Below are 110,001 nucleotides of genomic sequence, written 5' to 3'. Positions count from 1 at the left end.
AGCAGGGTACTGCACATTCCCCCTGCACACGACACCAGGAAACACACAGGCAAACCCCCTGAGCCAGTCCTGTAGCCTGACCCCTCCACCCACCCCGTGGAAGGAACCAGCACACCATCCCTCCCCCTGCCCCCCACCCAGGGCAAACAAGGGAACCTGTTACTTGTTTTGCTGCAGCAGGGATCCCAATAAAGCCTTACCTGAGTTTCTAGTCTGTCCTCTTATCAATTTCTATCGATTAAGGAAGGCTAAGGGGGTGGTTTAGTCACTAAGTCGTGTCTGACTCTTGTGGCCCCATGGACTGTAGCCTGCCAGGCTCCTCTGTCCATGGGATTCTCCAGGCAAGAATACTGGAGAGGGTTGCCATTTCCTTCTCCAGGGGATCTTCCCCACCCAGGAATCGAACCCGGGTCTCCTAAGAACCCTTGATAAATAGATAAGCTGAAAGCCATCAAACAGCTAGTCTGGACTGGTTGATCTGGTGAAGATGACTAATCAGGTAAATATTCTTGGCTACGTGTGGATGCTCCAAAACTTCTTGAATGTTTAGTAGTGAAATGACTGTGGCAAATTTCCGTGTGTCATACCTGCCAGAGTCCTCCCTTTGACACGTCTGAGATAGCTAAGCCTAGTGGAACTACTTTCCTCATCAGGATTTCTCAACTTCACATACCACCCTTTTCCTTGGCTTATAATTATTTTTTTCTTCCATAATTATTTATTTATTTTAGTTTTGACTGCTGGGTCTCGCTGCTGCGCATAGGCATCTCTCTAGTTGTGGCAATCAGGGGCTTCTCTTTGCGGTAACGTCTCTTGCTACCGGGCACAGGCTCTAGGCCAGCGGGCTCCGTAGGTGTGGCACACAACACATGGAACATTCCCTCACAAGAGATGAAACCTGTGTCCCTGCATCGGTCGGCCGATTCTTAAATATAATTATTGTAATTAATTATTCTTAAAATAACACCACATTTTCTCTTTGACACAGTATTAACAGTTGAAGGTCAACTTAAGATAATGATTGTGAGCAACATATAAATAAGTAATCAGCTATCTGATAGTGAAGGAAAGCCAAAAGTCTGAGGACAGCCAAAATAGCCCAATAAGTATTTTGAGTTTACTTTGCCTCCCAGCCCAGGCCAAAAGAAAAGAATAAGTATCAACATCACATTAGCCATAACCAAGTGGTTTTAGATGTTTGACAAAATGAGGAATAACATGTGTAAAGTTCAAAGCGTATACGCTTCCAAAACGATTACCGGTGCACACCAACCTGAATAACTAGTGAAGCATTACCAAAGATCTAAGGTATGATAAATCACCAGACCACAAAAGGCTTCCTCATGACGTCCATGAAAGAGCTCAGAGTAATCACATACACACACACCCCTCCGAAGAACTGGGTTTGTTTGTTTGGGAAGGAGGGGTATGGGCCTGACTTCTTTCACTCAGCGTAACGTCTATGAGATTTAACCATAGTTTTCAGGTAGTTCTTTGTCTCTGTGTGTGTTCCTTGGAAGAATATATCTCAGTATACTTATCCAGTTGAGGATATTCTGAAATGGTACGATACGAACATTCTCTTATGACTTTTCAAGGACATACACATTTCTCTAGGGCAGCCCATTCCAATAAAATAATGCCAGGGTTGACCTTTAGAATAAAAATTTTAGGGTTTTTCTCCCCAACAAAGTGGGTTGATTCAGAAATAGCAGGGGAATCACAAAGCAGGACAAGCAAACTATGGCAAAAGCATAGGCAAATTGCACACAAAGGAGAAGAAGGAACGTTCTTTGAGAGAGAAAGAGAAAGAAGCTGAGAGGACTTGTTTTGAACCAAAGGACACTGGGGAAAAGTGAAAGATCAGGGTGGTGACAGTTTCTCATTGGCCGAGTTGCTGATATATTGCAGGAGATACAAGGTACATCTTTTTCTGTCCGGGCCTACAACTGATTGTTCTTTCCTATTGATGATTCTTCTGTTTAGGTCTATGATTGACAAGTCTTCCTGTATTTGAACTTGAGTGGTAATCCATGAGAGCTCCCCCTTCTGGTCTCCTGACTCAATTTTAGTGAGGTTTCCCTTTATTAGCATCACACCTGCTGCTGCTGCTGCTGCTAAGTCGCTGCAGTCGTGTCCGACTCTGTGCGACCCCATAGACGGCAGCCTACCAGGTTTCCCCGTCCCTGGGATTCTCCAGGCAAGATCACTGGAGTGGGTTGCCACTTCCTTCTCCAATGCAGGAAAGTGGAAAGTGAAAGTAGGAAGTCACTTGGTCGTGTCCGACTCTCAGCGACCCCTTGGACTGCGGCCTGCCAGGCTCCTCCGTCCATGGGATTTTCTAGGCAAGAGTACTGGAGTGGGGTGCCATTGCCTTCTCCGAGCATTACACCAGTCACCTGGAATTTAAAGTTTTCAATTACAACCTATTTTAAAAGTTTGTGAGATTTACTGCGTTAAAAAAAAACAACAAACAAACAAACACTCATCATTACCACGTGTGACACTAGAAACACTACAAGTGTTCGGTAGTTACCCGTGACTTGTACCTGTCTCGTTGGACAGCAGAGGTCACATATATAGCAGAGATAAAAGTACGATTTCTGGGCCACAGCACGTGATAGTGTATGTACGACCCTTAGCTGATGCTGCCAAATTCCTCTCCAACTTTGTTGACCTTACTAACACTCCTTTTAGAAATGAAAAAGAATTTACAGTGCTCTCCATCCTGTGAAATTTTGGTATTGTTTGCCTTTTTACTTTTCTTTCTTGAGTTTATTGAGGTGTAATCTACATAGTAAAATCTGCCAACATTAGACTATTTTACACTCTTTACTATGGTATCATATCTCTGCAAAGCTGGATTTTGGTAGTTGCTATGATAGAAAGCAAGTGCCATGCGAAAAAATGGATGCCTAATAAGAAATAAGGTGACGCTTCAAAAAGTTTGAGAAGCTGTGCAGCGCACAACATTAAGGTTATGATTCTGAAATGTCAGAGCACTAAAAACAACAAACCACTGCACCGAACTTTCGTCAAGGGAACACGTAGTAATATGCCCGGCATCAGCCATATACGAACAAGATATAGAAATATTTGTAAACAACAACAGCATTCCCCAACTAAAGCGGTATTTCTGCTGTCAGCCAATCTACCAGGAAATTAGGACAAATGGAAAGGACAAAGAGAGAACAAACTTGCAGGCAACGAAAGATGATTCGTTCATTAAATCAATTTAATAGAGTCAAAGGAAACTATAGATCATGAATCTGTCATTTAAGCAGACACATGTCGGAACACAAGAATGTTGGAATCATATATTGGTGTATATATGGAATCATATATTAATTACAGGACACCTAAAAATATAAACCAAATATTGTAGGGGGAATGATTGAGTCCTCTGGTGTCTAGAATTGTAACTATTCATTCCCCTTTACAGATATTAGTATATTCAGTATACTTCAAGACATAAATTTAAACTTTTAGAAGTTTAAATACTCATTGGCTATGTTGGCTTATCTGAGCAGTACAACCAGCATAGGAAACTTAGGAAGTCCAATGTAATTCAGATTTTCAACCTAAATAAACCCAAGACTTAAATACTAAAATATTATACCACCATTATTTTCTACACCTTTATAAGATAATCTGAAAATACATATAGAGTTGGTGTTAGACCAAAATGAGAAAAACAATGTAATTATTCTGAGTCGCTTCCATTAAAAAAAAAAAACAAAAAACGAACATGAGTAAACATTTTGAAGGCCATTATGTAAGTTATTTAAACTGCTTAAAAGTATTAAGAATAATCTGTTATCAATTTCATTCCTTCATGGTTGCTGTTCCAAGTAATCAAGACCATTTACTCAATCTACAGTTAAATCTATTTTTTTTCCTTGTCACAAATTTAGCAACAAAATTTTCCTTATATAAATACCACATGGAAGCATGAACAGTAGAGTATTTTCTCCAGAAAGTCTTCATTTTTTAATTTTACATTTACGGAACTGATTATCACTTTCCTTAAGAGGAGTGACATCTTTAAATTTTGAGAGGCCTAACTTGTCTGTTCTCCCCAGAGTGAGAGAAAGTGTATTGACTTGTTTCTGAGAAAATATATTTAAACAGGGGAAAAAAATACATCAAAGCAGTGGGCCTTGCTTGACTTCCCTGGGGGTACAGTGGATAGGAATCTGCCTGCCAGTGGAGGGGAAACAGGTCCGATCCCTGGTCTGGGAAGATTCCACATGCCACAGAGCAACTAAAACCCTCGAGCCACCGCTACCAAGCCTGTGTGCTGCCACTACTGAAGCCCATGCACCTAGACTCTGTGCTCTGAAACAGGAGAAGCCACTGCAACGAGAAGCCTGCACGCGCCAACTAGAGAGAACCCACACAAAGCAACTAATACAGGGCAGCCAAAAATAAATAAATTTTTTTAAAAATTAGCGAGCCTTATTTAAGGTGAAAGCAGAGTCAATGATGTTTATTAACAACACTTGCCAGTGTGAGAAACAAAATGAAATACAATTAAGCGATATTGGAGGAATCTCACTGAGGAAAATAGGAATTCTGTAATACACTTATGAGTCCCCAGTGTATAAAACTGTGCTTGAAGTCATGGCTAGTCATTCCTTTTTCTTGAGGAATGACTTTTTCTTGCTTATGGTTCTGGAAGTATTCAATCTTGATTTGCAGGGTTGTCAGAAGTGTTCACGTTGCTGACTTCATTGCTTCTTTGCAAAGATATGTCTTTTCCTCTGCATTCTGTAGTCTGATTTCAACAATCCTTACCTCACTTGTTGACTATTTTCAGCTATTTAGAAACTTTCATACACCAGTGAAAGAAACTGTCTGTTCCATGCTAAAAATTCAGTATCCTTCCTGTGTTAATCTCTTACGACACTTGTGCAGTGCTTGACTAGGATAGACTGGGCCCACCTGGATTTGACCAAACAGTGGAAAGAGGAGAAGTGGACAACTTCTCACTGGGGCCGTGCCACATCCCAGGAAATACCAGAATCATCAAGACAAGCAGCAATGAAAAAAGCCTCATGGTCCAGTGTAACTGTCTTCTACCTCACAGGGAACGGACCCCTGTCAACCACCACTCAATGTGGATTATCCCCAGAAGTTCACTTCCTAAAATGAGACCAGATTCCCACATTGATAGGAGAAATTGCGGGTATGCGCGCTGAATCGCTTCAGTCGTGTCCAGACCCTGTGCAACCCTATGGACGGTATCCTGCCAGGCTCCTCTGTCAGATGGGATTCTCCAGGCAAGAATACTGGAGTGCGTTGCCGTGCCCTACTCCAGGGGGTCTTCCTGACCCAGGGATCGAACAGCATGTAACTTACATCTTCCGCAATGGCAGGCAGGTTCTTCACCACTAGCGAGCGCCATCTTATCAGTGATGAACAAATCAGAGAGAGAACATATTTGTCCCCAAACCACACGGTACAAAAACGTCAAAACGCACAGTCTCTGCACATAAGATTTAATAGAAGAACAGCGCAAACAGGAGCCAATGGCTCTAAGGGTCCGGGCCTGAAGCAGGAGCCTGCGAGGGGCAGGATTCCGCGGGCTCTCACGACATGTGAGTTAGCCCATGTGATGGGCTAACTTTTATCAGTTCCCGTTCAGTCGCTCGGTCGTGTCCGACTCTTCCAAAAAATAACCAAACCAAAAAACTGTCAAGGAATAAAGTAAATGGGGTGTTCCGTGGTAACACCCCACTTTATAGGAGGAGGGACAGGCACCGAATTTTTTTTCCTCACGTTAAAAGTGTAACCAAAGTTTGTAAATAAAAGAAGAAAAAGGGGAGAAGGAAAAAGGCTCTGGGATCAGTGAGATTTTTCTCTTTGGATAAGTTGCTCGGCAGAAAGAGGCCATCCTGGCCATCTTCTCTGGACCCGGTTGACCAGGTCACCGGACAAAACAATGGACAGTTACTGGAGGACTTTAAAAGTGGTCAGTGACTAACTCTCCACCATAAGCAGTAGAGCACCTCTGTGCAATGCCACAGCGTCCCTCTATTGTCTTTCCCCTTAGTTGGGTCAGGAGGCCACTGCTCCCTTTGTTAGTTAAGAGAATCATAGAGAGATGTATAGAAAAATTGTTGTGTTGCCAAAGTAATTGAAGAAAGGGACACCGAACGACTGGGAAATAATTTGAAATACGACTCAGTCCCGCTTCTGTGGAAGGCAAAGTTGCAGGACTTACCAACTTAAGAAGCATATAAACACTCAAGGAAGCGACTGCACTTCCAGGTTTCTACACTGTGGAAATAAATACCTGCACGAATGGTCAGAAGTGTGAGTACAATAATGATGGTTGCAGCATATCTGTCATCATAAAACCATGAAACCAAATAATACATGAACCATGTAGGAAATGCCTTTCTGAAAAATAATGCAGAGGCTAATGATGACGGTGGGTTCACTGATAACATTATTGACAGAACAATTGCTAAGTGCTGGCCTCCTTTTACAGGTGAAAAACCTGGGGCACATAAGGTATAACTTACTTGTCTAAGTCTATGTACTTGGCAGAATAAAGACTTGACCCCACCAGAAACTGGATCCCTTGATCTGTCTCAGGAGGTCCTGCCTTAGGCAAGTATGAGTGAATAGGAATACACTTGCACTTGCAGAGTACAGGGTGGGAAAGGTGAGGTGGCCCAGACTGGCAGCAGTCCGGAGGTGACTAGGACCCCGAATGCAGGAGAGCATATTTTTGTGTGGGCCAAGAACCGCTTGAATGGTCGTCGGCACGGAAAACCTCGAATGGGTTCTAAAACCTCGACCGCCCGTCCCTGGGTGGGCTCGAACCACCAACCTTCCGGTTAACAGCCGAACGCGCTAACCGATTGCGCCACAGAGACAGGACCACACCGGGCCCCCTCGACTCTTTGTGCTGGAGACAAGAATTCCCAGGACGTGCCTCCTGCTCCGCAGAGAAACGGTGCCGGTTCCAAAGCCTCGGGAAAACGGAAAGATGAGAACGGTGAATCACATCGGACCTGAGACTGGGTCAAGACCAGGAGAAGACTACACAAAACACCATTATCCCAGGACAGCCACCCAAGCAGACAATTCCGGAAAGCTCTCGAGAATACTTCCCCTCCCTCTGATGCATCTCCCACCTGGTCCACTCATCCTCCCACCACAGGAAAGAAGGCTTCCCCTTTGTGTTCTGGGCACAGAGAGCCAGGCAAGAGCCAAGGGGGCAGCTGCACTTCCCCATGGGTCTTCCCGAGGTAGGTGGTTCTAGCGCTCAGGCTGACCCAAGACCCCACTGTCCATCAAGACGACCCGGAGGAGTCCGGATAGCAGACGGTCCTGGGGTTGGGGGTGGGGGTGGGGTGGGGTAGTCCTACAAGCGCAGAGCATGCCTGGCCTGCACTTCCTGGAGATCCGAATCGAACTCCCCCGGAAGCTTCTCTGCATCCTAAAGAGAATGGATTTCAGGTTTCCATGGAGAGAGTGACAAAGCAAACGTGGGAAAACGTGAACTGTGCGGCTGAGTACAGAATACACGATGTTACTATTCTTGTAACTTGGATGTATGTTTTGGAGGGTTTGGGGTTTGGTTTTGAATGAATCTTTGGAACTCGAGTCCCTGATTCTCTTTGGATGAAAACTCTGTAAGGAAGACTCTGGGTTTCTAACAAGCAGAGAGAAAAGAGTGGAGAGGAGAGCTGGGCAGCCCAGGCTGTTCACTGCATCCGGGGAGTCTCCTCCAGCCTGCCTGATGTCAAGGACCCTGAGGCCGGGACTCAGTGCAGACGCTCTACTGCACTGGACCTTGAAGCAAAAGACAATTCTGATCTGGACAGGAAGACATCGAGGAATGGAGAAGAAAACAGCTTTCCCTGACCGGGAATCGAACCCGGGCCGCGGCGGTGAAAGCGCCGAATCCTAGCCACTAGACCACCAGGGAACCGCGGAGGAAAGTGGACTTGGCTGTCCAGGTGAAAACTGAGAGTGCAAAGATGAAACCAGAGATGCAGAGAACAGGAAAGGAAATGTCCCAGCGCCCCCACGGCTGTATGCAGCTGTGCAAGGCTCGCAGCCCTTCAAATCCCCGTTCCTGGGAGACGCTTCTCGTTCTGAGACCAGGTCACAAACTATCCGGTTGGGTCCCTCCTGGTCCAGCTCTAGCGCTGCGTGCTGCCGAGCCCAGGGCATGCTCTCTTTGTGAACCTCGGTATTCCCTCGAGTCAGGGACTCGACTTGGCTTTCAGCGGGTGATGAGCGGATCCGTCTACCTCCAGATCTCTGACCTGGCTCCGGGGCCTCTCCTGACGACCGCACGGGTACCGGTTCCTTTCCCTCCGCGACCGGCTCAGTTCGTGGAGCCTTAAATTCTTCACTTCCGTGTCTTTGGCTGGAGCCCACGGTGAGACCTTGGTGCGGTCTCTTTTCTTCTACCAGGGAGATAAAACTGCTCCTCAGGTGTTCCGAGGTGGGGGAAAGCAAGTGAGCGTCACGGGAATGAACTCCATGGTTTTCAGAGACAATCTGTGAACACGTGGAGGAGACCCAGGGGCCCGACAGGGAGCCAAGGCTCGGGGTTTCAGGACGTAAGGGTGACTCGAAGTCAGTCTTGTCCTTGCCCGCCCCGGGGATGAACTGGGCCTGGATTCACAGGGACTCGGAGCAGAGAAAGGAGGGCTGCTTGCTAGTGCTGAGTAGACTTCCAGGTGGTCACCAACTCCTCCTACAGCTACGTCCTCTGCTTCACCCCGAGCCTTTGGAACCTTGTGGTTTTGCCAATCAGAAAACAAATCTCGGTAGGAGAGGGCGGGGTGGGAAGAAAATAAGCGGTCTGTTTCCGCCCGGTTTCGAACCGGGGACCTTTCGCGTGTGAGGCGAACGTGATAACCACTACACTACGGAAACAGGACAACCGGTACCGCTTAACACCGTATCCATGAAAACCCGAGGTCCCGCCATCGGTATCTAGACCACCAATTTTTAACACTCAAACGGGAACCTTGAAGCCCCAGGCTCTCTCAGGCACGGAGACGGCGGCTCCCGAGGGCTCTGCTTTAGGGTTCCTCCTCTCCCCTCAAGTGAGGACCCTCGGGCCCCCACAGGCTGCCTTCGGGTTCCCGCACCCAACCCAGAGTCGTCAGACCCTAAGCTCCGCACCCGATCGCAGGGGTCGCCCACCACCGCCCCTCCCCCCACCTCCCCCCCCCCCCCCGCCGACTCCCCGGCTCCGGGAAGCCGCAGGGGATGGGGGGTGCGCCCGAGGCCCAGGAGACCCCGCAGCCCAGCAGCGTGGACGCCGTCCCTCCGCCCCTGCGGACCCGCGCCTCGGTGACCCTTTTCACGGCGCCGGCGGTCAGCGCTCTGGGCTCTCAGGAATGACCGACGCTTCCAATCCACCCGGGACCCGCCCTCCCCGCTGCTCCTTTGCACCTGACTCCTGTGCTCTTTCTCCGCAAGCCGGCTCGCCGCAGCCCTTCTCCGGTGTCCTCTTGGCAAAAGGGAGTCTCTTTGGTGGTCTCTAAAATCTCACCCCACCGTCCCTGGGTGGGCTCGAACCACCAACCTTTCGGTTAACAGCCGAACGCGCTAACCGATTGCGCCACAGAGACAGCACTACAGGCCTTTTCTGGACTCTGTATGGAGTAGACACGTCCTCATTCCCAGGGTAAGTCCCCTGCCCCCAGGGATACGGCACCACGTCCTTGCCCCCTACCCGCCACAGATGCCAGCGCCCTCAGAGATACCGGGATCCAGGGTTCGGACCCTCCGGGCCTGAATCGAACGAGATCCAAGGACAGCTGAACACCCGGTGGGCTCCCATGATGGCTCTTCCCGTATCCTCGCCTACACTCAATGAATGAGAGTTTGCCCACCCTGGCAAAGGCCTCCGGGGCCGAGGTTGTGCTTAGGTTTCCTGTGTCCACCAGGCGATTTCCACCAGGACAGAGGTCGTGGGGATGGTCGCCCCGTGTCCGCACGCCCAGGACAGGGTCTGGCACTCACCGGGACGCTCTAGGACTTGGATGAATATACATTGTCGTCTTTAGCCCTTCGTCCCATTAAGACCCCTGAGAATGGAAATACGGAAAAGTTTTCGAAGAGCGAAAAGTTCTTTTGAAATGCCTTTATGCCGGTTGTTAGATTTCGCGGCATCCCGTGAGGCGGGCAACGGAAAGGTCTCGGGTGCTCCGGCTGTGCCCAGCTGGGTAGGCTGCGTCCTGTGGGGTCCACGTGGGAGCGGGAAAGGGCGGGAAGTGAATGCCAAGCTGGGAAGGTGGGTTTGGGAGGAAGGCATTGAGACCTGTCAGGATCTTGGGCAGGGATCCCGAGAGAGGAGCATTGTCCCAGTCCGGTAACAGGGTGGGGAAGGAAGGAAAGAGCTGGTGCCCGCAGGAAAGCAGGAGGCAAGACGAGGAGGGGAGGGGAAAGCTGAGAGGGGAAGGCCAGGGAGGGCAGGATCAAAGAATTTGTGCTTCCACCGGTCCCTGCTCCTTCTCTTGCCTTCTCTCTTCTTCTTGCTCTTCTTCCCATCCCTCCAACTGAGAGATGTTGACACAGCCACATCTGAGAAGAAAGACCCAACGAATCTGTGCTCAGGAGCACAAGCTCTGGGTTGTAAAAATGGTTCTGCCCTGTGTGGCCTTGAACAAATAAAGAAAACTTTGGGTATCTCCCTACTTTCTTGTGCAAAATGGGAGCAATAAGAGCATTCTTCTTCACGCTGCTGTTGTCAGATGTGCCTCGGTTTAGAAACTACTGGATCAATAATGCTATAGGCAGCAAAATCATAAATACTATTATCATAATCCTCTGAATCTTTTGACAACCACGATCCTTATTTATTTTACCTGAAAGTCGCCTTCTGCTTCTAGAAATTTCTGTAAACTGATTGCTCTTGCGGTTTGCTCCGCTGTGGCCAGACCACCCCCTTGATCGCCAGTTCTCTGCTTGCTAGACGGGGACCCATGTGCAGGTTGGAGGAAATGAGAAGAGTACGGAGCGGTGGGGGAAATGAGCCTTTGCGCACCCTTTGGAGAGGCACCCCTCTGGGACCGGTGGGGTCCTCCCACTGCCTTCTTTGGTTTCAAGGGAGCTCCAGGAGGGCAGGGATCTGGTGGCGGTCGCTCTTGTGTCCCCTCGCCGAGAACAACTTGAGGGCCTCCTCACTCAGTCTCCCAGAGACCCTCAGAGTGTCCTGCCCAGAGAGCAAGGTATTCGTGCTTCCTGGGATGGTGGGAAATATTCCCGCATCCTCCTCCGAACTGTGGAAATCGGAGGTGGTGGAGGAGCGCTAGCGACAGAAGAAGGAGGTCCAGAAAGACAGGGCGGAATGGGAAGGGAAGGAGCTGCAAACAGGGGATGAGGAGAAAGAGAGCGAGGAAGAAGGGGAGATGAGGAGAAAGAGAGCAAGGAAGAAGGGGAGATGAGAGAGAGGTGGAGCCGTACAAAGGGAGGACCAGGATACAGCGGGAGGACCAGCGAGAGGGAAGCGGCAGTGGAGGAGAGGGAGGAGGAGGAGTTACGTCCCCAGGGTAGTTCCGTTCACTGGCCCCCAGCACAGGCAGCTCCCACCACATCCCCACCAGCTCCTTAGCTCTCAGATCCAACACCCAGGCTTTCGTCCCTCAAAGACCGTCTCTCCGCCCATTGCGGTTCTAACCTCATTTGATTTTTCTCCCTGCCCCTTGTGAGAGCCTGCTTCTCTAGGTTTCCTGGCCATTCCGTGATCTGTCAACATACTTTCTGTGCATTTCTTCTGTATCAGCCAGAGACCATTACTGGTCCTTGCACTCATAAACTTTGACCGACCTTCAAGGGCTCCTGGAGGAGCACTTTGTGTTGTTAGTTACCCCTCAGCTTCTTGATTTTCCAAAAGGAAGTTTCATCTTTTCATCCCGGAGCTGTGAACTTCCTCCTCCTAAGAGGAGCCTCCCCTTTGTCTCCTTCCTCCTGTGTCAACCTCTGTTCCAGTCTCTGGGAAACAAATACGTGTCTCCAGGCAACACTGGCCACCTTTCCGACTCCTTTCTTTGGGCTGCAGCTCTCTTCTTCAGATGCTGTTTTTTTTCTGTTCTGTGTATTGGATGAGGGAAGAAATGGCTCTGGGATAGAATGAAGAAGTAAAGATTATTACTTTGAGACATCATGTGGATGTATACTTGTTATACATGTAAATATTTAGTGTGGTGGTATTTTGTGTACATAAATACTGTCTACACTGTAAGACAACTTGGATACATACCTTCTAAATATGTGTACACTCTTCTTTTTTAAATCGTGCCATTTCTGGATATGTTAAGAAATTGGAATGAAACTGACGTGACCAAGCTCTGACAAGAATCTGTGACTGCTTAAGTGTCAGAGCCCTGCCTCGTGGGCTCCACGACACGTGGTTGATTTTGAGCCACCCCAGGTGCTTTCGGCCTGGTTTGTCTGAGGGTTTTGTGTAAATGTTCATCTTTCCTTATACTGTAAACCTGACAAATTTTGGGAGAAAAGCTTACCCCCCAAATCAGAACTGTATGGAGAAGAAAAGGAGAGTTCTCCTGCCTTCATTTGCGCTCCACACACTTTATATATTACACATAAGAGGCGGAGGCGGCGGCTTTGGAGTGTAATGGGTGCTACAAGAAAGCCAAGGGACCCAGGAGATCCCACCTCCTGCCCTGACGATCACCTGCCCTCTCTGGGCTCTGGGGAAAGGGTGAAGGCAAAGGAAAGGAAAATAACACTCTTATTTGCAGAAATTTTACCTCAGCATGGGACACTCTGGCAAACCGAGGCAGAATATGCGGTTGATGAGGGTGACTTAAGGGGCCCTTCCCTGACCAGAAACCCAGAGTGGAACGTTTACTTCATTTTCTGAGGTGCCAGTGAACTGAGAGATGTCAGTCAAAGGAGAGGAGCAGAGGGAAATCAAAGAGGGATGAACACCAAAGCGGGTCATCCGTATTCAGATCTTGTCGGGTCCTTGGAAGAACTTCCCTGAGATTATGGGTGGGGAGTATGGAGCCTAAAGAAGCAGGTACCCTTCTCTGGCGATGGAAGGAAGTTGGCTTTCAAAGGGGTTCCATGGTGTAATGGTGAGCACTCTGGACTCTGAATCCAGCGATCCGAGTTCAAATCTCGGTGGGACCTTTCTGTTTAACTACAAGAAGGACACGTTTTACTCCCCTCATAGGACCTGCTTTCCGGCTCCCGCGACCCCCAGCGGCGTAGCTCACACGGACCCTGCGGACAGGTGTGGGACCGACCGGGACCGGGGGCGTCCTCGCTGGGCCCGGGCGGCTCTGCCCATCCCTGGGCATCGGAGGGCCGGCGCCTCTCCTGCTCCCCGCCCCGCCCCCCTCGGCCAGAGGCGCAGCGACCCAGCCAGTGCCGCTCCCTCGTCGGGTCCCCTGGGTCTCGGGGGTAAAAGGCAGAGGCTGCGCCCACCGAGTCCTGCCCCACGAGGGGGCTTCACACCGCACGCCTTGTAACTGCACGGTAGTCCCGGTGCGTAAATGGCGGCGGGGAGGGGCTGCGATGTCGCTGATCAACCAGGATGGCAGCTTTCGGGTGGAAGGTTCCAGACCTGACTGGAATGAACTGTGTTTTATTCAGGCTCTCTATCATTCCGAATATTAATTGATCTTGTCCCAGTTTATTATGATTTTATTCAGAGTTTCTCGCTCCTAAGTCTCCGCTGGGCACGCAAAGCCGCTGTTCGGCCAAGATTTGAACCTTGACTCCTGGAAATCGCGTCCTCTGGTCCCAAGCTCAGCCCGAAAGAGGAGCGGGAGTCGCGGATTCCGGCGTCTGAGGAGACCCCAGGTCCCTGACCCACGGCCGCCCGGCCAGGCTGCTCCGGGGCCGAAGGCGCGACGAGCCGCTCGGAGTCCGCACCCCCGGCCGGGCCCCCTTCGTCCTGCCGGGACTCTGCTCCACCGAGAAGACGCCCCACTTGTGTCCTCTACTGCTCGGGAGGAAAATATGGATGAGGCCCGTGATGGACTTGAAAAGCCAGTGAAAGTGCTCCCTTCGCGGTGCTGAGGAGCATCTCTCTGATGCTTGTATTTTGGAACTTTCAGCGGTTACAAAGGACTCAATGACGCAGCTGTCTTTGGAGGACGGGAAAAGAAAGGTGTGAGGCCGGCGAAAAGATCCGAGGAAGGGCAAGGGCAGGAGAGAAGAGAGGATGAGCCAGAAGGGAGAAAGGGACTGGAAGGGAGAGGAGCGGGCGGGTACCGCGGCGGGGACGGTCGCTGAGTTGGGGCGACCAGAGCGAGCGCCTCACTCTGGAGCAGTTCCCACCCTTTACTGACGCGTCCGGGAACCCGGTTCACCCTCAATCGCAAAGCTGCTGGCCTGGCATTTGTCCTGGCCAAGTTTCCTTCGCGGGTTCCGTGCGGAGCCGGTGAGGTGGGCTGTGCAGAGTCTGCAGGTGAGTGGAAGTCCTGGCGGCAGCTTTGGGGATGACTGGCGGGCAGGGAACCGCACACACTCCACTTTTCCCCTTTGCAGGCCGGTCTGCAGGGCCTGGGGTGGGAAACTGGAAAACCGGAGCGTCAGTATTTATTTAGAGATAAGGAGATAAATAGCCAAACAGTTGGTTACCTGAACCGAAAGTGTTTATTCTTGGAAAAAAAAGAAATGTGGGATGGGATCAGGGTCCACTTTCTCCCATAACAAGTTTTGGGGCATATGTAATTGACTCTCTCCCTCTCTCTCTCTCTGTGTATATATATATATAACTGTATATAATATATATGTACATATATTACTGCATATAATGTATACCTATCTATTATATGAGTAAAACTCACTGCTTGTGTGTCCAACTTAAATTTTTATGTAATTATATGTGCCAAGCTTTTAAAATTTTGGGTCTAGTATCATGTGTAGGAATGTTTTCCACTGTAAAACCGTAAAAAAAAAAAAAAAAAGGATTGGGGGGGGCATTCTCGAAGCAAGCAATTGGACCATTAGTCCCCCTTTGATGAGCTGATCACATGAGGTGGTAAACAAACTGGCAGATCCTCTCAGCCCAGGAGGTCACTGCTTTCGTCTCTCTAGGAAGGTTCACAGTCACTGAAAAGTGTCAGTAACAAATAAAATCACACCCAATCTTTATGCAGTGTTGCTCCCAAAATGCAAGAGCTTACACCCAGTGAAGACATGCAAAGCGCCAAGTGCCCAGGCATGGTCTACAAGTTTTAAGTGGGTTTACTCACTTAATCCTTTCAAAAGGCTTGCATCATGTCATCATCCTCATTTCACATATGAGGAACCTGAGACATAGAAAGGTTAAGTAACTTGTCAAGTCAGTCAGTGAGTGGGATTTGAAAGCAGGAATTTGAACTGAAGCCTTCCTGGCTCCACAGGATATCCTACCAAAGAGGAACACAAACCGTAAAGATGCTTGACAAGAAATTTAAGTCCGTATATTTCTTTTGAAAAAACACCCAAGAGGAGTCACGTAACAGGCATTCAGTTCAGTTGCTCAGTCGTGTCCAACAGGCTTCCCCGTCCATCGCCAACTCCCGGAGCTTGCTCAAACTCAAGTCCATCCAGCCAGTGACGCCATCCAACCATCTCGTCCTCTGTCGTCCCCTTCTCCTCCTGCCTTCAATCTTTCCCAGCGACAGGGGCTTTTCCAGCGAGTCAGTTCTTCGCATCAGGTGGGCAAAGTATTGGAGCTTCCACTTCAGCATCAGTCCTTCCGAAGAATATTTGGGGCTGATTTCCTTTACGATTGACTGGTTGGGTCTCCTTGCAGTCCAAGGGACTCTCAAGAGTCTTCTCCAACACCACCGTTCAAAAGCTTCAGTTCTTCGGCACTCTGCTTTCTTGATGGTCCAACTCTCACATCCATACACGACTACTGGAAAAACCATAGCTTTGACTAGACAGACCTTTGTTGGCCACTGCTGAGTGTTCCAAATTTGCCGGAATAATGAGTGTAGCACTTTCACAGCATCATCTTTTAGGATTTGAAATAGCTCAGCTGGAATTCCATCACCTCCACTAGCTTTGTTCGTAGTGATGCTTCCTAAGGCCCACTTGACTACACACTCCAGGATGTCCGGCTCTAGGTCAGTGATCACACCATCGTGGTTATCTGGGTCATGAAGATCTCTTTTGTATAGTTCTTCTGTGTATTCTTGCCACCTCTTCTTAATATCTTCTGCTCCTGTTAGGCCCATACCGTTTCTGTGCTTAATTGTGTCCATCCATGCATGAAATGTTCCCTTGGTAGCTCTAATTTTCTTGAAGAGATCTCTAGTCTTTCCCTGAGGAAGGCGTTCTTATCTCTCCTTGCTATTCTTTGGAACTCTGCATTCAGATGGGTATATCTTTCCTTTTCTCCTTTGCCTTTCGCTTCCTTTCTTTTCTCAGCTATTTGTAAGGCCTCCTCAGACAACCATTTTGCTTTTTTGCATTTCTTTTTCTTGGCGATGGTTTTGATCACTGCCTCCTGTACAGTGTTACGAACCTCCGCCCACAGTTCTTCAGGCACTCTGTCTAAATATATGTATGTAAGAAAATAAGCTGCCACCCGTAGTCCCGACCCCCGGAATTAACTACTGTTATTCTAAGTTTTGGCAAAACATATATATGCTTAGTTTATAAAATTAAAATGATGCAGAAAATACAAATATGTAAAACTTTGAGACATGTTAAATTCAAAAATAACTTCTGTTAAGGTAGTTACATATTGACGGAGTCATTTCGGTATATCAACAGAGAGGAAAAAAATACATCGTAGCTCAGTTGGTAAAGAATCTGCCCGCAATGCAGGACACCCGGGTTTGATTCCTGGGTCGGGACGATCCCCTGGAGAAGGAAATGGCAACCCTCTCCAGTATTCTTGCCTGGAGAATCCCATGGACAGAGGAGCCTGGCAGGCTACAGTCCACGGGGTCACAAGAGTTGGACACGACTTAGTGACTAAACCACCACCATACTTCTATAAAATAGAGCTCTTATAGATTCTATTTTTAAGCATTCAACTTAATAGTGCATAAATTTCATGGAAGAAAAATAAAGAAAAATGAAGAAATTGTTGAACTTTCAATTAAATTGTCTACACGAGAGATGCTTTTCTGAAAGGATTCCCTAAGGCTTATAATAATAATTTAATTAAGACATTAAATTTGGGAATGATTCTTCTCATTACTTTTAAAAATCAAACGTCTTAAGGTATAATTTGAAAACAATACAACGCATCCATTTCAAGTTTGATGACTTTTGACAAACGAACGTACCCATGGAACCACTATCCTGTTCAAGGAAAAAGAATATCTCCAGAACTCCAGACTGTCCTCTGTGCCCCTTTGCAGTCAGTCCCCCCTGCGGCTCCCTGACGCAGGTCATCAGTTATCTCGGTCCTGTCTCTCTGGATCGATTTTTCAGTTCTCGAAATTCACATAAATGGAACCACAGAGTATGTTCTTTTTCCCTCACTCAGCATGATGCGTTTGAGAGTAATCCAGACTGTTGCCATGTATCAGGTATTTGTACCACTTTAGCGAGGAGTACTATTCCTTTGAGTGAATATGTCACAATCCTATATATCTATTCACCTCATGATGGACATTTGAAATGTTTTCAATTTGGGGACTATTACGAACAAAGCTGCTACAAGCAAGTCCCTTTTTGTGGGCTTATGCTTTACAAATTCCATTTACATTTTTAAAATTCTTTAATACGAATTTACTTTGAATGGATGTTACATTCACAAAGACAATTTATTGCAGAGTTACAAGTTCATCTTTGATTGTTTCCTATCAGGACATAATCCATTCAAAGTAATATAAGCCACAGGTGTATTTTTGATTATCCCATTTAATCTACACAAGAACTTTATGAAGTACTTTATGACTATTACTTTCATATGACACTTGCAAAATTGGCCTAGCAAATGGGAGTCGGCCCAAGGTCAAACCGGAAGGCCAGTGGTGGCAACATGATTGAAAAGGAGGCCCCACCCCCGCACCCCCCGGAAGCTGCGTTCCTAACTGCAGACCCACCCCCAATGTCTTCCTAATAACCTCGGTGTGTCTGACAGGCCTGGAAACCAATACCCAAGCCGGTCCTCCTCACGGTATTATTTACTGATCGGCTTCTTTGGGTCAGAAACTCCTCCATCAGGGGTCCAGAGCCTAACGGCGTGCACAACCTTGAGGGTGAGGAAATCTGTTAAACACTCCTGAAACCGGTTTTCTCATCGGTTCAGTTCAGTCGCTCATTCGTGTCCGACTCTTTGCGACCCCATGAATCGCAGCCCGCCAGGCCTCCCTGTCCATCACCATCTCCCGGAGTTCTCTCAAACTCACGTCCATCGAGTCGCTGATGCCATCCAGCCATCTCATCCTCTGTCGTCCCCTTCTCCTCCTGCCCCCAATCCCTCCCAGCATCAGAGTCTTTTCCAACGAGTCAACTCTTCGCATGAAGTGGCCAAAGTACTAGCGTTTCAGCTTTAGCATCATCATTCCTTCCAAAGAACACCCAGGGCTGATCTCCTTCAGAATGGACTGGTTGGATCTCCTTGCAGTCCAAGGGACTCTCAAGAGTCTTCTCCAACACCACAGTTCAAAAAGCATCAATTCTTCGGCGCATCAGTAAGCCACTAAAAATTAACCTTGGTCTTGGTGCAGATATTTCATATTTGAGCAAGGAAATCTCCCGCTGTTGGGGAGATAGAGTAGGATGTTCTACTTTCACTTTCAATGATCTAGATCCTCGATCTGCATCCTGTGTGCTTTTTGGTTAGTTTTCTTTGCATCACCCCACTCCCAGCACCTCCTCCGATCTCAGAGGCTTCTTGGGGCTGAGCGGATGGACGCGTGCGGTCCCCGAGGCAGCCACGAGGGGGAGGACAGCCCTTCCCGCCATGGTCCTGCCTTTTCTGTTTGGCCCAGTGGTTTCTATTTGCCAGCAGGCCTTTGTGAATCAGAAGTGAGCACAACACATCCTGAGAAAGGGGTTGTCGAATAGCCCACAAAACTGCCGACAACTCGACCTGGGGTTTTCTTCTAATCTGTAGTTCAATGTTTTCACATAGGAAGAAAAGGAAAACTACTTTTGACCGAAAAAAAAGAACAAAACAGAACAAAAAAACGTTAGGTGCGACTTCTACTGCCATTTAAGAAGGGATGTTAAGGAGGTTTCCTAGTTTGCCAACTACTGAAGCATGTCAGGTGCACAATCGAGGCTGAAACAGACGTACGGCTTTCTGACTGGGAAGGTAACAGGAGAAGGCCTAGAGAGAAAAGGCGGGGGTGAAGAGAGAACTGGATCCAGAAACGCGAAGAGGCCGCTTGGGGTGAGAAGGGGTGGGTGGGATGGTATCTAAGCACTATCTCCAGGAAAGACTAGTGCGTGCAAAGTAAGCAAGGCAGCTGACCACGCAAGACCTGAAGCCTCCGAAAGCAGGACACGGGTGGGAAAACAGCTAGTAGCAGAGCCGCCCAAGACCGGCAGACTTCGAGAAGTCCGCCACGCGGCGCCATCCTGATTTCGTGGGCCTAGCCCAGAAAACGGACCTCTCTGGCTGTGTCTTGCGCCTCAGGAAAGTCTCTCGACAAGCGAAAAGACGGTCCTGGTACTCTTTATCGGGCAACCACGTTCAACAACACTCCTAAGATTACAACTACAGACCACTGTTACCTGCTTTTAGCCACAAAGAATAAACCAGGGGAAAGCGCGAACGCAGTCCCCCACTACCACAAATTATGCAGTCGAGTTTCCCACATTTGGGGAAATCGCAGGGGTCAGCACATCCGGAGTGCAATGGATAAGCCTCGCCCTGGGAAAACCACCTTCGTGATCATGGTATCTCCCCTGCCAGGTAAGTATGAGTTGCCCGCCTGCCGCCCCACCGCAACCTCAGACGCCCTGCACTGTACACACACGCTCACTTTCCTCCCCGCATCCCCGACCCTTCTTGGACCTTCCACACAGCGCACCCACGCACTTTCAAGCAGAAACTCCTCAGTTCTCTCCCACGCCACGGGAGACCGTATCGTGTTTCAGCACCAGCTGACGGCCCAGCAGCCCCTGCGCTCGGGTATCTACATACGACACGCCCCGTCCGTGACGTCACGGGAACCCGCGCTTCCCTCCAGCCCACGCCCCGCCCTAGGCCCCGCCTCCCTCCTCCCACGCCGTCCGGCCCCGCCAACCGGCCGGCGGGCGCCCTCTGGGGGAAGCGACGTCCGCCTCCCGCTCCTGTTCTCCCACCCGCTACGTGTTTGGGACCCGGCGCGCTCGGCTGCCTGCCTAACTTTTGTCCTGCCCAGCCCCGGTCTGGCGGTCGGCTGAAGCCTGTACACCTTTTTTCAAATAACGGCGTTCAATGGGGAGAACGGAACATTTAGCAGTCCAGGGGAAACCGGTTCCTTTCAAATCCAGTTGTCTTTGTGATGTAATATTGTGTGTATGTCTAGTAAAACGCACTAAGCGTCGCGACTGGCCGTGAACTTCTATTTCTTCAGAATTCAATGTCACTGATTGAGAATTTCACTTATGTGTAGCTCAAACATTTTTTATTAGTATTCCTAAATACCTTAGTTTATTTAGTAATTGATGTCTCAGTATCTTATTTTTTTTGAAACTACCTAGTTAATTAATTTACTTCCATCAGTTAAGTCTCAGCACAACTCTAGGACTTTACCAAATATCTGGAAAGATCATTTGAAGTAGACATCTCTAAAATATAATTTTTTTTAAGAGCTTACCCAAAGCTCTTATCTCATTTACATTTACTTTAAGCTTTCATCATATCAAGTTATTTTCCTCGCAAAAGATATAATAGGGTCTTACTTATTGAACCTAGGTACAATAAAGTTCAAAATTGGGAAAGGAGTATGTCAAGGCTGTAAAATATTGTCTCCCTGCTTATTTAACTTATATGCAGAGTACATCATGCAAAGTGCCAGGCTTTATGCCTCACAAGATGGAGTCAAGATTGCCCAGAGAAACATCAACAACCTCAGATATGCAGATGATACCACTCTGAAGGCAGAAAGCAAAGAGGAACTAAAGAGCCTCTTGATGAGGATGAAAGAGGATAGTGACAAAACTGGCTTAAAAACAACTTTTTTCTTTAACATTCAAAAAACTAAGATCGTGGCATCTGGTCCCATCACTTCATGGCAAATAGATGGGGAAAAAGTGGAAACCATGGCAGATTTTATTTTCTTGTGCTCCAAAATCACTGCGGACGGTGACTGAGAGCCAGAAGAACCGGCGGTTTCGATTTGTGGGTGCTGGGTAAGACTCTTGAGAGTCCTCTGGACAGCAAGGAAATCCAACCAGTCAATCCTAAAGGAAATCAACTCTGAGATTAACAAAACTATGCAGATGACAACACCCTCATGGCAGAAAGCGACGAAGAACTGAAGAGCCGCTTGATGACAGTGAAAGAGGAGGGTGAAAAAGTTGGCTTAAAACTCAACATTCAGAAAACTAAGATCGTGGCATCTGGTCCCATCACTTCATGGCACATAGAGGGGAAACAGTGACAGACTTTATTTTGGGGGGAGGGGGGCTCCAAAACCACTGCAGATGGTGACTGCAGCCATGACATTAAAAGACGCTTGCTCCTTGGAAGAAAAGCTATGAGCAACCTAGACCGCATGTTAAAAAGCGGAGACATTACTTGCCAACAAAGGTCCGTCTAGTCAAAAGCTATGGTTTTTCCAGTAGTCGTGTATGGATGTGAGAGCTGGACCATGAGGAAAGCTGAGCGCCAAAGAAACGATGCTTTTGAACTGTGGTGTTGGAGGAGACTCTTGAGAGTCCCTTGGACTGCAAGGAGATCCAACCAGTCCATCCTAAAGGAGATCAGTCCTGGGTGTTCACTGGAAGGACTGGTGCTGAAGCTGAAGCTCCAATACTTTGGCCACCTGATGCGAAGAACTGACTCGCTGGAAAAGCCCCTGACGCTGGGAAAGATTGAAGGCAGGAGGAGAAGGGGACGGCAGAGGACAAAATGGTTGGATGGCATCACCGACTCAATGGACATGAGTTTGAGTAAACTCCCGGAGTTGGCGATGGACAGGGAGGCCTGGTGTGCTACAGTCCATGGGGCTGCAAAGAGTCGGACACGACTGAGTGACTGAACTAACAAAAATATACACACTCAAGTAGAACGAACTTTAATGCTGACATTAACAAAAATACAGGCTCAATTATAATGGCTTCTTTGCAGGGGCAACCTCCTCTCCCCTGTCAGGTCAACAGTTTAAGGAAGCCCTCCCAAAGTTAACCTGGTTCCTTCCCTATCTAGGCCCTTTAACGGCTATTGTTGTTCTCCTTTTTAGCCCTTGTTTAACACTGTTGTGGAATCCGGAGTCGCAAAACACACCTCAGGGGACACTCAAGACAGTGGAGTACAGTTTATTACGCCAGGGGGCCCAAGGGCAATCAGTTCCCAGCAAGGACCCTGATGTTTCTGAGAGGCCCAGTTTTAAACCCCCCACTGCGTGACTGGTTACATGGTAGCCACCTCTTTGTTGTGTGTGATTGAGTTTTACAACAAGTAGGTGTTAGGAGAACAAACAATTAAGGTTAAAGGGGGGAACAATGGTTATACCTCAAGGGGGCGGGGGGTGTCTCCATGGTTAATCTAACAGGGGCTGCCTGACCTCGACTACAATCTCTGTTTGTCATCTGTAGGGAGGGAAGTCTTCAGGAGACCTGGTTTTCACTAGCAATGGTTTCCTCACAGGCACAGTTCACATCCAGTCTTTGAGATGGATAACAGGCTTCAAGATGAAGTAAGTCTCTCCTGCTTTCCTCACACTGGTCCAAACATTCCTCCCTTTTGATGCTCATCTTATCTTTAATGAGAGGCATCAGTCATGGGTAAGTATCGCACACGGGGACTATGTAACTAACTGCGGCAGTGAAGAAGGAATTCATAGGGCCTGGACTCCATCTTAGGCCTGTTCATGCTGATCATGCTCGGCCACCTTTCCAGTGGACTCTGAACTCTGTGTTTAGTGCCTATGAACACAACAACAGAAGGATAAGACCCCCTCCAGACAGGGGAACCTTGAAGAGCGTATCTAGGTTACTCATCGCCTAAGAGGAAACATATACTAGTCACCCCTTCCTCCAGACAGGCCATAAATTTTTCTGTATCTATCGGAGTGTAACCTCGGGTTTATTGATTATTGGCTAATTGTTTGACTGTTTGAGCACATGAGCACATAGCACGTGAATGATGGGGTTATTGGGATTGTATTTTCCTTGGTTTATGTAAGTCTCAAGGAATTTGGAGTGGTGGGTTCAGACACGAACACATGGGGTATAAAAGATTTTCACAAATGCTGGTCAGGGTCCTTGGCTAAGAGGAGACTCTGCCTTGGGCCCGCCGGTGCAGTAAACTGCACTCCACTATCCGCATTGTCCTTCTGAGTGAGTTTGTTTCCTGGAACGGGTGGCTACAACATTTGATGCATTGGCCAAGAATCTCCTCACTTTGAGGAGACAGGTCTCATTTGAGGCCACCCCGAGGCTTTGTGGCTTGAATCTCCTAGAGCAGGGCAGGTGCCTTGCCCCTCTAGAAGAATTCAGCCTTTCAACGCCCGGTTTCTTCACTTTGGCAGGTAGTGAACGGCAGCAAGGGAACTGAGCGCTCAGGTGAGGAGGAACCCACCCGGCAGGGTGAAAGAGGGGGCCTCATCACCCCCCTGGGAGGGACTAGAAGGGGCACGGACCCACAGGGCCCTCCAATAGGCAGGCAGCAGCGATTGCTTGGTATACAGGTCTCCGAGCGTGCTACGGTTTAGGAAGGAAATTTGTGAAGGTCATTTAGGAGGTGTGTCCATGCTGTCTCAGGGAAAATTATTACCAGTGATCGCCAGGGGGTTTTTAGGATAGGAAACTGGTCCTTGTATGCTCATATTCTGCCCTCCCCCAGGAGGTGTCACATCTGCTGTGAAATTCTTGACCTCAGAATTGTTAGACTAGAAGGAAGGGGATACATAATGAATTGGCTTTGCCGGAGATGGCCTGGGACATGGGATATTTAACCCATCTGTGCTTTTATCCGCACCTGATCAAGCCCACCAAGGCAGAACGGACTTGAAGGGAGAAACAGTCTTGGACCATGTGGTGGTCTGGTTCGGCTGTGCTGACTGGCAGGTGAAGGCCTGCCGATCCCCCTTCTTCCTCTGAGATCTGTCAGGTAAGGCTCTTCTCACCCCAATTAAGAAGGAGGCAGAATGGCAATTTAAGTGTCATTGATTGGAGATATCAGAAGTACATAGGGTACTGAGAACTTCGTAGACAGAACGAAAAGGAAAAGTAGAAGAAGGTCCGAGAAGGTAAGCAAGATGGGAGGAAGTTAATCTAAGGCAACTGTATTAGAGTGCATGATTAAAAATTCTAAGAAGAGATTAGGAGGAGACTATGGGGTGAAGATGAAGCCTAACCGCCTCCACATACTCTGTGAGGTCGAATGGCCCCTTATGGGAGTAGGGAGGCCACCAGAGAACACCATGAACTTAAAGATAGTGGAAGCAGTCTGTACAGTAGTCACAGGAGAGCCAGGACACCTGGATCAACATCCATATATTGACTCATGGCTGGGGTTAGCTCAAGACCCTCCTACTTGGACAAGGTTCTGTATCCAGAAGGGAAAGGGAAAAATATTAATGGCACAAAAAATGACTGATGATAAAAAAGGAAATTCTACAGAATTTGGACGGGGACGACCTGACCCCTCCCCCATACTGGATAATGATGCTCATGCCTCCCAGTGCTCCACCAGGACCGGAGGCTGCCTTAATGCCCAATCCAGGGCCAGGTGAAGTCCTGCAGCAGCCACTGCTCCTCCACCAGCTCTCCCCGGGGTCATAGAGCCGCCACCTCGTCCGGCTCCGATCCCGGTGACAGAAGCCTCTGGCCAGCACTTCCAGGATCCGGCTCCAGCCAACCACCCAAGCTATATCCACCTCTCCCAGTGAGTACTGACAAGAAGGGGAGGGAGATGTTGGAATTAAGCAGAGACTGCGCTCTGCCAGAGAGCTGGAGGGAACGAAAGAGAACAGACAAGAGATTTGCAATGCTAGCTGCTGCTCTGGGAAAGTCTATCTCGGGCTCTCCTGAAAACCTCCTCTGCCCCAGGGACAGGACAGTCCTCCAACCGGTCCCAACGGAGGCCCTGGGGCCCCTTTACAGCCACACCAGTGTGCCCGGTGCGTAGCTTTTGGCCACTGGAAGAATGAATGCCCTAAGGCAAGGAAGGAAGAGGAACCTCCAGCAGTTGTGGGGCTTGCCGACTTGGAAAGTAAATAGGGCTGCTGGGGCTCAGAGATATCAGGTCCCCGAGAGCCCATGGTAACCTTAAAACTGGGGGACCAAAACATTGACTTCATGGTGGATACAGGAGCAGAACTGTCGGTAGTAACAAAACCTGTGGCACCACTGTCCAAAAAGACTACTGCTGTAACTGGGGTATTGGGAGAAGACATGACTAAATCATTTTGCCAGCCCAGAAAATGTCAGATGGTGGGGGAGCACCGAGTGATTCATGAATTCCTCTACATTCCTGAGGGCCCAGTACCCCTGTTGGGAAGAGACTTGCTCTCCAAACTAGGAGCACAAGTGACTTTCTCCCCTGAGGAGAGGCCCACCTTCCGGATGGGCACTATGACTTATTTGCTGTCTCTCTCAGTACCACCCCAAGATGAGTGGAGGTTGTATAAGCCTCCGAAGGAAGAACCGGGTGGGCCGGAAGAGCATGAGAGAGAGCTAACTCAATTATTCCCTGAGGTCTGGGTAAGACAAACCCTCCTCCCCCCCAGGCTGGCTAAACATCAAGCCCCAGTGATAATAGAACTCCATCCAGGCACCATCCCGGTTTGATAGCGCCAGTACCCACTACCAATAGAGGCCTGGGCCGGCATACTGCCCCACATCAATAGATTGAAACAAGCGGGCATTCTAGTAGAGTGCCAGTCGGCTTGGAACATGCCGATCCTGCCAGTCAAAAAGGAAGGAAGACAGGACTATAGGCCTGTACAGGATCTCAGGCTAGTCAACCAGGCTACTGTGACTTTACACCCCACTGTTCCAAACCCCTATACCTTACTTAGCCTCCTCCTGCCGAGGACTAAATTTTGTACTCGCTTAGACCTCAAGGATGCCTTCTTCTGCGTATGCCTTGCCCCAGTGTCACAGCCCATCTTTGCCTTTGAATGGGAAGATCCAATCGGGGGCACCAAGCAACAGCTCATCTGGACTCCCCCACAAGGGTTTAAGAACTCCCCAGCCATCTTTGGAGAAGCCTTGACTTCTGACCTGAACTCATTCCATCCAAAAGAGTATGGATGTTGGCTCCTACAATATGGGGATGACCTGCTGCTGGCTGCCGAGACCAAGGAAAAATGCTGGAAAGGGATAAAAGCACTGCTCCAGCTGCTGATGGAAGCAGGTTACTGGGTGTCGAAGAAGAAGGCACAGATCTGCAAGGAGGAGGTCAGGTATCTGGGGTTTGTTTTAAAGAAGGACACAAGGTTCCAGACCTTAGTTGGGTCCTATATACTGATGGCACTAGCCTGATAAAACAAGGACAACGGCTGTCAGGTTAGCCAAAGCGGAAGGGGCCACCAAGACTGAAAAGGGTTGGTGGGAATTGCCAAGTGGCAAATTATTGGTACCGGAGGAGCTGGCAAACAATCTGGTAAGCCAAACACACCAAGCGACCACCTAGGCCATGCTGCCTGCCCACAGGTTAATGCTGTCTCGCGGTATTCAGACAAAAACCTCTGGGTATTTAGCTGAAAGGCACGCTGCCCTTTGAACACCTGGGAGTGGACTTCACTGAAATGAAACCTCACTGACACTACCATTACCTGCTGATCATGGTATGTACATTCTCAGGATGGTTAGAAGCTTTCCCTACCTGGACTGAAAGAGCATCAGAAGTAGCCCGGTGTCTGCTTAGGGAAATAGTTCCCAGATTTGGACTTCCTACCAGCATTGGTTCGGACAATGACCCGGCTTTTGTAGCTGATTTAGTACAACAACTAAGCAAAACTTTAAACATCAAATGGAAACTGCACACTGCATATAGGCCCAGAGTTCTGAGATGGTGGAGTGAACCAACCAGACATTAAAGAGACTCTCCAAATGGATCGTAGAGACTGACTGCTCCTGGGTGGACTTGTTTCCGACGGCTCTGCTCAGACTCAGGATGACCCCACAGTCCCAAGGCTATTCTCCATATGAAATTGTGTATGGGAGGCCCCCTCCCATAATAAAACAGGTGTCAACAAATTTGCCTCAGGTAAGGGGGATAGGATTTCACAGCAGATGGAACTGGGTAAGGTAATAAGTCGGGTAACTAAGTTTGTACAAGAAAGGGTGCCGTTCCCCCTTGGGGAACAGATTCATGAGTTTATGCCTGGTGACCAAGTATGGGTCAAAGATTGGAAACATGATTTGCTAGTCCCTTGGTGAAAGGGCCTTTATGTTATTCTAACTACCCCTGCTGCAGTTAAAGTTGCAGGTATTGTCCCTTGGATCCATCATACGAGGGTGAAGAGAACATACCATGCAGACCCAAAAAACGCTGAGTGGACTGCACAGAGGGACCCCGCTGACCCTCGAGAGACTAAGACCATCCTTAAGAAGAAGGAAAATAAGATCCTGGACGAGCCCCTTCAGGATGAAGCTGCATAATCAACTCCTGCTGCTTGGCCTCATCAACATGATTTTGAATTTAACTTCTGTTTCAACTCACAACAATGTTTTTTTTTATCTCATGGGCACATTCCTACGCAGACCTCCACAACACTTCCAACCGCTGGGTATGTAGGGCTATGCCTCTGTCAGTGATGGAGGGGCTTCCTTGGTGGGTGTCACCACTCTGCCAAGGAGATTTTGAACCACTCTGCTCTTCTCTGGAATGACAAAAAGAGACTTTCCTCTCTCTTGCCAATCATAACCTCTCCTTGCTCTCTTGGTGTAAGACCTACAGTCAATAGACTCGGGTCATGGGGTTACATTTGATATAAATACCAGTGTAACAAAAGCCTAACCTACTTGTTGTAAATCTACCCCGGTAGCCCCGGTAAATCTATCTTATTTACATGCTAGGTGGACAAGATCCGTGTTTCGATGGTATGAGTATATTGCTGCCTTATTCGTACCCTCTATAGGGACAACAGATATCATGATTAATGTAGAGGCCTTGACTAATTTCACAAAACACGCCCTCCTAGATAGAACAAAAGCCATCCAAGCCTTAAATGAAGAGCAAATCCAAATGAGAAAAGCAGTAATTCACAATAGAATGGCTTTGGATGTACAGCTGCTCAAGGAGGGACTTGTGCTCTAATTAAGGTTGAATGTTGTGTATACATTCCTGACTTATCTGGCAATGTATCGACTGCTTTAGATGACATGAAAAACCAGGTAAAAGCAATGTCAAATGAAAACATTCCTTTCTGGACTTTGGTCCTACCTTGTTGGGTGAAGGCTGATTGGTGGAAAACTATATTTAACACTGTTATAGTTGTCTTGATAGTTCTGCTTTGTGGTCCCTGAATTTTACAATGTATTATGAACTCTGTAACCCGAAGGTTGATGTCATTCTCTCAAATTGGCGGTCGGAGAGCCAGGGTGCAATATATCCCTAGGAATGATGTTCATAATATGAGTTAAGAGCATCAAGAGAGGGGAATGAAGAAGGAATTCATAGGGCCTGGACTCCATCTTAGGCCTGTTCATGCTGATCATGCTCGGCCACCTTTCCAGTGGACTCTGAACTCTGTGTTTAGTGCCTATGAACACAACAACAGAAGGATAAGACCCCCTCCAGACAGGGGAACCTTGAAGAGCGTATCTAGGTTACTCATCGCCTAAGAGGAAACATACACTAGTCACCCCTTCCTCCAGACAGGCCATAAATTTTTCTTTATCTTTCAGAGTGTAACCTCAGGTTTATTGATTATTGGCTAATTGTTTGACTGTTTGAGCACATGAGCACATAGCACGTGAATGATGGGGTTATTGGGATTGTATTTTCCTTGGTTTATGTAAGTCTCAAGGAATTTGGAGTGGTGGGTTCAGACACGAACACATGGGGTATAATAAAAGATTTTCACAAATGCTGGTCAGGGTCCTTGGCTAAGAGGAGACTCTGCCTTGGGCCCGCCGGTGCAGTAAACTGCACTCCACTATCCGCATTGTCCTTCTGAGTGAGTTTGTTTCCTGGAACTCGTGGTTACAACAATAGTAGGAAGTCAAGAAACACCTGGAGTAACAGGCAAATTTGGCCTTGGAGTATGGAATGAAGCAGGGCAAAGGCTAATAGAGTTTTGCCAAGAGAATGCACTGGTCATAGCAAACACCCTCTTCCAACAACACAAGAGAAGACTCTACACATGGACATCACCAGATGGTCAACACCGAAATCAGATTGATTATATTCTTTGCAGCCAAGGATGGAGAAGTTCTATACAGTCAGCAAAAACAAGACTGGGAGCTGACTGTGGCTCAGATCATGAACTCCTTATTGCCAAATTCAGACTTAAATTGAAGAAAGTTGGGAAAAACACTAGACCATTCAGGTATGACCTAAATCAAATCCCTTATGATTATATAGTGGAAGAGGCACAAGCTGGATTCAAGATTGCCGGGAGAAATATCAATAACCTCAGATATGCAGATGACACCACCCTTATGGCAGAATGTGAAGAGGAACTAAAAAGCCTCTTGAAAGTGAAAGAGGAGAGTGGAAAAAGTTGGCTTAAAGCTCAACATTCAGAAAATGAAGATCATGGCATCTGGTCCCATCACTTCATGGGAAATAGATGGGGAAACAGTGGAAACAGTGTCAGACTTTATTTTTGGGGGGCTCCAAAATCACTGCAGATGGTGATTGCAGCCATGAAACTAAAAGACGTTTACTCCTTGGGAGAAAAGTTATGACCAACCTAGATAGCATATTCAAAAGCAGAGACATTATTTTGCCAACAAAGTTCCGTCTAGTCAAGGCTATGGTTTTTCCAGTGGTCATGTATGGATGTGAGAGTTGGACTGTGAAGAAAGCTGAGCGCCAAAGAATTGATGCTTTTGAACTGTGGTGCTGGAGACGACACTTGCGAGTCCCTTGGACTGCAAGGAGATCCAACCAGTCCATCCTAAAGGAGACCAGTCCTGGGTGTTCATTGGAAGGACTGATGCTGAGGCTGAAACTCCAATACTTTGGCCACCTCATGCGAAGATTTGACTCATTGGAAAAGACCCTGATGCTGGGAGGGATTGGAGGCAGGAGGAGAAGGGGACAACAGAGGATGAGATGGCTGGATGGCATCAGCGACCCGATGGACGTGAGTCTGAGTGAACTCCGGGAGATGGTGATGGACAGGGAGGCCTGGCGTGCTGCGATTCATGGGATCGCAAAGAGTCGGACACAACTGAGCGACTGAACTGAACTGAACTGAATATTTGTTCACATTGCTCAGAGGACAAGTATCCCACATATTTTAATTCTTTTGGATCCATGGGGTGGTCACCAAACCGAACTTCTTATTCCCTTTGTTCCGAACAGATGGGGCAGGGACGATAGGTTGAACGTTTTCTGGGGTCATCCAAAAATATTCATCCCATTTGTGGTAAAATTGTTCAAATTACCTAATGGATTGGCCCTTCTTACTGGCCATTGAGTTCTCATTCTTTTTATTTTTTTAACTAAAAGGTATAGTCTTTGGTTACTTTTGTAAGGCTTGCATTTACCTCAAATGTTACCCTATGGCCTTGATCAATTTGGTTAAAGTCCAGGTTACACCAAGTAAGAAGCAACAGGTTGTGAGTTACCAAGGAAGCAAACACTTCTTGTTGCTGTCTCAGAAATGAGCAAAGGGAGCTAAAGTCCCTTCCGCATAGGAGAGACGCCCACCAAGGAAGTCCGTCTATTATTGACAAAGGCATGGCTCCACAAACCTAACAGTTAGAAGGATTATGGAAGTTTTTATACGAGTGGGTCCAGGACAGGAACACATTATCCTGAGTTTGCAGTCCCGGTAGGGTAGTCGTGCCAATCAGGAACAGCAGAATTATTCACAGCAGCTCCATCCTGACTCTGTGGTCGCTGATGGAAAACGAAACGGGTCTTCAATGGTTCCTTCAGGTCAGGAAGGAAGGTCCCTTTTCCTCTGCTGCTGTCTTGAGCCGGGAGTGGTGAATCTAGGGAGTAATCCCCGCAACTTGAACTGCAGTGGGAGTGGTTAGCACAATAGCATATGGCCCTTTCCAGGTGGGGGATAATGTCTGCCGATTCCCATCCTTTACCCATACTAAGTCTCCTGGTGAGTATGGGTGTACAGTAGTACCTAAAGAAAAGGGAATTCTTTCTTTTTGAACAAAAGGGGTAATGTCATGGATTACCTTCCTCAGCTGTTCCAGTTGCCCCAATATCAGGAAGCATTTAACAGGAGGCTTCCAGTGTGCTGTTTTGGATCTGTCACGAATTCTCTGTTCCTTATTAGTTCCTGAATATTCAGGAATTAAGAAGAGAGGCAAGCCTCTCCTGGGGGTGCTGAGGAATCCAGGCATTTCCTTCATTAGTTTTTCTATACGGTGATAAGTACCCTCTTCCTTCTTATGAACCATATGGTAAAAGTGATTATTTACAACCCTCTCTCTTTCATATGGATGACCTCATCTTTCCTTGATAACTTGTAAGTTTTGATTTTATCTCTGCTGAAAATAGCTATTCTGTAAGACAGTATAAATACCTACACAATGTTGAATAAAACACCTTTGCTCTATCAGAGCTTTGGTCCCCGTGTCTCTCTCTCTCTCTCCCTCTCTCCCTCTCTCTCTTTTTCAGGCTGATCCCCTGGAGCACAGAGGCTTTCTGAGTTCGCTTTCCTGCCCAGGCTTCTAAGACCCTCTCGAGAAGGCGCTCTGCGCCTTCACCCCATCAAGAGGGTGCCTGAGGCCTCCGTGAACAGAGCAAGTCCCGTGCCAGTGACTTTATTGGCTTTCTGCATAAACCAAGGAATATCAGTCTCTTTCTCTCACCTTTACTTTCTTATCGGTTGACTCCGGACCACCAGGTTCCAGTCCATTAAAGGACCTCAACACCGCAACACCTCCATCCCTCCTCTTTGTAATGAATTTCCCTTTACTTCCCAAATAAGTAGGGGAGGCCTCCCGAACATTATCTCATAGGGGGAATACCTGTGCAACCAGGGCGGCAGAGGCAGGGGGTGGGGTAGGGGTGGGTGGTGGGTCATGCTGATCCTCTTTAACACTAATGGCAACAAGTCAATCCAGGGGGGTGCCAGTTTCTTACACCCATTTTGCCAAAGTCACCTTGATGGTCCGGTTCATTCTCTCAACCATTCTTGAGTTTTGTGGTCTATATGCTGTATATAGTTTCCACTTAATATTTACTGCTTTGCAGACCAGTTGGAGTAATTCAGCCACAAATGTGGGCTCATTATCTGATTCTATACTCAGAGGAAACCCAAACCTAGAAATAATGCCTCTCAGCAAGAATCAGGCCACTTCATTTGCTTTTTCAGTCTTGGTGGGGTAAGTTTCTACTCATCCCATAAAAGTACATACCATCATCAGCAAATATCTGTATCCTCGGCATGGCTTTACCTCAGTGAAGTCTACTTCTATTTTTTATTTTATTTTATTTTTTAAAATTTTTTTTCCACTTTTTTTTTTTTTGCTGTCGCATATTTTTTAAATTTTATTTTTTAACTTTACAATATTGTATTGGTTTTGCCATATATCAACATGACTCCACCACAGGTATACATGTGTTCCCCATCCTGAACCCTCCTCCCTCCTCCCTCCCCATACCATCCCTCTGGGTCGTGAAGTCTACTTCTAGATGCTTAAATTAAACCTTTTAACTCTAGGGTCCCTTATAATTGTATTCTGGGAGGCGCAGTCTCCTTGAGAGACGGGTTATTCTTGGCACATTGGTAGCTTCCATCTGCACACAAGGCTATTAGCATTTGCCTTTGCTCATGGAAATATTAAGCCATCCTTACAACAAGCCCCAGTAAATTTCCCTTATTTACATGCAGGATGGGCAAGGTGTGTGATGATTAAAATAAAAGCTCTAACTAACTTCACGAAACAGGCCCTCCTGGACACCGCAAAGGCAATCCAAGCTTTAAATGAAGAACGAATACAAATGAAAGGCAGTGATTCAAAATCGGATGGCTTTAAACATACTTATACCGCCCAAGGAGGGACACGTGCTATAATTTAAATTGACTGTGGTTCCATATATCCCTGATTTATCTGGCAATATATCAGCCATTCTAGACGACATGAAAAACTGGGTAAAAGCTATGTCTAAAGATAATCCTCCTTTTTAGGCGTCGGTATTTTCTTGGATCAAAGTTGATTGGTGGAGAATCTTAAAGTAATTATTTTGATAATCACTGTATTATTAATTTGGGGGCCTTGTATTCTCCAGTGTATAACTTGATGTGAAACCTCCGGACTGACAGTCCTGCTGTTGTAGCCACGGTTTCCGGGAAACAAACTCACTCAGAAGGACAATGCGGATAGTGGAGTGCAGTTTACTGCACCGGCGGGCCCAAGGCAGAGTCTCCTCTTAGCCAAGGACCCTGACCAGCATTTGTGAAAATCTTTTATACCCCATGTGTTCGTGTCTGAACCCACCACTCCAAATTCCTTGAGACTTACATAAACCAAGGAAAATACAATCCCAATAACCCCATCATTCACGTGCTATGTGCTCATGTGCTCAAACAGTCAAACAATTAGCCAATAATCAATAAACCCGAGGTTACACTCCGATAGATACAGAAAAATTTATGGCCTGTCTGGAGGAAGGGGTGACTAGTATATGTTTCCTCTTAGGCGATGAGTAACCTAGATACGCTCTTCAAGGTTCCCCTGTCTGGAGGGGGTCTTATCCTTCTGTTGTTGTGTTCATAGGCACTAAACACAGAGTTCAGAGTCCACTGGAAAGGTGGCCGAGCATGATCAGCATGAACAGGCCTAAGATGGAGTCCAGGCCCTATGAATTCCTTCTTCACTGCCGCAGTTAGTTACATAGTCCCCGTGTGCGATACTTACCCATGACTGATGCCTCTCATTAAAGATAAGATGAGCATCAAAAGGGAGGAATGTTTGGACCAGTGTGAGGAAAGCAGGAGAGACTTACTTCATCTTGAAGCCTGTTATCCATCTCAAAGACTGGATGTGAACTGTGCCTGTGAGGAAACCATTGCTAGTGAAAACCAGGTCTCCTGAAGACTTCCCTCCCTACAGATGACAAACAGAGATTGTAGTCGAGGTCAGGCAGCCCCTGTTAGATTAACCATGGAGACACCCCCCGCCCCCTTGAGGTATAACCATTGTTCCCCCCTTTAACCTTAATTGTTTGTTCTCCTAACACCTACTTGTTGTAAAACTCAATCACACACAACAAAGAGGTGGCTACCATGTAACCAGTCACGCAGTGGGGGGTTTAAAACTGGGCCTCTCAGAAACATCAGGGTCCTTGCTGGGAACTGATTGCCCTTGGGCCCCCTGGCGTAATAAACTGTACTCCACTGTCTTGAGTGTCCCCTGAGGTGTGTTTTGCGACTCCGGATTCCACAACAGTGTTAAACAAGGGCTAAAAAGGAGAACAACAATAGCCGTTAAAGGGCCTAGATAGGGAAGGAACCAGGTTAACTTTGGGAGGGCTTCCTTAAACTGTTGACCTGACAGGGGAGAGGAGGTTGCCCCTGCAAAGAAGCCATTATAATTGAGCCTGTATTTTTGTTAATGTCAGCATTAAAGTTCGTTCTACTTGAGTGTGTATATTTTTGTTAGTTCAGTCACTCAGTCGTGTCCGACTCTTTGCAGCCCCATGGACTGTAGCACACCAGGCCTCCCTGTCCATCGCCAACTCCGGGAGTTTACTCAAACTCATGTCCATTGAGTCGGTGATGCCATCCAACCATTTTGTCCTCTGCCGTCCCCTTCTCCTCCTGCCTTCAATCTTTCCCAGCGTCAGGGGCTTTTCCAGCGAGTCAGTTCTTCGCATCAGGTGGCCAAAGTATTGGAGCTTCAGCTTCAGCACCAGTCCTTCCAGTGAACACCCAGGACTGATCTCCTTTAGGATGGACTGGTTGGATCTCCTTGCAGTCCAAGGGACTCTCAAGAGTCTCCTCCAACACCACAGTTCAAAAGCATCGTTTCTTTGGCGCTCAGCTTTCCTCATGGTCCAGCTCTCACATCCATACACGACTACTGGAAAAACCATAGCTTTTGACTAGACGGACCTTTGTTGGCAAGTAATGTCTCCGCTTTTTAACATGCGGTCTAGGTTGCTCATAGCTTTTCTTCCAAGGAGCAAGCGTCTTTTAATGTCATGGCTGCAGTCACCATCTGCAGTGGTTTTGGAGCCCCCCTCCCCCAAAATAAAGTCTGTCACTGTTTCCCCTCTATGTGCCATGAAGTGATGGGACCAGATGCCACGATCTTAGTTTTCTGAATGTTGAGTTTTAAGCCAACTTTTTCACCCTCCTCTTTCACTGTCATCAAGCGGCTCTTCAGTTCTTCGTCGCTTTCTGCCATGAGGGTGTTGTCATCTGCATAGTTTTGTTAATCTCAGAGTTGATTTCCTTTAGGATTGACTGGTTGGATTTCCTTGCTGTCCAGAGGACTCTCAAGAGTCTTACCCAGCACCCACAAATCGAAACCGCCGGTTCTTCTGGCTCTCAGTCACCGTCCGCAGTGATTTTGGAGCACAAGAAAATAAAATCTGCCATGGTTTCCACTTTTTCCCCATCTATTTGCCATGAAGTGATGGGACCAGATGCCACGATCTTAGTTTTTTGAATGTTAAAGAAAAAAGTTGTTTTTAAGCCAGTTTTGTCACTATCCTCTTTCATCCTCATCAAGAGGCTCTTTAGTTCCTCTTTGCTTTCTGCCTTCAGAGTGGTATCATCTGCATATCTGAGGTTGTTGATGTTTCTCTGGGCAATCTTGACTCCATCTTGTGAGGCATAAAGCCTGGCACTTTGCATGATGTACTCTGCATATAAGTTAAATAAGCAGGGAGACAATATTTTACAGCCTTGACATACTCCTTTCCCAATTTTGAACTTTATTGTACCTAGGTTCAATAAGTAAGACCCTATTATATCTTTTGCGAGGAAAATAACTTGATATGATGAAAGCTTAAAGTAAATGTAAATGAGATAAGAGCTTTGGGTAAGCTCTTAAAAAAAATTATATTTTAGAGATGTCTACTTCAAATGATCTTTCCAGATATTTGGTAAAGTCCTAGAGTTGTGCTGAGACTTAACTGATGGAAGTAAATTAATTAACTAGGTAGTTTCAAAAAAAATAAGATACTGAGACATCAATTACTAAATAAACTAAGGTATTTAGGAATACTAATAAAAAATGTTTGAGCTACACATAAGTGAAATTCTCAATCAGTGACATTGAATTCTGAAGAAATAGAAGTTCACGGCCAGTCGCGACGCTTAGTGCGTTTTACTAGACATACACACAATATTACATCACAAAGACAACTGGATTTGAAAGGAACCGGTTTCCCCTGGACTGCTAAATGTTCCGTTCTCCCCATTGAACGCCGTTATTTGAAAAAAGGTGTACAGGCTTCAGCCGACCGCCAGACCGGGGCTGGGCAGGACAAAAGTTAGGCAGGCAGCCGAGCGCGCCGGGTCCCAAACACGTAGCGGGTGGGAGAACAGGAGCGGGAGGCGGACGTCGCTTCCCCCAGAGGGCGCCCGCCGGCCGGTTGGCGGGGCCGGACGGCGTGGGAGGAGGGAGGCGGGGCCTAGGGCGGGGCGTGGGCTGGAGGGAAGCGCGGGTTCCCGTGACGTCACGGACGGGGCGTGTCGTATGTAGATACCCGAGCGCAGGGGCTGCTGGGCCGTCAGCTGGTGCTGAAACACGATACGGTCTCCCGTGGCGTGGGAGAGAACTGAGGAGTTTCTGCTTGAAAGTGCGTGGGTGCGCTGTGTGGAAGGTCCAAGAAGGGTCGGGGATGCGGGGAGGAAAGTGAGCGTGTGTGTACAGTGCAGGGCGTCTGAGGTTGCGGTGGGGCGGCAGGCGGGCAACTCATACTTACCTGGCAGGGGAGATACCATGATCACGAAGGTGGTTTTCCCAGGGCGAGGCTTATCCATTGCACTCCGGATGTGCTGACCCCTGCGATTTCCCCAAATGTGGGAAACTCGACTGCATAATTTGTGGTAGTGGGGGACTGCGTTCGCGCTTTCCCCTGGTTTATTCTTTGTGGCTAAAAGCAGGTAACAGTGGTCTGTAGTTGTAATCTTAGGAGTGTTGTTGAACGTGGTTGCCCGATAAAGAGTACCAGGACCGTCTTTTCGCTTGTCGAGAGACTTTCCTGAGGCGCAAGACACAGCCAGAGAGGTCCGTTTTCTGGGCTAGGCCCACGAAATCAGGATGGCGCCGCGTGGCGGACTTCTCGAAGTCTGCCGGTCTTGGGCGGCTCTGCTACTAGCTGTTTTCCCACCCGTGTCCTGCTTTCGGAGGCTTCAGGTCTTGCGTGGTCAGCTGCCTTGCTTACTTTGCACGCACTAGTCTTTCCTGGAGATAGTGCTTAGATACCATCCCACCCACCCCTTCTCACCCCAAGCGGCCTCTTCGCGTTTCTGGATCCAGTTCTCTCTTCACCCCCGCCTTTTCTCTCTAGGCCTTCTCCTGTTACCTTCCCAGTCAGAAAGCCGTACGTCTGTTTCAGCCTCGATTGTGCACCTGACATGCTTCAGTAGTTGGCAAACTAGGAAACCTCCTTAACATCCCTTCTTAAATGGCAGTAGAAGTCGCACCTAACGTTTTTTTGTTCTGTTTTGTTCTTTTTTTTCGGTCAAAAGTAGTTTTCCTTTTCTTCCTATGTGAAAACATTGAACTACAGATTAGAAGAAAACCCCAGGTCGAGTTGTCGGCAGTTTTGTGGGCTATTCGACAACCCCTTTCTCAGGATGTGTTGTGCTCACTTCTGATTCACAAAGGCCTGCTGGCAAATAGAAACCACTGGGCCAAACAGAAAAGGCAGGACCATGGCGGGAAGGGCTGTCCTCCCCCTCGTGGCTGCCTCGGGGACCGCACGCGTCCATCCGCTCAGCCCCAAGAAGCCTCTGAGATCGGAGGAGGTGCTGGGAGTGGGGTGATGCAAAGAAAACTAACCAAAAAGCACACAGGATGCAGATCGAGGATCTAGATCATTGAAAGTGAAAGTAGAACATCCTACTCTATCTCCCCAACAGCGGGAGATTTCCTTGCTCAAATATGAAATATCTGCACCAAGACCAAGGTTAATTTTTAGTGGCTTACTGATGCGCCGAAGAATTGATGCTTTTTGAACTGTGGTGTTGGAGAAGACTCTTGAGAGTCCCTTGGACTGCAAGGAGATCCAACCAGTCCATTCTGAAGGAGATCAGCCCTGGGTGTTCTTTGGAAGGAATGATGATGCTAAAGCTGAAACGCTAGTACTTTGGCCACTTCATGCGAAGAGTTGACTCGTTGGAAAAGACTCTGATGCTGGGAGGGATTGGGGGCAGGAGGAGAAGGGGACGACAGAGGATGAGATGGCTGGATGGCATCAGCGACTCGATGGACGTGAGTTTGAGAGAACTCCGGGAGATGGTGATGGACAGGGAGGCCTGGCGGGCTGCGATTCATGGGGTCGCAAAGAGTCGGACACGAATGAGCGACTGAACTGAACCGATGAGAAAACCGGTTTCAGGAGTGTTTAACAGATTTCCTCACCCTCAAGGTTGTGCACGCCGTTAGGCTCTGGACCCCTGATGGAGGAGTTTCTGACCCAAAGAAGCCGATCAGTAAATAATACCGTGAGGAGGACCGGCTTGGGTATTGGTTTCCAGGCCTGTCAGACACACCGAGGTTATTAGGAAGACATTGGGGGTGGGTCTGCAGTTAGGAACGCAGCTTCCGGGGGGTGCGGGGGTGGGGCCTCCTTTTCAATCATGTTGCCACCACTGGCCTTCCGGTTTGACCTTGGGCCGACTCCCATTTGCTAGGCCAATTTTGCAAGTGTCATATGAAAGTAATAGTCATAAAGTACTTCATAAAGTTCTTGTGTAGATTAAATGGGATAATCAAAAATACACCTGTGGCTTATATTACTTTGAATGGATTATGTCCTGATAGGAAACAATCAAAGATGAACTTGTAACTCTGCAATAAATTGTCTTTGTGAATGTAACATCCATTCAAAGTAAATTCGTATTAAAGAATTTTAAAAATGTAAATGGAATTTGTAAAGCATAAGCCCACAAAAAGGGACTTGCTTGTAGCAGCTTTGTTCGTAATAGTCCCCAAATTGAAAACATTTCAAATGTCCATCATGAGGTGAATAGATATATAGGATTGTGACATATTCACTCAAAGGAATAGTACTCCTCGCTAAAGTGGTACAAATACCTGATACATGGCAACAGTCTGGATTACTCTCAAACGCATCATGCTGAGTGAGGGAAAAAGAACATACTCTGTGGTTCCATTTATGTGAATTTCGAGAACTGAAAAATCGATCCAGAGAGACAGGACCGAGATAACTGATGACCTGCGTCAGGGAGCCGCAGGGGGGACTGACTGCAAAGGGGCACAGAGGACAGTCTGGAGTTCTGGAGATATTCTTTTTCCTTGAACAGGATAGTGGTTCCATGGGTACGTTCGTTTGTCAAAAGTCATCAAACTTGAAATGGATGCGTTGTATTGTTTTCAAATTATACCTTAAGACGTTTGATTTTTAAAAGTAATGAGAAGAATCATTCCCAAATTTAATGTCTTAATTAAATTATTATTATAAGCCTTAGGGAATCCTTTCAGAAAAGCATCTCTCGTGTAGACAATTTAATTGAAAGTTCAACAATTTCTTCATTTTTCTTTATTTTTCTTCCATGAAATTTATGCACTATTAAGTTGAATGCTTAAAAATAGAATCTATAAGAGCTCTATTTTATAGAAGTATGGTGGTGGTTTAGTCACTAAGTCGTGTCCAACTCTTGTGACCCCGTGGACTGTAGCCTGCCAGGCTCCTCTGTCCATGGGATTCTCCAGGCAAGAATACTGGAGAGGGTTGCCATTTCCTTCTCCAGGGGATCGTCCCGACCCAGGAATCAAACCCGGGTGTCCTGCATTGCGGGCAGATTCTTTACCAACTGAGCTACGATGTATTTTTTTCCTCTCTGTTGATATACCGAAATGACTCCGTCAATATGTAACTACCTTAACAGAAGTTATTTTTGAATTTAACATGTCTCAAAGTTTTACATATTTGTATTTTCTGCATCATTTTAATTTTATAAACTAAGCATATATATGTTTTGCCAAAACTTAGAATAACAGTAGTTAATTCCGGGGGTCGGGACTACGGGTGGCAGCTTATTTTCTTACATACATATATTTAGACAGAGTGCCTGAAGAACTGTGGGCGGAGGTTCGTAACACTGTACAGGAGGCAGTGATCAAAACCATCGCCAAGAAAAAGAAATGCAAAAAAGCAAAATGGTTGTCTGAGGAGGCCTTACAAATAGCTGAGAAAAGAAAGGAAGCGAAAGGCAAAGGAGAAAAGGAAAGATATACCCATCTGAATGCAGAGTTCCAAAGAATAGCAAGGAGAGATAAGAACGCCTTCCTCAGGGAAAGACTAGAGATCTCTTCAAGAAAATTAGAGCTACCAAGGGAACATTTCATGCATGGATGGACACAATTAAGCACAGAAACGGTATGGGCCTAACAGGAGCAGAAGATATTAAGAAGAGGTGGCAAGAATACACAGAAGAACTATACAAAAGAGATCTTCATGACCCAGATAACCACGATGGTGTGATCACTGACCTAGAGCCGGACATCCTGGAGTGTGTAGTCAAGTGGGCCTTAGGAAGCATCACTACGAACAAAGCTAGTGGAGGTGATGGAATTCCAGCTGAGCTATTTCAAATCCTAAAAGATGATGCTGTGAAAGTGCTACACTCATTATTCCGGCAAATTTGGAACACTCAGCAGTGGCCAACAAAGGTCTGTCTAGTCAAAGCTATGGTTTTTCCAGTAGTCGTGTATGGATGTGAGAGTTGGACCATCAAGAAAGCAGAGTGCCGAAGAACTGAAGCTTTTGAACGGTGGTGTTGGAGAAGACTCTTGAGAGTCCCTTGGACTGCAAGGAGACCCAACCAGTCAATCGTAAAGGAAATCAGCCCCAAATATTCTTCGGAAGGACTGATGCTGAAGTGGAAGCTCCAATACTTTGCCCACCTGATGCGAAGAACTGACTCGCTGGAAAAGCCCCTGTCGCTGGGAAAGATTGAAGGCAGGAGGAGAAGGGGACGACAGAGGACGAGATGGTTGGATGGCGTCACTGGCTGGATGGACTTGAGTTTGAGCAAGCTCCGGGAGTTGGCGATGGACGGGGAAGCCTGTTGGACACGACTGAGCAACTGAACTGAATGCCTGTTACGTGACTCCTCTTGGGTGTTTTTTCAAAAGAAATATACGGACTTAAATTTCTTGTCAAGCATCTTTACGGTTTGTGTTCCTCTTTGGTAGGATATCCTGTGGAGCCAGGAAGGCTTCAGTTCAAATTCCTGCTTTCAAATCCCACTCACTGACTGACTTGACAAGTTACTTAACCTTTCTATGTCTCAGGTTCCTCATATGTGAAATGAGGATGATGACATGATGCAAGCCTTTTGAAAGGATTAAGTGAGTAAACCCACTTAAAACTTGTAGACCATGCCTGGGCACTTGGCGCTTTGCATGTCTTCACTGGGTGTAAGCTCTTGCATTTTGGGAGCAACACTGCATAAAGATTGGGTGTGATTTTATTTGTTACTGACACTTTTCAGTGACTGTGAACCTTCCTAGAGAGACGAAAGCAGTGACCTCCTGGGCTGAGAGGATCTGCCAGTTTGTTTACCACCTCATGTGATCAGCTCATCAAAGGGGGACTAATGGTCCAATTGCTTGCTTCGAGAATGCCCCCCCCAATCCTTTTTTTTTTTTTTTTTTTACGGTTTTACAGTGGAAAACATTCCTACACATGATACTAGACCCAAAATTTTAAAAGCTTGGCACATATAATTACATAAAAATTTAAGTTGGACACACAAGCAGTGAGTTTTACTCATATAATAGATAGGTATACATTATATGCAGTAATATATGTACATATATATTATATACAGTTATATATATATATACACAGAGAGAGAGAGAGGGAGAGAGTCAATTACATATGCCCCAAAACTTGTTATGGGAGAAAGTGGACCCTGATCCCATCCCACATTTCTTTTTTTTCCAAGAATAAACACTTTCGGTTCAGGTAACCAACTGTTTGGCTATTTATCTCCTTATCTCTAAATAAATACTGACGCTCCGGTTTTCCAGTTTCCCACCCCAGGCCCTGCAGACCGGCCTGCAAAGGGGAAAAGTGGAGTGTGTGCGGTTCCCTGCCCGCCAGTCATCCCCAAAGCTGCCGCCAGGACTTCCACTCACCTGCAGACTCTGCACAGCCCACCTCACCGGCTCCGCACGGAACCCGCGAAGGAAACTTGGCCAGGACAAATGCCAGGCCAGCAGCTTTGCGATTGAGGGTGAACCGGGTTCCCGGACGCGTCAGTAAAGGGTGGGAACTGCTCCAGAGTGAGGCGCTCGCTCTGGTCGCCCCAACTCAGCGACCGTCCCCGCCGCGGTACCCGCCCGCTCCTCTCCCTTCCAGTCCCTTTCTCCCTTCTGGCTCATCCTCTCTTCTCTCCTGCCCTTGCCCTTCCTCGGATCTTTTCGCCGGCCTCACACCTTTCTTTTCCCGTCCTCCAAAGACAGCTGCGTCATTGAGTCCTTTGTAACCGCTGAAAGTTCCAAAATACAAGCATCAGAGAGATGCTCCTCAGCACCGCGAAGGGAGCACTTTCACTGGCTTTTCAAGTCCATCACGGGCCTCATCCATATTTTCCTCCCGAGCAGTAGAGGACACAAGTGGGGCGTCTTCTCGGTGGAGCAGAGTCCCGGCAGGACGAAGGGGGCCCGGCCGGGGGTGCGGACTCCGAGCGGCTCGTCGCGCCTTCGGCCCCGGAGCAGCCTGGCCGGGCGGCCGTGGGTCAGGGACCTGGGGTCTCCTCAGACGCCGGAATCCGCGACTCCCGCTCCTCTTTCGGGCTGAGCTTGGGACCAGAGGACGCGATTTCCAGGAGTCAAGGTTCAAATCTTGGCCGAACAGCGGCTTTGCGTGCCCAGCGGAGACTTAGGAGCGAGAAACTCTGAATAAAATCATAATAAACTGGGACAAGATCAATTAATATTCGGAATGATAGAGAGCCTGAATAAAACACAGTTCATTCCAGTCAGGTCTGGAACCTTCCACCCGAAAGCTGCCATCCTGGTTGATCAGCGACATCGCAGCCCCTCCCCGCCGCCATTTACGCACCGGGACTACCGTGCAGTTACAAGGCGTGCGGTGTGAAGCCCCCTCGTGGGGCAGGACTCGGTGGGCGCAGCCTCTGCCTTTTACCCCCGAGACCCAGGGGACCCGACGAGGGAGCGGCACTGGCTGGGTCGCTGCGCCTCTGGCCGAGGGGGCGGGGCGGGGAGCAGGAGAGGCGCCGGCCCTCCGATGCCCAGGGATGGGCAGAGCCGCCCGGGCCCAGCGAGGACGCCCCCGGTCCCGGTCGGTCCCACACCTGTCCGCAGGGTCCGTGTGAGCTACGCCGCTGGGGGTCGCGGGAGCCGGAAAGCAGGTCCTATGAGGGGAGTAAAACGTGTCCTTCTTGTAGTTAAACAGAAAGGTCCCACCGAGATTTGAACTCGGATCGCTGGATTCAGAGTCCAGAGTGCTCACCATTACACCATGGAACCCCTTTGAAAGCCAACTTCCTTCCATCGCCAGAGAAGGGTACCTGCTTCTTTAGGCTCCATACTCCCCACCCATAATCTCAGGGAAGTTCTTCCAAGGACCCGACAAGATCTGAATACGGATGACCCGCTTTGGTGTTCATCCCTCTTTGATTTCCCTCTGCTCCTCTCCTTTGACTGACATCTCTCAGTTCACTGGCACCTCAGAAAATGAAGTAAACGTTCCACTCTGGGTTTCTGGTCAGGGAAGGGCCCCTTAAGTCACCCTCATCAACCGCATATTCTGCCTCGGTTTGCCAGAGTGTCCCATGCTGAGGTAAAATTTCTGCAAATAAGAGTGTTATTTTCCTTTCCTTTGCCTTCACCCTTTCCCCAGAGCCCAGAGAGGGCAGGTGATCGTCAGGGCAGGAGGTGGGATCTCCTGGGTCCCTTGGCTTTCTTGTAGCACCCATTACACTCCAAAGCCGCCGCCTCCGCCTCTTATGTGTAATATATAAAGTGTGTGGAGCGCAAATGAAGGCAGGAGAACTCTCCTTTTCTTCTCCATACAGTTCTGATTTGGGGGGTAAGCTTTTCTCCCAAAATTTGTCAGGTTTACAGTATAAGGAAAGATGAACATTTACACAAAACCCTCAGACAAACCAGGCCGAAAGCACCTGGGGTGGCTCAAAATCAACCACGTGTCGTGGAGCCCACGAGGCAGGGCTCTGACACTTAAGCAGTCACAGATTCTTGTCAGAGCTTGGTCACGTCAGTTTCATTCCAATTTCTTAACATATCCAGAAATGGCACGATTTAAAAAAGAAGAGTGTACACATATTTAGAAGGTATGTATCCAAGTTGTCTTACAGTGTAGACAGTATTTATGTACACAAAATACCACCACACTAAATATTTACATGTATAACAAGTATACATCCACATGATGTCTCAAAGTAATAATCTTTACTTCTTCATTCTATCCCAGAGCCATTTCTTCCCTCATCCAATACACAGAACAGAAAAAAAACAGCATCTGAAGAAGAGAGCTGCAGCCCAAAGAAAGGAGTCGGAAAGGTGGCCAGTGTTGCCTGGAGACACGTATTTGTTTCCCAGAGACTGGAACAGAGGTTGACACAGGAGGAAGGAGACAAAGGGGAGGCTCCTCTTAGGAGGAGGAAGTTCACAGCTCCGGGATGAAAAGATGAAACTTCCTTTTGGAAAATCAAGAAGCTGAGGGGTAACTAACAACACAAAGTGCTCCTCCAGGAGCCCTTGAAGGTCGGTCAAAGTTTATGAGTGCAAGGACCAGTAATGGTCTCTGGCTGATACAGAAGAAATGCACAGAAAGTATGTTGACAGATCACGGAATGGCCAGGAAACCTAGAGAAGCAGGCTCTCACAAGGGGCAGGGAGAAAAATCAAATGAGGTTAGAACCGCAATGGGTGGAGAGACGGTCTTTGAGGGACGAAAGCCTGGGTGTTGGATCTGAGAGCTAAGGAGCTGGTGGGGATGTGGTGGGAGCTGCCTGTGCTGGGGGCCAGTGAACGGAACTACCCTGGGGACGTAACTCCTCCTCCTCCCTCTCCTCCACTGCCGCTTCCCTCTCGCTGGTCCTCCCGCTGTATCCTGGTCCTCCCTTTGTACGGCTCCACCTCTCTCTCATCTCCCCTTCTTCCTTGCTCTCTTTCTCCTCATCTCCCCTTCTTCCTCGCTCTCTTTCTCCTCATCCCCTGTTTGCAGCTCCTTCCCTTCCCATTCCGCCCTGTCTTTCTGGACCTCCTTCTTCTGTCGCTAGCGCTCCTCCACCACCTCCGATTTCCACAGTTCGGAGGAGGATGCGGGAATATTTCCCACCATCCCAGGAAGCACGAATACCTTGCTCTCTGGGCAGGACACTCTGAGGGTCTCTGGGAGACTGAGTGAGGAGGCCCTCAAGTTGTTCTCGGCGAGGGGACACAAGAGCGACCGCCACCAGATCCCTGCCCTCCTGGAGCTCCCTTGAAACCAAAGAAGGCAGTGGGAGGACCCCACCGGTCCCAGAGGGGTGCCTCTCCAAAGGGTGCGCAAAGGCTCATTTCCCCCACCGCTCCGTACTCTTCTCATTTCCTCCAACCTGCACATGGGTCCCCGTCTAGCAAGCAGAGAACTGGCGATCAAGGGGGTGGTCTGGCCACAGCGGAGCAAACCGCAAGAGCAATCAGTTTACAGAAATTTCTAGAAGCAGAAGGCGACTTTCAGGTAAAATAAATAAGGATCGTGGTTGTCAAAAGATTCAGAGGATTATGATAATAGTATTTATGATTTTGCTGCCTATAGCATTATTGATCCAGTAGTTTCTAAACCGAGGCACATCTGACAACAGCAGCGTGAAGAAGAATGCTCTTATTGCTCCCATTTTGCACAAGAAAGTAGGGAGATACCCAAAGTTTTCTTTATTTGTTCAAGGCCACACAGGGCAGAACCATTTTTACAACCCAGAGCTTGTGCTCCTGAGCACAGATTCGTTGGGTCTTTCTTCTCAGATGTGGCTGTGTCAACATCTCTCAGTTGGAGGGATGGGAAGAAGAGCAAGAAGAAGAGAGAAGGCAAGAGAAGGAGCAGGGACCGGTGGAAGCACAAATTCTTTGATCCTGCCCTCCCTGGCCTTCCCCTCTCAGCTTTCCCCTCCCCTCCTCGTCTTGCCTCCTGCTTTCCTGCGGGCACCAGCTCTTTCCTTCCTTCCCCACCCTGTTACCGGACTGGGACAATGCTCCTCTCTCGGGATCCCTGCCCAAGATCCTGACAGGTCTCAATGCCTTCCTCCCAAACCCACCTTCCCAGCTTGGCATTCACTTCCCGCCCTTTCCCGCTCCCACGTGGACCCCACAGGACGCAGCCTACCCAGCTGGGCACAGCCGGAGCACCCGAGACCTTTCCGTTGCCCGCCTCACGGGATGCCGCGAAATCTAACAACCGGCATAAAGGCATTTCAAAAGAACTTTTCGCTCTTCGAAAACTTTTCCGTATTTCCATTCTCAGGGGTCTTAATGGGACGAAGGGCTAAAGACGACAATGTATATTCATCCAAGTCCTAGAGCGTCCCGGTGAGTGCCAGACCCTGTCCTGGGCGTGCGGACACGGGGCGACCATCCCCACGACCTCTGTCCTGGTGGAAATCGCCTGGTGGACACAGGAAACCTAAGCACAACCTCGGCCCCGGAGGCCTTTGCCAGGGTGGGCAAACTCTCATTCATTGAGTGTAGGCGAGGATACGGGAAGAGCCATCATGGGAGCCCACCGGGTGTTCAGCTGTCCTTGGATCTCGTTCGATTCAGGCCCGGAGGGTCCGAACCCTGGATCCCGGTATCTCTGAGGGCGCTGGCATCTGTGGCGGGTAGGGGGCAAGGACGTGGTGCCGTATCCCTGGGGGCAGGGGACTTACCCTGGGAATGAGGACGTGTCTACTCCATACAGAGTCCAGAAAAGGCCTGTAGTGCTGTCTCTGTGGCGCAATCGGTTAGCGCGTTCGGCTGTTAACCGAAAGGTTGGTGGTTCGAGCCCACCCAGGGACGGTGGGGTGAGATTTTAGAGACCACCAAAGAGACTCCCTTTTGCCAAGAGGACACCGGAGAAGGGCTGCGGCGAGCCGGCTTGCGGAGAAAGAGCACAGGAGTCAGGTGCAAAGGAGCAGCGGGGAGGGCGGGTCCCGGGTGGATTGGAAGCGTCGGTCATTCCTGAGAGCCCAGAGCGCTGACCGCCGGCGCCGTGAAAAGGGTCACCGAGGCGCGGGTCCGCAGGGGCGGAGGGACGGCGTCCACGCTGCTGGGCTGCGGGGTCTCCTGGGCCTCGGGCGCACCCCCCATCCCCTGCGGCTTCCCGGAGCCGGGGAGTCGGCGGGGGGGGGGGGGGGGGGGGGGGGGAGGGGCGGTGGTGGGCGACCCCTGCGATCGGGTGCGGAGCTTAGGGTCTGACGACTCTGGGTTGGGTGCGGGAACCCGAAGGCAGCCTGTGGGGGCCCGAGGGTCCTCACTTGAGGGGAGAGGAGGAACCCTAAAGCAGAGCCCTCGGGAGCCGCCGTCTCCGTGCCTGAGAGAGCCTGGGGCTTCAAGGTTCCCGTTTGAGTGTTAAAAATTGGTGGTCTAGATACCGATGGCGGGACCTCGGGTTTTCATGGATACGGTGTTAAGCGGTACCGGTTGTCCTGTTTCCGTAGTGTAGTGGTTATCACGTTCGCCTCACACGCGAAAGGTCCCCGGTTCGAAACCGGGCGGAAACAGACCGCTTATTTTCTTCCCACCCCGCCCTCTCCTACCGAGATTTGTTTTCTGATTGGCAAAACCACAAGGTTCCAAAGGCTCGGGGTGAAGCAGAGGACGTAGCTGTAGGAGGAGTTGGTGACCACCTGGAAGTCTACTCAGCACTAGCAAGCAGCCCTCCTTTCTCTGCTCCGAGTCCCTGTGAATCCAGGCCCAGTTCATCCCCGGGGCGGGCAAGGACAAGACTGACTTCGAGTCACCCTTACGTCCTGAAACCCCGAGCCTTGGCTCCCTGTCGGGCCCCTGGGTCTCCTCCACGTGTTCACAGATTGTCTCTGAAAACCATGGAGTTCATTCCCGTGACGCTCACTTGCTTTCCCCCACCTCGGAACACCTGAGGAGCAGTTTTATCTCCCTGGTAGAAGAAAAGAGACCGCACCAAGGTCTCACCGTGGGCTCCAGCCAAAGACACGGAAGTGAAGAATTTAAGGCTCCACGAACTGAGCCGGTCGCGGAGGGAAAGGAACCGGTACCCGTGCGGTCGTCAGGAGAGGCCCCGGAGCCAGGTCAGAGATCTGGAGGTAGACGGATCCGCTCATCACCCGCTGAAAGCCAAGTCGAGTCCCTGACTCGAGGGAATACCGAGGTTCACAAAGAGAGCATGCCCTGGGCTCGGCAGCACGCAGCGCTAGAGCTGGACCAGGAGGGACCCAACCGGATAGTTTGTGACCTGGTCTCAGAACGAGAAGCGTCTCCCAGGAACGGGGATTTGAAGGGCTGCGAGCCTTGCACAGCTGCATACAGCCGTGGGGGCGCTGGGACATTTCCTTTCCTGTTCTCTGCATCTCTGGTTTCATCTTTGCACTCTCAGTTTTCACCTGGACAGCCAAGTCCACTTTCCTCCGCGGTTCCCTGGTGGTCTAGTGGCTAGGATTCGGCGCTTTCACCGCCGCGGCCCGGGTTCGATTCCCGGTCAGGGAAAGCTGTTTTCTTCTCCATTCCTCGATGTCTTCCTGTCCAGATCAGAATTGTCTTTTGCTTCAAGGTCCAGTGCAGTAGAGCGTCTGCACTGAGTCCCGGCCTCAGGGTCCTTGACATCAGGCAGGCTGGAGGAGACTCCCCGGATGCAGTGAACAGCCTGGGCTGCCCAGCTCTCCTCTCCACTCTTTTCTCTCTGCTTGTTAGAAACCCAGAGTCTTCCTTACAGAGTTTTCATCCAAAGAGAATCAGGGACTCGAGTTCCAAAGATTCATTCAAAACCAAACCCCAAACCCTCCAAAACATACATCCAAGTTACAAGAATAGTAACATCGTGTATTCTGTACTCAGCCGCACAGTTCACGTTTTCCCACGTTTGCTTTGTCACTCTCTCCATGGAAACCTGAAATCCATTCTCTTTAGGATGCAGAGAAGCTTCCGGGGAGTTCGATTCGGATCTCCAGGAAGTGCAGGCCAGGCATGCTCTGCGCTTGTAGGACTACCCCACCCCACCCCCACCCCCAACCCCAGGACCGTCTGCTATCCGGACTCCTCCGGGTCGTCTTGATGGACAGTGGGGTCTTGGGTCAGCCTGAGCGCTAGAACCACCTACCTCGGGAAGACCCATGGGGAAGTGCAGCTGCCCCCTTGGCTCTTGCCTGGCTCTCTGTGCCCAGAACACAAAGGGGAAGCCTTCTTTCCTGTGGTGGGAGGATGAGTGGACCAGGTGGGAGATGCATCAGAGGGAGGGGAAGTATTCTCGAGAGCTTTCCGGAATTGTCTGCTTGGGTGGCTGTCCTGGGATAATGGTGTTTTGTGTAGTCTTCTCCTGGTCTTGACCCAGTCTCAGGTCCGATGTGATTCACCGTTCTCATCTTTCCGTTTTCCCGAGGCTTTGGAACCGGCACCGTTTCTCTGCGGAGCAGGAGGCACGTCCTGGGAATTCTTGTCTCCAGCACAAAGAGTCGAGGGGGCCCGGTGTGGTCCTGTCTCTGTGGCGCAATCGGTTAGCGCGTTCGGCTGTTAACCGGAAGGTTGGTGGTTCGAGCCCACCCAGGGACGGGCGGTCGAGGTTTTAGAACCCATTCGAGGTTTTCCGTGCCGACGACCATTCAAGCGGTTCTTGGCCCACACAAAAATATGCTCTCCTGCATTCGGGGTCCTAGTCACCTCCGGACTGCTGCCAGTCTGGGCCACCTCACCTTTCCCACCCTGTACTCTGCAAGTGCAAGTGTATTCCTATTCACTCATACTTGCCTAAGGCAGGACCTCCTGAGACAGATCAAGGGATCCAGTTTCTGGTGGGGTCAAGTCTTTATTCTGCCAAGTACATAGACTTAGACAAGTAAGTTATACCTTATGTGCCCCAGGTTTTTCACCTGTAAAAGGAGGCCAGCACTTAGCAATTGTTCTGTCAATAATGTTATCAGTGAACCCACCGTCATCATTAGCCTCTGCATTATTTTTCAGAAAGGCATTTCCTACATGGTTCATGTATTATTTGGTTTCATGGTTTTATGATGACAGATATGCTGCAACCATCATTATTGTACTCACACTTCTGACCATTCGTGCAGGTATTTATTTCCACAGTGTAGAAACCTGGAAGTGCAGTCGCTTCCTTGAGTGTTTATATGCTTCTTAAGTTGGTAAGTCCTGCAACTTTGCCTTCCACAGAAGCGGGACTGAGTCGTATTTCAAATTATTTCCCAGTCGTTCGGTGTCCCTTTCTTCAATTACTTTGGCAACACAACAATTTTTCTATACATCTCTCTATGATTCTCTTAACTAACAAAGGGAGCAGTGGCCTCCTGACCCAACTAAGGGGAAAGACAATAGAGGGACGCTGTGGCATTGCACAGAGGTGCTCTACTGCTTATGGTGGAGAGTTAGTCACTGACCACTTTTAAAGTCCTCCAGTAACTGTCCATTGTTTTGTCCGGTGACCTGGTCAACCGGGTCCAGAGAAGATGGCCAGGATGGCCTCTTTCTGCCGAGCAACTTATCCAAAGAGAAAAATCTCACTGATCCCAGAGCCTTTTTCCTTCTCCCCTTTTTCTTCTTTTATTTACAAACTTTGGTTACACTTTTAACGTGAGGAAAAAAAATTCGGTGCCTGTCCCTCCTCCTATAAAGTGGGGTGTTACCACGGAACACCCCATTTACTTTATTCCTTGACAGTTTTTTGGTTTGGTTATTTTTTGGAAGAGTCGGACACGACCGAGCGACTGAACGGGAACTGATAAAAGTTAGCCCATCACATGGGCTAACTCACATGTCGTGAGAGCCCGCGGAATCCTGCCCCTCGCAGGCTCCTGCTTCAGGCCCGGACCCTTAGAGCCATTGGCTCCTGTTTGCGCTGTTCTTCTATTAAATCTTATGTGCAGAGACTGTGCGTTTTGACGTTTTTGTACCGTGTGGTTTGGGGACAAATATGTTCTCTCTCTGATTTGTTCATCACTGATAAGATGGCGCTCGCTAGTGGTGAAGAACCTGCCTGCCATTGCGGAAGATGTAAGTTACATGCTGTTCGATCCCTGGGTCAGGAAGACCCCCTGGAGTAGGGCACGGCAACGCACTCCAGTATTCTTGCCTGGAGAATCCCATCTGACAGAGGAGCCTGGCAGGATACCGTCCATAGGGTTGCACAGGGTCTGGACACGACTGAAGCGATTCAGCGCGCATACCCGCAATTTCTCCTATCAATGTGGGAATCTGGTCTCATTTTAGGAAGTGAACTTCTGGGGATAATCCACATTGAGTGGTGGTTGACAGGGGTCCGTTCCCTGTGAGGTAGAAGACAGTTACACTGGACCATGAGGCTTTTTTCATTGCTGCTTGTCTTGATGATTCTGGTATTTCCTGGGATGTGGCACGGCCCCAGTGAGAAGTTGTCCACTTCTCCTCTTTCCACTGTTTGGTCAAATCCAGGTGGGCCCAGTCTATCCTAGTCAAGCACTGCACAAGTGTCGTAAGAGATTAACACAGGAAGGATACTGAATTTTTAGCATGGAACAGACAGTTTCTTTCACTGGTGTATGAAAGTTTCTAAATAGCTGAAAATAGTCAACAAGTGAGGTAAGGATTGTTGAAATCAGACTACAGAATGCAGAGGAAAAGACATATCTTTGCAAAGAAGCAATGAAGTCAGCAACGTGAACACTTCTGACAACCCTGCAAATCAAGATTGAATACTTCCAGAACCATAAGCAAGAAAAAGTCATTCCTCAAGAAAAAGGAATGACTAGCCATGACTTCAAGCACAGTTTTATACACTGGGGACTCATAAGTGTATTACAGAATTCCTATTTTCCTCAGTGAGATTCCTCCAATATCGCTTAATTGTATTTCATTTTGTTTCTCACACTGGCAAGTGTTGTTAATAAACATCATTGACTCTGCTTTCACCTTAAATAAGGCTCGCTAATTTTTAAAAAAATTTATTTATTTTTGGCTGCCCTGTATTAGTTGCTTTGTGTGGGTTCTCTCTAGTTGGCGCGTGCAGGCTTCTCGTTGCAGTGGCTTCTCCTGTTTCAGAGCACAGAGTCTAGGTGCATGGGCTTCAGTAGTGGCAGCACACAGGCTTGGTAGCGGTGGCTCGAGGGTTTTAGTTGCTCTGTGGCATGTGGAATCTTCCCAGACCAGGGATCGGACCTGTTTCCCCTCCACTGGCAGGCAGATTCCTATCCACTGTACCCCCAGGGAAGTCAAGCAAGGCCCACTGCTTTGATGTATTTTTTTCCCCTGTTTAAATATATTTTCTCAGAAACAAGTCAATACACTTTCTCTCACTCTGGGGAGAACAGACAAGTTAGGCCTCTCAAAATTTAAAGATGTCACTCCTCTTAAGGAAAGTGATAATCAGTTCCGTAAATGTAAAATTAAAAAATGAAGACTTTCTGGAGAAAATACTCTACTGTTCATGCTTCCATGTGGTATTTATATAAGGAAAATTTTGTTGCTAAATTTGTGACAAGGAAAAAAAATAGATTTAACTGTAGATTGAGTAAATGGTCTTGATTACTTGGAACAGCAACCATGAAGGAATGAAATTGATAACAGATTATTCTTAATACTTTTAAGCAGTTTAAATAACTTACATAATGGCCTTCAAAATGTTTACTCATGTTCGTTTTTTGTTTTTTTTTTTTTAATGGAAGCGACTCAGAATAATTACATTGTTTTTCTCATTTTGGTCTAACACCAACTCTATATGTATTTTCAGATTATCTTATAAAGGTGTAGAAAATAATGGTGGTATAATATTTTAGTATTTAAGTCTTGGGTTTATTTAGGTTGAAAATCTGAATTACATTGGACTTCCTAAGTTTCCTATGCTGGTTGTACTGCTCAGATAAGCCAACATAGCCAATGAGTATTTAAACTTCTAAAAGTTTAAATTTATGTCTTGAAGTATACTGAATATACTAATATCTGTAAAGGGGAATGAATAGTTACAATTCTAGACACCAGAGGACTCAATCATTCCCCCTACAATATTTGGTTTATATTTTTAGGTGTCCTGTAATTAATATATGATTCCATATATACACCAATATATGATTCCAACATTCTTGTGTTCCGACATGTGTCTGCTTAAATGACAGATTCATGATCTATAGTTTCCTTTGACTCTATTAAATTGATTTAATGAACGAATCATCTTTCGTTGCCTGCAAGTTTGTTCTCTCTTTGTCCTTTCCATTTGTCCTAATTTCCTGGTAGATTGGCTGACAGCAGAAATACCGCTTTAGTTGGGGAATGCTGTTGTTGTTTACAAATATTTCTATATCTTGTTCGTATATGGCTGATGCCGGGCATATTACTACGTGTTCCCTTGACGAAAGTTCGGTGCAGTGGTTTGTTGTTTTTAGTGCTCTGACATTTCAGAATCATAACCTTAATGTTGTGCGCTGCACAGCTTCTCAAACTTTTTTGAAGCGTCACCTTATTTCTTATTAGGCATCCATTTTTTCGCATGGCACTTGCTTTCTATCATAGCAACTACCAAAATCCAGCTTTGCAGAGATATGATACCATAGTAAAGAGTGTAAAATAGTCTAATGTTGGCAGATTTTACTATGTAGATTACACCTCAATAAACTCAAGAAAGAAAAGTAAAAAGGCAAACAATACCAAAATTTCACAGGATGGAGAGCACTGTAAATTCTTTTTCATTTCTAAAAGGAGTGTTAGTAAGGTCAACAAAGTTGGAGAGGAATTTGGCAGCATCAGCTAAGGGTCGTACATACACTATCACGTGCTGTGGCCCAGAAATCGTACTTTTATCTCTGCTATATATGTGACCTCTGCTGTCCAACGAGACAGGTACAAGTCACGGGTAACTACCGAACACTTGTAGTGTTTCTAGTGTCACACGTGGTAATGATGAGTGTTTGTTTGTTTGTTGTTTTTTTTTAACGCAGTAAATCTCACAAACTTTTAAAATAGGTTGTAATTGAAAACTTTAAATTCCAGGTGACTGGTGTAATGCTCGGAGAAGGCAATGGCACCCCACTCCAGTACTCTTGCCTAGAAAATCCCATGGACGGAGGAGCCTGGCAGGCCGCAGTCCAAGGGGTCGCTGAGAGTCGGACACGACCAAGTGACTTCCTACTTTCACTTTCCACTTTCCTGCATTGGAGAAGGAAGTGGCAACCCACTCCAGTGATCTTGCCTGGAGAATCCCAGGGACGGGGAAACCTGGTAGGCTGCCGTCTATGGGGTCGCACAGAGTCGGACACGACTGCAGCGACTTAGCAGCAGCAGCAGCAGCAGGTGTGATGCTAATAAAGGGAAACCTCACTAAAATTGAGTCAGGAGACCAGAAGGGGGAGCTCTCATGGATTACCACTCAAGTTCAAATACAGGAAGACTTGTCAATCATAGACCTAAACAGAAGAATCATCAATAGGAAAGAACAATCAGTTGTAGGCCCGGACAGAAAAAGATGTACCTTGTATCTCCTGCAATATATCAGCAACTCGGCCAATGAGAAACTGTCACCACCCTGATCTTTCACTTTTCCCCAGTGTCCTTTGGTTCAAAACAAGTCCTCTCAGCTTCTTTCTCTTTCTCTCTCAAAGAACGTTCCTTCTTCTCCTTTGTGTGCAATTTGCCTATGCTTTTGCCATAGTTTGCTTGTCCTGCTTTGTGATTCCCCTGCTATTTCTGAATCAACCCACTTTGTTGGGGAGAAAAACCCTAAAATTTTTATTCTAAAGGTCAACCCTGGCATTATTTTATTGGAATGGGCTGCCCTAGAGAAATGTGTATGTCCTTGAAAAGTCATAAGAGAATGTTCGTATCGTACCATTTCAGAATATCCTCAACTGGATAAGTATACTGAGATATATTCTTCCAAGGAACACACACAGAGACAAAGAACTACCTGAAAACTATGGTTAAATCTCATAGACGTTACGCTGAGTGAAAGAAGTCAGGCCCATACCCCTCCTTCCCAAACAAACAAACCCAGTTCTTCGGAGGGGTGTGTGTGTATGTGATTACTCTGAGCTCTTTCATGGACGTCATGAGGAAGCCTTTTGTGGTCTGGTGATTTATCATACCTTAGATCTTTGGTAATGCTTCACTAGTTATTCAGGTTGGTGTGCACCGGTAATCGTTTTGGAAGCGTATACGCTTTGAACTTTACACATGTTATTCCTCATTTTGTCAAACATCTAAAACCACTTGGTTATGGCTAATGTGATGTTGATACTTATTCTTTTCTTTTGGCCTGGGCTGGGAGGCAAAGTAAACTCAAAATACTTATTGGGCTATTTTGGCTGTCCTCAGACTTTTGGCTTTCCTTCACTATCAGATAGCTGATTACTTATTTATATGTTGCTCACAATCATTATCTTAAGTTGACCTTCAACTGTTAATACTGTGTCAAAGAGAAAATGTGGTGTTATTTTAAGAATAATTAATTACAATAATTATATTTAAGAATCGGCCGACCGATGCAGGGACACAGGTTTCATCTCTTGTGAGGGAATGTTCCATGTGTTGTGTGCCACACCTACGGAGCCCGCTGGCCTAGAGCCTGTGCCCGGTAGCAAGAGACGTTACCGCAAAGAGAAGCCCCTGATTGCCACAACTAGAGAGATGCCTATGCGCAGCAGCGAGACCCAGCAGTCAAAACTAAAATAAATAAATAATTATGGAAGAAAAAAATAATTATAAGCCAAGGAAAAGGGTGGTATGTGAAGTTGAGAAATCCTGATGAGGAAAGTAGTTCCACTAGGCTTAGCTATCTCAGACGTGTCAAAGGGAGGACTCTGGCAGGTATGACACACGGAAATTTGCCACAGTCATTTCACTACTAAACATTCAAGAAGTTTTGGAGCATCCACACGTAGCCAAGAATATTTACCTGATTAGTCATCTTCACCAGATCAACCAGTCCAGACTAGCTGTTTGATGGCTTTCAGCTTATCTATTTATCAAGGGTTCTTAGGAGACCCGGGTTCGATTCCTGGGTGGGGAAGATCCCTGGAGAAGGAAATGGCAACCCTCTCCAGTATTCTTGCCTGGAGAATCCCATGGACAGAGGAGCCTGGCAGGCTACAGTCCATGGGGCCACAAGAGTCAGACACGACTTAGTGACTAAACCACCCCCTTAGCCTTCCTTAATCGATAGAAATTGATAAGAGGACAGACTAGAAACTCAGGTAAGGCTTTATTGGGATCCCTGCTGCAGCAAAACAAGTAACAGGTTCCCTTGTTTGCCCTGGGTGGGGGGCAGGGGGAGGGATGGTGTGCTGGTTCCTTCCACGGGGTGGGTGGAGGGGTCAGGCTACAGGACTGGCTCAGGGGGTTTGCCTGTGTGTTTCCTGGTGTCGTGTGCAGGGGGAATGTGCAGTACCCTGCTTTTGCTCCGGGCACCCTGTTTTTGGCACCAGTTCTTCGGAGATGACAGTTGGGATTTTGGTCTTTTTGTATCTTGTTGTCCACAATTTCCACCAAAGGCATACATGCAGTTATTTTTTGTCCCCTATTGTTTCTTTGTATTTTGTTGCTGGGGAAGACATTTGGATCTCAAGGACACAGCAGTGAGTGGTGGCCTGAAGCAAGATCTTTGTTGCCTGTCCAAGAATTGGACCAGGGTAGCCTGTGTGAAAACCAGGAATCCTAGCCACCAGTCCATCAAGAGCTAGGGCTAGAAGCAAAGTTGGCCTGACTAGCGCCTTCATTGAAAACTGAATTTCTTAAAGCGACAAAAGCTGAAAAGACAGGTACAAAGTGCATTATTAGAGCCACAGCACAAGTTGGAGGGCACACGGATACACAATTTATTTAAGACAGAAGCAAGGCAGAGAGACACACTCAGAGAGAAAGGGTGTGTGTGTCCTCCTTAACGAGAAGGAGTGTATCAGAGAGGTGATTCAGATCACTTATATAGGACATTTCTTCCGGGCGCAGAGGCCTAGGGCGAGGTTAACACCACCTATTAAGGGGTGGCTCCGTCTACCTCCTTTTTGACCCAGGAAAAAGCTTTGTAGGCATGGATAGTCTGCAAAGATCTCCTTGACCTCAAAAATACGAAATACGTGGTCTCTTTATTTCTATCCAAGCGGGACTCAGCTCTTCCTTGCTCCTCCTGATATCCTTATCTTAAAGAAGCTTTAGAGGTACATGGGATATTTAGTTGCAGCATGAAAACTCTTAGTTGTCCCAGGTGGGATCTAGTTCCTTGACCAGGGATCCAGCTCCGGCCCCAGGCACTGGGAAGTGTGGAATCTTAGCCAGTGGACCACTAGGGAAGCCCCTGTCCTTAGTCTGGAGTATCTGTCCACAGGAGACAGATTCCAGCTGCTCAGCGTGGGGCGCATGGAATTTCTGCCTCAGTTTGTCCAGGTGCAAACATTGCAGCAAAGGGTCCCAGGTCCCAGCCTGTCTCAGTAAGACAGAGGATACAGACAGGTGTTAAAATCTGTTCAGAGTCAAAACCACACCTGAAGCTGGAAGTAAAATGAATGAAATTTCTGATGAATGACCCAATTTTCACGAATGGAACTGAGTTCACGGCCAGTCGTGACGCCTAATGCGTTTTACTAGACATACACACAATACTACATCCCAAAGACAACTGGATTTGAAAGGAACCGGTTTCCCCTGGACTGCTAAATGTTCTGTTCTCCCCGCTGAACGCCGTTATTTGAAAAAGGTGTACAGGCTTCAGCCGACCGCCAGACCGGGGCTGGGCAGGACAAAAGTTAAGGCAGGCAGCCGAGCGCGCCGGGTCCCAAACACGTAGCGGGTGGGAGAACAGGAGCGGGAGGCGGACGTCGCTTCCCCCAGAGGGCGCCCGCCGGCCGGTTGGCCGGGCCGGACGGCGTGGGAGGAGGGAGGCGGGGCCTAGGGCGGGGCGTGGGCTGGAGGGCTTCCCGTGACGTCACGGACGAGGCGTGTCGTATGTAGATACCCGAGCGCAGGGGCTGCTGGGCCGTCAGCTGGTGCTGAAACACGATACGGTCTCCCGTGGCGTGGGAGAGAACTGAGGAGTTTCTGCTTGAAAGTGCGTGGGTGCGCTGTGTGGAAGGTCCAAGAAGGGTCGGGGAATGCGGGGAGGAAAGTGAGCGTGTGTGTACAGTGCAGGGCGTCTGAGGTTGCGGTGGGGCGGCAGGCGGGCAACTCATACTTACCTGGCAGGGGAGATACCATGATCACGAAGGTGGTTTTCTCAGGGCGAGGCTTATCCATTGCACTCTGGATGTGCTGACCCCTGCGATTTCCCCAAATGTGGGAAACTCGACTGCATAATTTGTGGTAGTGGGGGACTGCGTTCGCGCTTTCCCCTGGTCATTTTCTGTGCAAGAGTAGGCTCGGGAAGCGCCTCTGATCACCCGGCGACGTTCCTCTGTGTGTTGGGTCGTTTTGTGAAGTCTGCGCGTGATAGAGGAGACCAGAAGCGTATAAGAGCGCTTTAAAGGCATGGTCGGTTTTTGAGCTCGAGTCGCGGTACGACCCGCGAGTTTGCGGCTGGAGGGACTGGTTCAGGAACAGGCATTTGTTTTCCGGTTTTGGGGGCATTGGAAACCTGCCTAGGGCTACGCGTGGAGGCGGATTTCGTGGCAGGCTCGGTCGTTGAACGCTCTTTTCGGCCTCTTCTTGAAAAGTTTGTGCGTGAGGGAGGGCTTCTTCTGGGCGCAGGATCCAAGCAGTAGAAGCCCTTACCTGAGCCCAACACACGAAGTCGGTTGAGGTATCAGGAGGCGCCCCGTGACGAACTTCTCGTCGGCCTGTCTTGTGCGAGTCTGCCACTAGCCATTTTCCCAGCAGTGTCGTGCTTTCAGAGGCTTCATTTCTTGCGTGGTCAGCTGCCTTGCTTATTTATACATGCCTTAGTCATTGCTGGAGATACTGCTTAGATACTCTCCCACCCACCCCTTCTCACCCCAAGGGGTCTCTTCCCATTTCTGGATCCAGTTCTCTCATCACCCCCGCCTTTTCTCTCTAGGCCTTCTCCTGTTAAAAGCCGTACCTCTGTTTCATCCTCGAGTGTGCACCTGACATGCTTCAGTAGTCTGGCAAACTAGGAAACCTCCTTAACATCCCTTCTTGAATGGCAGTAGAATTCGTACTTTTTTTTTTTTTCCTTTTGGTCAAAAGTAGTTTTCCTTTTCTTTCTATCTGAAAACATTGAACTACAATTTAGAAGAAAACCCCACGCCGAGTTGTCGGCAGTTTGCTGGGCTATTTGCCAGCCCCTTTCTCAGGATGTGTTGTTCCCACTTCTGATTCACAAAGTCCTGCTGGCAAATAGAAACCACTGGGCCAAACAGAAAAGGCAGGACCATGGCGGGAAGGACTGTCCTCCCCCTCGTGGCTGCCTCGGGGACGGCACTCGTAGATCCGCTCAGCCCCCAAAAGCCTCTGAGATCGGAGGAGGTGCTGGGAGTGGGGTGATGCTTAAGGGTAGGTCCAAAGAAAACTAACCAAAAAGCACACAGGATGCAGATCGAGGATGAGATTTCCTTGCTCACATATGAGCCATCTTCAGCATTACTGATTGGGGCATAGACATGGATTACTGTGATACTGAATGGTTTGCCTTGGAAACGAACAGAGATCATTCTGTTGTTTTTGAGATTGCATCCAAGTGCTGCATTTTGGACTCTCTTATTGACTATGATGGCTACTCCATTTCTTCTAAGGGATTCTTGCCCACAGTAGTAGATATAATGCTCATCCGAGTTAAATTCACCCACTCCAGTCCATTTTAGTTTGCTGATTCCTAAAATGTTGATGTTCACTCTTGCCATCTCCTGTTTGACCGCTTCCAATTTGCCTTGATTCATGGACCTAACATTCCAGGTTCCTATGCAGTATTGCTCTTCACAGCATTGGACTTTACTTCCAACAGTAGTGACATCCACAACTGGGTGGTGTTTTTGCTTTGGGACTCAACCCCAGCCAAAACCCACGGTACCTGGTCAGGTTCTTGATGTCTCCACAGAAAGAACTGAGTGAGAGACGAAGTGATAGGTAAGAAGTAGATTTATTCAGATTCAAGAGAAGCAAGCACACTCCACAGACAGAGTGTGGGCCATTGCAGAGGAAGAGTGCGGTCGCCAAGTGTGGCATGGTTAGTTTTCATAAGCTGGGTAATTTTGTATGTGAATGAGTGGGAGGATTATCCCAACTGTTTTTGGGAAGGGGTGGGGATTTCCAGGATTTGGGCCACCGCCCACTCCTTGGTCTTTTAACATTGCCTTGGAACTGTCACGGCACCTCTGGGTGTGTCATTTCACTTGCCGATTGAGGACCAAGGTCTAGTCTTGTCTGCCATCTTGGTCCCATTTGATTCTAAAACCGGTTTATGTTGTGTCCTTGGGCTATGTCATTATTTCCAAAGTTGTGCCCTGCCCCTTTCCCTCCTGTTACAGAGGGGTCAGGCTTTCAAGGTGACTTAGGTGGTTTGCCTATGAGTTTGACGGTGGTGTGTGCAGGGGGAATGTGCAGTATTCTGCTTTTGCTCTCAGCTTTTGAACTGTGGTGTTGGAGATGACTCGTTAGAGTCCCTTGGACAGCAAGGAGATCCAACCAGTCTACCCTAAACAAAATCAGTCCTGAATATTCTTTGGAAGGACTGATGCTGAAGCGGAAGCTCCAATACTTTGGCCACCTGATGCGAAGAACTGACTCATTTGAAAAGCCCCGGATGCTGGGAATGGTTGAAGGCGGGTGGAGAAGGGGGCGACAGAGGATGATATGGTTGGATGGCATCACGGACTCAATGGACATGAGTCTGAGTAAGCTCCGGGAGTTGGTGATGGACAGGGAAGCCTGGCGTGCTGCAGTCCATGGGGTCGCAAAGAGTTGGACACGACTGAGCGACTGAACTGAACGGAACTGATCCTCTTTTTGCCACCAGCTCTTCATAGATGACACTTGAATCTTCGGTCTTTTTGTCTCTTGTCCATAATTTTCTCCAACTGCATACATGCGGTTGTTTTTAGTCCCTATTGTTTCTTTCTATTTTGTTGCTGGAGGAGACATTTTGATCTCGAGGACACAAGCAGTGAGTGGTGGCTTGAAGCAGTGAGTGGTCGCTTGAAGCAAGATCTTTGTTCCCTGACCAGGAATTGAACCAGGGTAGCCTGAGTGACTTCACTTTCACTTTTCACTTTCATGCATTGGAGAAGGAAATGGCAACCCACTCCAGTGTTCTTGCCTGGAGAATCCCGGGGACGGGGGAGCCTGGTGGGCTGCCGTCTATGGGGTCGCACAGGGTCCGACACGACTGAAGCGACTTAGCAGCAGCAGCAGCAGCAGCAGCCTGTGTGAAAACCAGGAATCCTAGCCACCCTTCCATCAGGAGCTAGGGCTAGAAGCACGGTTGGCCTGGCTCTTGCCTCTACTGAAAAATGAATTTCTCAAAGAGGCAAAAGCTGTAAAAGTAGGTACAAAGTTTATTATTAGAGCCACAACACAAGTCAGGGAGCACATAGATACACAGCTTATTTAAGACAGAAGTAAGGCAGAGATGCACACTTGGAAAGGGTGTGGGTGTCCTCCTTAACGAGGAGCAGTGCATCAGAGAGGTAATTCAAATCACTTATATAGAGCATTTCTTCCATTTTGGCCAATTATCTCATCTTTTTTTCCCCACACCTGACCTCTCCTGGGGCCCTTCCTGACATGCATGTGAAATTTTTTGCTAAGAAGGACTGTAGCACAGAGGGCTCCTGGGAGGTTGACACCAACAATCACCGGGTGGCTCCTCCCCTCCTTTTTAACCTGGGAGGAATTTTTCTGAGCATGTGTAGTCTGTGAAGGTCTCCTGGACCTCAAGAATGCAAAATAGGTGGCCTCTATCTTCTATCCAATAAGGACTCAGCTCCTCCTTACTCCTCCTAATATCCTTATCTTGGAGCATCTTATCTTTATACAAAATATTTATTTATTAGGCATGAAGGATCTTTAGTTGCAGCACGTAAACTGTTAGTTGTCCCATGTGGGATCTAGTTCCTTGACCAGAGATTGAACCGGAGTACGGAGTTCATCACTGGATCACTAGGGAAGTCCCTGCTCTTAGCCCGGAGTTAACCGTCTGCAGGGGATAGATTGCAGCTGCTCACCCTGGGGCCCATCAAATTCCTGCCTCGGTCTGTCCAGGTGCAAACACTGCAGCAAAGGGTCCCAGGTCCCAGCCTGTCTCAGTAAGACAGAGGATACAGACAGGTGTTAAAATCTGTTCAGAGTCAAAACCACACCTGAAGCTGGAAATAAAATGAATGAAATTTCTGATGAATGACCCAATTTTCACGAATGGAACTGAGTTCACGGCCAGTCGTGACGCCTAATGCGTTTTACTAGACATACACACAATACTACATCACAAAGACAACTGGATTTGAAAGGAACCGGTTTCCCCTGGACTGCTAAATGTTCTGTTCTCCCCGCTGAACGCCGTTATTTGAAAAAAAGATGCACAGGCTTCAGCCGACCGCCAGACCGGGGCTGGGCAGGACAAAAGTTAAGGCAGGCAGCCGAGCGCGCCGGGTCCCAAACACGTAGCGGGTGGGAGAACAGGAGCGGGAGGCGGACGTCGCTTCCCCCAGAGGGCGCCCGCCGGCCGGTTGGCCGGGCCGGACGGCGTGGGAGGAGGGAGGCGGGGCCTAGGGCGGGGCGTGGGCTGGAGGGCTTCCCGTGACGTCACGGACGAGGCGTGTCGTATGTAGATACCCGAGCGCAGGGGCTGCTGGGCCGTCAGCTGGTGCTGAAACACGATACGGTCTCCCGTGGCGTGGGAGAGAACTGAGGAGTTTCTGCTTGAAAGTGCGTGGGTGCGCTGTGTGGAAGGTCCAAGAAGGGTCGGGGAATGCGGGGAGGAAAGTGAGCGTGTGTGTACAGTGCAGGGCGTCTGAGGTTGCGGTGGGGCGGCAGGCGGGCAACTCATACTTACCTGGCAGGGGAGATACCATGATCACGAAGGTGGTTTTCCCAGGGCGAGGCTTATCCATTGCACTCCGGATGTGCTGACCCCTGCGATTTCCCCAAATGTGGGAAACTCGACTGCATAATTTGTGGTAGTGGGGGACTGCGTTCGCGCTTTCCCCTGTGCTCTTTGGTTGTTGAAAGTCAGACTATGGCTTTTTAAGTGTTAATGACTGATCTTTAGCCTTTTTATGGTGCTGTACGCTAATAACCCCATTCGTGTGACTTAACTGTTATTTACGTTTACGAGGCTAAGTAGGATTCATATGTTATTCTTTTTCGGTGAGTGTTCCAAAGGGCTGTTTTTTTTGCAGGGGCTAGTTGGTTAGAGTGGTTTTCTTTTTTCCGTTGAGGACTAGCGGACAGTCCTCTGAAATGCCCCACTGCAATGACCTGGCCCCTTCGACATTCAGCTTCGTTTTTCACGTAATTCCTTCAGGATTCCTGAAAAACCGCAGCTCTATCTCGCCGGACTATAGATTAAATCTTACGGAGTTGTCTCATCTCCCCAGATTGGAACTGGAAGGACGCTAGGTTCTAAGTAGTCCTCCGTCACCCTGACGTTACTGAAATTCACGGCTTTGAATCGGTGATGGTATATGAAACTGTATAATTTCCTGTTCTCACATTTTCTTATGCTTTCAAATGTCACCCTGCTTATTTAACTTATACGCAGCATACATCATGGGAGACGCTGGGCTGGAAGAAGCACAAGCTGGAATCAAGATTGCCGGGAGAAATATCAATAACCTCCGATATGCCGATGACACCACCCTTGTGGCAGAAAGTGAGGAGGAACTAAAGAGCCTCTTGATGAAAGTGAAAGAGCAGAGTGAACAAGTTGGTTTAAAGCTCAACATTCAGAAAACGAAGACCATGGGCAACTGGTCCCATCACTTCATGGGAAATAGGTGGGGAAACAGTGGAAACAATGTCAGACTTTGTTTTGGGGGGCTCCAAAATCACTGCAGATGGTGATTGCAGCCATGAAATTAAAAGATGCTTACTCCTTTTAGGAAAGTTATGACCAACCTAGATAGCATATTCAAAAGCAGACACATTACTTTGCCAACAAAGGTCCGTCTGACAGTCAAGGCTATGGTTTTTCCAGTGGTCATGTATGGGTGTGAGGGTTGGACTGTGAAGAAAGCTGAGCGCCGAAGAATTGATGCTTTTGAACTGTGATGTTGGAGAAGACTCTGGCGAGTCCCTTGGACTGCAAGGAGATCCTACCACTCCATCCTAAAGGAGATCAGTCCTGGGTGTTCATTGGAAGGACTGATGCTGAAGCTGAAACTCCAATACTTTGGCCACCTCATGCGAAGAGTCGACTCATTGGAAAAGACCCTGATGCTGGGAGGGATTGGGGGCAGGAGGAGAAGGGGACGACAGAGGATGAGATGGCTGGATGGCATCACCGACTCGATGGACATGAGTTTGAGTGAACTCCGGGAGTTGGTGATGGACAGGGAGGCCTGGCGTGCTGCGATTCATGGGGTCGCAAAGAGTCGGACACGACTGAGCGACTGAACTGAGCTGAGCATTAGGGGTTTTCCCCCAATAAACCAGTTCTACGCATCAGGTGGCCAAACTATTGAAGCTTCAGCATCAGTTCTTGCAACAAATGTTCAGGACTGATTTCCTTTAGGATTGATGGGTTTGATCTCTTGTAATCGGGACAGTGGTGATTTTTTTTTTTTTTTTTTTAGTGCAGTTTCTTTTTTTTTTTTTTTTTTTTTGGCTACGGGTGTTACTGATGATTGTCGTGCCTAAGGCTGCGAGCGACTTTGCGCACGTACTCACTTGGTAATATGATGTTGCTGTGGTTTAGTCGCTAAGTCATTCCCGACTCTACGTTATTGCCAGGAGATAAGTACTTCTTCATACACATCCTCTGAACTTTAGCACCATTCTTGCTTGCATTTTGACTGCACTTTCCGTGTCACCTTAGAGTTTACACAGTTTGAGTTTTTAAAACGTGTATCCTAGAGGCACCCTGGTATATTCTTAATAACAGAGACTTGCAATAGATTAGATTCAACAGTTTTTGCTGGGTACCTGAGCCCACGCTTGCGAGGTCCTAATGGAGAACTGAAGCCCACAAAAAAGAGCTAGATAGAAACTGCCTCAGTCTCTTATTGCTTTTAAACTCCCAACCCTAAAAATAGAAGTGTCCTTCTATAGCTATTTGTCAAAGAACAAAACAGTTACCTGGCCCAAGAGCTGTGAAACAGTAAGAGGACATCTGATAGGAAGTATACATTGCTGCGAGTCTGTTTGTATCAGCAGATAAAGTACCTTTGTGAGGGGTAACAGTGCTGGTGACCTCCGGAGCTCTTCCCAGGGTCCAAACGAATATGACAGCCACTTCTATTTCTCCTTTCCAAATCTCAGCTAGTATCTACAACTCTGCTTTAAAGTCTGCTAAATCCAACATCTGAGACATCTTGGGGTTGTCTTTTTTTTTTTTTTTTCTTTTTAAAACTATGTGTTGAATAAGTAGCATTTTTCTGTTTCTTGGCATGTTTCACTTTTGTTCACAGGACTCTTTGAATGATACATTATAGACATTCTGGATTCTGGTATCTTCTCCAAAATGTATCAACTTTTGTTCTACTAAGCAATTTGATTACTGGCCAACCACTTTGAACTTGTGTAGGGCTGGATTTACGGATTGTGTTGGTAGATCTGTGGAACGTCCCAAGCCCTCCTTGGTGTGGCTCAACCTCCAAACCCTGCTAACCTTGTCAGGTCTTAGTTTTACACTTTTGGAGGGAGGATCAAGAGTAGGCCTTACACTAGGGTATGGTCTTTCTTCCTAAAACAGTCTTTCTGGAGTATCAACTGAATGCTCAGGGTGATACAGAGTTAACAAGGCCTGAATTCCAGTGTTGCCAGCAGAGACTTCTAAAATCTCTGTTCTGGTTTTCATCCCAATAGCACCTGTTGTCCCATAAGCCTTGCATAAGCACTCCACCCATGAGCAGCCAGCCTGGCACTCAGCAAATGACTGGCAGGAGACCCAATATAGACTTTTGAAAACTAGCCTGTAAACTGTTCTCTCCTTTCTCCTTCTCTACAGATTCTAGTTGTTTCAGTTGCCCTCTGATCTCTGCCTTAGCTTTGTGTGAGCACCATGCTCTGCTTGCTGTACCACCATCAGGTCATTCCCACAACTCTCTCTCAGGCACTCACAGTCTTGCACTGTCTCTGTCCAGTGTGTATAACCAGGTGCTTCACACATTTTGCCCATTTTTATGGTTGTTTAAGGCAAGGAGCACAAGCTGGAGTCAAGATTGCCGGGAGAAATATCAATAACCTCCGATATGCCGATGACACCACCCTTATGGCAGAAAGTGAAGACTACGGAGCCTCTTGATGAAAGTGAAAGAGCAGAGTGAACAAGTTGGCTTGAAGCTCAACATTCAGAAAACGAAGACCATGGGCATCTGGTCCCATCACTTCATGGGAAATAGGTGGGGAAACAGTGGAAACAATGTCAGACTTTATTTTGGGGGGCTCCAAAATCACTGCAGATGGTGATTGCAGCCATGAAATTAAAAGACGCTTACTCCTTTAGGAAAGTTATGACCAACCTAGATAGCGTATTCAAAAGCAGACACATTACTTTGCCAACAAAGGTCCGTCTGACAGTCAAGGCTATGGTTTTTCCAGTGGTCATGTATGGATGTGAGGGTTGGACTGTGAAGAAAGCTGAGCGCCGAAGATTTGATGCTTTTGAACTGTGGTGTTGGAAAAGACTCTGGCGAGTCCCTTGGACTGCAAGGAGATCCTACCACTCCATCCTGAAGATCCTAAAGAAGATCAGTCCTGGGTGTTCATTGGAAGGACTGATGCTAAAGCTGAAACTCCAATACTTTGGACACCTGGCATGCTGCAGTCCATGGTGTCGCAAAGAGTTGGACCATGGACTGCAGCATGCCAGGGTTCCCTGTCCTTCACCAATTCCCGGAGCTTGCTCTAACTCATGTCCATCAAGTCCGTGATGCCATCCAACCATCCCATCCTCTGTCGTCCCCTTCTCCTGCCTTCAATCTTTCCCAGCATCAAGGTCTTTTCCAAGGAGTCAGTTCTTCGCATCAAGTGGCCAAAGCATTGGAGCCTCAGCTTCAGCATCAGTCCTTCTGATTGGCAGCTGAGTTCTTTACCACTTCCTTATTACAATTCTAATAGTTTTATATGTATCAAAAAATATTTTCCTCTTCTTTTTCATCCCAGCACAGGCTAATATAAAATCTGTTGATAGGAGTTAACTTTTTTTTTTTTTTGACTTAACTTTTAATCTCAGTATTTTAATTTAGCTGCTGCTGCTGCTGCTGCTAAGTCCCTTCAGTTGTGTCCGACTCTGTGCGACCCCATAGACGGCAGCCCATCAGGCTCCACTGTCCCTGGGATTCTCTAGACAAGAACACTGGAGCAGGTTGCCATTTCCTTCTCCAATGCATGAAAGTGAAAAGTGAAATCGAAGTCTCTCAGCCATGTCTGACTCCCAGCGACCCCATGGACTGCAGCCCACCAGTCTCCTCCATCCATGGGATTTTCCAGGCAAGAGTACTGGAGTCGGGTGCCATTGCCTTCTCCGATTTGAAGTTAGAGGATATCTATAAATTAGAATGAATGTGGCTCAGAAGAAGAATTAAAATCATTCAAAGACAAAGAGACTTTATCCTCTTTTGTGGAAGGGTTAGCATGTTTTCGTTGTTTGGGGTAAGCATGCTTTTACTTTTGTGTTTATTTGGAAGTTAAGAATGGTTTCAAAAGAAGGAGGGGTAGAGGGAGGAAAGGATGTATGTATACACACACACATGCCAAACCCACAAGAAGCTGATCCTGGTAGATCTGTGCCAAGGTTGCTAAACTGGAAGCAAATTTCCCAAAGTTTCCATCCCTGCATGTTCTGGGTTAACTTGGGCCATAGGAAGATACTGAGATATGGAAATCAGAAATGGAAGTGGCTGTCATATTCGTTTGGACCCTGGGCAGGCAATGGGAGGTCACCATCGTTGTTACTGCTCACACATATAATTTATCTGCTGGTACAAACAGGCCCACAGCAATTTATAGCTTGTGTGTGTGTGTGTTTGTGTGTGTGTGTGCACACTGGATTCTCTCCCACTCCACGGGAGACCATATCGTGTTTAAGCACCAGATTACGGACCAGCAGCCACTGCGCTCAGATATCTACATATGACACAACCAATCTGTAACGTGAACAGGAATCCACACTTCCCTCCAGCCCACCCTAGTCCCATCCCCCTCCTCCCACGCACTGAAAATAATCCAGGACTTCCACCTACAGCCATAGTATAATAATATAACTCGATTAGACTTCTTGCCTGCAGTTCAGTTCAATTCTCTGGCTTGGAGAATTTTGAGCATTACTTTGCTAGTGTGAGATGAGTGCAATTGTCCAGTAGTTTGAACATTCTTTGGCATTGCCTTTCTTTCGTACTGGAATGAAAACAGAGCTTTTCCAGTCCTGTGGCCACTGCTGAGTTTTCCAAATTTGCTGGCATATTGAGTGCAGCACTTTAACAGCATCATCTTCTAGGATTTGAAGTAGTCCAGCTGGAATTCCATCACCTCCACTAGCTTTGTTCATAGTGATGCTTCCTAAGGCCTACTTGACTTTCTACTCTAGGATGTCTGGCTCTAGGTGAGTGATCATACAAGTGGTTATCTGGGTCATGAAGATCTTTTTTGAACAATTCTTATGTGGATTCTTCCCACTTCTTCTTAATATCTTCTGCTTCTGTTAGGTCCATACTATTTCTGTCATGGTGATCTAGAACTGGTGGTCTGGTGGATAGGATTTGGCACTTTCATAGCTGCAGCTGGGGTCTAGTTCCTGCACTCGTAGGAGTTATCCTCTTTCTACCAAGATTGGAATTGTCTTTTGCTTCAGGGTCCAATGAAGAAGAGCTTCTGCACTGAGTTTCTGAATGCCACTAAGTCAGGGTTTAGGGGGTCTTGACCTCAGGCTGACTGTTAGAGGTGAGATACCATGAACAGCCTGGGCTGGTCAGCGAACATCTCCACTCTTTTCTCCTGGCATGTTACAAACCCGGAGTCATACAGAGTTTTTATCCAAGGAGAATCTGGGACTCGAGTTTCCAAAAATTCATTAAAAACAAGAACCTTTTGTAATATACTGAAAAGTTGCAAGAATACTAATATCATATATTTTGTACCTAAGTGCACAGTTAACATTTTCCCACATTTGCTATCACACTCTCTCCTCATATAAGAATTATGACACCACTTGATAGTAACTTGCTGATACCACGGGATTGCTTCTTTCCTTTGGCATCCCTCTCAAAGTTAAATTCTGTGGGACGTGATTTTGAAGATCAGGGATAGCTTTGTCCTCTGGAAGAGGACCCTCTTGCCCCTTCAGGAACCTGGAATCCATCCTCTTTAGGATACAGAGAGGCTACAGGCAGTGTTTTATTTGACTATTTCCCAAGTGCAGGCCAGTCTTGCCCTGTGATTGCAGGAACCTTTCTAGGCTTCCATCTCCCTCCCTCCACAGCACCGGCTGCCCTCTGGCCCCTTGATGATTGCCTTGGTCAGCAGTGGCATCTTCGGTTAGTCTGAGCAGTAGATTCACCTCATGTTCCTGGTCAGTCGCTCAGTCCTGTCTGACTCTTTGCGACCCCTGGACCATAGCCCACCAGGCTCCTCTGTCCATGGGATTTCCACACTCCTTTGCTAGAAACCCATCAAGGCAGTGCAGCTCTTGTCCTGGCTCCCTGTGCCCTGCAGGGAGCATAAAGTGTTCTGTCAGGACACAGAGGGAAGAATCCTTCTCTGTGCTTGGAGGAAGAGAGAAGCAGATGGGAAACATGTCAAAGGGAGGGGGAGTATCCTCAAGAGCGTTCCAAAACTATTGTGTGATTGCTGTCTGGTGGGGTGCTGCCCCAGGATAATAATGCTTAGTCTTGTGTTGTTCTGGCCTTGACCCAGTCTCAGGTCCAGTCTGAATTCAAGCACAGAGGCATCCTGCTTTACCACACATATGCTGCCTCTCTCCAAAGTGGGGTAGTGATCCACCTTCTATTTCCAGGATTTCAGTGGATAGAAACCATGTGGGTTTGTTTTCTTTTCCTTGAACCTTCTGTTTTGCTGAAATGTAACTCAGGAATATAAAAAAGGCTTAGCTTTAGATAAATTAGTGCTCTCCATCCTAGGTACAAGAAAAAAAAAAGCAAGTTGATAATAAGGATGAATATCAAAATACTGTTAACACTCTAGAGAATTCTAATAATTGGTGTATAATTAATTGCATAGAAAATGTTTGTCGTGTATAATACCAGAGATGACTCCTTGTATGCATCATACTGGTTTCATAATTTCGGTCTAAAGACTACTTCATGTTGACTTTCAGATTTTCTAACAATGTGGAAAATATTGGTGGCATAGTATTCTAGTTTTTACAAGTCTTAGATTTATTTTCTATTCAAAATCCTCATGAAAGTGAGGTACTTAAATTTCCTATGTTGGTTTTAGTTTCCCTTAAGCAAATTTGAATTCCAAAAAGTATTTACATTTATAAAATTTAAAATTATGTGTCCAGTATATTAAATATACCACATAATATCTTTGCAATGAAGATTGAGTCTTATAATTTTAGAAATCATATTGCCTTAATTATTCCACTTAAAATTTAGGGGTAAGTGTTTTAAGTATCATCTAATATGTGATTCCAATTTGCATTTCTCTGTTACAGTTCAGCTCAATTTGTGATTGTAAGATCTATTGTTAACTTTAAGTTCTTTGACTGATGTTACATTGGTTTAATTAATGTATAATCTTTGTCTGAAAAACTTCTAATTAAGGTAGAAATAATAAAATACTGTTTTAATATAATGCTTCCTCATATTTTTATAGATTATAGAATGGTCATAGGTTAACAGATTAAGAGACTGTATTTAAATCTCAATTCTTGGTTACTTGCCTTGTAGATCTCAAGTCAACCATTTTCACATGCTATGAAATTCTTATTTTACTCACTGCTGGGGCCCTTAGGCCCTGGAAGATGGATGAACCTGGAAAGGACATGACAGATTGTGCTCCCACTGTGATTTTGTGTGTGTGTGTGTGTGTGTGTGATATTCTTCTTTTGATGCCTCCCAGTATGGGTGCAGCAAGAATTGGGACCTTGACTTTGCCCCTGATACAGTGGTTTTCCTGGAGAGGGGCCTGGTACCTGGTGAGCACCTAGTAAGTGCTTGCTTATTAAAGGAATCCTAATGTACAGTCCCAGAAAACTGACAAGGAGGAGAGAAAGTGAGCAATATCCACAGCAGCTTAGAGTATAAGGGACAGAGAGAAACAGAAGGGCACACACTCCAAGAGGGAGAGAAAGAGAGGCAGAGAGAAATGTCCTAGAACCCAGAGACATCCTAGATTGAGTACAGAAAATCCAAAGAGCTCCTGTTTCCTCATGAACTTCAACAGAGGAATCGGAAGGTGAACCAATAACTCTATAAGGATCCAGTTTTGCACAAGATGTATCATCAGGTGCAGGATTCTGTCAGTTGCAACAATTTGTCTCAAGTAAGATAATTTTTGCAGATTTAGCCATGTACTGTCAAGGTGTCTTATGAAGACAGTCATGGCCATGCAAATGATATTGGAGGGAGACCACCTCATTAGATTGTGTGCATCCCACCAAAGCAAAAATGCAACTTATAAAGGAGAGGGAAGAGAATACATGTCTGGGACCAGTGGATTTTGTTTTGTTTTCTCTTTAATCAATAAGCTGCTCTGCAAGAAGCTTTCCAGAGTTATTCTGACTGGTTTTCATTGGACTCAATTATGTAGGTCACCACTGAAAACAATTATAGGTATTGAAATACTTTCCAAACATCTTGGAAGTTTAGCTGCTGAACATGTGCAATATACTATCTCTGGGTAATGCCCACATTGTCCTTCCATTGTACCTCCCATTAAGCTGAGTCAGTAGGTCACTACTCCCCTTATCAGAAAAATAGATTCATATATAGAAAGTTTGTTGTGATGGCAAGACCATGAAGAAAAAGACTCATTCTTTGAGTTGGAAAAATACATTGGAATATAAATTAGTACAACTATTGAATAAAATTAAGAACATAAAGAGATGCCTTCAGTTTCTGGCAAAGGTTCAGTGTCAGGAATCAGATTTAAATCTGATTTAAATCCTCCTGCCTAAATCTCACTCTCCCCCTTTTCGCTACTCCCAAAGGAAAAAAAATAAAAAATACATGAAATACTGGTTTCCAAGACACTGAAAATCAGGCAGCAAAGGACAGAAGCCTTGAGAGATGAGAAATAAACAAGATGAGTTCTGCCACTGGGCCCAGCTTACTGCTTTCAGAGACTTCCCAGGCTGGGCACCAGGAGAGGGATTTGAGGTCAACTCCTTGGACTGTGAAAATGAAGCTGAATCTTGGTGGAGAGTAAGGCATCTAGAGTTCACAGGACAAAGATCCAGTGATCCTTATTTGCAAAGCAGAAGTAGAGACACAGATGTAGAAAATACATGTTTGGGTATCAAAGGGTAAAGGGGGGCTAGTATTGGAAGATTGGAATTTACGTATATATACTATTGATACTATGTAAAAAATAGATACCTAATGAGAATTCAATGTGTAGTATAGGAAACTCTTGACGTTCTGTGGCTACACAAATGGAAAGGAAGTCCTAAAAAGAGGGGATATGTGTATATGTATAGCTGACTCCCTTTGCTGTATGGTAGAAACTAACATAACATCATAAAGCAACTATTCGCCAATAAAAGTAAATAATAAGAAAGAAATATTAAAAAAAAAAAAAGGTCCAGTGATAAGAGAAAGAGTGAGTGGGGGAGAGAGAAAGAATCCAGGGATATGAAAGGGTTTCACTCAAGTACTCAGCAGAGTAATGATTAGGGTATTGTTATGAGGAAAGTACCTGTGACCAAGGAAAGAAACTTTTAAAAAGATCCTGGAACAATGCCTGGTGCTCATACAGGACAGACACTGTATGATCCCCCCAGACAGACTGGACTACTTGTAGTTCATTGACCATTGGTCAGGAAACTTTTTACAGTGATGGGAATAATTAGCACAAGACTGACCTACCTAAAAAAATCAGGAAAACAAGATCCAAAGGAATCTAACCATTTATAAGTCACTCAACTGTACCCCAGAGTAAAACTCAAGAAGATTTATAAAAATATCAAAATAGCCAGTGTCCAGAAAGGGAAATTTTGATCATGTCTGGCCTCCTACCAAAGAATGACAGTCATGCAAAGAGGCAGGAAAACAACAGATAGGGAGGAAGTCTCCTAATGAATGAATGAATCAATTAATCAACCAAAACTGAACCAGAACCGCCACAATATAAAAATCAGCAGAGAAGACTTTAAACAGTTATTGTGACTGTGTGCATATGTCTCAAAAGTTAACTAGAACCGTGGAATATACAGAAATGGCCAAAAATCAAATGTCAGAGATGAAAACTATAACATCCAAGACAATTGAACAGCAGATTAGACATTGCAAAAAAAAAAAAAAAAAGCAAAATTAGGGAACACAAAGTCAAGGACAGTTGTTTCCAAAAGGAAACTCATGCCAAAATAGAATAGTTTTAATGAAAACAGTGTCACTTAATGGTAGGGCAACATTAAAAGAAATGATACATAGGTGGTTAATGTTTCTGAAAATACCCAGGGACAAGAAATAGTTTTTGGAGGAACAATGTCAGATAATTCCAATTGTAGTAAAGATTATAAGCCCACCGATCCAGGGAGCCAAATGAACAAAATAAATGAGCACAACAGTATGAAAAAACCATGTCTAGTCACATCATAATTAAAGTGCTCAAAGCCTTTGAAAAAGAATACAATCCCCAAGAGACCAGAGGAAAAAGACCAGTATCTACAGAAGCAAAAATAAAGATATCAGGTTTCTCATCATAAGCATGTAAGTGAGGAACTTCCTTGATGGTCCTTGTTGTGGGTTGGATCCCTGGTTGGGGAGCTAAGATCCCACATGCCTCGTGGCAAAAGAAAAAAAGAAAAGAAACAGAAACAATATTGTAACACATTCAACAACAATTTTAAAAAGAAAGAAGCATAGAAGTAATAAGACAGTGGAGCAACCTCTTTAAAGGACTGAAGCCTAAAAAGTCAAGGTGGAATTCTATCACTACCCACTCCCAAAAGTCTTTCAAAATGAAGGTGAATAATGACCTTTCAGTTCAGTTCAATCACTCAGTCGTGTCCGACTGTTTGTGACCCCATGAATCACAGCACGCCAGGCCTCCCTGTCCATCACCAGCTCCCGGAGTTCACCCAGACTCATGTCCATCGAGTCAGTGATGCCATCCAGCCATCTCATCCTCTGTCATCCCCTTCTCCTCCTGCCCCCAATCCCTCCCAGCATCAGGGTCTTTTCCAATGAGTCAACTCTTCGCATGAGGTGGCCAAAGTACTGGAGTTTCAGCTTTAGCATCATTACTTCCAAAGAAATCCCAGGGCTGATCTCCTTCAGAATGGACTGGTAGGATCTCCTTGCAGTCCAAGGGACTCTCAAGAGTCTTCTCCAACACCACAGGTCAAAAGCATCAATTCTTCGGTGCTCAGCTTTCTTCGCAGTCCAACTCTTACATCCATACATGACCACTGGAAAAACCATAGCCTTGACTAGATGGACCTTTGTTGGCAAAGTAATGTGTCTGCTTTTGAATATGCTATCTAGGTTGGTCATAACTTTCCTTCCAAGGAAATTTCATGGCTTTACAGACATACAAATGGTGAAAGTCTTCATCACCAACAGACTCACATTTCAAGTAATGTTACAGTAGCCCTCCAGGAAGAACACCACCAGGTGGAAATCTAGATGTACACACAGGGATGAAGGAAAAGACAGACAGCATCTGCCTGGGAAAAAATACAAGATTTTTAATTTAAATCTCTTTGGAAATATGGGACAAATTTTTAAAAACAACGGTGAGTTATGGGGTTTATAACATGCACAGTGAAGGAGGAACGTGAAGAGATACAGTTGCACTCATTCTCGGAGCTGGAGGATGATTGTAGAAGAGGCTTTTTTGGCCTTTCCCGGAAAGGATGCGAGGAGTAGAAACAACCACTAAGCCTTTGAGTACTTACAGGTGCGCACAGGCAAGGCGTCCCTGTGTAGGTTTCAACCACCAAATCTTTTGCTTAGCAACCAAACGCGCGAACCGATTCCGCCACAGAGATAGGCGTACATCAGGTTCTTCTCATCCCCATGGATGAGCGATCACTCCTTCCACGCCAGGCGGAGCCACCAGCTTTTCCCTGGAGAGCGGCGCCGGATCCAAGCCTCGGACAACAGGAGAAGCCGCGAGCAAGCCGGGCGTCGGGCGATTCAGAAGGCAGAAGTGCAGCCGAGCGTCCTCGCCGCAGAAGCAGCGCCCCGGAGATGCTCCGGGCCTGAGCCGAGGGGGCCCAAGGGAAGCTGAACGCCTGCTGGTCTCGTAATGGTTCTTTTATTTCTTTGCTCCGCCTTCACCCGGCCGTCTGCGCAACCGGCGCTGCCCTCGCTCTGACCGGCCGCAGTTGGTGGGGCAAGAGCTGGAACCAGGGGGTGGGCAAGGTCGGCAAGGGACAAACGCGAAGAGCCAGGAAAGAAGCTGGCGAGGCGGGAACGAAGACAACCAGACTTCCTAGAAAGAGCGTGCCAGATCTGGGGAGGTGAGAATTGGTTTTCGGTTTGGTTTCGTTTTCTCATTCTGTATCAGGATTGATAGGAAGAGAGGGAAAGCAGGCATTGGAGATGCAGGAGAGAAAAAGAATACCTACAGTTTCCAAGAATAAAGCAGCACAATGATTGGAATCATTTTAAGTCAAATAACACAGATCAAAACTCATTGTTGTAGCTTTGAGTGTGGCGCGCCGTGATCGTATAGTGGTTAGTACTCTGCGTTGTGGCCGCAGCAACCTCGGTTCGAATCCGAGTCACGGCATTAGGTTACACCTGGCATCTCCTTGTTTTTTTCTTTTCTTAAACGCCGTAATGGTCTACACTGAGTTCTCTGAAATGTGACCGCCAATTCTATCCAAAAAGGAAATTATTAAGGTGTGTAATCACAGAACAAGATGCACAAATGAACAGCTATTTGACGTGAAATAATTACCAGGATCAAGATGTAGAAAATTTTTATTAGCCAAGTGTGGATGATACACTTGGATGAGGCCCTTTGATACATTTTCCGGGTAATGCCTATCCATCCCTTGCTACTCTAATCTATTCTGATGGCCACTCCACAGTTTAAGCTTGTCCTTTCTTCAAACTCACCTAAATGAATATACACATTTTACTATCTAGAGATCATCAAGCAGAAATTCTGAAGTCGAGTTTCCCAGTAGTAAGAAAATCACAGAATTCAGCACCACACGAAGGCAATGGACAAGGCTTTGCCCTGGTTTAAGCCCTTTCAAGATCACGGTATCTCTGCTGCTAGGTACCCCATGAGCCACCATCTTTCTTCAGGGCCACCCTCCTCCCCTCCACCCTTACCAAATCCCTCTCTGCAAAGTAATTCTAGCAAAGATCTCCCAGTCTTCCTGCTCCTCCCCACACAGGCAGAGCACATACGCTCACCCCCCAGACTGCCTTTCAGCAGCTCTTCCAGACCCACACACACCCACAGTCACTGTGCTGTCTCTTCCACTGCTGCCTCTGCAGGCTTGGTCCACACCCCCCCACCCCTCATCTACCACCCCCACTCCCTCTCTCACCTCTTGCCCTACAATGGACATAACATTTGTCCTAACAGGTCTTCTGAGCAAGTGTCCAAGAGAAAAGGGAAAACGTGCCCACTGCCTGGTAGAGACCACAGGGATTCCAAACAGCAGCAACTGGAGAGTCAGGGCATGTATCTGGATCACCCGGAGATGCCCCAGGCCTGAGCATTGATATTCTGGTGTTGATTTTTACAGGAACTGTCTGCTTATGTCACCAATAACAGGTTTTTCCTTGTGGTAGTGAGACAAATTGGAAATTCCAATTACTCAGGGAAATGAATGTGAATTTATAGATTGAAAGAGAATATTTTAAAAATATATTCCACCCTGCTCAACTGACAAGTGAGATGTCAGTGGGGGGAGATGACAAAAACCTGGGAGGGCGGCAGCATCTGCTTTTGCTGGGCCAGTCATTGAATGTGAGACAGTGGCCTCTGGGAACAACTCTAACTTGGGTCTCTGTCTACCAGAGATACTTTGGAGGATCCGTCTGCACCATGGGGATAGATCACAGCACTGCTTTTTCTTTTCCTGGGAAACCTAAGCCAGGGTCTTCCTGGATCACAAAGGTAGATGTTTTAATGACCAGGAGTTGTAACAAAATATTCTTGATAATTTTACTCATTAGGGAAATAAACAGTAATACTATAAGGAGATATCATTACACACCCTCCAGCATACTGCTGCTGCTGTTGCTGCTAAGCCACTTCAGTCGTGTCCAACTGTGTGCGACCCCAGAGATGGCAGCCCACCAGGCTCCCCCATCCCTGGGATTCTCCAGGCAAGAACACTGGAGTGGGTTGCCATTGCCTCCTCCAATGCATGAAAGTGAAAAGTGAAAGTGAAGCTCAGTCGTGTCCGACTCTTCGAGACCCCATGGACTGCAGCCTACCAGGGTCCTCCATCCATGGGATTTTCCAGGCAAGAATACTAGAGTGGGATGCCATTGCCTTCTCCGCCCTCCAGCATGACTATATTTAAAATAATTCATTTATCAAATGCTGACAAATTTGGAGCAATTGCATCTGTAGTAGTTGGTTTGACATCATTTTGGAAGACTGTTGGCAATTTCTAATAAAGTTAAAGTTAATCTTTGACTTCATGACCCAGCAACTGCGGAACTTCTGTGGATGTACACGTACACAAAAAGTCTGTTATGGAATATTCATCAAAACACTAAGAATATTCATCAAGAACACCAATTAACACCAGAAAATCCCCACCGGAATTACTCCAATAATACCAAAATTAATGTGATATGCATAATAATATGAATGTATTTAGTGAACAAAATTTTGCATGAAATAGAAGTTACCAAGAAATGTACATTCATTCATCTAAATTTCAAGAGCAAGCAACAGTACACTATTGCAATAGACGTCACAATAATAATTAGCAATCGATCTAGTGTAGGGATTGCCTTGAAATGGGGCTCAAATGACTTTCTAGGATGGTGGGAATCTTCTATAACTTGATTCAGGTGATGACTACATTTGCCCAAAGTCAGCAAACTGCCTATGAACTAAAGGTGTGTACTTTTTACACTATGTAAAATATAGTTCAATGATTTACGGTTTCCATAAAAATCAGTGAATGGTGACTGGAGACAAGTTGTAGATAGACTGTGAGGACTAGTTTGTATTTATTGTAAAGCCATTAAATCCTTGTTCTCCTTTAGTGTGAATAAAGCCCTCACTGATGTCAGGAATATCTTCACTCTCAGTAAGAGAAAAACAAATACTGTATATGAACACATATATATGGAATCTAGAAAGATGGTACTGAGGAAACTTGAGGGAGGATCAAGAGTGATCAATCAGACATATGTATACCTATGACTGATTCATGTTGATATATGGCAGAAACCAACACAATATTGTAAAGCAATTATCCTTCAATTAAAAATAAAAAAAAAATAAATTTAAAACCAAAGCAAAAAAGAAATAGCTTTACCAGAAAAAGCCAGCAATGACCATGTTATTTTATTAGTGTAAACTATAGACAAGTCTTCTTGAGAGGTGATATTTCAACTTTGGGGCTGTGTTCTGCTTAACAGTGAGACAGGTAATCGTCCTAGGTTTTGCTTTGACCAGTAGATTTGTGCGCTTTGGGATTTACTCCTCGTCTCACTGTATATCACTGCAAGGCCAGCGGCAAACTCTGCTCTCCCACCACTGCTAAGGGACATAGCTGGTGCTGGAATTAAAAGCAAAGAGTTGGAATAGTACTTAGATGTAAAAAAGAATGAAATAATGCCAACTGCAGCAACATGAATGGACCTAGAGATTGTCACACTAACTGAAGTAAGCCAAAGACAAATTTCATATGATATTGCTTATATGAGGAATATAAGACACAAAACCAAAAATGATACAAACGAACTTATATACAAAACAGATGGCCCTGCAGACTTAGAAAACATTATGGTTACTAAAGGGAAAAAGAGGGAGGGATAAATTAGGAGTTTGGGATTAACATATACACATGCTATATATAAAATAGATAACCAACAAGGACCTACTGTATAGCACAGGGAACTATCCTCAATATTTTGTAGTAATGTACAAGGAAAATGAATCTGAAAAAAAATAGACATGTATGTATGTATAACTGAATCACTTTGTTGTACACCTGAAACTAACAGAACATTGTAAATCAACTATAAGTCAACTAAAAAAAAGAAAAAAGGCAAATGGAAAGACAGGTTATAGACACTACCTTGCTATAGCCTGGATCGGAGCCGAGGTTGCTGCCGCTACAATGCAGCACTTACGCTATACAAGCACAATGCACCACAGACCTGTATGACTGCAGTCCTAACTGCACAGACAGGTCTCCACATAAATGTACCACACTGTTTTTGCTGTTTTGTTCATGCACACTTACAGAAGTTCGTGCTTTTCTCTCTTTGATGTTTTCTCCGATTCTCCCTCCCTATTTTGCTACTTTATAAAAGTAATTTTTCTCTCTCAGGATCTGGTCCCAATCTCCTCACAGGCTTTCTGGGAGGTCTCTTTGTTTCATTCATGCCTTTTTTTTGTTCTCCCTGCTTTTCACTCTTCCTCTTGGGATCTGATCTCTTTCCAGCTGCGGCCACACGGATCTCACCTACTAAACCGCTGCCCAGCGGCGCAGGTGGTTGAGTAAAGGCGTAGCAAACAAGGAGCCATCACTGAGCCCACCGGATGTTCAGCTTCCCTCGGGTCCCCCTCGGCTCAGGCTCGGGGCGTCTCCCGGCGCTGCATCTGAAACGGGAGAGGAGCAAGGAGGGGCGGAGACGCTCGGCTGCCCTTCTGCCTTGGGCATCGCCCGGCTTCCCCACGGGATCCAACGCGCGGAGTGGACTCCTTTTCCATGGTTGTCCGAGGCTTGGAGCAGAAGCTACTGTCATGGTGAGAGACAGGTGGCTCCGCCTAGCTTGGTAGTTAGGCTTGCTTTCAGTGAGAATAAAGACCAGCGTCCTCTTGTGTCTCTGTGGCGCAATCGGTGAGCGCGTTCGGCTGTTAACCGAAAGGTTGGTGGTTCGAGCCCACCCAGGGACGCGTGTCACTCTTTTAGAAAGTAAATAATGAACGATTGTTTCTAGTTCGCGCATCCTCTCCCAAACCCACTACCCAACTGCCCTCTGTGTCTTGTACACACACACACATACACACAAGGACATTCCTTCACCCTCTCTGGAGGAAAAAGCAGGTCACTGGGAATCCTGTAATTCATGAAAGAGTAGGCTTATCTTCTTTACCCTGTAAACTCCTTTTACCAATGAAGTTTTCCCACTGTTGTAGTTTCTATTTAACCCCTTCCATGTACTTCTGCGGTTTGGTTCTATGCTTTTCCTCTGACAGTTATCATTCTTGTACACATGAGGACAGGGTAGAATCCTGGAAGAGTAATTACTCTATCGCAGCCTTTCACTGGAGAAGGCAATGGCATCCCACTCCAGTCTCTTGCCTGGAAAATCCCATGGACGGAGGAGCCTGGTAGGCTGCAGTCCATGGGGTCGCCAAGAGTCGGACACGACTGAGCGACTTCACTTTCACTTTTCACTTTCATGCATTGGAGAAGGAAATGGCAACCCACTCCAGTGTTCTTGCCTGGAGAATCCCAGGGACGGGGAGCCTGGTGGGCTGCCGTCTATGGGGTTGCACAGAGTCGGACACGACTGAAGTGACTTAGCAGCAGCAGCAGCAGCCTTTACATGGTTTTGTATGTGATTCCTTTTTCTTGTCTTTGTTGACTTATTGGTTATAAATATCTTGTTATTTCAGCAATTGTTTTAGGTGTGACAGCATACATACATCTGTAATTCAGTGCAGTCTGCCTTCCAGGGAGGGACACCTCCTCACATTTCTCGCCTGCCTGCCCTTATGCTTTTGTTGTCTGGTATTTTACTTTGCATATGTTATGACCCCCAAATTCAAGGTTGTTACTTTTCCTTAAATTGTTCCATATTTTTTAAGAGATTTAATTGATAATAAAAAAGCACATATTTTCCCATGCATATGCCATGTCTCTTTTCTTTCATTTCCTTGGTGTCCATCAGGAATTCCATCCGATGTGAGTTCCCTTCCTTCCTGAAGGATTCCTTTAACTTCTCTTGCTGTGTGAACATGCTGGTAATGAAATCTTTCAGCCTGTGTATGTCTATAAATGTCATCATTCAACTTATATTTCAGGGTTTGTTTTTTTTTTTTGGCAGGGAGTAAGCATAGACTGGAGAAGGCAATGGCACCCCACTCCAGTACTCTTGCCTGGAAAATCCCATGGATGGAGAAGCCTGGTTGGGCTGCGGTCCATGGGGTCACACAGAGTCGGACACGACTGAAGTGACTTAGCAGCAGCAGCAGCAGCAAGCATAGACTTCCACCCTGACTTTTTCCACTCTCAGTCCTTTAAAAATGTTGCTTCACTGATTTCTCACTTCCATTTCTTTTGATGAGAAATCTGACACAAACTTTATTTTTGTTTTCAGAATGTGCTGTGTCTTTTCTGTCTGGCTGCATTGTGTGTTTTTTGTTTTGTTTTGTTTTTTTCATTTTCAGTGGATTAGAGCAGTTTAATTATAATGGGACTGGGCATGGTTTTCTTCCTGTTTCTTGTGCTCACAGTTCATTTGGCTCTTTTGATTGGTGGGTTCATAACTTTCATTATGATTGGAGTATTTTCTATTGTGTTTCCTCAAGTTTTCTTTCTTCAAAAAATTTCTCCTGGATTTTCAGAGACTCCAACCACTCCTATATTAGGCCTTTTAAAGTTGCTCTACCTTCCAGTGGTGCTATGTTCTTTTTTTTTTTTTTAATTACTGGCATTTCATTTTGGATGTTTTCAGTTGTTCAAGGCTTAGTATTCCCTAACCTTTTCCTACAATGTCTAGTCTGTCGTTGACTCACAGATGTTATAATTTTCATCTCTAAAGTTTGCTTTTATGCCATTTTGTGTTCCACATTTCTAATGAACTTTTTGATCATATGTAACATAGTCATGGTAGCTGTTTAAAGTCCTCTCTACTGAGTTTTACATCATGTCAATTCTGGCTCAGTTTTGATTGCTTAATTATATTCTTTCTTTTGCATCATATTTTCCTGCCTCTTTGCATGCCTGGCATTTTGTTGTTGTTTGGATGCTGGACAGCATCAAAATTTCCCTTCTGGCTAGTTTTTTGGTATTAGTACTAGTATTTTGGTATTTCTATGAATTACCTTGAGTTTTGTTTTGGGGGTACAGTTAAGTGACTTGTAAACAGTTTGATCTCTTTGGATTTTGCTTCATGATTTTTTTGGTAGGTCATTCAAGGGCTGACTATTCTAGAGCTGTGGTCTTCTCCAAGGTTCATGAGTTATATCAGAAGTCCAGTCTGACTGGCAACAGTGTGTACAATCGTCTATCCTAGATGAACTTTAAGCACTGTTCTATGATCTTGTTCAAAATTTCTTTTCTTTGTCTGAGGCATTTCTCCACAAGCCTACTCTTGTCAGAACTCTGCTTACTACTTACGGGAGGCTTTTTTGTATCACTGGATCGCTTTCTCATCACTGGACCTTTGTTCTCTGAACCCTGGCTGCCTTGCTCTCCAGCAAAACTCAGCAAAACTCAACAATCCAAAGAGTTGGTCTTGAATCCCCCTTCTCTTGCCCAACCTGGACACTCTCTGAAAGCATTAACATGGGCCAATGGCAGGACTCACCTTATTTCTCATCTCTCAGAGGCCACTGTCCCCTTTTGCCTGATTTTCTGTTTCTAGAAACTGATATTATATAATTTCCTTTATTTTTCCTTTGGGAGCAAGCAAGAAGGGGAGAGTGAGATCTGATTTCAGGCTGAAGGGTAAATCTGATTTTTTCACTCCACCTTTGTAAGAAGCTGAAGGGATTTTAAGTGTTCTTAGTTTGATTTCAATAGCAGGTATGCCAATTTGTATTCCCATTTTTCCAACTCCATGAAACAGATTTTTTCTTCATATCTTGTCATCATGACAAACATGAGATATGTCTATAAGATACTCTAACAAGGGAAGTGGTACCCTCCTGATTCAACTAAGCTAGAGGTACAACAAAAGTCCAAGTGGACATCACCCTGTTGCATATGTTCAGCAGCTAAACTTCCAAGATGTTTCTAGAAAGCCTTCCAATAACTCTAATTAATTCGGTGGTGACCTACTTATTCAAGTCCAGAGAAGACTGATCAGAGTGACTCCGAATTGCTTCACACTAAATTTAGTGATAAGAGGGGGAAAACATTGGTCTCAGACATTTATTCTTCCCTTTTCTTCATGAATATATTTTTGCCATCTGGATGTGCACATTTAATAACTGGCTGACCTCTTATTTAAGCCTACCTTAACATGCCAATCACTGTCTCTATGTGATTCCTTGACAGTGTTTGGCTGTTTCTGCAAAAATTATCCCATTTGAGACAATTGTTGGGACCAATAGGATTCTGCACCTGACAATCCATCTTGTGCAGACCTGGTACCAAGAGTTATTAGTCGACCTTCCCTGAGTTCTTCTGTTGAATCTCATGAGCACTCATGAGCTCTTCAGTTCAGTTCAGTTCAGTTCAGTCGCTCAGTCGTGTCTGACTCTTTGCGACCCCATGAATTGCAGCACGCCAGGTCTCCCTGTCCATCACCAACTCCTGGAGTTCACTCAGACTCACGTCCATCGAGTCGGTGATGCCATCCAGCCATCTCATCCTCTGTCGTCCCCTTCTCCTCCTGCCCCCAATCCCTCCCAGCATCAGAGTCTTTTCCAAAGAGTCAACTCTTTGCATGAGGTGGCCAAAGTACTGGAGTTTCAGCTTTAGCATCATTCCTTCCAAAGAAATCCCAGGGCTGATCTCCTTCAGAATGGACTGGTAGGATCTCCTTGCAGTCCAAGGGACTCTCAAGAGTCTTCTCCAACACCACAGTTCAAAAGCATCAATTCTTCGGCGCTCAGTTTAGGCTTTTTAGTTCCCCCTCCCCCGGGGAGAGAAATGATGCAGTGTTTGCTATGACCATGAGCTCTTAGGGTCTCACAAAGTAAACCTAACTCTTGGAGATTCTCTCTACTCTCTGTGAGTATCTTTGTCTGTCTGTCATTCTCTGTCCCTCATACTCTAGGTCTCCCCAAATCAACCCAATTTCTTCTCCTTTTCATCTTTCCTTTCACCATTGCACTAGATTGCTTTTAATCACTGAGCACTACTCAGGCAATTATTAGATGCCAGGCCCTGCTGTGGGGGGAGGGGGAGAGAAATGCTGCATTTTGAGTCAACTCAAGGTCTCTGCCCTGGTGAGTCCACATCTGGAGGATCAAAAGGGGACAGTATAGTGGGAGCAGAACTGGTTCCTGGCAGTGTGTTTTTTCCAGGCTAATCTGCTCATCTCGGCCTAGGGTTCTAGCAGTGATGGAGATAAGAGAAGCACAATGAAGATGATAACAGTAAGATGGATGACTTCAGATGTAGAAGGCAAGAAACCAAGAACTAAAATCTTTTTTTTTTTTTTTAAGTATTATTACATAAACAAGGACTTTAAGGAAACAGCAGGCTTTCAGTGATAGCACCTCACTTCCTGGAGCAGACATTCCATGTGTTCCACAATTCTTACAGTGACATTGATGGACACAGTCACTAACCTCCTTATAAAAGGTACCTAAGCCTCCTCTTAACCTGTTCACATATGGCCATTCTATAATCTAGAAACATAGGAGGCAGCATTGAAGTAAAACAGCGGTTCTCATTTCTATCTCAGTTATACATTATACAGGCAAAGATCACACATCAATCAATTTAATATCAGTCAAAGACTTCAAAGATAAAATAGACCTTAACATCAAAAGTTGACCTGACATAGAGAAATGTATGTTGGAATCATACAGTAAATGATACGCCAAATTGTAAGTAGAATAATTAAGTGACTATGATTTCTAGAATTATAATATCAATCTCTATTTAGCATATATGGTATACTTAATTTACTGGAACACATAATTTTAAATTTCATAGATGTAAATATTTATTGGATTAAAAAAATTTTGATAAACAAGTAAAACCAGTATAGAAAATTTAGGCCAGTACAGTGTTATTAGAATTTTGAAGAGAAAATAAACCCAAGACTTGTGCAAACTAGAATACTATGCTACCAATATTTTCCATATTATTACAATATTTGGAAAACAAAGTAGTTTTTAGACCTAAATTACTAAACTGGTGTGATGCATACAAGGAGTCTTCTCTAGAAGTACAACATTTTCTGTATGATCACACATCAATTATTATAATTTTCTATAGTGTTAAAATATTTGAGATTTATCCTTATTATCAACTTGAATTATTATACTAGCATACTAGGCACATACTAATTTGTTTCTATGATAAAGTGAAACTAAACTTTTTGGTTTTTTCTTCTTCAGAATTACATTTCAGTGAGAAATTTCAACAAAAAACTCCTTGGGTGTTATCCACTGGAATTCTCAACCTAGAAGCTGTATCAGTACCTTATTTTGGGGAGGGACAGAGTGGAATGAACACAGACACAGTGGAATCAATACAAACTACAAATCAGAATGCCAGCAAAACGGAATCAAACCCAGTCTGTGGTGGTGAAAGCCCCAAATCCTAGCCACTAGACCACCAGGGAACCTCACAAAGTGTCTTATTTAGCATCTCCACGTAAAAACTAAAGTAAATATTATATTCCATAGATGCTGAGAGCAGAAAAGGGGGCGATTCCCAGCGGCCCAGGGCTGAACAAAGCTGCGCAAGTCTCCCGGCTCCTGCCCGGCTGTTCATTACCCTTCCCCTCTCCTCTCCTGGGCCATATTTTGGGCTCTGGGGCCAGGCTGAAAGGTAACAGGCTGGGTTCCATCCTGGTCTAGCTTTAGCGCTGTGTGCATCAGAGCCAAGGTCAAGCTGTCCTTCTGAACCTCTGCTGTCCTTATGAGTCAGGTGCTGACTGGCTCTCACAGGGTGATGGATGGATCGCTCTACTTCCTGATCTCTGACCTGGCTCAGGTGCCTCTCCTGCTAATGGCACGTGTTTGGGCACCTTTTCATGCCCGGACAGCTCAGTTGAGCGGAGTTCTTTTCTACCAGTCTTTGGCTCCAGCCCCCAGTGAAGAGTCAGTTCGGTTTCTATTGTTCTTTCATGCAAACCAAGGGTGCTGAGGTGGGAAAAAGCCAAGTGTGCTTCAGACGGATGAACTTCTTGGTTTTCAGAGCCATAATATGTGTCAGGGTGTAGAGGAAATGTAGGCGCCAGAGGAGCTGAGGGGATTTCCGGAGGTAAAGGTTTTGTTCTGTGCCCTCCTTGGAGTAGCTGGTTGTGCCCTGGTGTCCACAGTGACTCAGACGAAGGAGGCTTGGTTTGTAGTGCGGAGCAAGCTTTCAGGCTGTCACGGAACTCCTGTTTATTGGGGATGGAAAATGCAGCTGCTTTCGAGGTCTCTCACTCCACGCCGCTGACTTCTTTTTTGCGTTTAAAATGTATACAACTCTGAGAAAAAGTAAGGTTGTTTCCGCCCGGTTTCGAACCGGGGACCTTTCGCGTGTTAGGCGAACGTGATAACCACTACACTACGGAAACCACACGGCTATATGTTTCTAATGACATACCCAAGAATTCTATGTTTGACCACAAGGGCCATCAGAAATTTTCAAAGGAAGGGGATCCTGGAAGTACAGGCTATCCCTTAGATAAGGAGACTGTGGCTTCTGAAAGGCTCTGCTTTAGGGCTCCTCGCTTCTCCTGAAGCGAGGCCCCCGGGGATCCCCGACAGTTTTAGCCTCGGGATCCTGCAACTAGAGTACAGCTACGCACCGGAAAGGAGGGGTCGCCCTCTCTGACTCCCCAGTTCCCAGAAGCCGAAGGAGCCTGGGGCTTTAGGTGCCTCTCAGACCCAGACCACCCCGATGCCCAGCAACAAGGACACAGCCCCTTACGGGCTGCAGACCCTCGCCTCGGTGGCCTTTTTCACGGCGCCGGCGGTCAGTGGGCTCCGCTTTCGGAAATGATCCATGCTTTAAAGCCACCCGGGAATCCGAAGACCCGCCCTCCCCTCTGTTCTGATGCGCCTGACCCTCGCGCTCTTTCGTCGCAGCCCTTTCGCAACCTCGCTTCTCCAGCGTCATCCCTGGGAAAGGTGATTCCTCAGGTTCCTGCCTCTGTAGCTTATTCTAGTCGTCAAGTTTAAGTCAAGACTTTCGTCACATTTTCACGTTTTAGCAGGAAGCGCAGCAAAGGCTGACGGCTCAGGTCTTTTGTCTGTTTGGAAATACCGAACATGAACGCGGGTCGGGCCTCCCAGCCTGTACTGAGTTTGCTTGCAGTCAGTCTCTGCATAAGGCCGCTGAGGAGCCAGGCTCTGTCCACACAGATCTCGTGGTGATTCATCCCTCACTGTGCTTGAGATTCTGCTTGAAGGACAGCTTTGTTTTCCCTTTTACAATGTCTGAAACGCCTTTTATTTGCCTTTTATAATATTTTCCAACAGGTCTTGGAGCTCGAATTTTAACCTAGGAGGAGAGAGAGATAAAGGCGGTTTTCCGGAAAACAGTTGTCGGGAGGGGTTTTCGTGTTCACCTCACAAGCAGGCAGAGTTTCTTTTTGCTGAAAGACTTTAATGCAAAGTTGTCTGTCTGTCTCTGGTTTCCTTTAGAAGGGTAACAAGTTTGGAGGTGCATGTGCCGTTTTCTCCGGCAGTGGTTTTCTCATTTTCTTGGTGCGGCGGTCACCGCGTTTTCTTCCGGTCAGGGGCTCCTACTCCGGGGAAGGCGCGGGCCGCGTGCGCACCGGCCCCCAGGTCGCGGGGCTCCGCCTGGTTCCGCGTGGACTCCGAGTGCAATCGAGGGTGCGACCGCGCGGCAGCATCCTCACCAGCGCTGGAGCCTGAGTCCCCAAAGAGGCGGACTTGAAAGCAGCTTTAGATCAGGACATTTCATGAGCTTTCCCCTGTTTTCCTCCCCTGCAGGTCCTAGTTTTCACCTTCCAAGTCCAGCCAGAGGAACGGATTCGCCAACTTTCTGTCGCCTCCGGCGGCGGCGTTGCCGTCTCACGTCGACTGGACCAGGGGGCGGTGGTCGTTTCCCGGACGGGGTGGAGGGACAACAGGCACCCGAGGGACCACAGACACATGGCTCCCTGCAGCCGCAAGGGAAGGCGCGGGGCTCCTGAGCCTGCGAGGCGAGCGCGCTGAGGGGACCGGGCCCTGCCCCTGCCCATGAGGCCGGGCCCAGAAGAGGGAAGCCGCCCAGCACTGAGCCCAACGGCCACCCAACGCCCCCACCATCCTCATCCGAGCTTCAGGGTGAGGGAGCCGAGCGTTCCACTGATTTCCCGCCTTTATCAGGAAAGTCGTTTACACAAATCCAGAGTCTAGAACAAGAGGGCCTGTGTAGACCAAAGTCCACATGGACCGAGAAGCAAACACGAAGTCCTAACGGGATGTGGGGTCTGAGGAAAGCCTTGCGTCAGATACTACTCTTGGTCTGAGCCCAAGGAAGTTGGTGTCATCCAAGGTGCAGACAGGGCAGGCGCGGCAGATCATGGGGGAAGACCTGGAATCCAGGGTTGGTGAGAGGTAACGCTCTCCTTCTAAACATGTTTCCTTGTCAAGCATGGGCCACTTGGCTCTCAGTGGGTGATGAGCGGGTCCATCTACTCCCTGATCTCTGACCTACTTCCAATGAACTTCTTGGCCTCTCCTGATAGTGGCACGAGGACCGGTTGCTTTTCCTCAATCCGCAGAGCCCGACGCTCTTCATCCTGCGTCTTTGGCTCCAGCCGGCGGTGTAGAGTTGAATTCGTTCTTTTGTTCTGTGACTCAAATTCGGTGTCTCTCACGTGTGCTGGGGTGAGGGAAAGCCAAGTCTTCACAAGGAATAAACTTCTTGGTTTTCAGAGACATAGTAGGTGCCAGCGGTAGAGACTATTTAGGCCCCAGATGAGAAGGTGCGGGGATTTCAGAAGGTAAAGGCATCCTGAAGTCACTCTTGTCCTGTGCTCTCCTTGGATTCACTGACTATGGCTTGGTCTACAGTGTGACTCAGAGCGGAGAAACCAGGGCTGATTCTAGGGCCGATGGGGCTTTCAGGAGGCAAGGAACTCCTCCCATGCTTCTTGGGCCAAGGAAAATTTAAGAGAACCCACTACTGCCACACCTTCTGCCCCCCTTTTTAGTTTCTTGAATGGGAATGTAAATCTCAGGAAAACAGCAAGTCTGTTCCTGCCCGGTTTCGAACCGGGGACCTTTCGCGTGTGAGGCGAACGTGATAACCACTACACTACAGAAACGATGGCTGTGTGGGAACTTGACTCTATGTCCACCGAAACCTCAAGTCCTACCGGCACTCTCTTGGTCACCAGTCTTTCAAATTGAAGAATGAACCTGGAACCACCAGTCTCAGGCGAGGAGACTGCGGCTCCCAAGAGCCTCTGCTTTAGGGCTCCTTCCCTCCCCCGAAACCGGGCCCCTCGGGCACCCCAGAGTCTGACTTCCGGATCCCACACCCAGTGCAGAGTCTCCAGTTGTGCTGCTATGCACCCGAGGGCGGGGGTCGCCTCTGTGGACGCTTCAGCTCCAGGAAGCTGAAGTTTGGCTTTGTTTGAGACCAGGGTGACCCGGTTGCCCAGCAGTGTAAACGCCGCTCCTCCCGTGCTGTGGACCAGCGCCGGCGCCACCCTGTTCAGTCGGCCTTTTCGGCGCTCTCGGAAATGATCGATGTTTCGAACCCACCCGGGAGCCGCAGGACTTGCTCTTCTCGCCCTCCCTCTGCTCCGAAGCGCCTGACCCGCGGGCTCCTTCCTCGCAAGCCCTTTCCCCGCTGCGCTTCCCCCTACCCTCCCCGCAGAGTCCTGGGGGTGGGACTGTGGGAGCCCCGGTCCTGCAGCTGTGGTGTTGCCAGTCGACTTTTAGAGTCCTGTTGTTTAATCCCATTTTCACGTTTTAGCAGGTATTGTAACAGAGGCTCTGCTTTAGGGCTTTTGGCTCTTTGGCACGGAACATCAACGCAGGCCGATCAAACTTTCTAGGCCTATACTGAATTCAGTTGAAGCTCTGGCCACCAGACTGTTGAAGAACCGCTAGGGGCTCTCGACCTGCCTGAAGATCCTGGAAAAGTCAGTGCAGATTTCAGGTCACAGGATCTCTCCCTCTTTTCTGAGATTATTTTCAAAAGGGCAGTTTAATTTCAACTATTAGAAATTAAACTTCGTTTTATTTGCCTGCTTAATTTTCCTGCTTAGCAGGTCATGAAGTGGGGATTTTAACAATGAGGAAGAGTCAGTTTTCAGAGAAAGGTAGTATCTGAAAAGTTCCCACGTTTTCCACATAGCAAAAGACCATGAGCAGAAAGCATTTCCTTTGTTGAAAGATATTAAGGTTTTTTCCTCTTAAGGAGTTTTTGACATGAAGTTAAAAATAAAAGCTGGTTGAGGGGTATTCTTTTTTCCCCCATCAGTTGATTTTCCTTAAAAAAAAAAAAAACCCAGGTATTTATTTATTGATGCTCTGGGTTTTCATTGCTACACTGGGTCTTCGTTGCTGTGCTGGGGCTTTCTCTAGTTGCTGGCAGCCGGGTTACTCTTTCATGCTATGGGCCTAACAGCATGTGGGATCTTTCCAGATTAGGGATCGAACCCATGTCCCCTGCACTGGCAGGTGGATTCTTAACTGCTGGACCACCAGGGAAGTTCCTAGCAGTAGCTTTTCTTCGTATAATAAATTGCCTCAATTATTCAAACTAAAAAAATTCACCCCTTATCCCCCAAGGCAGGAACAGGAACATCCTGTTGTCAAGGTCAGTGTTGTTCTGCTTTGGCTCAAAATGGGACAGGAATTGACTCTGTCAGCCACACCAGAGACTGGAATGACAGTTCCAGGTGAGGCAGATGTCATAATAGCTTAATCAGGAAATTTCCTGATACTTCCCTTCCCTCTTTGATCTATCTCCCTCTTTCCCCACCCATTCAGAGAACAGGATTCATTCTCTTCCTGCCTTGGAGGACACTTTGGCATCCCTTCTAGACAGGATAAAGGGAGTGGTTGCCCTTTCCCCTATAGGACTGGGAACAGCTAAGGGCACCAAGGGAACCACAGACTCAGTTCTTGGACCCCTGGGCACCTATACCTAAGGGGATCCTGACAAATCCCAAAAAGCACTGCCTGAAGCTTCTCTGCCAGCTGAACAGGGATGTGTGGGGTTCCTGACTCAGAGGAGCAGCCCAAACAGGCCTCAGATGTGTCCCTGAGCTTCCAGGACAGGCCTGGAAAAAAGCTGAAGTTGAGGGTAGAGCCAGGGAATAAGTGCAAAGGACAGGCTAACCCCACCACCTTGAGATTGTCTGGAACCTAAGATCTTGAAGGAGCTGAGGGTCTCATTTAGGTTGTTCTCCACTTTTATCCAATCTCATTTAGAGAACAGGAAAGGGTAGGATTGTGAAGAGCAAGGTCCAGACTTAACAAACAAGAGAACGTGCATTCCTAACTAATTAAATATGGGGCTTGAGTAAAATATTGGCATCAAAAAGAACTCTATGGGGGATTTTTTACTCTAAGCATTGGGAGGATGGGAACAAAGAATTTCAACTAAGGATGCAAATTAAACTAAGGAATTTCAACAATATGGGTGCAAAAGGTTTTTCTCAGGGGAATATCTGAAGTTTTTTTCCCAGGCCTCTATGCCTTGATTAAAAGATATAATAGATTTGAGCAGATAGTTCAAAAAGGAAGATATATTCATGTCCAATAAAGCACATAAAAGTGTGCTCTATATGATTAGCTATTAGAGAAATGAATACTGAAACCACAGTGTGAGACCACTATTCCTAGCATGGCTAAAATTAAAAAGACAAAAAAACACTCAATCTTGGCAAAGATGTAAAAAAAAATCACAACTTTCACACAATATTGGTGGGGATATAAACTGATAACAACTGCTTTGGAAAATGCTTTGGTGGGTTTTATGAACTTGAGCATATACCTTGCTTGAGTAATTCTTCACCTAGATATTTTTCCAAGAGAAGGGGAAACAAATATGCACAAAATCTCCTGTGTAAAGAATGTTCAAAGCAACTTTATTCACGACAACCAGGACTGGAAAAACTGGAATGTCCATTATCAGGTGAAGGGTAAGGAAACTTGGTATATCCAAGCAAAGGAATACCACTGAACAACAAAAAAAGGAATGAGTATCTGATATACTCAACAGTATGGATAAAATTTAGAGACATGGTGCAAAGAAGCTGGACACCAAGGAATACATATACTATGCTTCTGTTTACGTGAAGTTCTAGAAGATGCAAGACTAAAGTGAAAAAAAAAAAAAAAAAAAAGGCCAGTGGTTGTCAGTAAATAATCCAGAGGATAAAGAAGATGATGTTGAGCCTAATGATTTTACATTATTTTTAAGCTTTGACTTTTTATTTAAAAATGTATTATTTATTTGTGGGTGGCAGGTCTTAGCTGTGGCACACAGGATCTTTGCTGCATCAAGTGGGCTGTTTCCTTGTGACCCATGGGCTCTCTAGTGATGCATGGGCTCCAGAGTGCATGATCTTATTTGCTCTGCAGCATTTAGGATCTTAATTCCCTGACCAAGGACTGAACTTGAGTCTCCTACATTGTAAGGTGTATTCTTAACCACTGGGCCACTGGGAAAGTCCCCCTGAACTTATAAATATTACTTTTATTGACATGTAGTTGAATTACATATTATAGTAGTTTCAAGTGCACAACATAATGATTTAATACTTTTTAAAGACTTTTTTTTAAATGGGGATCATCTTTAAAGCCTTTATTGAATTTGTAACAATATTGCTTCTGTTTTTTATATTTTATTTTTTTGGCCACAAAAAAATGGGATCTTAGCCTCCTGACAGGAGCTATTGAACCTGCACCCCCCTACATTAGAAGGTGAAGTCTCAACCACTGGACCATCAGGGAAGTTCCATGATTCAATATTTTAATAGATTATACTCCACCTAAAACTTTGAATATTGGCTATAATCCCTGTGCTACAGAACATATACTTGTAGCTTATTTATTTTATATAGTAGTATATACTTCTTTATTCTCTATCCCTATTTTACTCCTTCTGCCTTCCCTCTCATACCTGGTAACCATTAGTTCATTTTCCAAATATGAAAGTCTGTTTCTGTCATATTCATTCATCTCATTGTTTAGATTCCACATATAAGTGATAATATGCAGTATCTGTCTCATATAGCTCTCTGACTTATTTCTCTAAGTGTAATACCCTTCAGACCCAGGAAATGGCAAAACTTCATTGTTATTAAGGCTGAGAGCTATTCCATAGTGACGTGTGTGTATGTGTGTGTATACATTTATCTGTTGAGTGACATGAATTGCTTTTATATCTTGACAATTGTAAAATAATGCTGCTTTGAATATTGAGATGTATGTATATCTTTTAGAACCAGTGTTTTCTTTTTTTTTTTTAATTTTATTTTATTTTTAAACTTTACATAATTGTATTAGTTTTGCCAAATATCAAAATGAATCCATCACAGGTATACATGTGCTCCCCATCAGTGTTTTCATCTTCTTTGGATTATGCCCAGGAGTGGAATTGCTGGATTATATGGTAGTTCTATTTTCAGTTGAGGAACTTCCACACTGTTTCTACAATAGTTGCATTAGTTTACATTTCTACTAGTAGTGTACAATTGTTCTCTTTTTTCCACCTTCTCAACTACCTTTGTTATTTGTAGACTTTTTGATAATACTCATTCTGACAGGTGTAAGGGTTTTGCTTTGCATATTTTAAACACACTAAGCTCATCCTCTTTCCTCACCAGAAGCCCACTAATATTTTAAATACCTCAACTAGAAAACATGGCTGTGTCGGCACCATTTCATTAATGGAAGCTTCAGACAAGGCTCCTTGAGAGAGCCATTTCACTTTTGAGGGGTGGTTTCTGAGCATGGGCCGTGTCCAAGGTTCCCAGTAGCCTAGCTCAAGGTTTGTTTGCTGCAGATTTTCCTGCTTTGACTGCAAATAAGGGTCACATTTGGTGCTGAGATTAAAAGCAAACTGAAGGATGTGTCACTTCATGTCCAGATAGATGCCAGATGCAGCACTTTTAGATTGGAGCCAGGGTTACTGCAGCCAAAACACAGACTAACTTTGCTGGGAGAATCTGCATTTCCTTTAATATTTTTGATATAAGATATCACAATATTTAGTTGCTTTGTTCTTCAACTTGCTTCCTGACAAGATGTAGTAGGAAGCAAAAATACTATGTGCTGATCTTTCTAAAAATGTTTAGTTTGATCAGAATGTAGGACACTAAACAAGATAATTAGCCTGTCCTCCTCAGAAATTCAATGCCATCAGAAACAACAAAAGCAAAGAAATCAGGAGAAAGTTCCAGGTAATAAGAACCAAAGTGCGATTTAGAAACTTTAATTGGAATGGGGGAGATAGCAGTACCACAACACACACACCTGATTCTAAATCTCTCACTCATATATATACTTAGTACAGATGCATATATTAAATGCATCTATATTTATATACATACCCATGTATATATCTATATGGATATGACATTTTTGAACATTGGTAAAATTTATACCTGAAGCATATATTAGATGATATTATTGAGTTAGTATTAATGTCCTAAGGTTTGACAATTGAATTGTATTGTGATTATATTTCCTGGTATTAGTAAATGATGTCCTTAATACCAGGAAATACATTCTGAAGTATTTGGAGGTGGTCTTTTTATCTGCATTTATTGAAGCAATATGAATGTGTTGGGGAGGGGGGTGAATGCAGAGAGAGAAAAGGAACAAATGAGTGTTAATTGTTGTATTTAGATGAATGGAAGAGAGGTTCATTGTATGATTCTTTCAAATTTTCCATAGGTATGAAAAATTTCAAAAAAAATAATTGTGGGGGTGGTGGTGGGGGGGTGGTGGAAATGACTGTAAACACAAGAGGTTGTGAAGAGCTCAGTCCCGGACTAAAAATTGGCCCTCAATGGTCTCTCCCTTTCAAAATGAGGTGACAGTGCTCAAGGCCACCCACATGTATAAGAAAATGTAGGTCATTGGTGTGCTTTAGAAACCTATCTAAAGGATCCTTTCCTGCCACCCAGAATTTGTCCCCCTTACATGAATCAACCTTCTAACCTAGAAAACTGGTAAATTGAATGCTACTTTATACCTTTCAGAGTTTCTGGATGAAGTGTCCTGATTTAATGTTTGACAGCGAAGACAGGCAGATGGTTGTTGTTGTTTAGTAGCTCAGTCATGTCCGACTCTTTTGCCACCCCAGAGACTGTCACCTGCCAGGCTTCTTCTCTCCATGGGATTTTCTAGGTAAGAATATTGGAGCGGGTTGCCATTTACTTCTCCAGGGGATCTTCCTGGCCCAGGGATCAAACCCCTATCTCCAGCATCGGCAGGCGGATTCTTTACCACTGAGCTTCCAGTTCTATCCAGGTATGTTAGATCTCTCTTGTGGGTCCTAGACACAGACCTCTAGGATGGAACTTTCGCTAGAGCGTATCAAAAGTACAACAGTGAGCAGTAGTTTCTCAGGATCCTTCTCTGGCAGAGATTCTATCATTGTGGCCTTGGGTCCCCCATCGGGTGGATATGTATGAGACTGTTGCTCTGCTTGCAGATGCCCAACATGGGTGCAGAACTTTTTGCCTGAGTATCTTGGTTCCCAGATGGTGAGACACAGTGAATTTTTCTGTGTAATATTAGGTGCTCAATATCATTTAATTTTGGAATGAGATGATGTATTGAGACTTGGTTTCTATCACTCTGGTTCATAAATGTAGTGGGCACATTAATGTTTGAGTTCTTGCTTTATGTAGAAGAAAGAAAGCTTTATAATTTTGATTATACAAAAAGATGATAGCCAACATAATGTATATGAAATAAACTTTATTCTAGGATTGTTCTAAACCCTCAACCTCCCAGGAAAAGGGACATGTGCTAAAGAGCTAATGAATGGTCTGTAGTAACATTATTCTGACTTATTCTTCACCCAAGTCCTTGCCATTTACTTCCAGCTGCTGATGACTCCAGTTATCCACAGGAGGAAGATGGGGAGGAAGAAAGATTAGGGCTTTTCAAGATTATCTGTGAATCTAGGCACTGATGTCCCCTGAGCAGTTGTCATATTTGTAGGCTGAAGGGCTGTGTTTTCTGCAATCGAACTATCTGTTTGGAGTAAAAATCTGAGCTGGGTGAAATCTTGCTCTTCCTTTCAGATTTGGATTTTGATGTTTTGTTATTTTTCTCATCAGTTGGGGAAATGTTTGTGACTATGCTTTGTTGAAATAAAACAGAACTTTTCATAGTTTCAGCATTAGTTTTTACAGAAACAAAAAACAAAAACAGGATTTTCTATCAGATTCTGCTTATACCTAACTGAGGTTGCAGTGAGAACTAAAGAGGAAAGAGGCCACGTGCCACCTGAATCCATTACATGGATAAGCTGTGGAGGTCAGCTACAATCTGGAAAGAGAAAGCTGTGCTGGCAGATTAGAGGGAAAGTCCTCTGAAATATACCATAGGAACATAGGACTCCACTGCCCCAAAACACTGAGGGCCTTGCTCAAAGCTGCTGCAGGTGGATTAGTCAGATCCCTATCTCCTTCTCCTCAGCATCAGTTTACTCTCCATTCTACTCTTGTAGAGAAAAATGAAGGCCTTTCACATCTCTCAGGAGAGAGGTGCCTAGCTTTAAGCATGCACATTCAGAAACAGCCTGTTCTGGGAAAGAGAGGCTATTTTGAATGGAAATCTGGCTCCTAACTCCATGTCCTACCCCTTTTAAATAGGAGGGTGGTGTTAAGAGAACAGTCATAGAATGTGAAACCAGGAGAGTGAGCAGACACTATCTGTACATTGTGATTTATAATGAGAAATGTATATTTATTTGGTCTTCATCTCTATTTCTGATTCAGAACGCCTAAAAGCCTTGGAATTTCCTAAGCGGTAGAAGATAAAGGTTATTGTGTTATGTTAATGAAGCAACATTTGGAAGCAAGTAATGATGGGGGCTTGTTGCCAGGAAGGTCCATCTTGCGATTAAAGAGTTGGAACTTCCTGTCCCAGCCCCTGACCTATGGATGGGGAGAGGGGCTGGAGATTGAGTTCAGTCATTATGGCCAATAGTTTCATCAATCAGGCCAGTGTAATGAAGTCTCAAAGGTTTTTAGGGTTGTGACCACATGGAGGTGGTGGGAGAGTGGCTCTCTCTGAGAGGGCATGGAAGCTCCACAACTTTTCCCATGCCCTGCCCTGTGCATCTCATCCATTTGCTGTTCCTGGGTTATATCCTGTATGTAGTTAGAATAGGAAAAAGGAGTCCAAAATGGCAGTGGCTAAAAGACAAAGAAAGGAAAAAAGCCCTCAAAAATGTAACAAAAGAAAATCCGTGGACAGGACTGAGAACTTCAGGTGAAACAAACACGCCCCACTTCTTGGGTAGCCCAATTTACATAGGGCAAGCTCAGCAGGGAGGAGACAAAACTTATAAAAGGAGGAAGCCAAGACAGATTGAGGCCTCTCCTTTGGGGTTGGCCCACCCTCATGCCTCGAGGGTGTATTATTCTTTGCTTGCCAAATAAAACTGAGCTGTACCCAAGCTATAACACTGGTCCACTGTTTCAAATCTTTTCTGCAGCGAGACAGAACCGAGGAAATTACACACTCCCCTGACATATCTTTTTATAATAAAATGGTAATGTAAGTACAATGTTTCCCTGAGTTCTTGAAAAACAACTCTAGGAAATTATTATTGAGAAGGGGATAGTGATAGCCTCTGATTTTTAGCCAGTCAGTTAGTAGTACAGGTAATATCCTGGGCTTTCAATTGACCTCAGAAATGGGCAAAATGTGAGGCTATATGGCAGTCTTGTAGGACTTAACCTTTAACCTGTGGAATGGGAAATCTCCCTTACCATCTTGGAATAGGTACCAGAACCTATATACATTCAGGTACACTTCCTTTGCCCATGAATAAACAGTAGGTCAAGAGATTAAGAAGTACCTAAAGCCACATGACCTTAAATTGAGAAACCTGAGCCTGGAATTCAGGCTTCAATAATAGGGTGAATTTTGTAACTAAATGGTAGGTTTCCTAGAGCTCATTCCTGGAGCCTGGAGTTTGGAGACCTGTAGAGGGAACATCTTTCTAGATAGAGAAAACTATGAGAATTATGAATTCTGTAATAGTGTTGGTCTCCACATCTTTTGTTTTGATAGTCAGATGTGGCAAGTAAAGAAAGCAATCTGAAAGTCGTCTCCCTGTGGGTTTTGACTGCTTATCTCTGGACTATGACTCAGGTGACGTGGAAGGCTCTGATATTCTTCCCTGATGTCTGTGTTTTCATTGTATAGCTGGGCAGTGGATTCCAAGATCTGCCTGTAGAAGTGAGAAGTGCATCCTGATCCAGGAAATAATTACTGTTTAGTCAAGTTACACACATTTGCTTCAGAGGATGCTCTCTGTAGTTCCTTGTCCTGTGCTTCTGCCTCAGCTCAGAACAAAACCAGGGACTCAAGGGTGGGGACTTGAGTGCGATGGGGCAGAAGCTTAACTTTCACATGGCCCTTTATAAATGTCCAAACACACATACATATTATCACACCTAATGGCTGCAATTAGAAAGGGAGCCTTTCTCATTTAAAAAAAAAAAAAAGGCTGCTGCTTTGGTGTGGGAAGGGGCCAGGTCACTGTCCCAGCACAAGACTGTGGAATGATGACCACTGTGTGAGTGCAGTCCAAGAGGAGGATGTCAGCACAAGAACCACCATGGGGCCCATGAAAATTAACCAAGACCAAAGGGAGGACAGAGAGGAGACCCTCGCTCTGCTGCAAGAGGAGCTCAGCAACCTGAGTTCTGCTGAATGACGATCATACAAGAGGAGAGGAGCACAAAGTATATAGTAGTTCTGGATCTCATCTGCTGCAGCCATTCCCCCAGGACGTGGAATGAGGTAGAAGATGGAGAGTCTTTATCAGTAATGGACTGGCCAGGGCCCTTCAGCAAGATCACTGACTTTCACCAGTCTTCTGCCAACTTCCTCTTCTCATCAGAAAACACCAGGTAACCTTCTGGTGCTTAAGAGCCCCTTAGGCTTTCAAACAAAGCGTGGCCCAGGGCTAAGCTCACTCCACAGGGTCACCTCCTACTTAAGGATCTGGGAAGTCTTAGGGGGGTTGATACAGGTGGGAAAGGATTGAAGTCCTCTTTAGAATAGGGCTTGTCTAGCACTGGGAAAGGAGTGGCCCCCTTTCCATATGACTTTGTGAGTACTAGTAAGAAATTCCTCTCTGCTAAATGCCTCTCCCACCTGATTTATGACTGCACATCTTCAAGAGATGGCAAAGACTTTCCTCTGCACCTCAGGGTGAAATGGGAAGCAGCAAATGGAGATGTCTTTGTAAGGGAATGGACTGAGTAACAAAAGGCATGTTTATACCCATCACTGGCAAAAAGACAATACCTGACATGGTTTATATCACTATGAAAAACTCAGTTAACAGTGAGAAACTTAAGATAGGCTCTTTCTCCTTCCTGGAAGAGAATATAAAATGTATTGTCCTCTAACAATTCAAACTTTTGTCTCCAAAGAAAAATCAGTCACATAGGGAAAAGAAGATGAATGTTGAGATCTTCATCTGTGCACACACACCCATGGGTCTGCTAACCCAGGGGGTCTTACTCATGGAGGAGTTTGGGTGGGTTTTTTGGAAGGGTACATGCTAGTGACATTGCTGCTAGTATCAGCCATTTCTCCAGCAGATATGTTGGTTGTTGGTTTAGATTAGAATACTTCACTGAAACTAAACCCACAAACAAACAAAAATAACCCCACCACATCTTGTGTTGCACTAAGAATGGGAACCCCGGACATTTACACAAGGGTTGCCAAGATCAGTTTTCACTCCAATCCCAAAGAAAGGCAATGCCAAAGAATGCTCAAACTATGGCACAATTGCACTCATCTCACATGCTAGTAAAGTAATGCTCAAAATTCTCCAAGCCAGGCTTCAGCAATATGTGAACTGTGAACTTCCAGATGTTCAAGCTGGTTTTACAAAAGGCAGAGGAACCAGAGATCAAATTGCCAACATCCGCTGGATCATCAAAAAAGCAAGAGAGTTCCAGAAAAACATCTACTTCTGCTTTATTGACTATGCCAAAGCCTTTGACTGTGTGGATCACAATAAACTGTGGAAAATTCTGAAAGAGATGGGAATACCATACCACCTGACCTGTCTCTTGAGAAAATCTCTATGCAGGTCAGGAAGCAACAGTTATAACTGGACATGGAAAAACAGACTGGTTCCAAATAGGAAAAGGGGAATGCCAAGGCTGTATATTGTCACCCTGCTTATTTAACTTCTATGCAGAGTACATCATGAGAAACGCTAGGCTGGATGAAGCACAAGCTGGAATCAAGATTGCCCAGACAAATATCAATAACCTCAGATATGCAGGTGACATCACCCTTATGGCAGAAAGTGAAGAGGAACTAAAGAGCCTGTTGATGAAAGTGAAAGAGGAGAGTGAAAAAGTTGGCTTAAAACTCAACATTCAGAAAACTAAGATCATGGCATCTGGTCCCATCACTTCATGGCAAATAGATGGGGAAACAGTGGAAACAGTGACAGGCTTTATTTTGGGTCTCCAAAATCACTGCAGATGGTGACTGCAGCCGTGAAATTAAAAGACACTTACTCCTTGGAAGGAAAGTTATGACCAACCTAGACAGCGTATTAAAAAGCAGAGACATAACGTTGCCAACAAAGGTCTGTCTTGTCAAGGCTATGGTTTTTCAGTGGTCATGTATGGATGTGAGAGTTGGACTGTGAAGAAAGCTGAGCACCAAAGAATTGATGCTTTTGAACTGTGGTGTTGGAGAAGACTCTTGTGAGTCCCTTGGACTGCAAGGAGATCCTACCAGTCCATCCTAAAGGAGATCAGTCCTGGGTGTTCACTGGAAGGACCGATGTTGAAGCTGAAACTCCGATATTTTGGCCACCTGATGTGAAGAGCTGACTCATTGGAAAAGACCCTGATGCTGGGAAAGATTGAGGGCAGGAGGAAAAGGGGACAACAGAGGATGAGATGGTTGGATGGCATCACCGACTCAATGGACAGGAGTTTGGGTGAACTCCAGGAGTTGGTGATGGACGGGGAGGCCTGGCATGCTGCAGTTCATGGAGTCGCAAAGAGTTGGACACGACTGAGTGACTGAACTGAACTGCCAAGGTCCGAGCCTTGGCCTAGAGATACAGCCTGACATTTTAATACTGAGATGGAACCTTAATGGGAGAGAAGGCACCCGAGGGAGGATGGACACTGATACTTGAACACAGGAACCGTGATAAGTGGACTTTGAATATGGGCAGGACTGCTGATGGTCTTGGAAACTTGAAAAGCCCAAGACGTTGTCAGAAGCTGTAATTAGCAAGAACATTTCAGGAAAGCTAAGATGCTTCATCTTAAAGAACGAAGTTTATTAGACAGATTCTGTACATGTGCTGAAGGGTGGCAGAGACTTTCTTGTGATCCATTTACTCTCTGCAGTCTGGTTTACTAGGGGTTCCTCAGCTTGCATTTGCCAGAGAGGGACAGAGGAAGGGAGGTGAGGTGTGGACCAGGAAGAATGCAAATGAACAGATCCACTAGGGACTGTTACTTGAAACTTGGTCCCAGAACTGTGTTCAGCCTAATCACTTTTTCACGGTTAGTTCTTAGGTTCTGCCTGCATAGATTATCTCAATTAACCTAAACAGAGGTGGTTAGCAGGTAGCAGCTACCAGAGCTTTATTATTCAGTCTTCTAATTTTTGGGGGTTATTCTCTTTATATTGGGAGTACTCACTGGCTCTGTCCACAGCAGAGCTGGCGTCCTGCACATCACACACACAGGCATTGCTGCTGGGAGGCTTGTGGGAATCATGCTGACTGGAATGCGTCAGATACTTTTCATCGAGTGGGTCCTCTAGGACTTCATAAGCTTCTTCTTCCTGGAGCCCCATGCTGAGCCTGAGTGGGGGATGGAGAAGGAAGCAGACAAGACAGGAGATGAAAATAAGGCAACCTGAAACCACAGCCTGACAGCTGGTGCTCATCTGAAGCTCATGGAAGAGACACGAGAAACCAAAGGGATCATTCTCTCAAAGAGGGAAAAAAAACCAACATAACAATTCGCTTCTGACTGATGTTTCAGTGTGCCCACAGTTGGGGTAGGAGAGAGAGCAATATGTGTTCAGTGGACTGATCTCATAACATGGAGGAGGAAGTAGACTCAATGTCTCCTCTAAAATATACTCTGACACACAGGACACTCAGAGACCTATAATACTGACATTAAAATGCTGTGAACAAATTTTATGCAATAGTATATGAAAGGGTCCATTGAATACTGTCTCCTGACAGAATAACCTCCTAGGGCTCTTGTAGCTTTTAGGTCTCTCTCTCTCTTTAAATATTTAATGATTGACTTTACCTTGGACTGCAAGGAGATCAAACCAGTCAATCCTAAAGGAAATCAGTCCTGAATATTCATTGGAAGGACTGATGCTGAAGCTGAAATTCCAATACTTTGGCCACCTGATGCGAAGAACTGACTCGCTGGAAAAGCCCCTGTTGCTGGGAAAGATTGAAGGCAGGAGAACAAGGGGATGACAGAAGACAAGATGGTTGGATGGCATAACCGACTTGATAGACATGAGTTTGAGCAAACTCCAGAAGTTGGTGATGGACAGGGAGGCCTGGCATGCTACAGTCCATGGGGTGGCAAAGAATCGGACACGACTGAGTGACTGAACTGAACTGGACAATGAAACATCTCCCAACATATATTAGAACAAATGTGCAGGGAAAAAAGGCAAACATCTCACTTTGGTTTTTAACTAGGTTTTTAGAAAATAGAGACTAGGGTTCTCTGTTCAGTTTACCTTTAGTTCAGAATGACTCCAGTTAAGTAAACTTGAGGAATTACTAAGAAATGGCAACTAATACAAGAACTTCAATGAGAACAGATAACATGGGTTAAAGGATACATCATTGTGTGATGAATGAATGAAATAGGAACTATCAGCAGCTTCTGGTTTCTCCTGGATCTGGGACCTTTGGCCTCTGGGTCTCTTGCTTCAGGACTCCTCTCTAGGTTTCACCACTCCATTATCAGCCCTTTCATCACTCAGAGTTACCTGGCTGCCAGTGACTCCTGTCCCTCTTCATCCTTCCTATCATGGTGATTTTTTGTGAACCAAAAATAGAGCTGGTGGGAAACTGAGCAGGGCCTATTTCATGTTTTACAGATACAAGGGCCTATCTGACCAGAAACACAATAGTTTAAATATTATTACTGCTTCCTGAGGCATTCACTTCAAAGGCAGCTATTTCAAAGAATCACAAGGAGAGCTACAGGAGTAGATGAAGAGGCAGGCTGCCCCATCTCTGAAGTTTCTCTTCTTTCAGGAGACCCTGCTTGATTTAAATAGCTGGTGTTTGACAGCTTCTTTTTCCTTACTGTGGGGCTTCCTAGGTAGCTCAGCGGTAAACAACTCACCTGCCAATGCCAGAGACATGGGTTTGATCCCTGAGTTGGGAAGATCCCCTAGAGGAGGAAATGACAACCCATTCCAGTATTCTTGCAAGGAAAATTCAATGGACAGAGGATCCTAGCAAGCTATAGTCCATGGGGGTCACAATGAGTCACACACAACTGAGCATGCACCATCTTTGCATTTTTGCACTTTAATTCCCTCTTTTCTATTTTAAAGTCATTTCTATGTTAAAGAGTGAATCTATGACACTCTAGGCAGGGGGGAAGCCAGATACAGAAGTGTTGGACAGGTACATCTGATATTAATTGAAAGGATGAAAAGAAAAATCAGTGTCAAGATGAAGAGCATTGTTTTGAATGACATGAAGATAAACCATATTAGTAAGGAGGCCCTTAAGAACAATTAAAATTCTGACTAATAATTGCATCACTCTGTGGGATTTCATAATTTTGTAATTATTGTATAAATATTTCTCATAGATATCCAACTAGAATGTAAGCTCTGTGAGGCTAATGACATTGCCATATGACCCAACCTACAGTTCACAGTACAGCATGCCCGCCTGAGTAGGCAATCAGTCAATATTTAGAACCACGTAATCCTAATGCTGGAAAAGGCAATGGCACCCCACTCCAGTACTCTTGCCTGGAAAATCCCATGGACGGAGGAACCTGGTAGGCTGCGGTCCATGGGGTCTCGAAGAGTCGGACACGACTGAGCGACTTCACTTTCACTTTTCACTTTCATGCACTGGAGAAGGAACTGGCTACCTCCAGTGTTCTTGCCTGGAGAATCCCAGGGACGGGGGAGCCTGGTGGGCTGCCGTACATGGGGTCGCACAGAGTTGGACAAGACTGAAGCGACTCAGCAGCAGCAGCAGCAATCCTAATGCTAGACTAAACATTGACAGTCATCTAACCTATCTGATGCCTGAATTGCCTCACAAGTAAATGATCTTCCACAGATTGTCTTTCGAACTCTCTTCCTTGTTGTTGCTCAGTCACTATATCCTGTCTGACTTGCGACCTTATGGACTGTAGCCCACCAGGCTCCTCTGTCCTCTACTAAGTTTGCTCAAATTCATGTCTGAGTCTCTATTCCTTAGAGTTGCTATAAAGTGTCAGAGGAGGTGAAGGCAGAGACTAGGGAGAAAGAGGATTTCCAGACCTAAGCTTCCTTCAATCAAGTATCTCTGCTTTAGTGACTCTTTCACATTTGAGCTGCTCAGATTTTACTTCAACCAAGGTTAAAAGATGTCTTGAATGCCACAGTCTATTAATACCTTTTATTTGAAACTCTCCAAGGATGGGCAATGCTGGTCCTTTCAAATTAATAATTTATTTTCTAGGCATAGCTGCTCAGTTATCTATCTAGTCAATGGCCCTACCAGCTAACACTCCTCATAGTCTGATACTTAGAAAAAAAAAATCAAATGTGCCAGAGAAACATTATTATCAAGAAAGGCACTTGAGAATGTTGGAAATTAGGGGTGTACTTTCCCAGCCATGGCCAAGTTTCAGGCTTGTCAAGAGCAGAGGTCCTCTCGGTCCCCTGCTGCTACTCCCCAGAGGCCTAGTCTTACAGAGACCCAGGCCTGAGACAGGATAACCTGGGGCAGCCACCATCAGGAAGTCCCTCTCAGGAGCTAGGACTGTTTTGCCACCATAGATTCCTTGAGTCGGGACTGCATAGCTGAAACAGTAGCAGGAGATTCACAGCTTACTTTCCAAATGTGGTTTGCAGTTGTGTAGAAACACTTTGCCCTCGAATGTGCTCTGCAATATAAACCAAATCTAATATTAAAAAAGATGACAATCACCACACCTATAAAAAAGCAAGAATAAGTATTATAATTAAGCAAATATTTGTTGAACACATTTGTTCACATGTATGTGAGATGGTTCTAACCACTGGTCATTGTGCATTTAATCTTCATAACCCTCTGAAGTAAATACTGTTGGTGTTCCCATTTTATAGATGAGGTTGCTGAGGTAACTGAGATGCAGTCAAGTTGAGTTCATTTGCCCAAGGTCACAGCTAGAAGCTACATTACTGGTGTTCCAACCCAGGCATGTGACTCCATTTTATTCATATATTACATCAGGGAGAATCCAGAGACCTAACTAGTCTTCCATCAGTTCCCACAGCCTCTCAGGCTGTCTTTGTCTAGCTCTGTGCCTGCGTGTACATTTCTGCCCTTCTGTTTTCTCTGTATTCTACCTCCCTGGGCTTCCCCACTTGACACACTTCCCACACAGCTTCCTCCTTACCCAAGCCGTGTAGCCAATCTCCTCTTCTCTGCCAGCTTCCCTTCCTCAAAGGGCGTTTCCTCCTCCAGCACAGATTCAATGAGGTCCTGTACTCTTCACACTCTGGGAAAACAGAGACACTGTCTCAGGGGAAGCTGGCCCTGCTGCTGTGGCCCAACCTTCAAGGGAGGAGGAGGGGCCACCCCAGGACAGATACCACCTGGGTACCGGGCTCCATGCAGGGAATCCCACATCTGATTCCTCAGCCTCCCAGCTACTAGCATTTGATTCCCCCCAAGTTAGAGCTGGGGAGAGAGAACCTCAAAGAGGTTCAACTCAAGGTGATTCAACCAGAACGAAGCAAAGTCAGAATTCACATACTCTGAGTTGTGACTCCAATCTTGGGCCACTTTACCAAGCCTTGCAGCCTCTTAAGGAAAATAAGAACCTGGGCACACAGTAGAAATTCCCTGTGTGTTTGGGACTCCTCCAAGGACTGTAGGCTGATAGTTACCCCATGCTGAGTTTCAGTAATTCTCTTAATATTTCAAAGTTTTTAAAGTTTACTTGGATACTTCTGTGCAAAAGTGCACACAAAGAGAAAAAAGCCTGAAAGACATATGCTCAAATGCTAAGGGTGTTGTGTTAGGTTGGAAGGAGGACTAATGCACTGTGTTTGCCAAGGCCTATTCTAGTAGATTTTCAAGAATTATCATCCTGTAATCATCACCACTCCCTGAGGAGGTAGATACTACTCCTGTTACCATTACAGATGAGGAAACTGAGGCACAGAGAAGATGAACAACATGTATTTGAACCCAGAAGTCTGGCATCAGGACACAGGCTCTTAATCCCTGCACTGTGCTATCTTTACATGAAGATGTTGGATGGTATCCTTCCTTCTCCAATTTCAAAGAAGCTGTATTATGATTATAATAAAAGATGTAAAGAAAGAATCTCCTTACATCCCCATACCTCAATGCTTGTCATTTCACTTCTTTGATAAGTAGGCTTTAATTTAAACTTTTTTTTCTTCATGTAAAACAACAAAATAGATGATTTATTGTAGATATTACATTCAGCCACAACTGAGAAGAGAACTAGTCCATAGTATCACAGGTCCAGGGCAAAGGACCAAAAGGGACAGCTTTGATACAGGAAGGTGGGTCTCTCAAAGGTGGCTGAGGCAATTAGAATGGTCCTAGATGTTCCAGATCCATTGAGACAAGTTCTAGATAGTAGGCGTGCAATCCACAATTTGTACCAGCACCCCCGGCGCTTGCTTCCCTTGTTTCTGCTTCTGTGGCTCCCATGGGTGTACAAATTCACTTGGACCTGTGCCTCATCTTTCTTCTTTTGTGCTTCAGCCTGCACATTTGCTTCTTCCTCCACTTTGCTCACATGGTGCAGAGGTTTCTCAAAAGACAGGACTAGGGCCGAGAGCTAATGTTAACTTTTTAGTCCATATCAGTAAGTTGGATAGAAAATTTTATCCCCCATTGGTTTATTGAAAAATAATTGTAGAAAATTGAAAGCAAACAACTTCAGTGTCTCTAAGAATCCCCTCATTATATCCCTGTCCTTCTTCACCTGTCCTCTCAATCTTGAACAGGCTTGAGATGCTCCAGTGGGTTTTCAAATGTGAAGGCTGGCTGTGGAGCATGAAGTGCTAGCTTCTTCACTGACCTGGCCCATTCCTGGGACTGGAGGTCTCCTTCACTTGGCCTCATTTTCATTTGGGCCGTGTGTCTCAAAGTCCAGATCCTGGACTTGCTTGCTGTCTACAAATTCATATTCAGGGAGAGACAGCAAAGGTGTTAAGGAGCCTCTGAGTTTCAGGAAATACCCTCAATCTCACAAGAGTGTGAGGAATGTCTTCTTTGAACATATATGGGGGAAGGATCTTGCTCCAGACATCAGGACTTCCCTTGTTGTCTGCTATTGGTGTTCGCATCTCTGATTCCTATGGTTCAGTTGGGAGCAGACAGCTTTAAGCTCCTTTAAGGTAGGCAGGATATCCTATCACTTCATTCTCCCCTCATGCAGCTAACACAGAGCTTTGCAAATGGATGAGCTGCAAAAAATTTGAATTAATCCTAAAACATTTAAGCCAACAATGATATTATATGTTTATAGAATCTGATATTATATTATATGTTTATAAAATCTGAAATGTATTCCTGGGAGAGAAAAGAAAGTTTAGTGCCTGAATGAGATCTTAGCCTCATTCTCCCTACACTCTCACGGCAAACTTTACTCCTTCGTGCCTCAGTGTCTCCATCCTCTGCAAAGTAGGGGTAAACTACCTGTTTCTACCTTTCTAGGAGTGTAGTAAGGAAGAGATTATTTTGATGAAGGAGGGAAAAGAAAGTCTGGAGCTTGTTTAGTTTCTTTGGGGAAAGATGGACAATCTTTTATCACTATGGTGACTGTGACCCTGAGGACTCACTGTATTATTGCAACTGGCCAGGAAGTAAACAGTAGCTTGGGACATGAGGAATTTCTCTGTGAGTTTTTGAAAGTCCTGTTTCCTTTTTTCCAGCTGGGAGCTCAAGCACTGGTTGGTTTCCAGGATGCCCATTTTTGTCCTCGGACCAGAGAAAGTGGTGAGAGATACTGCCATGCTAAAGCTTAGGATGGAATAGGTAGAGCCAGAGCCTGGGGAGAAGAAACCCAAAGAAATAAGAAATTACAGACAAATGAATGAATTATGGTGATGGATGTAGTGCCTGATAAATTACTGAAATCACTGAAGCATACAATGATACTGGGTGAGTATTATAGTACATAAATTATACCTTAATAAGTTTTCATTAAGTGAAGAAATGTCTTTTAACAGGTTTGTAAAGAATATAGATATAATTTATTACTTACTTTTGGTCTAGACTTTGTCAGCATCCCACAACTCTGAGAATCTTTAACTGCAAAAATAAGGCACAAGAAGCCAAAGCTCAGAGGTCAGGCTCTGACAAGAGTGCCAGAGGGAGGACCCAGCTTGGCAGGTAATCACGTGGAGTTGCAATAACAGAACTGGAAGGAGGGGTGTCACGGAATCTCGGGAGCTCCTATCTTTCAGTGGACTAGGCCATACTGATACTAAAGGTCATCTGGTCTGTTCTGAAGGTCACCACTGATGGGGACATTCCCTCAGCAGCCACTCTCCATATTTGTGTACCCTTGTACTGATACCACAGAACTATCTCTTTCTAAAATTTAAGCCTGTTTCATAATGTTTACTCTTGCAAGCACAGAAAACATGAATTGAGAGTTTTCCAATTCTTTCATTGTTTAAGGACTATCATGAAGACACTTTTTCTTATAGAAAAATGGAAAACTTTTAGATAGTCTTGTTGTTCTTTGTTTCTCTAGTTTTTTTCACACCAATTTACTATTGTAGGAGAAAAAAATC

The 110,001-nt window shown here is 46.2% G+C and overlaps 18 non-coding genes across 18 annotated transcripts; 10 read left to right on the top strand and 8 right to left on the bottom strand.

Moving 5' to 3' along the window:
- Positions 1-6,813: 6,813 nt before the first annotated feature.
- On the bottom strand, positions 6,814-6,887 carry TRNAN-GUU (transfer RNA asparagine (anticodon GUU)). The gene has a single exon. It is a non-coding gene; the product is annotated as a tRNA-Asn (tRNA).
- Positions 6,888-7,873: 986 nt separating this feature from the next.
- TRNAE-UUC (transfer RNA glutamic acid (anticodon UUC)) lies at positions 7,874-7,945 on the bottom strand. The gene has a single exon. It is a non-coding gene; the product is annotated as a tRNA-Glu (tRNA).
- Positions 7,946-8,834: 889 nt separating this feature from the next.
- TRNAV-CAC (transfer RNA valine (anticodon CAC)) lies at positions 8,835-8,907 on the bottom strand. Its single transcript has one exon. It is a non-coding gene; the product is annotated as a tRNA-Val (tRNA).
- A 630-nt stretch (positions 8,908-9,537) lies between these two features.
- Positions 9,538-9,611, bottom strand: TRNAN-GUU (transfer RNA asparagine (anticodon GUU)). The gene has a single exon. It is a non-coding gene; the product is annotated as a tRNA-Asn (tRNA).
- Positions 9,612-13,068: 3,457 nt separating this feature from the next.
- Positions 13,069-13,140, top strand: TRNAQ-CUG (transfer RNA glutamine (anticodon CUG)). Its single transcript has one exon. It is a non-coding gene; the product is annotated as a tRNA-Gln (tRNA).
- A 6,538-nt stretch (positions 13,141-19,678) lies between these two features.
- Positions 19,679-19,842, bottom strand: LOC133245474 (U1 spliceosomal RNA). Its single transcript, XR_009735730.1, has one exon. It is a non-coding gene; the product is annotated as a U1 spliceosomal RNA (small nuclear RNA).
- Positions 19,843-37,094: 17,252 nt separating this feature from the next.
- On the top strand, positions 37,095-37,258 carry LOC133245473 (U1 spliceosomal RNA). The gene has a single exon (XR_009735729.1). It is a non-coding gene; the product is annotated as a U1 spliceosomal RNA (small nuclear RNA).
- A 6,539-nt stretch (positions 37,259-43,797) lies between these two features.
- TRNAQ-CUG (transfer RNA glutamine (anticodon CUG)) lies at positions 43,798-43,869 on the bottom strand. Its single transcript has one exon. It is a non-coding gene; the product is annotated as a tRNA-Gln (tRNA).
- A 3,457-nt stretch (positions 43,870-47,326) lies between these two features.
- Positions 47,327-47,400, top strand: TRNAN-GUU (transfer RNA asparagine (anticodon GUU)). Its single transcript has one exon. It is a non-coding gene; the product is annotated as a tRNA-Asn (tRNA).
- A 631-nt stretch (positions 47,401-48,031) lies between these two features.
- On the top strand, positions 48,032-48,104 carry TRNAV-CAC (transfer RNA valine (anticodon CAC)). The gene has a single exon. It is a non-coding gene; the product is annotated as a tRNA-Val (tRNA).
- An 889-nt stretch (positions 48,105-48,993) lies between these two features.
- On the top strand, positions 48,994-49,065 carry TRNAE-UUC (transfer RNA glutamic acid (anticodon UUC)). The gene has a single exon. It is a non-coding gene; the product is annotated as a tRNA-Glu (tRNA).
- A 985-nt stretch (positions 49,066-50,050) lies between these two features.
- TRNAN-GUU (transfer RNA asparagine (anticodon GUU)) lies at positions 50,051-50,124 on the top strand. Its single transcript has one exon. It is a non-coding gene; the product is annotated as a tRNA-Asn (tRNA).
- An 8,580-nt stretch (positions 50,125-58,704) lies between these two features.
- On the top strand, positions 58,705-58,868 carry LOC133245477 (U1 spliceosomal RNA). The gene has a single exon (XR_009735733.1). It is a non-coding gene; the product is annotated as a U1 spliceosomal RNA (small nuclear RNA).
- Positions 58,869-63,470: 4,602 nt separating this feature from the next.
- LOC133245472 (U1 spliceosomal RNA) lies at positions 63,471-63,634 on the top strand. The gene has a single exon (XR_009735728.1). It is a non-coding gene; the product is annotated as a U1 spliceosomal RNA (small nuclear RNA).
- Positions 63,635-76,434: 12,800 nt separating this feature from the next.
- On the top strand, positions 76,435-76,506 carry TRNAH-GUG (transfer RNA histidin (anticodon GUG)). Its single transcript has one exon. It is a non-coding gene; the product is annotated as a tRNA-His (tRNA).
- A 4,249-nt stretch (positions 76,507-80,755) lies between these two features.
- Positions 80,756-80,829, top strand: TRNAN-GUU (transfer RNA asparagine (anticodon GUU)). The gene has a single exon. It is a non-coding gene; the product is annotated as a tRNA-Asn (tRNA).
- Positions 80,830-87,280: 6,451 nt separating this feature from the next.
- Positions 87,281-87,353, bottom strand: TRNAV-AAC (transfer RNA valine (anticodon AAC)). Its single transcript has one exon. It is a non-coding gene; the product is annotated as a tRNA-Val (tRNA).
- Positions 87,354-89,986: 2,633 nt separating this feature from the next.
- TRNAV-CAC (transfer RNA valine (anticodon CAC)) lies at positions 89,987-90,059 on the bottom strand. Its single transcript has one exon. It is a non-coding gene; the product is annotated as a tRNA-Val (tRNA).
- Positions 90,060-110,001: the final 19,942 nt, after the last annotated feature.

The sequence above is a fragment of the Bos javanicus genome, chromosome 3 (assembly GCF_032452875.1).
Source record: "Bos javanicus breed banteng chromosome 3, ARS-OSU_banteng_1.0, whole genome shotgun sequence".
Classification (NCBI taxonomy): domain Eukaryota; kingdom Metazoa; phylum Chordata; class Mammalia; order Artiodactyla; family Bovidae; genus Bos; species Bos javanicus.
Note: the sequence above shows the minus strand (reverse complement) of the source record. Positions and strands in the feature narration are given on the sequence as shown.